The sequence below is a fragment of the Aythya fuligula genome, chromosome 1, assembly GCF_009819795.1.
Source record: "Aythya fuligula isolate bAytFul2 chromosome 1, bAytFul2.pri, whole genome shotgun sequence".
In the NCBI taxonomy this organism is placed as follows: Eukaryota; Metazoa; Chordata; class Aves; order Anseriformes; family Anatidae; genus Aythya; species Aythya fuligula.
Genome location: NC_045559.1, coordinates 195,735,672 through 195,868,470, shown reverse-complemented (window position 1 = coordinate 195,868,470; position 132,799 = coordinate 195,735,672). Strand labels below are relative to the sequence as shown.

The window sequence follows — 132,799 nt, the reverse complement described above, 5'->3', positions numbered from 1 at the left end:
TGAAGGGAGCCTACAAGAAAGTTGGGGAGGGACTGTTTATCAGGGAGTATAGTGACAGGACAAGGGGGAATGGTTTTAAACTACAAGAGGGGAGATTTAGATTAGATATAAGGAAGAAATTCTTCACTAAGAGGGTGGTGAGGCCCTGGCACAGGTTGCCCAGAGAAGCTGTGGATGCCCCATCCCTGGAGGTGCTCAAGGCCAGGCTGGATGGGGCTTTGGGCAACCTGGGCTGGTGGGAGGTGTCCCTGCCCATGGCAGGGGGTTGGAACTGGGTGGGCTTTAAGGTCTGTTCCAACCGAAACCATGCTGTGGTTCTGTGATCTTGCTCCTCTGCTCTGCCAGAAAGGTCCTGGTTGTGGGGATGTCCTCTCCTCAGCCACGTTACAGCAGACTGCCTACATGACCTGAGACCACAGCTGGGGAGAAGCGTATGCAAAAGATATCGTGATATCAGGGAAAGCTTCTAAAGAATGTAAAGAACAGTGTAGAACTGGTATTACTGATTGACTGCTGTGGTGATTGCATGGCATTCAGCAATCAGTGTTTTATATCTAATGCCCTCCCTGGGGAAGTTTACACTAAAACTCTAGCTGTTTCAATGGGAACAGGTTTACTCACCTTTTTTTTTTTTTCCCCTTTAAATCAAGAATGCCTAATCTATTAAACATCACCATGTCTCCTTTGTGGCGAGAAAAGTATGTGACTTGAGCATGCCATAAATGTTGGGGCCTTGCCTTCGGGTGGGGAATCAGGGACACCCTGGAGCAGCTTGGGCCTGTGGTACCCCGTGGTCACTGCCACACGATCATGCTCCACCACCGCGCGCCTTTAATCACGTCAGACTTTGAGCTCACTCACTCTCCTTGCATGAATGGATTGCATCTTTATTACTCCGCAAGGACTTTAAATAATTCATTGCTGGAGAAAGCAAAGGGAAGAGCAGCTCCAGACGCTAATTGCTGAGTGCAGTGGGTCCTTTCAAACGAGGCCCCACAATTAATCCCGATTCTCTTGCAGTGCGGCTGTTTGTGTACCTGTCCATTTGTCCACCCAGCGCAGGGGGACGAGGGTGTGGGTTTCCCCCAGCACATTGCAGACATCCCATCTGCGGGGGAGGAGGTTTCTCTGAAACAAAACCACAGCCAGGTACGAAACAGCAATGATTGTCCCCAGGGTGAGAAGCATGGTGAATGTTTTATAGGGGAAGAGCTGCGTGTAGGTCCCATTCATGAGGGTGCAGCCTGGGTAGTGGATGACAGGGGGGATTTTCAGGGCAGGCTCCCCCGCCAGCAGCCTCAGGAGGAGCCCAACCAAGAAGCCAGCAGCCGAGCCGTAGGTGTTGGTGCTGGGAATGAAGAGGGCGCAGCACAGCTGGGGGAAGAGCAGGGCATACACCAGCTCCCCGCTGAGGAACCAGAGGTCGTAGACAGAGCTGGAGTAAAAAGCCAGGCCAGCAGCCCCGGCCCCAAACACCAGCATGGAGATCCTCATGGCCCATAAGACCTCCCCTTCTGTAGCCTGAAAAACATGAGATTGTACCATTACAACAGCATTGCCCTGCCCCAGGCTGGTTCCCACCAAGCCCCTGCTGCTTCCACATGGCACCACCGATGGCCACCCTGGTTCTGCTCTGAACATGGCTGCAACAGCACTGGAGCTGCCCTCTGTAATTCTAAGGGTTATGGTTTTATGCTGTTTCCATGAATATCCTAGTCCATACTTTTTACCACTCATTTTATGAAGAGCAAAACTCACTGCAGTGGATATTTGTATCCCTATATGACACCAAGCTGTGTGGTGGGGTTGACACACAGGAGGGAAGGGATGCTATCCAGAGGGACCTGGGCAGGCCTGAGAGGTGGGCCTGTGCAAACCTTATGAGGTTCAATGAGGCCAAGTGCAAGGTCCTGTACCTGGGCTGGGGCAATCCCAAGCACAAACGCAGGCTGGGCAGAGAATGGATTGAGAGCAGCCCTGAGGAGAAGGACCTGGGGGTGTTGGTGGATGAGAAGCTCAAGACAGCAATGTGCACTTGCAGCCCAGAAAGCCAACCATGTCCTGGGCTGCATCAAGAGCAGCATGGCCAGCAGGGTGAGGGGGATTGTCCCCCTCTGCTCTGCTCTTGTGAGGCCCCACCAAGAGCCCTGCATTCAGCTCTGGGGCCCCCAGCACAAGGAGGGCATGGAAGTATTAGAACAAGTCCAGAGGAGGACCACAAGGATGAGGGCTGGAGCACCTCTCCTGTGAAGACAGGCTGAGGGAGTTGGGGTTGTTCAGCCTGGAGAAGAGAAGGCTCCAGGGAGACCTTACAGTGGCCTGCCAGTACCTAAAGGGGGCTACAGGAAAGTGGGGGAGGGACTCTTTGTTGGGGGTGCAGTGACAGGACAAGGGGGAATGGCTTTAAACTGAAAGAGGGGAAATTTAGATTAGATATACATAAGAAATTCTTCCTCAGAGGGTGGTGAGGCCCTGGCACAGGCAGCACAGAGAAGCTGTGGATGCCCCATCCCTGGAGGTGCTCAAGGCCAGGCTGGATGGGGCTTTGGGCAACCTGGTCTGGTGGGAGGTGTCCCTGCCCATGGCAGGGGGGTGGAGCTGGGTGGACTTTAAGGTCCCTTCCAACCCAAACCATTCTTTCTTCTGTGACCTATGTTTCAAGCTCTGTCTGTAGAACTTCAGCAGCTGACGGACAGACACCTCTAATTGTGGGCAACGCAAAATGGATTTGCACCTGTCCTGAAACTAAAGCATCTAACCTGACACCAAAGTTGCTGAATGCTGTAACCAAGTACCTGTTTCCTCAGGATTTTTCTGTAGATGTTGTGAGCAAACATGGAACTGGCAGAGAGAAGTGCTGAGTCTGCAGACGACATTGCAGCAGCAGCGATGGCTCCTAAGCCAGCAATGGAGACGTATGCTGGGCAGAGATAGTGTAAAACAAACGGCAGTACCATAGCAGATTCTCCTCTCTCATATGGACTTGGAAGACCATAGCTTGTCTTGTTCCAGTCTTTAAGACAGAAGAAGGAAAAGTCACAGAAAATCCTTCACTGATATTTCAACTCTCTGAAGCTGCCTTTCCACCAGGACCAGTCACAAGAGGGCTAAGAACTGAAACCCACTCAGAATTTTAGGACTTTTATTCGTTGGTCAGATTCTGTTATCATCTCTTATGTTATCCCTAAGCATGCTGCAACTCTCACCAGATCAGAAGTTTTCCTTCTCCCCAGTAGCATCTATAGAAATAGTTGAAAAGTTTATAGAAATGTCTATAGACATAGATAAATGTCTATAGAAGAAGCTTTGTGTGTTTCCATGAATGGGATCCTTAAAGATCAGACTTCTAGACCTGAGGTCTCTCAGAGGAGAAGGGAATTTTCCTCTGATGTCCCTAATGACAGACGAATTTGTAAATTCAAGCTGTTTCTATAAGTGTCTGGTGATCTGGCTGCTCTTTAACCCTTGTTCACAGCCAACACAGGACTGAACTCCTGGCTGTAGGGACTGAAATATCTTGATTCCTCCAGGCAGGTTTTCTCCTGAACATTAAAAGCAATCTGTAGTAATACTACTGGGTCTTACATGCAGAAGACATTAACAGAAGCAAGCATAACTTTTCTTGGAAAAGAGGATTATGCAGTGTTTTACATGTTCTGCCTTCCTCTTTCCTCACCACAGGATGTATGAAAAATCATTTCACCATAAAGATTTAAACAGGTTTTGGGGTTGTTGTAAGGTAGGTAGTCATGCATTGAACCTCAGAGGGCTCCACATTTCTGGTACAAGCTTCTAGCTTGGCAGTCATGTCTCCCATAGAGGGTCTTTAGGACAATTGGTTTGAGGTAATTGGAAATCTAAATTGGGACTTATTTGGATCCTGTTTTAATTACCTTTGACAAAAACATGTTCATTATTCAGAGACAAGCAGTTCAGTTTTACCTGTTGATGCTGCAACTGCACCAATGAGCACGGAGGGGATGGCCATTAAAAAACACCCCAGTCCAGAGAGGTAGGAGATGAACCTGGCCTGGCCTGGTGAGGCAGCTGAGAGTACTCTTTGGAAATAGGTTTGCCATGGGATGCTCCCAAGCACCTGAAACATCCAGATGTTAGCAACAGTCCCCACTGGTTCCTGACTGTCCTTGGGCATCATACATCCTTTCAGATGGATGATATTCTTTCCTGTAATTAAAACCTCACTTCAAATGCATAACCTTTGCCCAGCTTTAGCTATTGAGGCTAAATGTTTCTCATTGAGGGTGTCTTTTTCCTTTGTTTTAATTGCAATGGATGTGAAATTTTGATCAAAACAGATTAAAGCTTTAGCAGATTGAGAAAGCTGAGAAATGGGTTGTTTGGCATGCTGAGAGAGAAACAGAGGAAGGACAACAGAAGAGAAGCTTTTCAGGAATGTAGCTTCTATAAAAATCTGCCCAAAGTTAGCTAGACAATAATCTTAAGAAAAAATATATATTTTTTTAAATCACCATTTTCAGTTGCTTAGCAGACGAATTTCATCAGATAAAATCTGAAGTTTCTATCCTCACCAAACAAACTCAAGCTTCTGTGTGTCTCTATTACCACCCTAGTGAGATCTTAACAACCCACTGCAGTCTTGGCTATACTGAGAGCTCAAAAGCTGGGTTGTGCAGTGGAGCCAATGGCACCATGCTTGCTGATGACCTGCAGCAGTGCCATTTTAACAGATTTTTTTTTTTTTTCTCAAATAGAGGGAATTTTACAGAATTATGTTAAAAACGCATGACTGGGGCTGCAAGACCTACCTCTCTAAAGGTACAAAGTGCTTCATTTAGTGCCAGGAATTAGTTGCCTGGATGATCTTACTCAAGAGTAAGACATTGCATACCTTCACATGGGTGCAGGATGGACCCCTTTCCTACCCAGAGCTGAGCCCTGGGTCTCCCCAGTCCATTCAGTGTGCTGCAAAGTGGCTGAGAAAAGATTTTACACCTCATTCTGCTCCTGCCAACTGTGCATTGTAGCACTACCAGCTGGAAGGACCCATAAGCTTTCCATACAGAAACTTCTGCACATTTTCTTCTCCCAACCACCCTTCCAAGAAACATTCCATACCAGGTAGAAGAAGTCGTCCAGCCACCTTCCAAGATACTGTTTTTCTATTTTTCCAATCCAAGGGTCTTGGTAATATTCGTGAGTTGCGGTGTAATAAATACTTTCTGTTGCAGAGTTCACCATGGCAAAGGGGATACAGACCCACTAGGGAAGAAATTGAAATAGTTAACCATTTCCCCATGATTCTTGTTCTGGGGAAATTTATTCAGACATTGAAATAAAGTTAGATGTAGAATATAAAAATTATATAGAAAAAAATATAAAATACTAGATTAAACCCACACTCAGAGACTTCCTTTTCCTCCTTCCTTACCCTAAATCTACATATTTCTTGTTCATGGCATCATCAAGAACATGAGTCACTAATTCAGGTCAATTGGTGCCTTCAGTAGACAGGTCTCTCTCCTTTCCAGCCAAGATTTTTTCTGGATAGGCTCTGCTGACCTTACGTGTGAGCAACTTGTCACCCAGAAAGACCAATAGCTCGTGTGGACACTGTCCAAAATGCCTAAGGACTGTAAGACCTTTCAGGAGACCTGAAGAGGATCTGTAGGGCAAGGAACAGTACTGATGGAATTATTTTTGGCCTGAGACATACTGAAAAGAGCAGGATTTTGTCCCTAGGTTAGGAAACTGGTAACAAAGAAATGCACAGGACTTGCCAGGCTGAAGGTAATGAAAACCAGCTGGATGACATCTGTGTATGCAACAGAGTAGAGGCCTCCCAGTAGAGTGTAGAGTATGACAGTGGATGCTGAGAGGATGATAGCCAAAGAGCCTCCAATATCCAAGATGACCCTCATTGTTGCTCCTGCAGAAGAAGATAGTGGTCAAGTATTTTAACACAGATTTCATACACACAGAATACAGAATAAATAAGGTTACATTATTCCCTGGATGCCAGCACACCACTCTGGTTGAGGAGTGCATGGTCTAGAAAAGAGTGTGCAGAGTGAGGACCCAGGGGAGCCCATGTTCCCTTTCTGCTCCTGCCCCTACCTTGCTGCATGGCCTTAGCCAAGTCAGTCTGACCTAATGCTTCTTCTCTCCCACAGGCAAATGAAGGTACTAAATCTTATTGCCAGAACTAGCTATTATAATATCATGCATAGATATGGCACTACCATTGCTTGTTTTAAATCTAAAAATATATTTTCCAGAAATTAGAAATGCTTTTGTTCCTCTCAGAAAAGGAGACATGAAGCACAACTTCCCACAACTTTGTCCAACTCACTTACCATGTGTATTACACTCTATTTGTGCTGTATGACCTTCAACGAATGTAACAGTGAAGCAGTTATTTACCCAGGGATGCCAGGATAGCTGCAAACCAAAACATCTCTCCTAGCAGTGGAGGAATGAAGAGTAAGCTTCCCATCACATTCCCATATGTTTCCTGGAGGGGATCCATCACTGTCACATAGTTCTTGGATCGCATTGGATTTACAAAGAAGAAACCACCTGTCAGAAGTGATGACATTTTAATACCATTTTGCATGTGTTATATGGCAGGAAAATGTAAGAATACTATAGTGTATAGTATAGTATAGTATAGTATAGTATAGTATAGTATAGTATAGTATAGTATAGTATAGTATAGTATAGTATAGTATAGGGTGTATTTCAGACCATTATAGTGAGTTTGAAATTTGTACTACTGGGTTACAGGGAACAATGCAGCCAACCAAGTGCCAGGACCTCAATTCATTTGCTTAAATGGGGGATTTCTTCCATCTGATAGGTTCTAGGTTATCAGGGACATCTGCTTGCAGCTGGCAGATATGATCCTCCACTTTTGGCAGACCGATATGTTTCTGGAATGTCTACAGTAGGCCAGATAGGATCCCCTAGGGCATCCCATATAGCATAAAATATTGATTTAGGAATTGAAATTTGGTCTTAAATGTCTGCCTAAGACTGAGCTGAAATCTAGTTACACTGAGTGTATGGAGGACATCTTCATTGACCCTAACAGGAACTAATGCATTAGCTCAGAGGACACCTGCGTGTAGTCTCCTCTTCATCTCCAAAAACACACAGTCTTCTGAAATGCTTCCCCTGGAAAATGTCAGTTGGCAGAAAGAGGTATTGAAAATGCTTGTTTGGCTAAAAATAAACAAACTTCTGTCCTTGACCATGTGATTCAACATGTTGATATACCTTGCTTTTCTGGTTACATTTTCATTTTGGTGGCTTCACTGTCTCTTCCCAGAATTATGTTGTTTTAATCTGTGCACGGAGCTGAGTTTCACCGACCTTCATCTAAATATTAGTCTTCAGTCATGCAGCTGTCTCATTAAAAGCAAAGAATATGTATTGTGCCTAACCCTGAAGCCAACAGGACTGCTTGTCTGGGCACTACTGACCTGAGTAAAGATTGCAGGATCAGACCTGCACTCCTCAATTTCATTAGTAAGAATTACTCACATAAGAAATGCTGGCACTATATTTCCAAGCCTGATTCATATTCACGTCAGTTGCACTCTTTTCTCTGACTTGAGAAAAAGAAGGTTATTGCTTTTTCTGAAAGCCCTGTGCAAGGTCTACACAGGTCTCCTTACTTTCATCTTCCCGCGTGCCTGGAGAGTTACGGTATAACTTCCAGTGAGATTTAACTGGAAGAAACCTTGGTCTCAGCAAGACAGCTGAACCTCAGCAGGAGCCCAGTGATTCTCGGAGTTAGGAACAGATATAGGATATTGCAAAAGTAGCTCATCGAGGAGGCTGTGGGTCACAGTTTCAACAACAGCTGTTAGGTGAGACACAGCTGGATGCATCACACGTTCATACTGAGATGAGACTCTTCAGTGGGGAAATCAAAATGGTATCGATTCGTCACACCAAAGTTTCAAAGACAAAATGTAAATGATCCTGATACTTTCAGTAGTCTCTGACTAACAGGCTGTGGTGAAAAAGTGATATCCACATAGCCACATGCTCCCAAAGTTCTCAGATAAGATTTTTGTCCACTAAATTGCTTTAAACAGACAAAGCTCTATGCTAGCTCCAAGCTACCCTGATGTTCCAGTTAAGAAGACATCATTATAAGTGCTTATTTTGGATCTATCAGAGACTGAGTGAACAAAATCACCTTTCAAGTGTACTCTAGACTGTTACACAACTTAATACACTCATGATTTTTTAGAAAGATTTTGTGTCCTGATTGCTGTGTGAGTTATTTACCGATGACAAGGGACAAGGCAAATCCCAGGGGTGCCTGGACCCAGAGCAGTCCTTTTGAAGGCAGGTAGACAATTTCAGCTGTGCCGTTGATATATGCTCCTCCAACCCAGGTGGCTGTAAACACAAAAGATGCAGAGGTAAGTCTTATGGTGTGCATCCTCATCTAGTCCTGTAGAACAGTGAGAGCTTGTAATGGTTTTCTCATACAAGCATTTAATCCCACTTCCCTTTTTGTTCATAAATCTTATAGAAGGATGTACTGCTGAGTGTGGGTAACAGTGTTAGAATCTTACACTATGTAATTCCCCATGTTCAAAACGAATATCAGTGTGTGCATGGAAAAGCTCAGTGTCTAGACATTTAAAGACAATCTGAATATACTTAATTTGCATTTCATTTTTCTAAGTGAAATGCTTTTGCTGGAGAAAATAGAACTGCTTTTGTTATTCTGCTGAGGCTGATAGACTATCCTTCATGAGTATTGCTTACACAGGCTGACAAAGTAGACATTAGGAAAACAAATGTAAGAAGACATTGCAGTCAGACTAGCAAACCTACAGCATGGGCTCAAATGTCTTACCCAGACAAGTATCTCTTGGATAGCCTTTGACAAAAAAGAGTCAGGAAAGGAAACTTCAGATAATGCCAGGCAGCAAGGAGAGAAAAGGGAAAAGAGATCAGTAGTCAGTGGGGAAACTTCTCTTTATATTTCCCACTAGGTGAGACCCCAGTGCTCAACACCAGGAGCAATTTATTCCACACAAAACTGGATTGTTACAGGTGTAAAATGCCGGATAACAGAAACCGGTTCAAGATTAAGACCACACTCCTCCTTAATGAAAACTGTCACATTCTTCAGGCACTCCTAAATTAAACTCTTCAACTCTTAACTAAACTCTTAATTTAAGCTCTTTAATTTAAAAGAATCTACATAAACATTAGGTTCTGCTTAGTGTGAAGAGGTTTAGAAGAATCCATCCTAAAATGATTCATGAAACCATACTCCTTTAAAGCCACACTCAAGTAAAATCTGCCCTGACATTAAAGGAGGTAACCTGCTTTGAAAGGAAGAAGTCCCCCAAATCTGTGTAATGCATGTGTTTTAAGAAGAATTAAAGAAGTCCTTTAAGAAAACTTACCAGTTGCAGTAAACAATCCAATGCAAACATTTATATTCCTCCCTCCAACAAGGGCCATTTCAGTCGGGTTTCTGTTCTGCTGATCCTTTTTGCTTTTCCATGAAGCCCAGATTCCCGTAGCCAAAGTGAAGGTAAAAAACACACTCAAAGATACCAATCCTGGTATATTTAGAGCCATTTTCTGTTGTTGAATTTAGGTCATAGAGATGGATAATGGATTGATGACAATATTATTTGATAGAGTTCACAATCAGAAAAAAGAAAAATAGTGCTGCCTCATAAAGAAACTGCTAAGTATTAGTTTACTGTACTTTGCAAGAGATTATGCAGTGTGAAACAGTGCTATAAAGCCAAAAATCTTGAGAACAGGATGCAGAGTCTCTGTCTTGGAGGACTGCTGGCAATTCAGTCTTTCCCCTTCTTCAGGAAACACCCAACTCTTACAGGGAGAAAGGAACAAGAGAGTAGGAATTGGTGCTGCTGAGAGTCAGTGAGCACTGAAGTGAGGGGTAAAGATAGCTTGGCTTAAATGGGGGAAATGTTATATTTTGTACTGATATGCAGTGGTATGAAAATAATCTGTATTTCTCTAGGTTCTAGGTACAAGGCTAACACAACAGATAGAGCTAAGAATTTGTCTAAAGTTAACTGAACTAAATCCACTATAATAACCAAAATAAAGCTAGGGAGCAGGGAAAGAAGATTTAGCACTGATCCACCGAAGGAGCTGTGTTCTGATATCCGAAGGCAGCACATCACTGTTTCACTGCTGAAAACAGGCAGCAGAGCCCAGTGCTGATAGACCATAAAATAAAGCAGCAGGAAAGGTGCAGGGTTTCCCTCCCTCCTTCCTGAAGCTCCCTTTAAACAGACAAAATATTGAGAAAAACTCTCATATGCATTGCATTAAGGAATTAAGTTGGTTTCATTTATAGAGTTGTCATGTACACAGTTTGTGTTGCCCTTTATTCTGTCCAGATGTGGTTCTAAAAAAACTGACTGTATATAAAACCAGCACTATTTAGGGCACTTGCTTGGCTTTCATTCATCAATGGAGTGAGAAGCTCCTGTCAATGAGGAAATCAAGAATTTCTTCTCCACAGATGGGCTTTGAGCAGGAATTTGAAAGCCCAAATGTTTAGGAAGTTTCTGCATTGTGCCATCTGCTACTGACATCCAGGAGCAGCTCTTCTTGGAAGTGACAGCTAAATTGCCATGAAAGGAAATCTTCCTTTATATTCATAATCAATTTTGGCTGAGTGATGGGTTTTAACTTTGACCCAATTATTTACGTACAAAAAGGAACACTGAAGTTTAAAGGCACATCTTCTGGGTGATAGTTGGAAGCATTCTTTTTCACCTTAAATGTAGCTGCTAAAAAGTGGTAGCAACTGCAGCTGTGGGTGGCAATGGAGACATTGGTTTCTGTGAGCTGTCTTCTTTGCTCAAAGTGGATTTTAAACCTTTATTTTTCTTTTCTTAAAAAATTAATAAATCATATTTTAAAACACTATCTGCAGTCAGAGACACCTGGAGGGAAATAAGTGGCATGGCATCAATCATGTCCAGGTCTACCAATATCGAATTTCTTCTTTGACATCTGCAGAAAACATCTGGACTGATTCCACTTTTTCTTGGGGAAAAAGAGAAAAGGTAGCAGGCATGGAAATCTGAAAGGAAACTTCTTTTAAAGACCTAGAGGGGTGTAGGGCAAATGTGGTAGGACAAAACACAAGCAAAAAAGGAAAAACTACACAGTGGGATGGAGGAGACTAGAGAAAAATTGTGCATAAGGTAATTTTCATGAAGCTGGAGTGGTTTTGCTGATGTACAGTGTCCACAAGAAGGATTGTACGAGCATCAGGTCATATTAAGACCGATTCCTCATTGAGTCTGTCGTTGTGCCCTTTTGCCACTAGGTGACTCTCAGCTATTGCATCTATTTCAAAAAGAAAAGAAAAAGACAAAATCCCAATTACTGAAGGATATGGGATGTGGGGTTCATCTCCTGCTCGCGATGGAGGGCTGCAGCTCAGGGTGCCAGCTGCTGTGCCAGCCACTCCGAGCTCCCTCCCTAACCCAGGGAGAGAAATATGCAATTTTGGGATGTGATTCAGTGACCTATTTTAGGTCACCCTACGAGGCAGAACAGGGTGAAGGCAGATCTCTATACTCAGGTCCGCTTGTAAGAGCAGTGTTGAGGTAGCCAAGAGGTGTTTCAGGGCTGGATTTGGCTGGTAATATGGAGATGTCTGGTGCTACCTGAGATGCTCTCAAGCCTCTGAGATGTCCCCATGGGCAGGCAGACATTGCAGAGCTCCTGTGGGAGGCACAAGTCCTTCTAGACCTGCAGCAAGGATATCCAATGGCCCTAAGGACAAACCAGTGGGATGCTCATCTGGGCTCTTACTGTCCCCCTATCACTTGCCCTTGATGGCACAAACTCTGAAGTAAGAAATTTAAACAGATAAAAATGAACGAGTGTTTGGAAGATATTGAGGAGTTCTGGGTGCCAGGGAAATTTTCTGTCTATGCTGGAAATGATCTGCACTGTAGAGAGCACTTACAGCTACTCAGCTTTGCAGCTAACTGACTGGAAGAAAAGATGAACAAAATGCCTTTGTGCCTTCAAAAAAGCTCCTGTCCTGCCTTGCTGTGTTAAATGTACTAACTATTGATGATGAGCTTCAGACACCCCTCTGAGGCCCGTGGGAACAAGAGGAGAGGGTGGCTGAGAGGGTGAGAGGTGTCCCCTGGGGAAGGGGCATTTCAGAAGGGTGGCTGTCCCCTGTGGCTGCTCTGGAAAGGGACAAGCCCACTGAGCTTGTGCGCTGTGGGAAACATAATAAAGTATTCTGAAAATTTGGAAATGGCTTTTTTTTTTTTTTTTGGTTTATCGATTCTTTCATGTTTTTTTTTTTTTTTTTTTTAAAGCTTGTTTGCAAAGGAGTGTTTGCCCACGAGCAGCTCCACTGAGGGAGAGAAACAAGACTGGGCAAGGACAGCAGAGCAGAAGCCATGGAACAAGGACATCTGCAGGGGCCAACCTTTCTACTGGCTTGCTTCCCTCTGTGTGTCAAGAGAAACAGAGCACGGGGGCCTGAGGCATCTGAGCCATTTGCATTGAAATTTTCAGATGGTTTCTCCTGCAATGAGACCCTGTGAACCAGCCTGTGGTTTCCAGTCCAAGTACTGAATCATGTCCTTGACCCTGGCAGCTAAAACATCAGAGCATTGGTCTCTAAACACAGCTTTTCAAATAGTGTGCTTGGTCTAAAGTTTTATTCCTATTCCGAATCAATCCCAGAAACACATTTTTTCTCACTTGTTATAAGTATTTTCTCTTCCAACCTACACAGCTCCGCAGGGGGCTGATCTGCACAAGTTAAAATTGCAGAAGGAAGAGAAGTAATTCAATTAGAAAGTAACACATTTTTGCTCCTTGTGTGAATCTGTGTGGTGAGACTCAATGGTGAGTCACAAATAGAAAAATTAAATGGATATGTGGTCATTATGTCTGTGTGAGTTTTTGACCATTATATTTTGGGGTGAAGACACAGATATAGGTAGGTAAGTAGTTAGATAGACAGATAGATAGATAGATAGATAGATAGATAGATAAAAGGTAGATGTAGAATAATATTGAATTCTGTCTTTGTTCCTACTGGAGCTAGTTTGAAGTCAAGAGCCGCTTAGGTCACACAAATGAAACCAGAAAATAACTTCAGAATAACAATATTTAATATTTACACGTATCAGTGAAGCCAATGATTACAGAGCGGTCAGGACAGATGGCATCCTCATTAGTACACAGCCGTAGCACCAAACATCCCCAGTGCACAGACCATGGCACCAAACACCCCCAGGGCAGGGCAGCTTGGTACAAGCAGATGGTGGCAGCACATTTACCCCTCTGTGGTGGGGATGATACATACCAGTGGGTATCTCCTTATCCTGGTGCTAGCACAGCCCAAACTGGCTCTCTCATTGAGATAAAAGTCATGGAGACAAACGATGAGGGCAGGGCTGATGGTTAAGGACCACGAAGAGCTCATAATAGCCTTTCTGCTGCAGGTGGAGTATCTCTCAGTCTGACTGCATGCTGGACATTACTTATAGCTGCCTCCTTGGCTTTTTTTCCTGGCTGAATCAGTAGGCTTTAGTTTGATGTCTGCTTTGGGTGGTACATTGCCCAGGCTTTGCTGCTTGCAATGCACGTCAGCTTTTTAAGCCACCTGGCAAGTTTGGATGCACCTAGTCATGTTCACAACCCTCCACAGGTCTTATACTTGTTTCACAAAAGGTGCTTCTAAACTTTATAATGCAGGTTTCCTGCTTCTAGGACTGAAGCTGTGCTCCAAGGAAGCATCTGTGTGCTCCTCAACTTAGCACAACTGACATTTCCTTCACCAGTTTGTGTGAGGAGTTTTGTGTGCTGCACTGGAGGATGGCACAGACAGCAGTGTGTGTCTGGAAACTCTGGGTCTGTTCAGATGATTTGCAACAATGCAGAAATATGAACAACATTTGACAGAGAAAACATAAATACCTCTCTTTGAAAAATGGATTCCACGTACTTTAAATATATTCAAGTTTTCATAATTGTGTGCATGCATTCAGGATGGAAAACAATTATCTTACAGTTTGCCTGACTCAGGGAAATAAGGGCATACAATTGAGCTTGGAGGAAGTCACTGAGCTGATGGGGTTCCTGAAATTTGCCAGTCATGGACTTCAGCATCAAGGGCTTGATCTTGGTTGATGATGGAGAATTACGCAGATCCTTGTTGGGATCCTTGTTGCTGTAACACCACCACTGATGCAATTTGTTGCCTTGCAGATTGTATCTCTTATTTGTTACTGAGCTGCATGTAATTACTACCAGTATTGATTTAATGTTTATCTTCACCAGTTAATTGCTTGTGCACGTGATCTGTTCTAGAACAGCCCTGTGTGGAAATTCATGAGACTCCTACACAGTCTCATGAGGGCAAAATTGATGCTGAGGTTCTCCTTCTTTTTGTTAAACTGTATTTAGTTAAACTATTGTTCCAAAACCTACCATCTACATTGATCCAAATGCTCCTCTAGGGCCACTACATCTATCAGGTTCTCCTGAAGAACTGATTTAGGAACACACTGGATTTTGCCAGATGTGACAGCAAGATACCAAACAAGAAGGGGATTTGGCTCCAGGGTGTCTGAAGGAGGGTGAAAAGTGTGTGCTTCATTTGCCTTCATGCTGCTCAATATCATATCTGCAGGTCCTAATGTAAACTTGGGTCCTGGGTAGCAAGTTAACAGGAACAGACAGGTGAGCTTAAGGCAGGTTTGGGGGGGAAGGAAAGCTCTTTACGTCCAGCCAGAGATATTTACAATCTGCTTTGTGCAGCTGATAAAATGCGTACATTGTCAGAGGTTGTTTCCCATATACACAAGAGGGCAAGAGGTGAGCTTTTATCTGGGGACATCTACATTTTAAGAACAAGCACAGCAGTTGGGACCAGACAGATTTGTGTTATTGCAGTACTTGAGATTTAGAAGGAATATTTAGAGAGATGAAAATTTGGAGTCTCAGATTTAAATGATCTAGCCATTTTCCATCTTGACTTCTTTATTAAAAAAGAAAAAAGAAAAAAAAAAAAAAGCAATGTACCCTCCTGAAACTTCTGAATATTTGGGGGTTTCTTTCTTCCCCCCATAAATACAGCACAATACACTATCCTTATTAAACATGAATTTGCAGTTCAGCGCATGTCCTGGCATCCCCTGCAGGTTGTTCACATTCCCAAAATATTTGTCTGAAAGGCAACGAATGAAAAATGATTGATTAATATTCCACAGGGATATCAGATGTAGTGCAAACATCTTGTACAATGAAAATAAACAGCGGTAAGGAAGCAGTGGTGATAAATGAAGCTGTAAAGAGGTTTTCTACTGTTTTGTGAAACAACATTTTTACTACCAATTAAAACTGCCTCTAATCCTCATCTTTCTCACTTATACATACTGGACAGTCATTACATTTTATCATATAGGAAGTATGATAAATAAATAGGAAAAACAATCATGCTGGCTATGCCAATAGATCACACTTCTCAGCTGTTTTGCAGTATCTGAGAGCTGAGCTGTCCCAGACTATAACGTGATGGAGAGACTGACAATGTGCAAATGCATCTGAACAGCCTCCGCTCTCCAGAGGTTCTCATTCATGGGCTGTGCATATCTCTCTGATCATGTACCATTATCAGAGCCTAAAATACAGAAATGGTAAGAATGCAAAGCACTCTGATACCTTTTACTGCATACCAACCTTTTTCCTCATACACGTGCCACATATGCAGCCAATAAGTCCATTGGCGACTTGAATAAAACAAAGAACAGCCTCAATCGCACCGATGGCCAGGAGAATAGAGAAAAGGACAATATTCCAAAGGATGATGTTTTCAGGTTCTTTGCAAATGCTCCATGTTGTCTGGTTGAACAAATAATTGTATCTGTGATAAAGAAGAATAATTGGCAATGTATTAGAAAATTACGCTTTGAGAATGCTTTCAGTTGTACGCCATTACAAAAAGGCTTGGCATTTTCTGGTTTACATTTTCTGAACTTGTCTGCACAGTGGGAATTGAGTCTCAAATTCTCCTACAGTTGGTAAAAGGTGGTGATTCTCTTTACGATTCCCTTTGCAGGGTTGTAATTGATGACTGGGGAACAGAGCTACACCTGTACTTTGCTGCATGCTCAAGAATCTCCCTTTTGTTTCACAGCTAATAACTAAAGGGAAAGATCCCTAATGGTTTTAAAATGGGTGTCCATAATCTCCATTTCTGCTGTGTTACCTCAGCCCAGCACATCCATCATCTCTAGCTCTGGCTTGAACATCATGGTTGCCACTGTTAACTTGAAAGAATCAAGTCTTTGCTTTGCTTTTCAAAATTAAGCAATTAAGCAGAGTAGACACAATTCATGATGATTTAACAGATTAACGTGGCATGGTTGTCAAATACTTCCTTTTGACTGATGAGAGTCACAGCTCATTGCTCAGCAGCCTTTTGAAAGCGTGGTGCATCTTGCACAAAGGGCTGCTGACAAGCACGATGGAAGAAACTCAGGCACCTTGCCCACATGTAAGCCCTTGGTCAAGGAGATGACCAGCTGGAACATGCTGGCTCAAAGGAATGTGAATTCAGGTGTAGACAAGGTGGACCACCAGTCCATTTTAGAGAAATTCAGATTTCCTCTAAGAAGGTGTGGATCAGGGAAAGCAAGGCTGGAGGAGCCTGCAAGTCATACTCACTCCAGAGTGTTGTTCCTGAAAGGGTAGATGTACTCTCCATCACCTGTGTCACACAGAGGGCCCCCAGTCAGAGCCATTGAGGAGAGGACTACACAATACACTCCTCCTGCAAGTCCCAGCAGAGACAGAAACACCGACAGCAGCATCTGAAAGGGAAAAGACCTTCAGCATTAAATGACCAGAAAGCTTACAATTAGTGGGAATGAAACTTCTTGTTTCCTACTATATGCTAAAAGTCATATCATGATATATGTGGGATAAAAAATAGTTGACTCCTGACTAGTGCAGGTGTCCTAGATGTTAAAGGATTTCAGATTGTACTAGTTCTGCTTTTAAAAGTGGCTAAGACCAGAGTTGTAATAATTTCTTTTTATTATTATAAATATTATGTCTTCCTTCAAAAAGCCAGTATGAAGGCAATAGGAAGGCAATATTGGCTTGATGTTGTCCTCTGCGCCCAACGAAGCTGTGGATGCCCCATCCCTGGAGGTGCTCAAGGCCAGGCTGGATGGGACTTGGAGCAATCTGGTCTGGTGGGAGGTGTCGTTCCCATGGACATGGGCATGTCCCTGCCCATGGAAATGGGTAGTCCTTAATGTCCCTTCCAGCCCAAACCATTCCATGATGATATCACATTCCTTAGCATTTCCAGCTCTTCTCCAAGAACACCCTTCTCAGCCCTTGAACCAACAGAAGCCAAAGAGCAAGCAATTATTGAACCAGGTATGAAAGCAGCAGAAGATATAATAGCTATTTTTGCCAGTTGATGAGGAATGGAACAGAGCCTTTCTTATTGTTCCTTTCCTTCCCTTTGTAACAGCATGAAGTGTGGTTTCCACTGTTCATGTTGAAGAATCTAACTATGCTGTGTGTGGCAACAAACCAGTGGTGACTTCAAATGCCATGTCATGCACTACTCCCATGGAAGTGCTCCTTTTGTTCTGTGTTGGGGTAGTTTTCCTTAATGGATGGGATGTATTTGGTTGCAGTTTGCATTTAGGAGCAAGAAGCTCTGGCAGGTGCTACTAATGTTGTATCTATGGCAGACTTTCCACAAGTCTAGTCAAGAATCCTTAACAAGGACTTGTGATTGTTTGCAGTTCTGCCAAGAAGGAGAAGAGAGCAGAAACTCTGTGGAGCAGGCCGACAGAGCCAGGAGAAGACCTGGTCAAGAGGCAAGGCAGCAGGACTGCCTTCAAGTCTGAGGAAGCACGTGGGAAACACTCCCATACATGGCTTGGGTTTGAAGCCAGGCACCTCAGGCCTCCCATTTCCCTGTTGCCAGCAAATACTGGCGAGATCTAACAGTCCAAAAAGAAGGTCTAATGTCAGCTGCTCTGCAGAGCTCTGCACTGCAGACCCAGATAGAAATATCCACTGTCCACCTTGGAGATTTGTGACAAAGTCTCCAAAACTCCTCGCTATCCAGACATGTTTAAGCTGGTGAATGCAATTTCCAACTTGCCAGCCGATGACATTACTGCTTTCTGTGCCTTCTTGCCCATTGCCAGTGTGTGAATTGACTCATTTTGTGTGCTCTTTGCTTCTAAAGCAATCCTTGAGCTACAAGTTGCTGGGATTTCTCATGAGACTTATTTCATCATACTGATTAATAATTCTGTCTTATTTTTTTTTGCCAAGCTGGACACTCTTTCTGTCTTTATCTGCATGCTGTCTGAGTTGCATCTTAGCAGAGCGTCATGGTCAGCAAAATGTGGATAATGTGGAATACTGTCCTGGACCAAGGCAGAGCCTGTGTTGTAGCCGATGCCCTGCTTCTCATAATAAGATCACCAGCTATGCCTCGCTGTGAAGGTGAGTGACTGATACCATGTCTGAAGCTCCTGCCTAGCTGAACCATTTCTCCTGATCTGTTTTCTGTTTACTTCATCTGTGTATCTACATCTTGGCTAAATGATCTTAATTATAATAATAATTAGTTTCATTACAACACAGCAGTATGGGGAGTCCCAATGACAATCATGATAGAAAAAGTCAAATGGTCTCTTGCTGTTACTATGTTTGATAGTGGTTAGTACTAGTACCAGAAGTACTTGTCAGTGCTGTCTTTCATGACTGTTCTTTGACACACGATTTTCTCGTTTGGAATCTCTTGGCTGCATGGTTGGCTTCATTTCACGTATTTCCTTTACTGTACCTATGATCACGTAGTCAAAGATTTATTTTACTTGCTGCTGAAAGGGGACTCTGAAATAGATGCGGCTGTTAAATTGGCTCTTCTCAGCATTTTCTAGACACAGGGTGGCTTTTACCCATTATATTTACTGTTCTGGAGATTGTCTAGAGGTTTTGTCCCATATTCTATGGCAATCTAACAATTTTATTAACTGTTGCATCAGTTAATAAAACTATCTCATCATCTCAACCATTCAACATTTTCCCTATTTATACCATTTTCACTTATCACTTTTTTATTTTGCATTTTTATTTCCTCATTTGGATCTTCACTTGCAACGTGAAGTCTAAGCTGAGATGCTTGCGTTTATTGAAATATTTAGTTTTGAGTAGTGTTGGCCAGTTCTCTACCTCTTGCAGAGGTTTTGCTGATCATTTTTCCCAACTTTCTTTTACCATTATCATGCTTTATCCTTCACAAAATTGATTTGTTTTTGTGGAGCTAATGAAAGTTTCTAGCATTCATTCCTTGAGCATTTGCATCAGCTGCTTTGGTAAAGTTACCAAGTTCCTCCTGTCCCAAATGGTAGTGCTCTCTACTGCTCTTTTTTCCTCTGGCTTTTTTCTCATACAGATTTTCTTTCTTCTCTGTGTGTTATTTATTTGTTTATGTTTATTTATTTATTAATTATTATTGTTACTTTATTTTAAGAATTAATATCCTGCCTGGTTATCCATATATCTCACTTATCTAGCTTTGCTGGTCTGGAAAGATGCTATGGCTATTCTTGTTCTACTAGTAACTCCTCAGAAAGGTGTAGAGTGAAATACTGAGTATGCTTGAAGATGCAATGACATGTGCTGTATTTTAGGGGCCTTTTTTCCTCATTATGCCAGCACAGCAGGTGTTTTCAGTTGTGTACATGCTGAGCTGCAGGACACTGAAGCTTTCTAAATCTGTTACTTTCCAAAGTCATTACTTCATAAAGCAAGAACAACAAGCCATCTAGGTGTTTTTGCAGGCAACAACTTAAAATGGATTAATGAAAAAAAAATTACTCAATGCAGAACATAATCACTGTGAACTGGACAACTTAATATGATGAATAAAAGGATGAGAAATACGGTAATTATTCTTACTGTTGTTGTTGATATTCCAGCTGCATGTAAAGACTGTGATGAAGTCTCGGTCTATTAAACCAGGAATTGCACAAATTATCAAATTATCATAGGATGAGGTCCCAACCCCGAGGAAAATGGTTATATTCTGATTGAATAGTCATTCCAATTACTATTTTTTTAGCTTTTTTTTTTTTTTTTTTTCAAAAAATAGCTAAAGCTATTTTTTAGCTTTATTTTAGCTCTTTAGTTTTTTTAGCTTAAAAATTAAAAAGGTGGCTGAGTTATCCTTCAGACCACAGTGACTCCTGAGTAGCTCCAGCGAGGGCTATTTCCCTGCCAGTGGATGGATGTCGGTGGACAAGACACCAAACCTAGGGACCCAGCTCATCCCAGAGCCACCTTGCAGGGAGCTCTGGCACCTTGGGAAGCAGCTTCCATGGTGCATGTTGGAACCAGCCCCAGAGCTCCTCTACTCTCCAGCATCTGGTGACTCACACCATCCAGCCCTGGGTGCAGCCCGTATGGTCAGGGTGTCTGAGCCACCCTGCCGTGGGTCTCAGTGCATGTCTTCCCACTGTTCCCAAGGCAACATTTCTGTAAGGCTTCTTCTCCTGAAGAAGCACATCATTGGTCTTCAGATCTCCCTACGGAAGTTACTTCTTCTATAGAATTAGAGAATATCCTGAGTTGGAAGAGATCCACCAGGAACATTGAGTCCAAAACCCATGTTTCTCCATGCTTGGAAATCACTCTTCCCCAAGGGCTGTGCAGGGGAAATATTTTAATGCCATCCATAGCAACTCACTTTTTGCTCATGCCTTCATCTCATTTCTATGTTTAAGTCATAGGATGACTTGTACAGCTGAACCCTTTTCCACTTTTAAGAGGTGGACAGTTTCCACAGTCCCAGACAACCATTTCAAAGCTACACTGTCCTCTCCAAAACTTTTCTTTAAAAAGAAAAGTTCTTATCAGTAGCTTCATCATCTGGCCATTGGCTCTTTTCCTACAGATACTGTAGAACATAAACTATTTTCTCAAAAATGTTTTTGGTGTATACCTCTAACAGCAAACAAGGAAGAGGGGGAACAATTTGTACGAAATATCTCAGTGCTGGGAAGGTGCAGACAGCATACTTAGCCACTGTGGGCCATAGCTAGCACCATCTCGGGCAGTGAAATGGTGGTGGTGGGGAGCACATGGAGGTCTGCCACCTTAGTCTGCCACTGTGCTGCCACCTTAGTCAGTGGGCTGAAGGAGCAAACCCAGCCTCTCCTGGGACATTTGACTCGTCTGTGTAATATTTAGGGTTGGGATGAAGGGAGAGTGGAGACTGAACTGAGCCCAGACCAGATAAATTTCCCCACTTACTAGGTTCAGCAAGGCATGGGAACACCCACAGCACTGCCGTTTTTCACCACTGCTTTCTATATCACTCATAATCTGGATAAGCAGCTGGCTGTGGCACTGGGCTCACCGTGCCAAAGCTCACATCCCAGCCCTGTGACTGGCCTACTTGGCCATCGCTAGCAAATCCTGCTTGCTGTGCACAGGACACATAGTAAAATCAGTGTAATGACATGTCCCTTGTACTCACTGACATGATGTACTTGCTGACATCCCAACTAAGAATGTTATTTTGGTATTATGAATAATGAACCAAGTAAAGTAAAACAACTTGAAGAGGTAAAGGTCACCTCACAGATCAAACTAAATAATAATTGAAGAGTACAGAAGAGATGCTTTATTGTATGGAATCTCTTGTTACAGGCTGCTTCTGGGAGGGAAGAAGACTTAAAAAAAACCCAACATTTCTAAGTAAGTTTATTCTTGCTAATAACAATGGCTGCACAGAAGTCTGTGCCCTGGGCTTGAAGATTATTGAAGATGTCTGTATAAAATGCTGTTTCATTCTTAATTATCAAGGGAAAAAATCTCTCTGGCCTTTGTGTGGATGACATAGAGCCCAAATTACATTTACACCTCTCATGTACATAACCCTTGGGCAAACACATGCTGTGTGTCAAAGCCTTGCCTGGTGACCAGACACTGGGAAGCCGAGCTGGTTCCTCAGTGCCAGCTGCAGCGGCTCAGGCTTTAGCCTGGACCAGAAAAGCAGGTGAATTATCTGCCCATACAGGTAAGCAGGGATGAATCTATGGAAAAGCAAATTGCCATTGAGGGGTATGGAGGAAAGAGGACCAGAAAGAAGAAAGCAGAAGTAATGGGCAACTCTCTCAATTTTTAGGATCACTTCAAGCAGGAGGAAGCTGGAGCCATGCTTTACTTTATGTAGGGTGAGGTAGAGTGTCTTTGTCTCCCTCTACCCTCTGCACTGTGGCTAAGTGCTCCTGTACCTCCCTGGCTGAGTATGATTTCCCTCATATCAGTGGCTGTAACATCATAACATTCCTGTTGGCTAACTGAGATCTCAGCCCCAGCCCAGGGACGCTGCAGATCAAGCTCTTCTTCTGCATTTCCCTGACTTGGCTGTTGATGGTGGTGTGACGGTTTGTCATTGTACGTTTCCGTCTGCTGAGCAGCCATTTAAGAGCTATTGTGCAAACCCTGTAGTGCCATTTCAACACATCTACTTACCCCACAACTGTTAGCGCAACATCCTGCTCCGCCTGCTCCCAGCATCATGAACGCCGGCAGAATAGCCTGTGAGAAAAGCACAAGCTTAATTCATAGAAATCATAGAATCACAGAATTGGCGTGCAGTACTTCTGCTTGGATGGTTTTTAAAGTCTAGGAGCTGGGGTATCATGTTCCTCAAATGCAAACCACCTTCTAGCACTTCTCCATGAGTTGCACCAGCTGTGATGGTGCTTCTTGCTGAAGAGTTTGTTCTCCCTCCTCTGTCTCAGTTCAGTGTTTTAAGCACTAGGATATTTCCTGTTCTGGGATGGGAATTCTGAATGTTTATGAAAAAAAAAAAAAAAAGAAAAAAAAAGATAAAAACATTTTCTTGAGGGAGTATAAATTTCCATGAGGCAGAAGAAAACCTTTCCCTCTTGACTTTCACTTCATCAGAATCTAACTAAATTTATTCATCCCTGCAGCAAGAGTTATGACAGTCTAAATCTTCTGAGCACCCTGCTCTAAATTATAATTGGGGAGTCAGTCTTAAACTTCCTGAAACACATCTAACTTCTGTTCTTTGTACTAAGCTTCTGGCAAACCTACATGATGGACTTCACTCAGCAGGAAAATCCCAATTCACATCAGCTTTCTCCATGGTAATGAGCAGGTAGAGCTGGACAGATATAGCGGAGTCAGCAACCATCCATGTCTCAGGACATAATGCCACCTTACACAGGTGCTCTGGAGATAGGAAAGGCTGCATAAGGTTTGGTAGCTAGAGGGCAAGAAAGCTTTTGTGGGTCCAACTGTGCAGCCAAAGCACTCCTGCTGCCTGCCTTCTGCCCACCACTGTCTGTGTAGGCATCTCACAGAGCAATGTAAGGAGATAAGTATTAGACAAACTAGGAAATGGTCTCTGTAAAGTCAATGAAAGGAGAAAAAAAAAAATGGAAAAGGAAAACGCTGTAAAAAACAGCCTGACAAAATGCTGGAAAGATGTTGCCCCATGTAGGAGAGGAAGAGCAGAATGTCCAAGGTGAATGAGGCTCAGGGAATTTATGTTTATAGTGCGAATATCCATGTTATACTATGTAGGACAGTGCTATGAAACCTGCTTAGTCTTGCAGACCATAAATATTTTCCAGTGGATTTCCTTTTAGTTGTATTTTATGCACCCCTCAGAGGCAGCCTCCAGCATGAGCAGTGGTCATTGGACAACAGTTGGAGGCCCGCAGATGGAGAGAATTGTTTAAAAGACTTTCCTCTTCCTGAAAAAAGCCAGTTCTTAAATAATCACAGGCGATCCCCATGGCATCCCCAGCTCTGGCATGTTATCTGGCTCTGAGGAGAGCTAACACTGCCCTTTCCTCCAGGGCCATCTTTTTCTTCAGAGGTTTCCCATCTAAGCTGTGGGCACTGTTCTTTTATTAGCCTGGCTAAGGATGAAGGGTTTGCCTGGAAGCTTTCTTTTTCTTTTCTTTTCCTTTCTTTTCTTTGTTCTTTTATTTTCTTTTCTGTTCCTTTCTCTCTTTCTCTCTTTCTCCCTCTTTCTCTCTCTCCTTCTTTTTTTCCTTTTTTTTTTTTTTTTTCCAGTGCCTGATTATAAACTTCTGCCATTTGATTGGAAACAGGAATTTGCTAGATTTGGCTGCTGTCACTAAAACGAGGGCTGTGTGTGAGCTATGTCTCAGACAGGCATTTCCCTCCACTTAGGCTTTCCATCAGGAAGGATGTTACTGTGACACATGGAGATAGCCTTCCTCTTTACACCCTCAATGTTGGAAATAAGAAAATGGAGAGGTTCTCATGTCATATAAAATTTCCATTAGAGAAGCAGTGGATGAGGAGGGATGAGTGGGGCTGTCTGCTCAGCCAAGAGGTGTGCTGATGGTCTGGGTATCAGCTGATGGATTAAGACCCCAGGTGGAGGCAGGTTTCCTGGCATGGGGAAATGCCATGCAGCCTGGTCTGTTCTCACTGGGGAGCTAGGATAGAGCCCAGGCTCCGGTCATGGGAAACTCCTGCCGCTTGCGTTACTTTTCTGCATGGCCCAGAAGCCAGTCTCCATTTTCATGCTTCCATCACTTAGAATAAGGAGCTGATGATCATGCTTTCTTTCCTTATTCTTCACCTGCGGGCATTTGTCACGCTGCTTTTTGGAAAAAGCGCACACCCAATGCCGTTGTTAGTGGATCAATAATTAGTCCTAGTGCTGCCATCTGAGTTTTCGAGGTCAGCGCAATTTTTTCCTCCCCTCTCACTTTCTGTTCTCATTTTTGATGTATGCAGTGCTGGCCACAGGCAATCCTCTGTGGAGGCCTTAAAAGAAGGCACATTTTGAATGAGTCTGTGATGCTCTCACGCTTAACATCTGCCTTTCCTTTCATTGAACGCCAATGACTCCTGGGCTTGCAGTGATACAAATTTTCCACAGGTCTCTCATGTAGTTCCACTTCTTCCTTTAGGCTGCCTTCCACACACTCATGCTTATGTTCAAGCTCAGGTGAGTAATTTGCCCGAGTGGCAGCTGGAAGAAGAAGGAGGCAAGCTGCTGGTGGAGAACAATTTATTGAATGATCCTATACCACATTTCTGCTGGGGGAAATATGAGTTTGAACCACATCCATTGTAGTTTTTCCATAGACTTAAATGGAAGCTGCATCATGGGCTGACTGAATGAGATTTGCTTCTTTCTAAGTTAATTATTCTTAAATATTCAGTTGTGTTTTTTTTTTTTTTTTTTTTTTTTTTTTTTTTTTTTTTTTTTGATGTGCAGGTACCAGCTCTGTGCCAATTTACCATCTGCCTAGGCTGCATAACAGCCAGTGCTTGTCATATGTATGCCACTCGCTTGGCTTTTTATCTGCACTTGGGCGTATAACAAAGAAGGTACAAGGAGCAGCTTTCTGGTGAACCGGAAAGATCAGTGTTCCCAATCATGTTCCCTTCTGGTTATGGATATTCAGATGGAAACAATTTTTCCTGAGTGGTGGAATGGAGAACTGGTCACAGAGCATCACACACATGCCAGACTGAATCCAGAAGGAGGTGGCTGTGGAGGAACACAGGAGGCATTTGGGATTTAAGCCATTTGCAGCTTCACGTTCACACAGTGTTGGCAGGGTCTCTAATGAGCACCTTCTGAAACACATTTCAGTGTTGTCCTTAATATTTTTTTTTTGTGAGAATAAAATCAATTAGAGGAATAAGGAAAGTGTGAAAACTCACCATCTCCAGATGAACTTAGGAGCTCAGCATTGTTTTAACTTACTGAGACATGAACACCCACATCACCCTTCTCCCAGTGGAAGGACAGTCCTATTGCTTCTTCCTGACCCAGAGTTCCCAATTTCAGGAATATGTTTTATTCTCATGACAGGGGGCTTTGCCAGTCTTGAATGCACTTTCTCAGTCTTGTACGCCACCTTCCCAGTTAAGCTGCTCAGATATTTGTGCACAAGATATTGCTATGACCTTTTTTTTTTTTTTTTAATTAAGAGGTCCAACAAAACATAAGAAGCAGAAGCAACACTTCTCTCTTACCAGTATCCCAGCTCCCAGAATGCCATGGAAGAACCAGACCAGATCGGTTATCTCACTGAGCTGCAGGACTTGCCCGTTGGGGAAGTAGAGGAGGATGTTGGAGACTATAGCACACAGAGCCAGTGGGAACAGGATGATGCCAATGCACCTTGAACACTTCCCTGTGCACATGGTAGCTTGCTGCTGAGGAAAGACGCAGATAGGTCTGGGTTACTGTGGTGTCACAGGCATGGGATTTCAGCAGTTTTCTTCTCTAATGAAAGAAGAATCAGATGTGTGGCAAGAAATGTTCCAGCTCAGACATACACAGGTAATATTGTTATACAATATTATAGGTAATATTGTTATACAGTGTCTGTTCCCTTCAGAGTCTTCATTTAAACTGGAATTATTCCAGACTGGATTGCTTTAATTGGATTTATTTAAAATTGTCAGGAGTAAACGAGCTGGCATTAAATGAATGGAGATGTACACTTTAGTTGTTAATGGATGACTGTCTGTCCACTGGGAACACCACTGTGACCACACAAATTGATACCCTATTGGCAGACTCATGGTGGGGCTAAGGCCATGTGTAGGAGCTTCAGGTTGCCTGGGATGGCAGTCCTAGGAAGCTGATTTAAAAAAGCATACGTACATCAAGTTTGGGGGCTATTTGCCAAAGGCAGGTCACAGAGCCATCTCACCATAACGTGTAAAACTGCAGCTTAACACTTCACATTGGTCAGGTTTTTCTTCTAAGATCAACGAATCATCTGTTAAAATCAAATAATTGACACAAATGAGGCTCTGGTTGGAAGAGGTCTCTGCAGGTCTGCAGTCCAACCTCTTGCTGAAAGCTGAATGCCACCAGCACTACAGCTCTGCATCGGCCATGGTTTTGTGTGGCAGAGCCTTGAAACCCCCATAGCTAAAATGATGCCCTTTGAGGACCTGTTGCAGGGCTGCCACAGCATCTGGGTGAAAACATCTTTCCTCCTGTCCTGTCTGAACCTCACAAGCTGCAAATGTTGCATTTGCTTCGCATTTTATCCTCTTATCTCTCCATCACCTTCATTATTCCTTTCCAAGCCTGCTGTAGGCTGCTATTAAATCTCCCTTCACTGAAGTAAACAACCCCAGCTCATACTACACCTGTGCTGCAATCTATAGCCAACAAGAGAAGGCTGATCAATACAAAGCTGGATCCACAGATATTTCTCCATGGAAGGTTGGAAATTTCAGACTATTGCAACTGAGGTTATTGAACTTTCACACTGCCATTAACTTTATGGGACAAACTGATCATGACTTCTTCACAATCAGGGGTTGTTCAGCCTGGAGAAGAGGAGACCTTATAGAAGCCTTCCAGTGCCTAAAAGGAGCTTATAAGAAAGACAGAGAAAGGCTTTTTACCAGGAATTGCAGTGAAAAGAAAAGGGGAAATGGTTTTAAACTAAAAAAAAAAAAAAAAAAAAAAAAAAAAAGAGTAGATTCAAATTAGATATTAGGAAGAAATTCTTCACTGTGAGAGTGGTGAGGCCCTGGCACAGATTGCCCAGAGAAGCTGTGGATGTCCCATCCCTGGAGGTGCTCAAGGCCAGGCTGGATGGGGCTTTGGGCAACCTGGGCTGGTGGGAGGTGTCCCTGCCCATGGCAGGGGGCTGGAACTGGGTGGGCTTTAAGGTCCCTTCCAACCCAAACCATGCTGTGATTCTTATAACTTCACTCCAGCTCCAGGTTTCCAAATGCATAAGATAAAATGTTGCAGATTTCTGTCCTCAGAGAAAGCTGGTAATTTATGACAAAAGAGGTTTTGCTTTACGATCAGCAAGTAAAATATAAAAGGGGGATCTGGATACCCACCATTTTGTTACACACACCTGTGTTATACACATGCACCCATGCACACACACAAGCCTACGCTTGCTACGTGCAAATAGTTTTTGTAATAGCCAAGGCAGTAAACAGTGAAACCTGCCTCAATTTAGTCATGTGCATTGGCTAATCCTGAAAGTTTTGTGTCAAAAGTTGGTGTTGGGGAGATGTTAAGCAGAGTAGGAGTACAGAAATCAATCCAGGTTGGGTTCCCAAACAAAAAAGCCCAGGCAGAAGGCAGTATGAAGATATTTGAGACAACCAGAGACAGACTGAGCCCGGCTTTGATGACAGAAGGAAGACAGCAAAAAGGTGAGGTAAGGCATGAAGACAGACCAGTGTCCTCAGACCTCTAGTTTAAAGGGATTCAGCATATTGCTGTGAGGGCTCTGCAATTGCCAGAGACTTCTGAGTTTGCATTTCTACAGCAAAAAATTGCATTGTTCTCTGTTGCTATGAATTTAATAAGAGCACTCTGCTTATATGCATTATCTGCTGAGTACTTTATAATCACATTATGCATTCTAATCCAGCTTTAAAACGAGTTATCTGGCACTAAACTATTTCAGAAAGGAACGTTTAACTTGGTTTATGGTCATTACCTATTGTTTATATAATGCTCAAAATTGGGCAGGGCATTTTGCAAGCATCTGGAAAAAAGCCCTGACTTAAAAAGATAAAAATCTGACCAGACTGGCAATGTGCAAAGGAAGGATGAAGCAGGGAGGGGATGGAAGTGGAAAAAAAAAAAAAAAGAAGGATAAAGGGTATTTTAACTGTCTTTCTCCAAATGCCAAATGCATCTGGTATTTTTTATTATGCTGACCTTTGCCTGCTCTCCCCTTTCATTCCCCATTTTGCTTTTCCACTTGTTTGCCCAGCTTCACCTGCTCCCCCCGCGGAGAGGAGCGAACAAGCATGGGCACAGCCTTTTCTCCTCCCGTACAGCTCGGTCTTGTCGGGGAGCTGCACTCTCTCCTCCGCATCTCTCGCATGTAGCCGCAGGGCCAAATTCTCACCTGGAGCTCAGGAGCAGGACTCTGCTTTGGCTGGGAGAACTCAGGTTTGCGCCGGGAAGGATCCGGCCCTTGACCTATCTCAACACCAATTCACACTGCAAGGAGAACTCAGGCAACCATCAATCGCCAGCTCTAACGAGAGCCTCCACCGCCCAAATCAATGCAGCTCGTTGACCTGTGCACATGACAGAGAGGATCTGGCCGTGTTACTACAGCTTAGGAAAACAATCTGGATTGCCAGAAGCACTCAAAATGCTTTATTAATTCAGCAAACAAAAGCACTCTCTGCAGCTTCGTTAGGCCAGGCGGTGAGAGTGAGCTTCTAATTTCAAGCTAGGGTTTTAGAACGTTTTGTTTTGTAATGCTGAGAGAAGAAATACCACTGCTTACCTTTTATATGGGCTTAGGATGGCCTCCAGGCCCCAGAGCTTCCGCGGCCTGTGTCCAGCTTCCCAGCTCCCCTGTCCTGGAGTGTGGCAGCCCGAGAGAGGCACAGCGATGTTTTCGGGCGATGGCCTCTGCTAAGCAAATAGTGGTTCCTTTCCAGAGAATGAGGAAATACCCCAACTTGTTGCTGGTTGGCCAGCGTGAGGTTTGCGTGCCACCCTGCCCGATCGATTACTTGAGGGCAGCGTTCCAGCGGTCAATGTCTCAGCCCCCCAGGACATGAATTTGGGATCGGTGGAGCCCTCTTCACTGCCAAAACCATTTCAGCTGTGTGCAGTTGCAGAGGGGAGGAGAGGCACATGATAAGGAGCACCCTGTGCTGTGCAGAAAGCGTGGCCAAAGCACGAGGCAGTGGTACAGCAAACTCCATCAGCCGGTGCAGAGTCGTCTTCTGCACAGCAGGCTTTTGTTGGTTCAAGTTTGGCTTTGGCTTTGCTCCAAAGCATGCTGCTTTCAGCCCGAAAGGGAGAGTAGGAGTGATAGCTCAAGGGGTGAGAGACACGGGCAGATAACAATCTTGCAGGGGAGTAAGGTGTGGTTTGGGGTTTATTCCCACTCTTCACCTCACTGGCTTTCTTCTTTCAGTAACCTCCTCTTGTCTTTGGAGAAAAATTCTCACTGGGAAAGCTTGGTCATGTAGGGTAGAATCCATCTCACATGACAGTAGATGTCTGTGAGGCACATGTCACACCAGGATGCGTTTATTCCTGGTGAAACATGCACTTTCAAGGGAAAATTCACCCAATGTATTTTAGGAGCTGCTGTAGGGTTACAACAAATGCAGGTGTTACAAAGGTGCAGGAATCTCAATGCTTATTTAAGCACAGATGCTGGTATCTGTGGTCAGATGAATCCCACCCATGAGGACTTGCAAGTGTGGCAGTGTGGCTGCAAAAGTACATGGGCAAAGCCTGAGACTCCAGACCCCAGGCTGCACATTTAATACCAGCAGAATCAGAAGATGCAGGGTAAGTTGTCTTCAGACTGACTCATGGTGGTGAAAACCTTTAAAAAGCCCGTAGAGTGATCTCAGGCAAATAAATTTCATTACGGTAAAAATGGCAAAAGTGAGGGAAGCAGCTGAACTACTGAACACATGCCCCAAATTTCAACCGGTGTCAAGAGCACCGTGGCAACAGCATTTCACCCTGTTTCATGTGGTGGTGCTTACTCCGTGGAAAAGAAACAAAGAATTAATCAAAAAGGTGAGGTTTGCAAGTCTCACATAATCCTTGAAAGGGCAAAGGCACAGAACCTAATGGCATTTAAAGTCCTAAATTTAAAACAATTTAAAGACCATCATCAGTTTGCACTGACAGCTGGGGCACCTGGGGTGAGACTGCCAGATTTCGTAAAGAGTTAAGAAGCAAATATAGAAATTTCAAAATGATACTTAAGATGAACCTCCCCTTGAGTCTCATATGCTGATTGGCAGTTTTGAGAGACTCCTATTTTACACATAATATCTCTAAGATGCCATGTTTTCCATCTTCATGTAGCCAAAAATCTCCTTTGGGGTCATCATCCATGACCTTGATTCAGTTTTTCTCTTATTTTCCCTGGCTCAAAGACCTCTGGGGTAGTGTGCAAAGTTCATGTTTGCACTTTCTCATCCAAGCTGTGTCCCTATCTCTGTATATTTCTTTACAGACCGTTTTTTAATCTCTTCCCTTCACCTTCCAAAGCCTATCCCATCCGACCATACTTCATCATTTAGTGTGTAGACTTGATTCCTAGACTTAACTGTGTCTCAGTCTCCAATACCTCTCAATGCCATTTGCCACTGAATACTTAATAGTTTTTCAAGCAAGTGCATAATGAGCAGAACCAATATTGTGCCAGTTTTGTGCTTTTTAATTAATCTACAGCAACCTGTTGTCTTTTGTACTACTACAAAGATTTTAAACTGTTAGGATGAGTTCAGTGCTTTCATCTATGTTTGTGCAACAATTTTCACTCCAGGGCTTAACCGATGACTAGAGCTTCTAGCCATTAAAGAAAAATAAAAATGCTGGTAAGCTGTACTAAACACAATTCTATCTTCAGGAATATTTTTAGATTTGCAGATTACTGAGTGGGATCTGTATTCAGTCTTTGATGAGAACTGAACCAAATTCTTTCTCAGTTCAGCTTGAAATACAGAAATAAAGTTCCTGTTCTGCCCTTCTCTGTGATCTCGAAGAGAAAGGAGTTAAAACATGGGATCTGGCCCATTTTATGCCTGCTGAAGATCCTTCCACTGGAATGAGAATAGCAATGCAGAATGAAGCAGAGCACAGGAACATTGTTTTAATCCCCAAACTGAAAGTTTGTGTTAGCTGCAGAGAGCTTGTTGGCTATTACCTGGGTTTCTGAAGTGAGAGACTGACCTTGGAGAAATGGAAACAAACAAACAAACAGAAACCATAAAATACTTAGAAGAACAGGATTTTGTCTGTGAAGTGTTTTGCAGCTAAGCTGAGTGTATACAATTGTGTACATCTATTTTTCCCCCTGCAGTATTGACTTTGAAGGCAATGAAAGCATTTTGTGTTCCACTGATCAATGCCTCCTGATTATATTCACTTGCTGTGCACGAGCTCTGGTCCTCCTTTTATTTCTATCTTTTTAGCCACAAACTCTTTATTAATTTTCCAGTTATGTGTAGTAGCCTGGGTACTGAGAGAGGAGATATAAATATGCAAAACCTCCTGTTCATAACGCTGGGAATGAAAACAGTTCCAGCCCTGCAATTTCCCTGGGTGGTGCACGGCGTGAGTTAGAAGCCGAAGAATTACAGCCCCGTGCAGGTTTCTGAAGGGCATATCTGACTGCCCACTTAGTCTATTAATAGATGTGTCCCATTTGCAGTGCACTAAACAGAAAATGCCCTATTTGCTGTTGATACTCTGCGTCAAAAAGGATCCAGGAAGTTCTGTTGTCGTTTATTTGAGTATAAATCTGGAGTATAAATCTCAGAGGTGCACAGTGATGCTCTGCTCTGTTCATTTTATCCCATTTTGGCACCAGGGCAAAAGCTATCTCTTGTTGCTGTTTCCTATGACATTTTGTTGGTAATGTTTTCTTCCACTGCAGGAAAGGGAGGTTGATTTACTCAAGGAAGAATCACTATTTATGCTGAATCAAACTGCTAAGAGGCTTTTTCGGAGCCAGGTTTATCAGCTGGGTTTTACAGGTAGCCTGTCCCGAGCCCCAGCTGGCCCTCCTGCTCTGGCAGCAGGTACCCTGTCAGCAGGCCTGCCTGTATCCAGGAGCGTCAGGGTGCCCTGTAAAGGTACAAACAGCAAAGTGAAATTGGCAGGACAGGCATTATTCATGTTTTCCCTTACACTGTGTATCCCAGAACTGCACAGCCCCAGCTAACAAAGAATCCAACCTAACATGAGCACAGAGGCAGACAAGCAGGAGCTCCATGACTAAAGTCTCACGTCTTCAATCAGATCAGAGACAGCCGTAATAAATAACATCAGATAATTGCCTGGTGAAGGTTATGGTGCTTATGATAAGAACATATGAGAGCCTGAAGAGGTGGGATGGTAGTTGATCCAGACCAAGGCTGCACTCGTGGAGTATATTCACGGCAGGGTACCATCACACACACGTGGTCCTAATATACAGCATGTTCTGGTCATATATTTTATGGGGACTACAGCTTATGTCACATGGGTGAATCTTTCATTTTCTTCTATTTTACCCATTTTCCCATTTTTTTCCTTCTTTCTCTCTTCTCTATATACATAGCTTCCTTTCATACATCCTTATACTCTCTCCCCTCCCAGAAACAACACCCAGAGTCTGCTGAGTACAGCTTTCCCCTGTTGACACATCATTTCCTCTGGGGACAATTGTGCCACCACCAAGAGGCAATCCTTTGGGAAGGAACCCCATGATTCAGTAACTCTCACCCAGGTTTGCACAGCCAACGCTCTGCACAAGCTCTGCTGTGTGCCAGGGTGGGGGGCACAGTGCCAAAATGACACCTGGAAAATACCAACCATCACAGCATTTATCCACTGCTTGCTTGCGTGGGTCAGTGTTCATTAGATTTAACCCAAAACTCTTTTTATTTCATTACTCAGCTGCTTTGACCAGGGATGGCATGGTGCCAGTGCCCCTGTTTTCTGAAATGGCAATGAACCGTGACCTGTGGCCAAGGGTTGTTTGTGCGCCTCACACCGAGCAGCACTGTTGCTCTCCAATATTAAAATAATTAGAGGTTTCTGCCTTCATTTTGCTGGTTTCGTGCAACACTTCTTTCTGGTTTTGGCTGAGAGGCATTTCTCAGCCTCACGCTTTGTCACTGGGGTTTGTCCCAGTCTGTGCTCAGTGTGCAGGTGAATTTGGGGCTAAAAGCAGGACCCACTGGAAATGCCTCTAGTTACCTGGAAGAAGGGGAGACACAATACTTCTGCTGCTGATTTGTCTCCTTTCTTCCTAACTTGACCTGTTTCCCAGGAAACCTTCAATAATGATGAGCAAACATTGGGAATGTACCACAGAAATGTGTGTTTTGTTAAAAACTGCTGATTGGGCTTGAACGAGCTGTTTGACACTGTCGGGACGGAAGATGCCTGAAGCCCAGGGTGGTGTTTCTGGTCAAATGGAGAAACCCTTTCCTGGCCAGGGAGATTTTAAAAGAAAACCCTGGTGTGAGGCACCTGGAGAGCAGAGACTAGAGCAGAGAGAAGAGGGCAGCAGCCCAAAGGCTGACAGCCATCGTTGGGTGTTTTGTTACTCTGAGGGGGACTGTCCTGCCTTTCAGCGTCCCCGTTTGGTTTGGTGCCAAAAAAATAAAGAATAGTAATAATAAAAAAAAAAAAATCAATATGAGTTGTGCTGGCATAGCTGTGATGTTTCAAACAGAAGTGAGGTCAGGTTTCTAGCCAGAATTACTGCTTGCCAGCATATCTGCTTACTGCTTCAGCTGTATCGGGAACATATGTGGAAAAATTGGGTAAGCCTTTGGAAATGCAGCTCCTTCAGCTCCTGAAATTTGTCAGATTTCTCCAGCTGGTGCTGGCTGGTTGGAGAGGGGACAGTGCATCCCCTCTGACCCAAAGTTGTTCATGTGGGCTCATGGTGGGGCAGGAGGATATTTTACACCTCCACATTGTCACCTGTAGCAGAAGGGCCCAGGCCAATTACAGCAATATTTCCCAAAGTGGGAAGTGTGTTTGGGCACTTCTTAGCACTGCCTGGGTTTCTGAAAGCAATTCACTGCTTGCACAGACAGGAACATTACAGACTTTTCCCCCAAAAAGAAGAAATCTCCACCTTCAAATCAGTTATACTTTGCTGCTCCTGTGCCTACTGGAAGGCAGCTTCAGGGATTTTTAGGGGGAAGGGTGTTGAGGAAGGTGAACTATAAGCACTTTTTTGTTGTTTAAAATTAGGTACCAAAAGTAGACACAATTATAATTGTGCCTTCTGAAAATGTGTGGCCTGTCTGTCTCCACTTACCCGTATCTCTTTGCATCCTCAGGGACATGTCATCTCCATCCCCAAAAGCCACCTGGGCATCAGGGCAGCCTTTTCTAGGTGGCCCCACTGGAGCAGGGGGTTGAACCAGATGACTCCAGAGGCTCTGTGATTGTGTGGTTCAGGGAGGGGCTGTGATATACCCGAGAGGGATGACAGCAGAGCGTTGTGTGGCTCAGGAGCTGCCCTTTGTGCCAAGCACTGTGGTCACGTTAGCAGAGGTGGCACTGTGCTGCCATGGGTTTTAGAACACAGTCCCCGTAGCAAAGCTGGCTCTACCACAGCCACTATGAAGAAGACTTCAAAAAGCTGGACTTAAAGGAGAACAAAGTGTCTGGCATACACTGCTTTTGTTCCTGAGTGGTGTCACCCGTTGCTTACATTGGGTGTGGGCCCGAGTTGAGATGAGGGCAGGATGTGCGATGACAGCAGGTCTGCGGAGGCTGGGGAAGGATCCTGGGAAGCGCTGAGAGGGAAGACATTGGGTGGAGACGGGATCATAAAAGAGCTCGGTGAGAGATGAACACACACACATTTAGAAAATAAAAACCTGGAGGGCCTTCTCCGGCAGGCACAGCTCGCCTCATGCTCCCCCCGGCTTTTGTGCCCGCAGCTCGCCCAGCCAAGAGGCGCACATACTGCGTCCATGAGGGAGCTTGGTGTGACCCCAGGATGAAATGCAGACCTGGAAATCTGAGGCAGAGCATGGCAGACAGCTGGCACAGCTTTTAAAATCTATTTTCAACCTCCTTATGATGCTTGCATTATTGCATATGGCTGTTACAAGACAGGGATGCACTTCCCTGTGACCTGCCTCTTCCTTGCAAGAATTGCTTTTTGAAAGAGGCTGGGATCCTTTTAAGAATCGTTTAATACTTTTATAGCAGCTCATATCTGGTGATAGCTTCAGGCATCTTCCTCCCATGATAAGTTCACCAAAAAATATATCTGATGTTGTCCCAGGCCTGTTCACCAACTGGCATTAAATGCACTGGATGCCTTTCCTTGGGAAAAAGCAAATGGGAATACCACCTGGATTCACACAGCAGTCAGAGGAAGCCATTTTAGTGACATTTAGCTAAGGATTCGGTGGTTGCTGGACTCATCTGGTGTGTAGTGAATCATGTCCTGAACACCTTCATGCTCTGAAGGAAGGGTAGTATATATCACATCAGCACATCTCACTCCAGAGCTCCCCGTGCCTTTGTAGCCAAATGTGAAAGGTTCCAGGTTCAGGCTGGAGACATTGTGATTTTTTGTTTTTCTTTGTTTTGTTTTTCTGTTCTCCTCTATCCATCCATCTGTCTGGTCAGGTGTTAGATAAAGAACTGCAGAGCATCTTATCACAGCAGGGATCTAATTGGGACAGCCTCCCCGTCCACTCAAGAGAGGTGAGGGATTCACCGGACACATGGGAGGAGGAGAAGCGGCCACCCAGTGCCCACGCATCTCCTTCCTGCTCAGCAGCCGACTGACAGCGACCTGGTACCACTGGTAATGACGTTTCCAAACACGTAAAGTTGCACATTGAGAAGGTCAGCTTTTATTCATCGGTTAAGTATTTTCAGTCCTCCTGGCTGCAGAGAAGATCGTGAAAACCTGATCTGCTCAAAAATCAGAGACCAAATAAGGAGAAAGCATTTACTATATTCTCTGAAAAAAAAAAAAAAAAAAAAAGACAAACAAAACAACAAACACCTTTTATTTTTGAGAGCCTGACTTGTGATTTCCAAATAGCCCAGAATGGCAATATTGTCCTTTTTGGCTAACAGCACATTTTATAAGCAGCAGCTGCCAAAAACACGTGTGCGGTAAGTCACCACATGCACTGCCTTTCCCTGGGTTTGTGCTTCTTTCCTTGCCCTTTGTCTGGTTTATCTGGCTGGTAAGATTAGGAGCACTGCAGGGCAGGGAGGGTCCCTGTCTGTGTATTTGCACTGTGTCTTGCCACTTGTAAAGGAAGCAAGTAATCACCACCCTTGCTGCTTTCATGTCTACTTGCACAATAGAAATAATTAATAGTAATAGTAATGCTTTGCCTATCTGCGGCTCCTTTCATCTGAAGACCTTAAAGTGCTTGACAAGCATTAGCTAAATTAGCTTCCAAATACCTGGAGAGGGAGTCAGATATAATGATCCCCACTTTGTAGATGAGCACACATGGAGAAGCGAGGGCTAACTGAGTGCTTACAGTTAGTCAGCTGAACCCATGCTTCCTCCATGGGGGGAGGTTGCTCAGCACTTCTGAGGCTCAGGCTGTTTTCTCAGGCACCCAAATGTGGGGTTTGCTGTCTGCTCTTTATTTCCAAAGCACACAGCCTGCGGACCTGCACCATCTGCCCCAAGTCCTGCGGGAGCTGGAGGAGGCGTTTTGGGCACTGTGATTCACGAGGATGCCCAGTCGAACTCCTGACCTGGCTGGGGAGAGGAGGAAGCTCTGCTCACACCATGTCACATCAGTGGGAACAGGCACAGAACTGTTTCTGTCTGAGTTGTTCCTGGTTTCAGAAGCAGAAGTGAGCTCCAGTGCAGAATTGCTCCAAGCAGCCTGGGGCAGCCAGCTTGGTCTCAGAGGTGGTATGGCCACAACTGAAAAGGCACACCCCACCATTAAATCAGCCTTTCACTTCGTAACACTTTCGGAGAGAGATCTGCAACAAAGCTGCCAAATTTGCTCCATCCTGTGTGCATGGTGAGGGCTTACCAGGCTGTCTCCCTGCCATGGGGTGCACAAGCCCTTGCTTGCAAAGGAAGATGCCAAGAGCCCCTACCCAACACCAAGGTCTTAATCCATGGTCTTCTTGTCTCCCGCATGTCTCACTCATACCAAGTGTGCCTCGCACTTCCTGGGATCACACCCAGCAGCAGAAAGGAAAAACTGAGTAAGAGCTGGGCAGAGGCCAGGAGAAATCCTCAGAAGGGTCTATGTAAGATTTAGTAGTAGCTTTGGGTGCCAAAACATTGGTAAATGGGAGACCACAGAAAGCTCTTCAGGGGGATCTCTCAAGTGCTGTTGGGTTACCAAGGGGAAAAATTGGGTTGGTAGAAGGGAGAGGTTTTTGCTTTGTTTTGTTTTTCTATAGTCTGTGCCTTGTCTTTTTTAGTACCAGGACTGAAAAGTTTTCACTCCATCTAATGGCACTCTGTTGTAACAGAGGCTTCTTTTAATAGAGAGCAACAGAGACACTGAAGAGCAGCAGGTCTGGTCTTTATTGCAAAGCCTCGTAGACACAAATGAAAGACTTTACAAGTGTTGGCAGTCGCCTGCAGATCCCATAAATCACACCATGGGTCATGACATTTTTCCCTGCTTGCTTCTTTTCAGGTGGAGGAACTGGGCAGAAGAAGTCATCAGGACAACAGGTGATTTCTGTTGGCTCGTCTACCACAAGTCACACCCCACCATTAAATCAGCAGACCCCAAATGAACTGTCACAAGCCTGCTGGGATTTTGGATGTTTATTCCACTCTAGGGGATGGCTTGCCTGACTGAGGTGAGTCTGCAGCAGGGAAGCTACTTGTGAAGATGCACTGGCATCACTTCTCCTTTTATTTGTTTATTTTTTTTCCCCACTGCAATGCTCGATACTTTCCTCAGCTATCTGCTTGAAAAAATCCTGGTTAGTTTTCCAGCCCTGGTGTTTCTCACCGCAACTCCCCTATTTAACCAGGAAGAAAATGGGGCAATGACCTCATAGGAGAGGAAAACAAAAGGGACACATTCCCTCCAGAGCAAGTAAGTAGGTCAGCGCCGTGGGGCGGGCTGGAAGAGGAGCCCTCGATGCCTGGGGGGTGGCTGGAGGAGGCTGGGCAAGCAGCAGAGCTGCTCGGGGCAGAGACCAGGCTCTTGGCGCTGGGGATCCTGCAAACAGGCAGCAAAGGTGGGTGTGAAAGGGTTTCACAAACCAAACGGGTCACAGCATCACTCCCGTGAAGAGGGAAAATCCAATGAGAACCTCGTCTCCATCACATTCAAGCAAACAGGGACGGCAATGGGGCAGGAGGGCAGCTGCTCCCAGTGCTGGACTGGGAGCCAGGAGACCGGGCTGCCTTCCTGCGTGAGCACCTGGAAGTTACCTAACCTTCCTCTTTCCTCATTTGTATAATAGGGTTAATAAACACGCTCTGCCCCACGGTGGTGACGTAAAGTTAAGCTCTTTCATGTTTGTTGGGTGCTACAATGGGCATCACCATAAAAAACCATAAATAATGTGCCTTGAAGTTCTGTTGAGGTATTAGCCTTGTTTTAGCAGTGCGGATGTTACATGAGCTACCCGCACACAAAAGCTTCTCCTAATTAGGATCAAAACTTCCTTTTTTTTTTTTTTAGCCTTTCGTTAATGGCTTTTGAAGCTGAACACATTTCACTTGCCCAGCCTATTTGGCAATTTATTATAATCTCTTCAAACTAGCAGCGCCTTTCAGTACACTCTTAATTCTCATTATTGCATCCCTTTCCAATCTTCACCTTTAAGTGTCCTTTTGTCCTACGTACAATCAGTTTCTCCAAAGTCTAAGCTCAGCTTTGGTATTTCCCTGCATCCTCCGTGTGGCAGATACAGGCTTTGGCTCCAACACACAGTGGCAAAGAAAACAGCTGTGGTTTGTTCTGACCTAACTGGAGCCCTCTTTTCAATTTCATGCAGTTGAGGTTTAACCTGGCAGGCAGCTGCATACCACACAGCCATTCCCTCACCCCCCAGTGCTGGGGCAGTGGGGAGGAGAGTTGTAAAGAAAGCTGCAAGAACTTTTGGGCTGGGATAAGGGCAGTTTAATAAGTGTTATCAACATTATTTTCATCCTCAATCCAAAACACAGCACCGTAACAGCTACTAGGAAGGAATTTAACTCTATCCCAGCCAAAACCAGGACACATGCCTTGGCCCAAGATTTGTCTGCAATTGTAATTGTAGTCCAATGTAATGATCTCTGGACAAATGTTGTGGTAAATGCCCAGGTGTGACCCTGAGCTGAGCCCAAATTAGTGGATGGCAACAGTGGGGACCCATCTGGGCTCTGACGTAGAACCTGGACAGCTAGCTGGCTTCAGTCTCCATCCTGCCAAGGGATTTTGTCACCTTGGGAGAGTCACCACAGGCACAGCTCCAGGTTTGGTGGCAATACCAGCTGGGGGTAGTCTTACCAGGTCCACCTGCACCTGTCCACGTGAGTAATTCCCCAACCAGGCGTGCAGAGCAGACACAAAAGTGCCATAGCAGGCAGGCCAGGAATGGGTGTCTAGGAATGGGAACTGTACTGTTATCAAGAAGGAGCAGAGGGAACCAGGGAATTAATCTGCTGGAACATCAACTCATCATCTGCTCAATGGAGAATACAAGTTGGTTTTCAGTAGCAGGTGGTCTGAATAAAAGTGCTTACCTCTGAACTCATGTCAGCTAACTTAAATGAACTAAGGTCTACTCAATGCAGAAGATCAGCACATCCAAAATTTCTTGACCTTGGTGGACATTGACCTAAATGTTCATCATGAAGTTCACTTAGTTATTCCAGCTAATTTATTAATGTTGGGTGGCACAAATCTGGGCTTTAGTGGATTACAATCATTCCTGATGTACTTAAAAGAAAGCTCCATTGGTGATGTCTCAGAGCTCATTCATAAACTGATACTCCAGATATTCACTCTTCAGACCTATGAATATTGCTTGAATATTATAATGAGTTACAAAACTTTGAAACTCAGCCACGCACTAATTTTAGCCTTCAGAGGGACAGAAAGTCTTGGGGAAACCAGTGTCAAACCTTGTTGCGGAAAGGATTCTGAACAAAGGGACAAACTTCATCACATTACCTCACTGCCGGAGGGGAACTTCCCAGAAATTTTCCTGATGCAAGGGCAAAACAGCTATTCTTTCATCTTTTTCTGAGTCACGTCCACAGCACCTCTCCGGAATGTAAATGTGCCTGGTTTTAATGATGTGACAAGGTAATTAAGTGTTAATATGTGGATGCAAAGGGTATACAAGGTGCCAGATCTAGTAAATGCTGAAGCCAAGCTAAGGCGTTTACCAGACTTACAACACGTTTCTGATACAGGGTGCTAATGTCTGGAAATTGTTCCTGTTACAGAAATGAAATTTCCAGTAAAAGTCAAATAAATTGATTTTGTATTTGGCTTTTGAATATTTTTTTCTTCTAGAAAGCAAGCAGCCAGGAGTCAATCCCAGGTGCATGAAGAGCAATAGAAAAACTAGGACATAGCACTACGAGTATTTATGACTATAGTGCTGGCAGGTGCCAGCTCAGAATTAGACATTTCCCCTATTCCCCATTAGCTCGATGAAGTTTGGATTATATGAGTCCACATATACAGACTTACGTTAAACATATAACAGAATTCTTCAGTTACAAAAAACGCAAAAAGACAGAAGGTTATACCAAAATTGTCTGGATGAATTTTGCCCCATACCTGGTCTTTAAGTATACGTAATGCGATGCAAATCTTTGATTTAAGCAATTGAACTGTATACAAACTCATTCAAAGTGCATGCTATTCTCTAAACAAACACGTCCTATTCAAATGCAAAAGCCTAACTATATTATGGCAATAAAATTTCACATAACAGGCTCCCAGTTCTGTAAACTCAGGTGCTTGAGAAGCAGCTCACAGTTTGCTGGGCTCAGGACAACTTCTGGGGATGAAGGAGGTATTCGCTGTAGGAGGCTGCAGGGTCACAGGCCCTGTGCAAAAAACGCATAGGGACCATGTTAACTTGTTAACCAAGTGTCACCTTGGCCTTCTCCCAGCTTCACAGCCCACTAGCTGGCCTGTTGGTCCCACCACATTTACATGTTTGACAGCTGTGCCACCAGCTGGAAAGCCTCTGCCTGTCCTGCAGTCATTGTCTTTTCTTTTGCTTTCTAATTATGCTTTTTAGAATCACAGTGCTATTACTTGGCACCATTTGAGTAACTGAGTGACACAACAACACAGTGGAAAATGATTTTTTAAGTACTGGTATTTTGAAAGATCGGACATACATGTAGATTGATGTGAGATGCCAAGAGCTTGGGCAGCATGGATTTGCAGCAGAAGAATGAAGAGAAGAGCAAAGTCTTCAAGGTTAACATGAAGATGGTGGGTGACATACTTCAGGATCTTTGTTTGTACAGCATCTGTATCGTTATGTCCCTCCTCACCCTTCTCATTGTTCATCAGTCCATTGACCTGGGGCAATGAACGTCAGCATGTATTGGACAGCGGCTTACAGCTGAGGGTCTCTTGCTTTACAGCTAAGTTAAGATGACCGATTGTGATTGTCTGTATGCTTACCCATGTACACTGGGCTGCCAGTACTCACAGCTAAATAATCTGAAAGCTTCTTTAGTCAGATACTCCTTGTTTCTGCGTGTCCTGTGTCTGCCTTGAAGGAAGACTCACCACGGTCCATACCTCACATAACCGCCCCATAAAAAAAACATTCGCTTTGCAGAGATAGGTTATGAGTGATGCAGATAAACCTGTGGCCACCAAGTTCCTCCGAGAAGCTTCTGACACCCCTAGCAAGGAGTGACCATTAACTTCAAAGGGAAGAGGTCGGATGGCTCCGGAGCGGAAAGGGGAATTTCACAACCGTCACAGCTGGAAATGAGTCTCAGGTGTAATGCTGCATTACAGAACTGTAGTGTTTAATGTCTTTCATCAGTTAAAAACTAATAAGAGGGTAGTATGGTTCTAAGTGTCTTGTCACCTAGGTGATTTTTTTGGGGATGTTGCCTAAGTGGTTTCAAAAACCCTATCAATTCATACTTTTATAGGTTTACACCTGGCTTCACCAAGATGGTAATATGGATGTCCTCTTAGAGGAAGTCAGGCTACAAAAGAAGGGACTGATTTTCTACAGAGCTAAGTGGCCATGTTAATTAGGAAGTTTAATAAAAAGGTAATATTTGTGCCTTCATTCTTAATGTCCAAATGGATAGACCTTCCAGGGGATACAATTTTCAGAAATCTTTGTTAAAAAATGATTTGTTTTGGGCACTCTGATCTTGAGGTCTCTTCCAACCTAGAAATTCTGTGATTCTGTGATTCTGTGTGAATACATCCAGACCACATTCCATCATAATAAATTGGTCAGAAAATCCTAGAAATGTGAGGGATACTGGCAAATTCTCTTTCTCTCTCTGATAGTGCGCTATTATAAATTAATGTTATGTCACTGAATAAACCCAATGAAGGAAGCAAGGTGCTAGCTTTAGAAATCTCAGATGTGATAAAGAAATTAAAAATAATAATAATAAAAAAAAAAAAGAAAAGAAAAGAAAAAAGAAGGGGGAGTTGACAGGGGTCACAAAAAGACCAAAAAAAACAACAACACCCTCTCCCAATGTGCCATACTAACCAGTCTGGAAAAGAGGGGACAAAAAAGCAATCAGACTTCCAAGAAACACCAACTGGCTCTAGCCTGGACAGGTAAATGAGCAATTTATGCATTCACCGAAGGATTGGCAAGAGTCCTACCATGGCAGCAACCTCCTCCCTAGCCCTGCTCTGCATAGCGAGGCTCTCTACCTATCCCAGCCCTAACCTGCAGAAAAGGAGGAGCTTTGCCCCGTCCATTCCTTATTTATAACTTGTCAAGAGCCAGGAGGGAGGGGTGAGCTCTCCGTGGTGCATCCTGCTGCTGCCTGCCTGCTGCCAGCCTCGCAATCACAACTACAAATGCCTCCTGTGCGAGGTGGTGGCTGCCTTCGCACTCTTGGGTTCCTCTGCCTGTTCACAGTGGTGGAAACAAAAATCAGAACCTACTACCTTGGGATTGTGGAAGAGAACTGGGACTATGCACCATCTGGGAAAAATCTGATCACGGGACAGAGCCTCTTGGAGGACAAGTAAGTCATCAGGGGCTTTCATAAACTGGAGAAAGAGTGAGGGCTCTAAACAAAATTGACTAATGTGGTTAATGTTGTTGTAAATGTCTTAAGATGGCTCTTCTCTTCTCTTCTCTTCTCTTCTCTTCTCTTCTCTTCTCTTCTCTTCTCTTCTCTTCTCTTCTCTTCTCTTCTCTTCTCTTCTCTTCTCTTCTCTTCTCTTCTCTTCTCTTCTCTTCTCTTCTTTTCTCTCTCTGTTGTTGATATTGTCACAGACAGCATTTCAGCTTCTAGGCAAGAGGAGAATTTGCTTGACTTATTTCCATCTTACTTAATTAGGCTATGTAACAGCTATTGTGTACTTGAAGGTGATGTTAAGGAGCTGATATTTGCCAAAGAATTGTCAAAGAATTGTAGTGGATTACAGGATCGCAGCATGGCTAAGGTAGGAAGGGACCTCCCGGTCCATCTGGTCCAACCCCTGCTCAAGCGGGGACACCCAGAGCAGAGTGCCCAGCACCATGTCCAGGCAGCTTTTGAAGATCTCTGAAGAAGGAAACTCCACAATTTCTATGGGCAACATAAAAGAAATATTTTAGAACACGTTCAAAAGGGGGTTAAACCCCTTTTGTGTGTGTGTGTAAACCCTTTGTGTGTGTGTTTCATGGAGAGGCAGGAATTTCTGGGACATGTTGTCCAAAGTGAAACTGCAATTTCACCACAATCAAACACAAATCTCTGCAATGAGACGCAGAGGAGCATTTGACAGACAAGCACTCGTGACTTTGCTCTTGGTGAGATGATAGAAATTGGGGGTTTGGTGTGACTTTGTAAAGTTCAGATGTGTATAGTGCCTATGAATGAAATTCAAGACGATTATCCATATGCTCCTGCAACGTATGCAGCTATGGAGACTTCAGTTTAGGACATCTGTTTAGGCAGGTGCTTAAACATACAGCTGTGAATGATGACATTGAAGTCCTGTGCTGAAAATGGAGTGTGTAGGTAAGCTCCATGATGAATCATGCCTCGGCCAGAGGAAAACAGGCAGACAGGCACCTGTCCTTGTGCTGGTGTTGGCTCCGTATTGCTGCCGTGCCAGGACAGCTTCCCTGGACATCAGGTGGAGATGGCACAAACCCTCAGTGCCTCTCTACAGTGTGGCCTTCCAACACACCTGGGAGTATTTTTAAGATTTGACCAACATCTTTGACATCCCAGGGATAGTTTAGGGGTCCTTCCTCTGAGTCTAGGCTTGGGGTTGGGATGGGAGCTTTGGGGGAGGGAGGAGGTTCTGGTGTCTGAAGGCACACTGGGAGCTCTGTGCTGTGTCCTGGAGTTATAAATGGAAATGTCCTTTCTGTTGCTTTAGGCAGAAGCAGGACTTTTCTCTAGTGGTTGGTAATTTCAGAATCACTATCAGTTGGATTTAATAAACGAAGAGTTTTTGCAACAAAAAGGAGACAAGAAGGAGTTTTATTTTTCAATTAAGTCTTATGTTTATGCTCTTAACATCTGGAGGACCCAGATAGCATCCTAGTCATCTGGTGTTGCCCTTTTAGGTAGAATACAGGGTAATATTTTGTTCCTAACCCATGAATAACATTGCTGGAAAGGTTATTCCTCTGTGTTGAACACTGGTGTTTCTCACTTACCTACTCTTTTTGCCAGAGGATAACTTTCTCTCCTCCCTAAACTGGAAGATCTCTCACTGGAAAGAGATGAGCTTTATGTGAAGAGCTATTTTCTGTAAATCTTCCCTGATACTAGAGAAAAACATGGAACCTGTTCTTTAAAACATACTTTTAAGTACCTGCACTTTGAGCTCCCTGAACACCAAGTGGCACATTTACCTTCAAGTAAGAGAGGTGCTGGCTTTAGGTATTAACATCAAGGTACAGAGACCTTAATGTAATGCCTTGTTCTTGGCATGATACGGAGAGATGATAGCTTATGTCTTCAGTTAGTGTTGTAATGTAATCATGGGAGAATGTTAATTCCAGAGGGATTACCCACAGAGGAAATGTAATCTGTATTTCAAGGCAGACTATACATTCAAAGTTTGGGAGCTGTTTGTGATGAACTAACTCCCCACGCGAAGCCTTCCACTGCAGAACAATAAAACCATTCCTGTAAACAGTTTACTCCATTTTCAAAGTGTATTAAGACAGAATAAACCTGCTCTATTCTGGAATAATAGTCTCTCTTCATAGGTATGTGGACTAAATTGTGAACCAATTATAGTTATGCTGAATATTTAGCTCTTTAATGTGAACTCTAATGTAAATTTAAAGCAACTCTAATGTAAAGAACTCTAATGTAAATTTAAACCAATGGTTGACCTATCAGCTAACTAATTGGTTCCTATTGATAGTAAGAAAAATGCAGTTCCACTAATGAAGTTTAAGGATCGGTTCCTAGGGATGCATTTTGAGGCAGCTGCGTTCAGCAAGCAGCAACGCTCGGGCTCGCTGAGCCGAGCACTTCTCACCTTGTGATGCATCCTCGCAACATGCGTCTGATGGGACACAATCCCAGTTTAATTGATAGGGAAGTGCAGATAAAGAGCTTGCATATAAACTGATTATCTTTAAGAGGGCAGGTGCATATACAAAAAGGAATGTTCCCTTTGATTCCAGCTAGCCCACAGAGATACAATCAAAACCACTTATTCTTTGCTCCTTAATAAAAACGCTGATTTAGCAATTGTGTAATGGAAAGTGTTACATTACCTGGATCAGATAGTGAGATTCAAAAGACGATTTTGATGTTGCTGTGCCAAAGCTGATAAAATATTCCTCAGCCTTTGGTTCTTAGCAGCGATGAGGCTGCTTTACAGAAAGCAGACCTTGGCAGCTGAGGCATGGGGCTGAGATCAGGGAGCGGGCTCTGGCACAAGGCTGCTCGGTTCCTGCTGTGCTGGTGCTGAGTGAGCTGCCTGCCCAGCCAGAAGCCGTGGAGCTGCCTCAGCACCTCCCTGGGCGTGAGGTGAAAAGTCTGCCTCTCGTCAGAGCTGATTAACCCGAACGCAGCCCCGTGTTAGCGTAACTATCCTGCTCGGATGTTAATTTTGATAATTATTTGTATTGCTGCTGTTGTCAAGGGCCAGCCTGCTGCTTGCATGGAGCAAGTATCTCACTGTGCATCAGTGCTTCTCATGTAAAGACAATAATGAGGCTGCTCACCTCTGCCCTTTCTCTAGTCTGCTTGAAGCCTCGAGCTGTTCCACTGATTTTCATAATTTGGATTGTTGCAAACGGGACTAAAATATTTCACTCTCAATTCTTCCTTCAAACATCATGCAGGCATTTTTTGAAACCCACAGGACTTTGGAAAATAAAGATACATCCAAATTACAGCCACTAAATGCAGGTGGGAAGGTTTTCAGCATCCCCTCCCACCTGATATAACTGGTGGAAGGTTTGACATCGGTTTACCACATCCACATGGCGGACTGGCCGTGCAGGGTGCAGGGACCTGCCAGTGCTGCTGGACGTGCTGCAGATCCCTGTGAGATGTCGTGGGACATGGATGTTGCTGCAGCAGGAGGGTGAGCTCAGACACTGCCTGCTTGCTTTAATGGCCACAGAGGCAATGGCCTTTCAAAATAAAAATGCACTTGGGTGTTGTGGCTTGACATACATTAGTCTTTCCCTCCCTATTGTGGCTCAGCCCTCAGGATTAAAGTTTGGTTGATAATCCTTTTAAATTAATTTTAGTGCTAGTTTATATGATGGGCACTTACATCTTGTTCTGCTGGTGGTAGATGTTATTAAGTTTGCCTGATGTAACCACTCATCCCCTCTCCTTAGGCCACCAAAGTTACATTTATCTGGGCTAAATCTTGCACCCACCAACACTAACGGGTATTTTTTGTTACCGCAGCATCAAACACAGTTTGTGCAACTTGCCTACAAGGAGATCCCACCCAGATAAATGACGGTAAAACTGTCATCACAGATGCTAAACTAATGGCTGAGTAATTATGCGGCCAAATGACCCAATTGCGTCAGCAGAGAACATCACTGTGGGAAGGGTCAGCACCAGAAGGGCACGTAAGGTGAAATCCTTGTCATTGACTTCAGTGGAAGAAGTTCATCCTAGGAGAGAAACCATTATATCCACACTTAACCAGTGACACTTCAGACCATCGTTTAGAGTTTTTTGGGTTTTACTGACCTCTTCAGTTGCCATTGTGGGTCAGAAAAGGTCTCAAGTGTCTTCTGAGGACATTGTGCTTCTGTCGTTTGAGGACACACAACTCATCTTGTTTGATGGTGTGTGGTCAGGGCACCACCTACACAAGTGAGCTGGTACTGCTGGTCCCCCTCCACCGGCCATCCCTCTAGCACAGACATTGCTTTGGCCATTCTGTGGGAGCCATGGTCTGGCAGAGGGTTACTCTGAGTATGTCGCATGACCCAGGGGTTAAAATGACAGGAGAACCATGGGCACTGTCGTAGTTTACTCCAGCCATGAGAAAACTGGAGAATTTTTAGGGAAAAAAAGTATAGTAAATTCAGACATAGAGTATGCAAAGAGGGTAGAGAATAAGGTTTCACCAACAGATTTTGGGGAACAAACAAATAAGAGTATTTGCATAAATGACTGCTGTTGCAAAACCTATGGGACTTTGGTGGAGCAATAATAGGAAAAGAAAATTTGGGTTTACCTACAGTTGCACCCAGGAACATGCAGCAGCTGTTGGGCACTTTAACTGCAGGAGAAAATTCAAGACTCCTCATCTGGTAGTTGTTGGACGTGTTGATTTTTCAGTAGCGATTATGATGACAAACCAACTCAGCAGGCTTCAGAGTGTATCAGTGAGGGATCTGGCTCTGTGTCCTGTAGTGTTTGCTTTGCTCTGCACGGTGTGTAGCTCTCTTCATGTACACTGTAACGGGGTACTCACATAAGCACCTTAGGAAAAATGTAACCTCTATTAGACTGTATCTCTGCTCATAAAGATCACAGGTAACATAAAAAGGGTAAAAATCTATTCAAAGTACATTTTCTGTGTGATAGAAGGAACAGGTATAAAAACTACACTTAACTCATAGCCCTTTCCTGAGATGGCAGAATATCTTCATGTCTGTTCTTGAATCCATTGAAGAAGAGTCTACACAATGCTCTTATCTCACCCTTTCCCTCATCTGGAGGAATTTTAATGTTCATCACTGCAGGGGGATGGGTTGCTGTAATTACATTAATACAATTTTTTAGGAATTAGAGTTTATCACTTGTTAATAATTCCCTGTCCCACTCATGTACATTGCCATCTTTTCTTGGAGCTTAAGAACTGCTGGGAATGGTCGCTAGGAAAAAAAAATGAAATCAGGCAGAGAAATAACAGAAGGATCTGTATTGTTTTCCTGGTCTGAACAAGATCTTTTTATGCCTTGATTTACAAGCCTGCTTACCTCTATACGTACCATTAAGACTGCCTGGTTACAGGAGGAAAAGGAAGGACCACTGAAGAGTTTCTGAGGGAACTTAGGAAATTTGCATGGGTACAACTCCAGGGGATGGAGGGCTCCCGTTCCCTACAAGGAGTAGGACTGGCTGATCATTGAAGGACTGGATGAAAACTAAGTTGGAGGGAGACAGTCAAGGTTCAGAAGAGCAGCTCTTACATCTGCACAAGACCTGAAGGATAGAAGAGGTTCAGGCAGTGATATCACAAAAGCACGATGAGGGTAAAGTAATTTGAAGTGAGCAGGAGAGCATGAAGAAACAGGGAATTTAACCTGCTTGCAGCAAAAAGAATGTGAGAAATAGGAGACATTTTGGTACAGGGTGCCCAGTGGAATAGGCACATCATGATCACTAGAAGAAAGAGGCAAAGGCAGATTTAGAGAACTGGCCATGTTTAACTATTACAGCATTTGAAGAAGTTGCTGCTACAATAATGTATTGGAACGTCAGTGAGTGGGAAAGAACAAAGCAGGAGATGCAGGGGAAGGGGATGTTTAATGAGATGGCTAAAAATGTGAAGTGCTTCTCAAAGAAGCAGACACCATCAGAAGAAGACAGGCAATGGTCTTTGAGAATGCTTTTGTCAAAGATGCAAGTTGAAATCCTGCAGCACAGAAAATCTCGGAGGGGTTCTAGAGATGGGAAGGAACCCAGGACTGGGAGATGCACTGATGCATCTGGGTGCACTGGTGCAACACCAGCATTGGAGACCGCACTGAGAAGATGTTCTCACTGAAAGAGAGGGACAGGGGAAAAACCTCTGTGTCCCAGAGGAGCAGCAGAGGACATGGGACCAAGCCTGTGCCAGCTCCCTCTGACACATCCTCTGGCTGCACTGAGGCACTGGGTAAAAGTACCAGCCCCGCAGTGTGCCCACATGAAGTGACCAATTGTTTCAGCATCTGGGGGTGCAAAGGAGAAGTCACTAATGCCTCTACATCCTTTCTATGAGATTTCTGTGGCTGATACTGTTAGTTCCAGTGTGCGTAGTCTTTATGCAAACGACTATAATGTACAGCACAGCAACCCCTGTAAAGAGTTTCAGAGAGCTACCACTTACTAGAAAGACTGAGGTGGGCACCCCAGAAGTCCTCCTGGATGAAATGGGGAAGCCTGGACACCTAGAGTGGGACTCACAACAACCAGCATGCTCTGGTCTCAGGTGGTGGAGGGCAACCAAAAGGGCATGCTGAAAATACATGTCTTTGTATAGGCAGAAGTGGGATCCCATCATTCCCAGACAGAAGGAAGAGTGAAGCTAAAAGATCCAGGGCATCATCGGTGTCTTTTGGGCAGGAAGCTTTTCTGCCCTTTGGAAAGTGTGGATGTGGTAGGAAAGGGAGCTATGGATGAGCTTGAGTCCAGAACACAATGTTAAGAGCATCCATGAGGTGTGGGAATTTGTCTCCCAGAGTTGATTAGTTGTTTTCTCTTTGTGGTTAACTAAAACCCATAGCTAAACAGACCCAAGAGAGTAAGTTTCTGCTTCTGTGCTGGCTCCATGACTTTTGCATGCCCTGATGCTCAGCATAGAGGAGCATCACCTGCTTTGTGACTAGCTGTAGGATACAGACAGTGGGCTCTGCAGCTCTGAATGGATGGGTTACTTGAATGGACCTCATTTCAGAAAGCTGCCATTAAAAATACTTTTTTTCCTACCTCCTAGATGTCTTTGAATAGGAGATGGGCACAGATCTGCCCAGCAGAGATGCTAGCTAAGTTTACCTGTTAGCACAGCTTTAGGCACCAAGGAAACCTTCAGTGACTAAACCTGCAGGGTGATTTCCTGAACCTCAATACTTTAATGGGCTTTGGGTTCCCCGTTCTGTGCATTTGTAGGAGCTAGACTCATGTCAAGCATCTGAACATGCCTAGCCTAGAAGTGTTTGGTTTTTCTGGAATACAGTTCTGCAGAGCAGAATATGGGAGAGCATGCAATGTTGTCTGGCCAGATAGCCAGGGCCATAAAAGCACTGTCATCATGGGTGAAGCAAGGTGCCAATGCATTGATTCATGTAAAATATTTGGCTGTTTATAAAACTGGGGAAAAAAAAATGCTGAAAATAAGTACTTTATGGAAAAAAAGGATCTATTTGACTTTTTTTCCCTAGAGAAAATTTCTTTTAAGCTATTCTAAACACCAATTTATAATTCGAATTAGGGCACAGCCACAGGAATACATTGCCATGAGGTAAAGCAGCATGGGCGTTCACACTGCACTGCTACTACCACCACCTACTACTCTGTGGTAGCAGCTCTTCCCCCAGGCAGTGGAAGGTATCTTCTCCTGGGAGAGCACAGGGTGACTTGCCAGGTCTCACTGTGCACACAGAGTTACCACAGAGCTGCTAATTTGCTGAAGATCCAGACTTCTTGGCAGCTCATTCCTTAACAACATTTTTTTGGCGGTGTATTTATCTAACATATTTTGTTTGGTGATGAACCAGGCTGAGAAGCTTCTGTCCTTTCTTCTCTGTTCTAGGCAACTGTTTCTGCCACAGCGGTGCCACTGGCAATGCTTTCATTTGTACCAAAATAGCTCTTGAGGAGTCTGTATTATAAACCACATTTTTCAAATTAAAAACCATTCTTTTGGGAGGCTTTCAGATTTCTATCACTTCAGTGATCTGGTTTAGGCAGTGGCCACAGGGCTGGAGAGGCCATGCTTGGGGGATGTTGTGAGTTACCGTGTCAGGTAGAGATGGCTTGATAAAGGGGAGCACTGGATCTTATAGTGAAGAAATTATAGGAAATTATACCTTTTAGCTCCCATGACATCCAACACTGATGCTGTTGGTAGTGTACAGAAATGGCAAAAGAGAATGTGTTCAAGAAGGTGAACCGATCAGTCACAAAAATTCAATATAAATATGGAATTACCATGTTTCTGCCAGTGATACATCAGGAAAACTTAGCTCAACTTTTTAATGAGTTTGTTTTAGGAAGTGTAAAAGTTCAAGCAATCTTCAAGGGATGCAAAAACTCATGGAGCAGTCAACTATGCTGAAGTTGGTTGTATAGACCGCTCCTGGTTCTGTGGCAAGGGAGGTTATTTGGACACCGTGTGGGATACTTAGGGATGAAGAGTGTGCATCGTACTTGTCAGATGTATTCTAGAGAGAAGTAAAAAAGATTTAGCATCATGACAGATGGGCTAAACATTGGTTGCCAGTATGAAATTATAGTTAAAAGGGCAAAATTAATTTCTAGTTTTATAAGAAGTATTGACAGGGAGCACCTCCACCTTTAACTGCAATATTACTTGCATATTATGTGAAATTCTTGCGTTCAGACTTCAAAAGAGATAGAGCAATATTGGAAGGCTTTCAGAAGAGAACATCAGGGAAGGTTTGTGGCATAAAGAATGTCAGTGCATTTGGTTTGTCCAGAAGAAAGGTAGGAGGCAGTTTAATCAATTAATTAAAACTTGTGCAAGTATCTGCCTAGAAAATAAATTCCTGATGGTGTGTGGCCTCTTTGATCTGAGACAGGTCATGATGGGAACCAGTTGTTGGTATATGGAGCTAGATGATTTTAGACTGCAAATGCAGTTCGGGATTTGAAGGGAACAGGAATTTAATAGCCACAACATGTCAGCCACTGACCATGTGGTGGATTCCCTGTCACTTGAAGTTGCTATAAAATGTGGGTTCTGGAAAGTAGAAATTATGCCTTTCATGCAAAAAACACCTTATGCTACTCTTATGGGTTGCCAAACTAGTTGATTATAATTGCTCTTATTGGCTTTAGAAAAAAACTTTGAATTAATTTGTTTTTCTTCTCCTGCACAGTCATGCATTTAGATGTGAGGTTTTGCTCTTGTGAAAGAGTGAGAAGGTGCTAAAACTGTACAGAAAGTCCTGGGTGGCTGGTCCTCAAGTGAAGACTTGTTTGTAGTACCTGTGTAGTACCCACGTAGTACCTGCAAGCAGGATAAGTACTGCACAGGAAGGGGCTTGGATTCTGATAGCATTGTCCAGGTTGACTCCTCACTCTTAGATCCACTAGCTACGTGATTTGTCCCTGGGAACTATTATCTGCACTGTAAGCACCTGTTATTTGATCAACTCTTCAAGGAATTTTTAGTCTCTAAATTATTTTCCCTTCTCAATGCTAGGTTTGCAAGCGTGTATGCAACAAGAGGAGCCAACCGCATAGGGCGTGTGTACAAAAAGGCTATTTTTAGGCAATTCACTGATGACACATACTCCCAGGAAATCCCCAAAGCAGCCTGGCTGGGATTCCTCGGGCCAGTCCTGAAGGCAGAAGAAGAGGATGTCTTTATTGTCCATTTGAAAAACTTTGCTTCTCGTCCATACTCAGTGCATCCACATGGGGTCTTCTATGACAAGGACTCTGAAGGTAAAAGCTGATTTGCTCTTTCTCCTTTCTCTTTTTTTTCTCCATTTCCCCTGGAGTAGCAAATGTCAGGGCTAAAAGCTGGTCCAAGTATTTATTGTTCTGGCCATTGACATCAGAGGACTTTAGATCACCCTCTCATAAACCCATCAGTAATTGCAACTGATGACTAAAACCAGGAACATCCTCATTTCTTAAAACTTTTGCCACAAACCTCTGACGCCTGGGATAAATCCAACACTGAAACAGGTTAGGTGGGTCTTTTTTTCCTGAATTATTTTCCTGAATTATTAGTCACAGGAGTATTTTCCTTCCTTCTCTCTACTTCTAGCCTGTTGAATAGATAGAGTTCTTGTAAGTCAATGTTTTTTTCTCTTTATAGGTGTGTAACATACATGATATAATTTTCAAAATCCCAAACTTATGCATGTGTATTTTGGTTAGAGGTGTATGGATTTGCCTACATTTATCACTCTCATCAGTTTTCTGTGAGAAGATGTATAATTTAAGCTGACAAGATGTGTATGTGTTTGTTTGATGAGAGTAAAGAGACATGGAAAAACTAAAGTCTGTTTTTTAAAAGCTTTGTCTACTGATGAGTAATTGATTTTAACTATCAACAGTTTTTGACTGTTTTTACCAAAACTTCTGAAAATTTTCACAATTTCTCAGTGATTCTTTGTTTGTGAGTGTTGTTATTATTTTTTAAAGCTCTGATAAAATAGAAGGAAATATGCATTGATTTAAGGAAAACGGTTAAGGGGGAGCTAAAAGCTTCCTTTTTTTTTATTTTTATTTTTAATGTATTAGGAGCGCTTTACCCAGATGGAACCGGCGGTAAAAGCAAAGAGGACGACTTTGTTGTTCCTGGTGGAAATTACACGTACACATGGCCAGTAAGGAAAGATTATTCCCCAACTTTGGCAGACTCAAACTGCTTGACTTGGATTTACCATTCTCACATTGACACACCAAGAGATATTGCATCTGGTTTAATTGGGCCACTGCTGGTTTGTAAAAAAGGTACTGAGCTAGAAACACTGACAAAGCAAGCCCCTCTGCCAAGCTTGGCATCTTAACAGTCATTTTTGCTTACAGGTATAAACATGATGGTCTAGAGTCTATCCCTACATAGCCCATAAAAAGGGGCAAGGAATAGCTGGGTCATTCCAGGAGCACCCCAGGGTAGGTATTGTAGCTCTGGGACAACCCCCTTCCTGCTCCCCTTTAGCTTCACAAGAGATTTGCCTCGGCTGGTGGAGGGACTGCAGCATGCTCTGTGGCCAGCTGGGCATGAACGAGGCCAAAAATAAACGTTCCAAAACCGGGATCATTTCAGGACAAGCGAAGGACTCATTGCCCAGGAAGTGAAATTAGGGCTGGGTTGGTGACTTCGGCATTGGTATTTACATACTTTAAACCACAATGTTCCTTGTCATTTTTTTTTTTTCCCTTATGGATTTTTGCGTATAAGTTTTATATCACAGCCATATGGGAATGTGCACTGAGCAGCTGAGGTCACAGCTTGTCCCGTGTACTTACAGCCTGAAAATTTTGGAACCACGTATCAACTCTCTCCCCTCTGTCAGCTGAGCCATTGTGCCCTCTCCACCTGGGACATGTGTAAATCTGCCACCTCTTTCCCATATCTGCTGCAGTACAAAACCAGCCCTAACTTTATATAAAGAAGCAGTTTTTATATATTCAGAAAAAAAAAAAAAAAAAAAAAGAAAGACTTCAGTGTGGAGAGGACAGGTATGCTGTCCAGCTTTACTCACAATTAAGATGTCTCAGACTTTTTTCCCTTGGGGAACTTCCTGAATATGTGAAACCAAGCCAATAACTTTAGAATAATGCATGAAGCTAGGAGATAGCATGTTCAAAACAATCCCAGCCTGGAAAGCCAGCTTATCTGCATCTTGTGTCTTGACTTTGTCAAGGTGGATATCTGCACAATGCCACTGCATTAGGCCTCCTCCCTCTGTTGGTGGTGGGTGGCTCCTTACAGGGCTGACAGCAAGGCTCTGGGGCTCCATCCCAGAGGACACTGGGGAAGCAAAAGGTTTTTAAGTGTTAAGAGGTAGGCTGGACAATTAGATGAAATATAAATCTCTCAATGGTTAATAATAGACTACCAGTGTCACCACTCCTATAATCTCAGGTTGTCCCCCAAATGGTCCCTCAGATACCAATACTCAAATTAGATTGAATAGATTGTACTCATCCTGTCTTAAGGTTTCTAAAATTTAAATAACTTGTCCTAGTTAATTGTCTAGGCTTCCTCACTAGTCCATGAGGAGTGAGCCACATTTAGCCAGCTGTTCTGAGGGTATGCTCCACAAGCTGCTTCCATGCAACAGAAATGTGGGCTACCACTTGCCTCTCCTTAATTCCTGGACAAAACTAAAGTCACTGGTTTCCAGCTGGATCAGGCTTCTGATCTGCCTCACTGCATAGCTACACAAATGCCAATACTGATCAACGGGCAGGGTTGGGGACAGTGGGAAAAAGATGGAAAAAATGGGACCACAGCTTTTGGCAGCTGCTTGTGCTTATGTCATATCAGCAGATCGTTAAATATCAGCTTGACTTAGGTGAGATGAGCTGCCTACTGGAGGCACCCATCTGCTGAAAGGCTGGGGAGGGGGGGGGGGTAAGGTGTCTTGGAGGAGCAAAACTAGGTGAGGGTCAACGTGCCCTATATTTCATGGGCAGACCACTGTATGTCCTTCAATGCTCCAAAGTTACTGTCATTTTTTTTGCATTCAATCCCCTCCAAGGCTCTTTTTAGCACTTTCCTTTTCGTTTGCAATTTAGGAACTGCAGATGAGACCTCAATAGAAAGGACTGGTGCTGCTAATGCTTTTGCCCTGATGTTTAGCATTGTAGATGAAAATTTCAGCTGGTACCTCGATGAGAATATAAAGACTTTCTGCTTAGAACCAGCAACAGTTGACAAAGATGATGACGGTTTCCAGACCAGCAACCGAATGCATGGTGAGCAGGACTCTTGAGCAAATAGTGACCTACAGCAGTGATCAGGATCTTCTTTTCACTAGGACTTTCTGTCTCTTGTGGTATCTCTTCTTTATCTGTGACAGCCTGGAATGGTTTGGGATGTTGAAGTACTGTGCTGATAAAAGCCTCTCCCTAAACACAGTACAACACACTGGTTTGCAGTGAGGAGATTCAACTTTCACATCTCGCTCTGTCACTTGTTTAGCATTTTATCTTAGTCAACAGACATAAGCCTTTTGGTGACTGCTTGACCATCTGTGAAAAGAGAAAAGGAGGCTGCAGAGCACTTTGAGATGTGTTTATTCCAAGAGTCCAGCATTTCTGGCTCTTGAAATGGCCTCAGGACTGGTGGGCTGGCTGGTACTGCTACTCCTGCCCTTCAGAGATTAGTGGGACAGTAGTACTTTGAGCTATTTAGAGACCTGGTGTAAGAAGTTAAATCCAGAAATTTCTCAGTATTTTGGTTGTTCCATGGAGCCCAGGAGCTAAATTATTTTTCAAAATATGAATCTTTTTCTCCTGAAGTTCTCCTAACATTGTCTGATACGGAAGTGGAGGAAGAGAGAGCTGACTAAGACTGATTTGTCTGATACCATAATTTTCAAATCTTAATTGCTTGAGCCAGCTATATAATAGCTATTTATGACTCAGAATTAGAGGGAATAGATTCCAGACATCCTAAGTACCTGCAGAACAAATTAACTTCGTTATCAGGACTTTTTGTGATGACTGGGCCTTTGCAATACCTTGTTATGACTCAGGAAGTTTCTCATAGACTCAGACAGAGAATTTGGGCCATTTGATCATCCTAAGCTGTTAGCTGGCTGTTTAAAAATGTTATCCTCCATCAGGCATCCCATCAGCACCTTATTCAGCTAGGGACTCAGCGTGGACAATCATAGATTCTTTTCCAGGAAAGGATCATGCTTAGAAAGGAGGTCAGAGGAACATGGCACTTGTCTTTTCCCTCTCATAAAGTCTTCCACTTTTGTTTTCAGCTCTTAATGGTTATATTTACGGAAATCTCCCTGGCTTGGAGATGTGTGCTGACACTCCCATGTCCTGGCACTTGATTGGCATGGGAAGCGAGATCGATATACACGCTGCGTATTTCTACGGCCACACATTCACCAACAGAGACCAGAGGGCAGATGTCGTCGGTCTGTTCCCAGCAACATTCATCACAGCAGAAATGACCCCTGGGAACCCCGGGAGGTGGTTGATAACTTGCCAGGTTAACGAACATTTGCGAGGTATGATGCTATAGATCTTCCTGATCCTATGAGATACAGAATTTCCAGCCTCCAACATGACAGGAAAAGAAAACTGAGAGATGTTTCCAGTGGAAGCATGATTTGACACTTATTTTCTGACTAACTGAACGCTTGAGAACTATTTCATCAGAAAAACATTGTGAGTTTAGTCTCCAGTGAAAATTATGTATGTTGGGCCAAATATTCAGATAGAATGAATAACTTAACTTTGTAAATACAGGCAACTAATGTGAGAACAGCATGATAGACCCAGTGCTGACACAGCACTTTCTATATAAATTACAGATTTTGATGGTCATTGAGAAGATCTTTCATCATCATTTTTTGTTGTAGATTAATATGTACACTTTAAGAAATATGCCAGATGAAACCTTCATAGATTTTTTTTTATAGAAATCAGACAAAAATTAGCGATGTGTTCAGAAGCTTGGTAAGACACCTTTACTTGAAGGAGTTTGATGATGATGATGTTGTATTTGTGTGGTGCAAGAACCTGAAAACCACATATCATAAACTACATGTAGGCTTGTGATAGCAGGAACTGCATAATTATAATATCAGAAACAGCTACAAGTTGTGAAAATTTTTACTTTTAAGAACTTCTGTGTTCACTTCAGTGGGATTATTATTAGGCAGAGAGACTTGATTCTGTCTAGCAACTCCTTCAGTGTGCCAATAATAATAAACCATAATAAACCAAGCTCTCTATTTCAATGGAAGTCAGGGGGAGGTGATGCCACGTTGCACATTTCAGGAGGCACTCTGATCCCTCAAATCATTCTGTCATCCTTACCCAGATTAAGGAACTGAGTAAATAAGCCCACTAAAGAATGTCATAGATTTCAGTGGATTTCACCTGTGGGGTGATGTACCATTTGTGAGAGGAGGGTGCTAGCGTCTAGCTCAGAGTAGACAGAAGTCTCTAAAAATAGAAACTTACCCAAATGATCCTAGCCACTTTTTCCAATCCACATAGCTTCTGCCTAGAGAGTTCTGAATGTTCACTTATACCCACAAATTTGCTGACTCTGCAACTGGCCAAGGACTGTCTCCAGACTCTTTCTCCTCCCAGGTGGCATGGAGGCACTGTATGACGTACAGATCTGCCAAGAAAAACTGTCTCAGCCTTCACCAGTCAGTCACAAGAGAAGATATTATATTGCTGCTGAAGAAGTGCTCTGGAATTATGGACCTGACGGTTATGATAAATTCACTGGGCAGGGCTTAAATGCCACTGGCAGGTAAGCTTTCTCATCCTCTCCTGTTGTGCTTAATTTCGAGAGTCTGGGTGAGACTTCCACAGTGATTCACCAGGGCTAGGTCCTGCACTGTTATTAATTTTAATTGAATGAGGCAGGGAGGATTTAAACAACCGTGTTGAGAAATTAGATTTGTAACTGTGATGCTTAGGAGTTGCCTTCTGGAAGCACTTATCTCTCTCCATCGTTAAGTCCGTGGAGAAAGTGAGCCCTGATGAGGCATGAAAAGTTCAACAGAATGGAAACCCTTACATCAAGATTCCTTTGGCAGCTTTCACACTTGAAATTGGTGTATCTCAGAGGTGCTATGATGGTAGATTTCCCCCCCTTGTTATAACTGATGGAGATGAATTGTGTTAGACTATCTCCCAGGAAAAGTAAAGAAGATTAAAGATGAATTGTGCACAGGTAATAGCACTGGTCTTGCCCTAAGGTAGTTAGAGGTAAGTTGACAGAGCACTTGTCCTAAGTAAGTTGAAATTAAACACATGGAAGTCTAATACACAATGAATACCCATTTGTTAACTAATTTGTAACTGTAATTCAGCTCAGTAATGTTTAATCTAGCCTGCTGGAAAAGTGTATGCAAACTAGTAACTTGGAAGGTCATTTCTCCCATGTCTGGGGTAATAACTTTATCCTAAAGAAAGGTTTCTGCCCGAACCTCTAGTAATTTAACCAGTCTGATTTGTTAAATCCACAGTGAATCTGCAATTTATTTCACACAAGGGACTGACAGAATAGGAGGGCAATACTGGAAGGTTCGCTATGTGGAGTATACTGATGCAACATTCAGTAAAAGGAAGATTCAGCCAAAGAACATGAAGCACCTAGGAATACTTGGTATGGTGAATGTTCTCCCATCCTTTGGAAGCAAAAGTCCCCTTGAATCCAGTGGGAAATTTGGGGCATTCAGCTGCTAGTCAGTGCTGTCTAGTTTAGATAAAATTACTTTTGTTGGTGGTTCGAACGCCTTCCCTAACTCTCTTTCTTTAAGGTCCTGTAATAAAAGCTGAAGTGGGAGATACAGTGCTAGTTACATTTGCCAATAAAGCCAAAAGGAGCTACAGCATTATGGCCCATGGTGTAAGCTTCAGCAAACTGTCGGAAGGAGCTCCCTACTTAGATGGTAAGTTTTGACTGAACTGCTGTATTGTCACATCCAGAATACTTGAGTCTGCAGATCTTCTCCTGTTGCTCTGTAGCGTTGCCATTTTTGTGGGTATTAAGGAATGGAAGCGGTGATTTGGTTTAGTTTGTGTCTACCCTACATGTCACAACCTGAGGGACCCCCCAGTCTGCCTCTGTACAGGTTCTTCCCCTTGGACATGTGCCAGACAGGGTCACTGAAACCAGCTGAGGTCCATCTGTTAATTTTGAGTACAAGTCAACAGCCCAATCCAATTTACAATAGTTCTAATCTAATATCCCATCAGTGGACCTACTCTGAACAAGCTCCAAAAAATGTTGCTTAGGATCTGGCATGATGACTCTGCTGAGTTTTTGCATAGAGCTATCTACGTGGTCTGGGCTGCTTCACACCAGATCCTCTAACGGAGGCCTGGTATTCCCCTTCCTTCATGGCCAGTATAGTCAGCATCCAGGCATCTTTTATCAGATTGACCCAGAATGTGAAGCAGCAACAATTCTTATTAACCCTCATAACTGTGTAAATGCTAGAACAGAGCATTTACCAAAGGCTTCCTCCCATTTTGTGCAAAGATGGGATCTTTATCATCTAAGTTTAACCATTAAATGTAAGGTGTTATGTCTAATTGGTAGGCAACTTCTTCAGTCAGAGGCAAAAATCAACCTCTTCAGAGGGCAAGAAGTCTCGTTTACTTTGAACACCTGTTTTAGGAGACAGTAGGTCACCCCTGGAGGTGTCTCTGTTTCCCTTGACTACCAAAGGAACCTAGATTAGGGTTAGAGCATGTGTCCTAGCTTTAGAGTGCTTATGTTAGATGAGCTGCAGCACCAAAGAGAAAGTTATCCTTCTTGTTGTCGTAATTGTTTTGTTTCCATTGCAACGTATCAGAAAGGAACACCCAGGACATAATCCCTCTTTTGAGAACTGTGCTAAGAGAATTAGGTCAGCATGCAAAACTCATAAAACCATACAATAACATCGACACAAAAGGCTTGAATCAAATTCTGTTGTCTCTAGTTGCTGACCTTGCAATGCAACAAATTTTTTAGCAGGCCAAGCTGTATCTTGAAACATCAGGGTTCACTTTGGCCTTGAATTCACCTGTACACATCCTAACATCAGATATAATTTTTCTGATGGAAAAGCAGATCCTTCTCTCTGCTCACATTCAGTCCTGTTGTGCTTTCTTTTAAACCTCCATGGTAATAGCATCCATCCTCATTGCACCCTTCAATGTGGAGCAAAATCAACCTAAACCCTACAGTTCAGCAGCAGCATGAGCTGCACACTTCTGGGTCTCTGGAGAGGAAACTGACTCCAGATTTATCTCTTCCTGACAATCTTTTTGCTCTTCTCTCTCCATAAGCCTGGTGTCTTGGATTTCCATCATACCCATCTACAAGAGTATGTAGGTATGGCCCCTACAGGGGCTGCAAGTTTATAGTGAGGGACAATGATTTTTCTAAGCCCGTGCTTTGTCTGAGTGTAGATTATTCACATGAAAATACTGTACATAAACATGCATAAGGCTTATCATTTTTTTTTTCAGTTGTGCTCTCAGTAATATTCTTCCATATTGCATATAACACTTGTCCAATCTCATAATTATTTTTTCTCTCCAAATCAATATTCTTCTCCATATCGAGCACCATTGCAGGATTAATTTAATAGCATCAGATACCATTGCAGAAGTACCCTGCTTTGTATCGCAGTTTGTGGCAGATTGTATGTGTTTAAATATTGATATTTTCATTCATGTCTAAGTTCGTAACAGGATTCTTCATGAGGCACTCCAGGCTTTTGGCAGCACACAGAGAATCAAATCAGTGCAGGCTGCTGCTGACAGAAACATCTGATTGTGCTGAGAAAACCCAGCCAATAGGTGCCTTAGCTTTAAATAAAATTTCTAGTTTGATCTTCCTCACAGCAAAGAGTAAAAGGGTTATTTAGTAATTTTTTTCTTCTGAGGGTGCAGGGCTGACCCCTTTTCCAAACGTTCATTTCCAGTCCCTTTTATGAGTCCTCTCTCTGTGAATACCGACACCCTTTTACAGTGGCTAAATTTCATGAGTGATACTACAGGCACCCCATGCCAGGCAGCAGACAATCACCCCAAATTAGCTTCTAAAGAAAGTGGTAGCAGCCACCCTTTGGAGACTCTGACAGAGGTTCCTTGCTGCAAAATCAAAAAGAAGCAATTACCAGGATCAGATTTGTGCTGAATTTCTAAACAGTCACAACTGTAGCCCCACTCGCTGAGGTAATTGCTTCATGGTGCTTAATGAAAAGCCAGAGTCTGCGTTCGTACCTCAGATGAATCTCACGATAAGGCAGGAAAGCTACAGACATTAGAGGAAGCCATTTAAGAGCAAGGATGAGCTCTGCACGTCTGGTCTGACAGATTCCAGATCCTCCAGATAGCATCGGGCCGGTGTCTGTGTGGTGTAGCTGAACTTGTTCTGTGAGGAACGGCTCAGTGTGTCCCCAGGGCACTGGGCTCTGGCGAGATGTCCCCATGGCAGAAGTCACCAGCCCACAGAATGGTGCTTGAGCTGTGGTTGCAAGGGAGAGCCCACCTGCAGAAAGCAGTGGCTACGTCTGACCCCCCAGCCAACGCTTGTATTCTGGAGGGCATAACCTTTCTCGTGACCTGGGTGCTTCTCAATTTTCTCTCTGCAGGATATATGAAGCCAGGAGCCCATGTTAAGGCAGGTGAAACCTTCACGTACAAATGGAGAGTGCCTGAAAATGGAGGTCCAAGTGAGAACGACCCACCATGCCTCACATATCTCTACTACTCAGCCACTGATGCCGTCAAGGACACCAATTCTGGCCTGGTGGGGCCTTTGCTGGTCTGTCGGAAGAACGTGCTGAATGAGGACGGGACGCAGGTGCTCAGCTGGTCAGATGGACCCCAAAGAGCAGGGTAGTGGGCTGGGGGGAGGTGGCCTTATGGGCCAATTTTCCCAGCTCAGATTGAAGAGGTTAAACAAATGTCATTCCTCAGATTAAAAGCTGACCTGTGAGGGGTGTTTAGGAAGGTGAAATTGGCATTTGCCAGTATTCAGGCTTGTTCTGAGTGAATCCTGAAAGGTTTTCCATCTTTTCCATGTACTCGTTAGCAATGAATGCATCTTTCCATGCTAAGTAAGTGCTATTTTCTTTATTCTTCTGGCTGATGCAAAAGGGTCAGCCCAAATCCTATATAAGGACATAGTAAGAAAGCAGCTGTAGTTTCCTGGGGAAATAATTTTTTGTTACAAAAATATATATTTTTTTTCACTTGGGTACTTCTACACAGACTGATTTTAATGTCTTGGCTTCTTCCTTGGCTACAGAAAGGAATAGATAGGGAATTCTACCTTCTGTTTTCAATCTTTGATGAGAATGACAGCTGGTATCTGAACAAGAATATTGAAGCATTTACTGGAGACCCTTCAAAGGTAGATGAAAATGACGAGGATTTCAAGGAATCCAACAAAATGCACGGTACGAAATATCTGATATCTGTTAATGATATCTTTCCTTCACTCATCATTGGCAGATTTTATCATCATTCACAGCTGACTGCAATGCCCTAGAGGGTGAGGTGGAAGCTGTCAGTCAGTGTATGGCCAGCTCCTCATGTCCTCTGAATGTGTGTTGAATCCTTTGTCACATTAACAATGACTGCATCCACCTACCAACTACACCTGGAGAAAAGGAACAGAGTCTAGGTTTTAGATACAACACCTAGATATATAAAAAGGCATAGTGCCAGAGTCAAACAGCAACTGCAGAAAAAAATGATGTTCACTGGTGATTTAAAATTAGCTGCCAGCTTTGGCACTGACTCTGATAATGAAGGTTCATCCTCTGCTCTGCTTGGGCAGTGACCTCTGGCAGAGGGATAAAGACTAGGGGAGAGGCCAGTAATAGTTTAAAACTTCACTTCTATACGTAAATATATGACTTTGGCACAGACATCCTCAAATATATTCCTGATGTGTCAGACTTGATCAAATCACATAATCTCATCATGCTTTGATTTTCCTGAGAGCACTGAGAATATATGCTAATAGTGAACAGATAACTACCAAGCAAAAAGTGTGTGAAGACATTGTAGGCACAATGTCTCCAAACATCAGGCACCTTGCAGTGATTATTCCTCTTTTAATACATTTCTTATAAACTCGCCTCCAGATTTTCTGAGTCCTATTTTATTTTTCTGTTATGAGGTGATATTTAATACTGAAGTTTTATTCTGTCTTAATATCTTTGATGCAGTGATCACAGAAAAATCCCCAAAGTTAGGGAGTTTAGCCCCAGAAAACCCTTCTAGAATGAAGAGAGATATTTTTGAAGTAAAAGTAGAAATTAAAGTAAAAATCGTGTCAGAAGGCTACATCAGAATTGAAATTACTACTTGGACTCTTTATGGCCCACTCCATGGTCTTAATGATCTTTCTCCAAGTTGAAAAGAGTCTCTTAATTTATATATTTAACTGGCATCTGTGAAGCACCCTGGAAAGCTTGGAGAAGCAGTTCTACATCTATGTTGAGGGCTGTTATGGTATTTTATAGGCTAAAAAGAAATGTAGAAGCTAAGAGTTTGTAAGAACAGCATTTAAGCATTAATGTGGTGTTATCCAGTGCTAACTTTGCTTCACAAAATGCCTCTTTAATTAATGTTATGACTTCCTTGGTTGTGAGCCCCTTGCTGCAGAGGTGGCAGGAGGCTCTGTGCTGAGGTACAACCCACAGGCCACCGACCAGGCTCTTTTCTTCTCCTCCAGCTGTCAATGGCTACTTGTTTGGTAACCTGCCAGGCCTGGCCATGTGCAAGGACGACAAGGTCTCCTGGCACCTCATCGGGCTGGGCAGTCACTACGACATGCACGGGGTTCAGTTTCAAGGAAACACCATTGACCTGAGAGGGACGACGAGGGACGGCCTGGCCTTGTTTCCTCACTTATCGGGAACAGCACTGATGCAGCCAGACCGCGTGGGTACGTTCCTGAGCTTATCTTGGTGTTGTGGCACTTGCAGAAATCAGGCAGCCTAAATAACAGCCAGTGAGATGCTCTGCCCTACTTGGGGAGCGTGAGGGAGCTTGAAAGTGTAGGGACATGCACAGGGGATGGAGCCAGGCTCTTGTCAGTGCCAGGACAAGAGGCTATGGGCACGAACAAGAATACAAAAGGTTCCCTCTGACCATCAGGAAGCACTTCTGTGCTGTCTAAGTGATGGAGAGCTGGCACAGGTTGCCCAGAGGGGCTGTGGGGTCTCCTCTCCTTGAAGATCTTTAAAATCTCCTGGACATGGTGCTGGGTGGCTTGCTCTGGGTGTCCCTTCTTGAGCAGGAGTTGGACCAGATGAAGCCAGAGGTCCCTTCCAGCCTCAGCCATTCTCTGATTCTGTCTGGACTGTGGGAACCTGACATAGCTGAGGATTCAGGCCGCGCTACTTCTCTGGCAAGGTGCTGTAAACCAAATACATGTGCACCAAAGAGCAGAGGCTTGGATGACCTTGGGATAGGCAGCGCAGCAGGCAGGCAGACAGCTAATGGGATGCTCACAGAATTTCCATAACTCTCAAAAATGCTTTTTTATCAAAGACAAAATTCACTGCTTTGCAGATAGTCAGCAGCATGTAAGGTGTTTTAGAACTTCAGTAATACCTGGTCTTTAAGAGGTTCTTCAGAAGTATACACATAAAGGATACTTTTTATTTTCATGTCTAATCCAGTGATTCGTTCTTCAAAGCTGTAGGGGAGATTTATTCATTGGAGATACTTCAGAGAAGCTCTAAGCCAGAGTGCAATGTTACTTTTCTTCCCACTGATGCAAGTTTTTAAATCAAAGGAATCATTAGAGTTGTGCAAGGCTCTGCCAAAAGCCATCCTTGGCTGGAGCACTCAATAGAAATATCTGTTGGCCTTGTGTGCACACACCAAGCCATGGTTAGACCTCCAGCACTGCTGTGTCTACGAGGCAGCAGATTCTTTTCTTGTGTCTGTCCCATACATTTCCCCTGTCTGTCATGAAACTGCAAGGCAGGAATTACACTGAACAATATAGTCTAGGAGTTCATTGTTTTTTGCCAGCTAACTCTCTACTGACCACAAGGGAAAATGAATTAATTATCAGATCTTTACAATCACCAACAGCTGTATTTTATTTTTATTTTATTTTTTAACTGCAAGTTATTTTACCTTTCATCATCTTTGCCCTAGAAACACAAGGAATGGACTGAGATCTATCCAGGACAAAGTTATGCTTCCAGTTTTGTTCCATCATTGACTCATTAAGTTGGACACAAATAACTCAGTGGACTTCTCAACTTTTGCATGCACTAAACAGCTGTGTAAATGCTTTCCTCCTTCACAAGAGTGCTAGCAGGTGGAGCTACACAGGACCATGCTGTGGTCAACTTTGGCTGCAGCAAATGGGAGGGGGAGAACAAATGTTAAAATCTGCACAGGGGCCTGCCAAAAGATGTCTCTCCTGTTACTGCAGCCTTAGACCATCAGAGCCACAGAAAACTCACCCTGTGGTGGTTTGGCCTCCAATCTTACCGCTTCATTTGAAGCTTTCCACTGGCAAAAGCACAGAGCTGCTCTGAAGAGGCACTGGGTCAGTGCCCTGAGCACAGAGCACACACCAATACCATCAGAAACCATACACCAATCAAAGCCATCTCAAGCCTTTTGGGAAAGTGTCCCTTAGCACTAAGTGGCTTTCAGCAGCCTCTGACTAGGTTTGTCCCTTGCTCTCAGCCCATGTTGTGGCCATGCTACCCCTGCTTCTCCTCGTATTCTCCACGGGCATGGCTGTGCCTGGACATCCATCCTCTGATGTCTTGCTGCCATGGAGCACATGGCACCTAAAGGAGATGACTGGTGTGTATCCATCTTGCCAACTGGTTTCCCTTTCAGTCCTCTTAGTTTTTTCAAAGCCAATGGGCTCTGGATGATATGAACACCCCCTTGACTGGATTTCCATACAGCACCACAGACTAGGGTGTTTTTTTTGGAAGACAAAGCAATGATGTACAAGGCGCAGGACCTAATTTTCCAGCCTGCTTGTTTATTTTCCAGAATTACTTACATCTCAAGAGCTTTCATTTCTAGGCACATTCAAGGTGGTTTGCAGGACTTTTGATCATTTTGTCGGGGGGATGAAACACCTCTACGAGGTCAGCAGCTGCCGCAATGCCACCCGAGCCCAGCAGCAGCACAACACCATGAGGATCTTCTACATCGCAGCAGAGGAGGTGGAGTGGGACTATGCCTCAAATAAGAGCTCAGAACCAAATATTTACAACATCAGCAGCAATGAGGAAAGGTACGCGAAGCAAAAAAAGGCTGCTGGGTGTGGGGCCCAGTTGTGGTGGAGGAGGGGCATAGATGTCTCCTTTCATGAAGCCAGCCTAGTACTTCTTAGGAGGCACTCTTAGAGAGGTAAACATATTTATAAAATGATAACCTCTCAGAGCAGACTAGACAGCATATGCAAATGTTTTTGTCTCTGTCTCATCATGCTGTTGAACCACGGAAGGCTTCCAAGTCCCTAAATCCATCTGTGGTAACAGCCTTGAGTGAGCCACATCTATACTGCTCTGTGCTAAGGAACAGAAAGTGTGCAGAAGACATGTGATCCAGTGGTCTGTGAGACCACTATTTGGTGAAATAAATAAATAAGTAGATAAATACATAAATAAAGGAGAAAGGAACATATTTTAAATACAAACAAACAAACAAAAAACAACAACCTGGAAATTGTGGCTGGGAAGCTGTACCCTGTAAAAAAAGCACGAGTATGGTGGAATCAACAGAAAATACACCTGAAGAGAGAGAGGAGTGCCTAAAGAAAATATTAACTGTCAGAAAACATCACTGTCAAAAGGCTGCTGCTGTACACACAGTATTTCACTAGAGTGAGCTGTACTCCTGGGTGCTTGTTGCTTGTGTTTTGTATGTTGTGAGCCAGCCTTGCAACTCTGCTGCCAGGGGGAGCTTGGAGAAGGGCAGCAAGGAGGTAGCGAGCTCAGAGGAGAAGTTGCGAGTGTCCTCTGCTGGCACATCATATCCACGATAAGACTAATATCCAAGCCAGTGAAAGCAGGCATCGTGGTAACAGGATTCAGGTCTGCAGGGAAAGATAGAGTCTTTTACTGGGGTGGAGGAAGCACTGGCCAAAGTCACACGTAGCTTGAACCTCATTTCTGGTCTGTCAGCTCTGCTGAAGGATTTGTTTCCCCAGATGTTTGTGATGAGTACAATATATCCCCAGCTGTACTTGTTTGAAGACAGTGTGCATTTATTGAGGATTATCACTGCTATTACTTGCTGTATAAAACCTCTTGCAGCACGTAGGGCTTCCCCTCAATCACCACGTTGGACCAAGCTGTATATTCTTGTCACACCTACTATGAATAACACAACATTTACTAGCTTTTAGATACATAAGGTTTGGCACTTTTAATTTTTGCCTTTTTATTTTGCAGTTACGGGCACATTTTTCTGAGCCAAGGTGAAGACCTAATTGGTACAAAATACAAGAAGGTGGTTTACAGGGAGTACACGAATGGCAACTTTACGCAGCGCAAAGTGCGGACAGAGGAGGAGGAACACCTGGAAATCCTGGGCAAGTAGTTCTCATGGCTCACAGGCTGAGCATAATAAATGAGAGGATTGATTTCCAAAATAAAGATTTTACAGCTTTGTTAATAAAGAAAAGAGGTGACGCTGATACCTATTCCAGGCGATCAGTGGTTTTACAACCAGTCCGTATAACTGCTGCGTGTAAAGATGGTTTTCAGATGAGATAATTTATTCCCTAACATGGAATAAGGAGTTTCTGAAGGAGCACTAACAGGGAGGATTCAAAAATCAAACTTCCAGGATTCACTTTAACATCAAACCATGTGGTACGGGGGAAGATTTTGTAGGTAGATTAACTCAGTATTAAGGGGCTAGATTGGTACCTGAAATTGCACAAGACAAAATTTTATATATGTCATAAAATAAGCATCAGCTCCTGGTTTTTATAGGATGAGAAGTAGGCAAGAACTGATCATAAAATAGTCGGCACTCCCTGGTACAATACTGAAAAAAATAGTTTAATATTTCGGGGGGGGGGGGGGAGGGGAATGCTATTACCACTTTAGGAAACACAATTCGTAAAGATATATAAAATATTCACAAAAGTTTTCCTGAAAAACAAGCTGAAACAAGCTGTCCAGAGACCTATTTCCAGAATGAACAGTTATTCTGATTAGCAAAAAAGAAAAAAGGTGTATGTATATATATGTAATTTTTCATCAGCTGAGATAGCAGATTGGTTTTGATTGCTTTGCTGAAAGTCAGAGCAGCCTGAAGGTTTTGAGGGAGCCCATGGCTCCTTTCCGAGGCCAAAGCCATTGGAAGATTGTTGAAATTCAGAAGAGCAGCATTAATCACCAGCGTCTTCTGCTTTAATTTAGGGCCATTACTCCATGCCGAGGTTGGTGACTCTGTGCTGATCGTGTTTAAGAACAAAGCCAGCAGGCCTTATTCAGTGAGTGCACACGGTGTAGAAGAAGTGGGTTGTGAAGAACAACCTGAGACACCAATTACCCTCCCAGGTAAGGCTGCTCATATTTTTTTTCTTTGAGCTACAAAGGCCGTATATAAAAGTATTTTAACACAGGAATGATGTTCCCTCTTTCAAGCTTATTCATACCTATATGTTCTCCCAGGCATAATACTCTCAACGTTTATTCAGATATGATTCTCTGTGTTGCTGTGCATGTTGGTTCTTGATCAAGTGAGCATGTTGGGGCAAAGAACGAGCCTTTGTTCCTATCAGGGGTAGAAGCAGGAATGTAGCATCACTGGACAACCTCCAAAGATGCAGAAGCAGGCCCAAAATCACGGCCAGGTGAAGCCTAAACCAGCGTTTAAATCAAGAGCGATGCTCTAACAAAGTTTTAAAAATGGGAACTTGGGGATAGTTGCAGTCAGCAATGTTAACTCTTCCTCTTCCTTACTGTACACCCAACTAGTCGATGGTGGAGGTGCAATGCTGGGTTCGCTGCTGTAATGTCTGCTGTGCCCACACGGGAGCAGGCTTGGCATAAACTAGAGAAGGCTCATTAGGCGCTTGAAAGTAACAGTCAACAAGGAGAACAAATCCCTCAAAACCAGAAAAATGCTTGGGTACTTTGCTTCCCCCAGCACCTAGAGGGCCTCGCTGGCTGCCTCCACCAGGCCATGCTGACTGCTCACCGGGGCCCAGCTCACCAGATCCCATCCAGTCCTACTAAATCGCGAAGCTGTCATTGCTCAGATTGATGTCCTACTACCCTTGTGTTCCCCAAAGTGCTGCCAGCTCCTAATGAGACTGTGTAGGGCAGTAAAGAGGTGCAGGGAGTAGGCCCCTGGGCGCCTAAGCCACAAACAGTTCTCAGCTGCCAGAGCTTTGTCCCCTCCCCTCTTTTTGTTCCCTCTACTCCTCTATTTAACCAGGAGAAAAAAGGGAGAAAACATCCGTTTTCATCTTTTTTTATCAGTCCTTTCATGGGACACACTTCACTTGCATTTCAAAGATTGAACATTGATGCCATCTGAAGTACCTTGGGTTTTAAGTAGAGTGGAGATCTCTCTCCCTACAGCCTCCAAATATCCCAAAGGGAGGAGTAAGGAACCAGGAAGTTGCACTGGACCATGGCCTGGCTCTTTTCACATCAGCCCCTCAAAAAAAGGCAAGATGGCACGTAGGTTAGATAAAAGTGGATGACAAATTATTTCCTGGTGTATGTCTCCAGGGCAAGAATGCCTCTGAGACTGATGGGTTTCTTGTTGGTGTTTGCTGTCCTACTACTGTAGTCTTGTGCCTTAAAAGCCTTTTTGATCTCTGTGAGGTCAATAAACCCATGCTGTAATGTGCAGAAGGTGCTTGTAAGATTAAGTGGTATTGCATCATTTACATGAGACTCATGCTATATAATATGATATTTGAGCGTCATCTTTTTTTTTTTTTTTTTTTTTTTTTTTTTTTTTTTTTTTAGTTATTGCCATACTGTAACACCCACTATTGCATGAACCGCCAAAACTGTGCAGTGGCTCAGTGATACAAAGCTAGCTCAGACAATTCACAGCCATTTAAGCTTGAAAACTGCTTTGCTCCAATGCTCACAGCCATTGGCAGCTTTTGGGTTATGGCAGTACCAAGACCACAGTCAACAGTTCCAGGATTTCCTTTTTTTTTCCCCTGACTTGTATCACATTACCAGGTGTTATCAGGTTTTGTCACCCTGGAATAAATCTGGGGAAGAGACAGACTGTCTGGTTCAGCATTTGTCCAGCACTTGGAAGGACAAGGTGTTGACCAATTCTTGGCCTCTTGCCTTTTTTGCTGGAGCACCAGCAAATAAATAATTATTCATTTAAAAATGGGGAAACACAGCACAGACAGTTCATCTGAGTGTAGGTGTGTTTGTGTTCAATATAGAGAGCTGTTTCTCACCCAAGCACATAATTTCCCCATCAAATTGTTTCTTTTTTAGAATTAGAGGTCAGGGAATCTCTGCTCCCCCTTGCCACCGGTTACAGCACCATCTGCAGATCTCCTTTCACAGGTGATATCTGCCTTCCTTTACACCACTGGAACCTTTCCGACCTCCTGGAATGCAGAAACACATCCGCATGCCATTCCTGCGTGCTTCCACAGATAGCTTTGATGCAGATCATTTTTTGACGAGGAGGGTAGTGGGTCTCAGTTACATACTGCTCAAAGCCTCTAATACTCAGCTGTTCTTGGTAAAACTTTTTTTCTTTCTTTCTTTCTTTTTTTTTTTTTTTTTTTTTTTTTTTTTCCCCAGGGGAAATAAACACCTACAGGTGGAACGTTCCAGAGCGATCCGGTCCTGGCAAAACAGATCCAAACTGTATCACTTGGGTTTACTATTCAACAGTAAATTTTGTAAAGGTAATCAAGAAATGGTCAATAAAGATTAGATAGTTTCAGATAAAGTATGCTATCTTGCATAATATAAAGCATCCTGCTTCTCATTTCTGCAAGGACCATGGGCTTGAGGAAGGTTTTACCGAGCTAGATGTTTTGTTGCCTTTGGTAACAGTTGCATATACTTGGGTAATTTGATCTACTAAAATCCTAGGGATGCACTATGGTAATGTGATTCTTCTTAAAGAATAGTTGAAGGGATTTTTGGGTGAAGACAAAACATTACTTTGGTACATTAACACGGGGACATTAAATTCTGGGAGTATTATGTCCAAAGAAAGATATATCTAATCAGATGTAGTAACAATAGTATGATAATATGATAATATAGTAATGAAATATTTCATCTTTATTTAATATGTAGATTATCTGTACTTTTTTCATAACTGGATGAACTAGAACATCTGTAATATAAATATTTATTTCATTTCAGGACACATACAGTGGTCTCATTGGGCCTCTTGTAGTTTGCAGAAAAGGAATTTTGGATGAAAATGGTTTGAGGAAAGACATTAATCGCGAATTTACTCTCCTGTTTATGGTGTTTGATGAAAACAAATCCTGGTATTTGAAAGAAAACATTGAAACATACCTTCATAAGAACCCTGATGATTTTAATTCCACTAAGGACTTTGTAGAAGGCAACAGCAAGCATGGTATGTAGGACTAGGTGGCAGCAGCCAAGAGGACAGAGGTTTATTTTTCACAGCCCTTTTAGGAAGACATTGACTTGGCCTGCAATTACCCACCCACATGACATCTTTATAAACTGCAGCAACTGGAAACAAAAAGATTTCGTGAGGTCCAGCCAAGATATTTTTGTGACAAGCTAATTCAACCTTAACCTCATGGGGAAAGGCTGCCTTGCCAGACTTCCCTTGATGTTTGGGAGCTGCCTTCCTTGTTGGCTCACTTTGTAGGAGCACAAGGATGACATTTGAAAAACGTGGATGTAGTAGCAACCAGCCCAGGAGCCAAACAGGCCAGAACAAATGGGGACAGGAATGGCCCTGGCAAAGCAAACTTCTGCTTCTCCAGATTTCTACTCGTTTGAGGCAACAACTCTTCCCTCTTTTCCCATGTAGCTCCTCAGCCAAAATCCTGTTTGTTTAGGAGTCTGATCCCACCAAGTGAAAACCTTACCCAGTGCTTCACAAGACAGCTAAGTGGTTGCTGCTGTACCCTTAGATGACAAACTGTTTGGAGACTGAAACAAAAATGTGGCTGTCTCTCTGCAGTCACTACAGAGAGCCCTTGCCTTGCCACATGTCCCAGTCACCTGTTCTTCTTGCCTGAAGGTTATCGTCACCCATGCCATGGCCAGATATTAATCAGACCAATTTTGTCATTCTTCCAGCAATCAACGGGAAGATTTATAACAGTCTGCTGGGCCTAACAATGAACGAAGGCGATACAACGAACTGGTACTTGATAGGAATGGGCAATGAAGTGGATATACATACAGTGCACTTCCACGCACAGACCTTCATCTTCAAGGTAAAATGAATCAAAGTAAAACTTTTACAGTGTGATGGGAAATTTCTTCAAAAAAAGAAGTCCAAGTTCTAGCCTATTTTTGCAGCTTGGACATACAGTCCTGGGCTGATGCTGAGATCAGGGGGAGGTTTGCATGTGAAGGAGACATGAAATGAAGGGGATCCTTGCAAAGCTTCTACCACTCATGTTCTGTTATAGAACCTGAACAAATGTCACTTTTAGAGGTCAGGTAGGTTAAAATACTTATTTTCCCATGGCTATAAGGGAAGATAGAGGGAGGAAACCAGAGTTATGCCCGCTTACAGACTGGTTTGATGTTGTGACAGCTTGACACTGGTAAGACTACCTGAAAAATCTGTCTTTCAAAGTGACACCTGTGCTCAACCAGCACCCTAAGTCCCTAGGAGGAGTCTCCTGTGGTTAATTAATTGATTAAATGGAGGCTGTGCACAGGCCTTAGTTTCTCTCTGTGGGACACACTAGAAGCATATAACAAGGAGCATTTAATCTGCCTCAAGGAGCAAAAAGTCAGACTGGAATATTTCAGTGCCGGGGGTGGGGTATTTGAGTGCAGTAAGGCAAGACCCTTACGAAGCTGATTTTGCCTTGCCACAGACAGATAAGGACCACAGAGGAGACGTGTATGACCTGTTTCCTGGGACATTCCAAACAGTTGAGCTGGTGGCAGAAAACCCTGGGACGTGGCTCCTGCATTGCCACGTAGCCGACCACATCCATGCTGGCATGGAAACGACCTACACCATCAATAAATCAGGTGAAGTAGCAGAAATCCGTCCTGGGACTCTGAGGGCGTATTGCAGCAGTTTGGATGAAAGGAAGGGAAGTAAGACAGCTAATGCCAGCTGGTGGGAAGCACCTAGGAATCACTGCCTGCTGCCCTGGGCAGCCAGCATCATCTAGGGATGCCCTGAGGGCACGGCAGGGACAGGAGCATTGGCTCTGCTCTGCAACTTGGAAACAGGTGGTGCTTCACAAGAGCATCACCTAAGACAGTGGTGGCCTGTGGACATTCACAAGTGGTGCAGAAAGCTCTTTTTTGGCCTGTAGCTGCTATGGCTGATTCCTTCCTCCAGTCACTGCCTGCTCTCAGGGATATTCATGCTCCTTCCTGCACAGGCAGGGACCAGCTGGGATACGAGGTGCTCCAGAAAATGGGGTTCATCCTGCCCAAGAAAGAGCTGTTCCCTTGACTAAGTAATATTGGCAAATATTTTGAGAGATGCTGGTCCCTTCTACCACCTGTGAGTGAAGTCAGAAGTGTTTTGTGAGCCTCTGCACATCACAAAATGTCACCAAACACCTGGGTCTGGCATCTCCTGCCTGGGCCAGCACAATCTGTGCATGCCACACATTTCTGCAGGGGCTGCACAGTCCTGGCGTGGTAGGAGGGTAAATGTAATACCAAATGTAGTCAAAATCCTCCTTCCTTGGGCAAGGTGTATTTATTTTCTACCACATTATTCCTTCTGGCTTCTTCAAATGAACAAGCAAATGCAAAAGTGAAGTAATAGATCCCTGTAGAGGAGGGGGACTTTGCCCATGGAGCTGCCTGGAGCAATCTATTTATAACCGTGCTGATGCAATCAGGATTTCTGTTCAGGTTACTGAGGTAGGAGGAACTAAGAAAAAAAAAAAAGTGCTAATTTTCCAGTGTTTTTTTTTTTTTTTTTTTTTTTTTTTTTTTTTTTTTTTTTTTTTCTTTTAAGGATTTTGGCTTAACTAATTTTTTTCCCTGTCTGCACAGAACGGGAAGCCCCTTCAGAAGGAGCAGTCACAACTGTAGCTTATGGTACCACCACTGCAGAAAACAGGACCACAGCAAAGGGTATGCTTTTTTTTAACATATAGTTTTAAACTTTTCAGGCTCACGTGCAGATTCCTCATGAGCTACTTCTCTTTTGGCAGATTATAACAGCCAAGAGGGCACTCTCTGGGGCAAAATCCTGAATCCTGGAGCAGCCAGCCTGATGTTCGCAGCTTTTGTTTTTGTTGGACTTGTTCTGCTGCTCACCACACTGACCTTCTTCTGCCTCACCACCCGCCAAGGAAGCAGGATCCAGTACCAGCCTCTGCATGACAAAAGCGCGTTTCTAGCAGACTCCCTGTAAGCCCCAACTTTAGCATCGTTCACGGAGTTGTGCCGGATTTCACGACGTGCTGCTGCTGCACCTGGAGCAAGACCCACGCCGACAGCCCCATCCCGTAGCCAGCACTCACAACAGCGAACGCGAGCTGCCGGGCAGGGATCCAAGAGCCACCCACCACCATTGCCATCCTGCTGTCTCTCAGCTGAGCTTTGCCCGAGCCCAAACCTCTTGGCCAACGCTCTGGCTACAAGGGGATTTCATCTCTGGAGGAAGGAGTGGGCAGGATTGCACCCGTGCACCCTTTGCAGAAGCACAGGGGTTGCACCAAATACTCCAAAAAACATCGGGAACTGTCTTAGCGTGCTGGCTCCTGAAGGCACATGTGTAAGTCTGGAAGTCCCCGCAGTGTCCTGAAGGGAATCCAGGCTTACACCAGAGTCTGGCTCAGTGATTCACTGACATTTAACCAATTCTCCCCCCCCCCCTTTTTTTTTTTTTTTCTCTTTTTTTCTCCCCACCCTGTTAAATGAGGAAACTACCCTGGGGACAGGTTTTTAAAGGCACCTAGGTACTGACCAATATACTTTAGCACCTGACAGAGCTCAGCAGCTGTTACAGTTTTTGTTAATCCCTTTAAAAACCTAGCCCTGAGCAACCTCCCAGAAAGTTATTAGACTTTGTAATTGCTGCTCCGTGTGGTCGTCCTGATTCTTTAACTCTTCTTTGCACCAAGCAGCACCTCACCCCCTAATTTTAATGAAACCAGCAGGAGGCTGATGTCTGTGATCTGCAGGGAAGAAGGACAGAATCAGGCCATGTCTAGTGATACTTGAATGTTTATAGTTCATGTTTAATTAATTAGACAGCGCTCACTCTTGCCATCCAGCTGCTCCTGTCAGCTACAGCTCTTGCAGAGGAGCTCCAGAACTAACACATCTGTGAAACTGTTTATCCAAGTTGGATTTTGAATGTAAATCCAGGTTGCTGTACTTTTTTATTATATTTTTCCCAGCTCTATATTTTGAAGTATGTTTAAATCTAGGGAACTTGGCTGCCCGTCCCTCTTACTGCAGCCTAGCAGTGTCCCGGATCCATGTCCAGGTAGCTGATACGTAGAAGTTTCTTGGGTGCTTCTTGGTTATTTCCTGATTGCTTGTTTTCCCCAGTTATTTAAGAGCACACACATGAGGTAGAACTGCAGGACTGAGCCCAAATAGGAGCTATACTATAGCAATAAACACTTCCACATTCATTTACTAAATCTCCTCTTTGAGCTGACAAATAGATCCCCTAAATCCTGTGATCTTTCTGTTTTGTAAACATTGATATTGAGGTTTTTCTGTTCTGTCCAAAACCACTGCACAGAACGTTTCCTCTCTGTATACATACAAATTAAAGCCTTTCCCTTAAACATACATGATTAATAAAGGAAGTTATTCGGTACTTTCTCTTTTAGAGTAGCTGGCGTGTCTGACTTTTTAGAAACAGAACCGTAAATATATTCTGTCCATAGTAACCAGCCAAAGTGATGACAAAGATAATAAAGATCTGGTTATTTGTACAAACCTTCTGGCACAGTTTCTTTCACCCAGCACACTTCTCAGCTGGAGGGCAGCTGAGAAACAAGAATGAGGCCTCCAGAGGTCCCCAAGGCCTTGGGACGTCACCGTGGCTTGCCCAGGTGAGGCAGGCAGACGCAGAAAGCAGAAGGCATCATAGGGAGCGTGAAGCGTGGTGTTTTGCATTACCTGCCTGCCTGGAGCAGGCAGCTCAGGTCCAGCCATGCCCCACATCATGGAGCTGTGGAAAACACCTGCAACAAAGGACGTAATCCGTGCTGGACTGAAGCACCAGTGGGAGCACAGAGCAAAGCAACCAAATGATGAGATGACAACAGGAACAAGTCACCAGAACTATGCATCCAGGGCCACAGGCCCTTGAGGATTGAATGTCTGGATTACGTAGTCCAAAATCTTTGGAACTGCCCCAGCACCAAGAGCTTGGTAGGTGACAAACACAGTCCCAGCCTTGAAAAACTCCCCAGAATCTAGGAGGTGAGGAATGTGCAGCCCTGGCACCGACATAGCACAAGCTGGCAGAAACTGCTCTTGAAGACAGAAGAGTGGCCAAAGGAACAGAACAGACCATGGCAGAATGAATCATTTTATTTTTATTTATTTTTTATTATTTTTTTTTAAAGCAATTGTACTTTAATTAGGTTTTTGAAAGCCTCCAAGAGCACATAGGACACCTGCATGAATGTAGCCTGCTTACACCTCCATAAGACATTTGAGAAATCCATGGTAAAAATTCCTTAAAGAAATGAAATCACTGGGATAAGAGGAAGGAGGCTAAATAACTGGTTAGAAGATGGGAATAAGGAACCACATTTCATGGTGGAAGTCACTCATGGGGTGCTGGAAGGACCCCTGCTATTCACTGCTTTCTGTAAGGGATGTGACAAAAGGCTTACTGAGTTTAGTGACAAATGTAAGTGTACCTAGCAAGAAAAAATGTTATTGAGTGTAAAAAACTACAAAAGAACCTTGTGCTGCTGAGTGATAACAACTGCACCGGTCGATAGCACTTGTGGAAAACACAGTCCTAGCCCTATATACATCATTATATGCACAGGCATCTGTGTATCAGCAATCATTAGGAATTAAGAGCAGAGGAAACACGAAAACACCCTGGTGCCACGATATAAATGTCTGGGGCACCTGCATCTTGAATATGGTGTGAGTCCGAGGAAAGGATGCCATAGCTGAAGGACAGCCCAGAAATCAGAAGAAAGGAAATCAGAGTTGCAGAACAGTTTCCATAAGAGGAATGATTTCCTTGGATCGGGGCTTGGAAAAATAGAAAGGACAATTGAAAGCAGATAGCACAGCGGTTTTATAAGGAGAGAGTGGAGAAGGGAACAGTTTGTGCCTTTGGGCTGGAGCAGCACGGGCTGGGGCAGAGCCAGGTGCAGAGCAGAGGAGGTGGCTCGTTAGGGGGCTGATGGCCCCCTCTGTAACTCCTGGGCTGAGGGGCTCAGAGCTTACTGAGGCTAAAATAAAATAAAAAATAAAAAAGGAAAAATATAAAGGAGGGGGCAAAGCTTGGGATTAGGAAGGTTAGGGGTTGTTAAAGATGACTTCTGCAAAAAACAATTTGAGATGTGGTGGTAGAGATGAAACACTTGGGCTGGGGGAAATGCTCACGGTGCTGGGTTGGCTGGGGGCTTGGGGCACCTCCAGGGGCAGGAGAGGCTGAGAGGTGTGTGTAGGGGGGGTATTAGCGAGCATAAATACCCGAGGGGGGCGAGGAAGGGGGAGGCTCCTCTCAGGGGTGAGGACGAGAAGATGAGAGGTGACAGGCACAGACTGGAAGAGCAAAAATCCCAAAATGGCCGGGGTCGGAAGGGACCTCTGGGGACCCCCCAGTCCAACCCCTGCCGAGCAGGACCCCCTGGAGCACGTTGTGCGGGATGGCAGCCAGGCGGGTTTGGGATATCTCCAGAGGAGGACACCCCACGACCTCTCCGGGCCAGTCTTGGAGGTGGCGATGCCCGGCTCGGCACGGCTCGGCCCGGGGCATGCAGCAGCCCGGCGGGGGCGGTGTCGTGCCCAGCCGAGCCGGGCCGGGCCGGGCCGGGCTGCGGGGGCGCTGCCGAGCCGAGCCGGGCGGAGCCGTGCCGGGAGGAGCTGAGCGGGGTAAAACCGCGTTGTAGCGAGCCGTGCCGTGTTGTAGCGAGCCGTGCCGAGCCGTGCCCACCATGGCCATCGCGCACATCGCCACCGAGTACGTCTTCTCGGACTTTTTGCTGAAGGAGCCGCCCGAGACGCGCTACAAGGGGCTGCGGCTGGAGCTGGCGCTGGACAAGATCGTCACCTGCATCGCCGTGGGGCTGCCGCTGCTCCTCATCTCCCTCGCCTTCGCCCAGGAGATCTCCATCGGTAACCGGCCCCTCCTAAGCCCCCCCCTCAGCTCCCTGTCTCGGCAGACAAAGGCTTCGGCGGGGCGGGGCTGGGGCTGGGCAGGGAAGGGTTAAAAAGGGGGATTTTAGGGGTTTGGCGCTTTGTGGGGTTCAGCTGCCACCCCTCGGGGGGTTTCCGCTCGGGGCTTGGGGCAGAAGGAGGGTTTGGGCTGTGTGGGGGGTGAGGAAGGGGAGAGAAGCATCCCTGGGAGCGCCGCCATGGAGCAAGCATCAGGCTGGCCTTCCTCTGCCCTCCTCCTCCTCCTCCTCCGTGGGGGCACCCTAGCCCCCTGGCACCTTCATCCCATGGGGGTGAATTCAGCAGGACCTCAAAGGCAGCCCATGTGCTGCACTGCCATGCCCCAGGGTTGGAAGGAGACCTCGCCACCTGCCCGGCACCTGGCAGGGAGAGGAGGCAGGGATCAGGCCCCTCAGACCGTTTGGCAGGACTGAAAACCCATTGTTTGGGTTTGAACCCTGAAAAAATTGGGGTGCGCAGTGGCAGGGTGATCTGCAAGAGCTCCCCAGAGGTTCCCCCCACTCTGCTGTGCTTCTGCAACTGCCCCGATCCTGCTCCTGTTGTGGGTCAGTGGATGAAGCTGTGCTGTTGGTGAGAAAGGCCATATTTCCCCAGGATTTTGCACCTCCCCATCCCCAAGGACTTGTGTTGCAGCCTGATAGCCAGCCCTCTTCCCAGTCTCAGAAATGACCGAGGAGATTTCCAAGCCCAAATGATGAAGGTTTGTAACTTGGGTGCTTGCTTATAAAACCCACTGCACGTGACAATTCCTTATCATTGAAGTGGCACTCTGTGAAAGCAGATTTCAAAGGTGAATAAGCAGTGCTGTCCATTTAGGGACAGAGGTGAACACACCTCTTCCACGCTTTCAGGAATACTTTGATTTACTGCATGCACCTACCTGCTGGTGTTCAGCACGGTACACCCGAGCTACTTGGTCTTTAGCTTTGAGTGAAGCCAGTGACAAGAGACTGGAAGCTGGCATGGGATTGTGAGGTAGTGGTGAATCTGGGGAAAAACATTATGCATAGTATTAATCAGATATCAGAGGGGTTACCAGATAACATGCCCCAGTCCATTCTGTTCACATCTAATTGCACACAGGTTTCAGTAGACGTGGTTTTGACCCAGAACCCTGCAACCTGCAATAACCAAGCAGAAGAGTCGAGGACAACCAGGCTGGGATTGCCAGGACCAGATCCATGTCCCATGGATGCTCTGGTCAATCAGAGACTGAAAGGATGCAGAAGTATTTCTGTAATTTAACCTTTTAATTTTAGATCAGCTGCTACGTGTGCTTTTCTTTGCCTTGAAACAATGAAAAAGAGGGCTGTCACATTAGGGGGCTGTGCAGGTGCACAAACTAGCTTGGATGTGGACCTGGCAGTTTTTCCTTCTGCTTCCCCTCTAAAAGCTCTGGATTCATCTGTCTGAAACAGTGGCTATGTAGCAAGGTCTCTCTAATGATCCCTGCAGAAGAATTTCTTTCGTTTTCATTTTTTAAGTAAAGCCCCAACATGTGATGGTTGAGTTGAGGTAAATCTTTCCTTTCTTCTGAATGAGTGACATTCTCCTCTTTGCTAACCAAACATTTGCTCCCCGGCACATGGTGTATATAACACCTTTCATTATTAAAATGATTCAGATCGAATCTGCAACTGCAGCAGATTCACAAAGCAAGAGTAAAGTGAGTGCTCCATCCTGCATACCAGGGATACGCCACGTGCTTTTTTTTCCCTTGTAATCTTGAGAACCAGTCAGGAGAAAACCTGTGGTTTAAAACCCAGCTCTTCTGTTTGAAGAAGAAATAAATCAATGGTGTGATGGCAGGCCTCTGGTGTCACTGAAGCTCCACCACGTGGTTTCCATATAGAAAGTGATAGTACGGCAGCCGTGCTGCCCCTAAACAGCAAGTGCCTGTGGCCTGCACAGCGCTTACAGCTCAGCAGGCAGGCTGCAGCTCACTGAGATGTTACCATTAAGGGTTTTTGGAGGGATGCAGAGTGTTTCGGGTCTTCTGTAGGCACTGCTGTTCAGCCAGCGATGAAATGGAAAGCAGGTGCCTGTCTCAAACACTTCCTGAAATAACCGTGCTTTGAAAAAGCTCAAGGCTGCTAAACCCAGCGAAAATGGTAGGGTGCGTTTTAGGTCTCAGGAAGAGCGACCCAAAATCAGAAGTGGTTGTGAAAGGAGCATGTGAGTCACTGTGTGGAAATATCCCTGCCTCTGGGTTCAAAAATCACACGCACTTTCCAGAAACAAGTGCTCAGATCCTATTTCTGTTGGGATAGTTGTGTTCTTCCCACCTAAAGCAGCACGGCAGCTCTAGCCGTCAACTTCCCCTTCCCTTCTGGTGCCTCGTTGCAGCACAGTGTCTGGTAACTGCAATTTTCATCCCACCTGTGGTTGCTGTTGATTGTGCAAAGCGATTAAGACATTTACAAAGGCCACAGGTGTCTCCCGAAGCTGTCAAGTACCTTTGGGTTTTGATAGAAGTTTCAGATAACGAATGATTCACAGATCCGAATTGCATATCGCGGAGGATTTCTGTGCTGGAGGCATGAAAAACACGGCCGCGGTGCTCAGGCGGGGAGCAGCGAGCCCTGCAGGATCTCCTCGGGGTTAGGAGGTACATGGTGTCAGATCTGCATGCCGGCATCTTTCTGGGGAGAAGGAGAACTGACGTGAGTTTATTCGTAGTTATATTTCAGAGAACCCTGATCAGCTGCTGGTCTGTGATGACTTTAAGCCGGTTCTGGTGTTGCTTCCTTGTGGCTGAGCTGGGCTCTGTCTGCTCTGCAAAGCTTTGGGCTCAGCACGTGGCAAAGGAGGCTGGAGATCTGCACCCACCATCTCTGTGTCTGTCTGATACCATTTTATACTGGGAACTTGGAGATAGCACTAGGATTGTGAGCATTTGAACAGTGCCATGCATGCTTATGTTACTTGCATTGCTGCCTTACGTTGTTTCCTTAGATTATTTGGCAGCTCTTCGGGCAGATACACAACAGGTTGGCAGGTACTGCAGTAACAGAAACCACAGAAATACAGATACATCATCCATCCCTCTGGGGAAAAAAAAAAAAAAAAAATTAAAAAGAAAAAAAAAAGATGGGGGCACCCTCAGCAATGTATGAGCCAGAGAATCAGTAAGTTTATTCATGCCATTTTTCTTTGATTATGTCTTTAATAACAGTAGCTTTGAGACATGGTTGAGACTCCAGTTTTTAAACTGGGTGTTGAGATCTGCTTCCTTACTGTAAACAAGTTAGCTGAAGACACAAATACTTCTTACGGAAGCACCACTTGTTATGGTCACAGTATATTCAGTTTTTGTTACACGGCGCTGAGATCCTGTGTCCCGGTGTGTAACTTTGCCTCTCTCTGCAAGGAGCAGGGGATTGCAGAGTGGAAGCAGAAATTTCCCCGGCCAGACATGGGTGGCTGAAATCTTTCAGTGCCTCATCTTACGGCTGGAGCAGCTTGGTCATTGTATGGAGAAGGGGAGAGAGAAGTCTTCAAACCCCTCTTTGCCACGGCCAGCACACCTACTGTGACTGTCGCTGTGTCTCAGGGTGCAGAGGGCTCTGAAGAGCCACAGGGAGGGAGGCAGCACATCAAGAGTATTTTCCCAGACAAGAAGTGAAACCCTAAGCAGGTTGGACAGAGAGGAAATCAAACAAGCTGCTAGTTTTGGCAGAGGCTTGTTTCTCCACCAAAGTCGTTCTGGGAAAAATGTTGATGGCTGGCGTGGGTCGCAGCTGAAGAAAAGCAGATGTGAGAGATGACCACTCAGCATCAAATATTCGCATCCTTGTCCATAGGAAGGGAATTGGGAATTGTGCATGGGTGCTTAAGCACAGCGGCTGCTGTCTCCAGACTGCCCCGTTTAACCCTGTGTGACAGCAGCGAGCAGGGTGTGTGGTTCAGCTGTGGCTCCACGCAGGAGCTACTGGCGGGGAAGGGAGATGAGGAAGGAAGGAGATGGCTGGGGGCAGGAGAAGATGGGCTCAGGGTGGACACCCGGTGTCCCTGCTGTATATTTGGTCTGGACATCGGTTGTGTGTGGCTGGTACATTGCTAGCATGACTTACTCCTCTCCTTTTAGCATCTGTGTTTATTCTATGATCTAACAAAAGCCCTTGGAAAGCTTCCCAGGATCCAGAAACCATCACGTGCTAAGTAGAGAGACCCAAGAAACTTGGATATAATCAGTGTGAAGGTCTGGGAAGCACTACTAGTTGTGGCAGGATGGTGGGTTGAGAAGTGCCTGGCCGTGGACTGACCCACAGGAGCAGCACAGATCTGTCAAGATGAAGATTTGCTGCACTGAACAAATCTTGCTGCCCCCCGCTGCTCTCAGGTGGGGAGCCCTGTGCTATGCTGTGTATGCCATGGGGTTAATCTCCCCACTGACCATTTGGGGCTTTCCAACTGGTGACATACCTCCTTTGCCCTGCTGAAATTCCACTTCATTTCTGGGAGAGGTTTTTGGTTTTGTTTTTTCCCAAATTTTTTATTTTAGCCCTCAGCTCCCCCAGATGGCTGTCTGTAGACTTCGGGGTGCCTCAGACAGCAGAAAATAGGGGGGATGAACAGCATTAGCAGGGAGTCTGTGTGCTGCATCTCAGCAGCTTCTGTGGGTTCTGCTGGGGCAGCATTGCACACCCTCAGCAATTAGCTCAGCATCCCTCTTCTTGCTTCCAGCTGGGCCCACATCTCTATAAAAATTGCGTTTCTCAAGCAGCTGTGAGAATCAAATGAATAGGAAGGGGGAGAAAAAGAGAGTAAATCATAACAAATATAGCAATAAGTAGCCTTAACTTTTGGATTAGGCTCCTTGCCTCTGCTGCTACCCCCTTGTTGACCCTTTCCTGCTGATGTGCATCTGCCTTCATGGTCACAAGTCGCCAGGACAGCTTTTGGGAAATAATCCTATCTTGTGACTTCCATGAGAGTTGGGTGTAATTAGGCCAAAGACTGTCACTATGGCAGCTGCTGCTGGCTGGGAGCTCAGAGAGTACTTCCAAGCGCTGTCGGAGCAGGCTGAGCTCTGCTCATCTTGCACTTTGTTGCTGAAACTGGGAGCGGTAATGAGGGGACTGAGTCAACCAGCATCTGTCCAGAGCAGCACTTCTCAGCCCCCTCCAAACTGTGAGCTCCAAAGCACCTTGTGTTAGTGGTGCCAGCCCAGAAGAGCAACCTTCAGCTCCCTGCTGCGGGCTCTGCTCTTGGTTTTGCCCCCTGGTTTCCCTTGAAGACCTCTTTGGGAACAGGCTGTGAGCCAGGGACTGGAAAGCACAGGTGCAGAGAAATAATTTAGGACATGCTGATGTTACCACAGATGTGGCAGATATTTACTGATTATGGTTTTTCCATGGCAGCTTATGCTGTGCTGCAATTTGGCATGTAAAGAGCCTTCAGTGAAAAGAAGATGAAGCCATCAGGGACAGGCCTGCCCAGAGAGCTGGAGCAAACCTCCAACATTGTCTTTGGGTGAATGTCTTCATCTGTTGGTGAAGAGAATTTTTTCTGCTTTACTTCTACAGAGCCAGCTTTTCATTTCCTACAGAAATGACAGAAAGCTGTTCTGGGGGACAGAATGTGCCCTCTGGCATTGCCAAAGGTTTTGGGTAACAGCAATGTAGGCAGGGGAGCCAAAGGTCCTTAGCCATTGTTCTGAGCTGTTGCTCCTTCTTCAGGTGAAGGGATTTTTTATATTTCTTTATATCTCACTGGTGGGAATTTCATGCACATTTTTTTCCCCATGATTAAAAAAAATTTGTCACAGTGAAGGCATTCCTGAGAAATACCTTGCTCTTTTCCCACTGCATGATTTTGAGACTTCTCTGAGGAATAGCTGGCAGCCCCAAGGAGAGGGACAGATCCCTGCTGGCTCCTCTGACCCACTCTACTTAAATATTGCATCACCTGGGCTTTATGTTCTGCTGTCAGAGTAAACCTTGGTGAACAAAACAGGGTTGTTGGCTTTTTTTTTTTTTTTTTTTTTTTTCCCTGTGCACCCATGTATCTCTATAATTCCTTCATAAACACAGACTACTCTCCTTCACCCAACCTGCCACTTTGGACCATAAGAAGCGTCTATAAACCTAATAAAACCATTCCTTCCTGTCTGCTCTTGATGCATGTGTGCACACCCACGCATACAGTTTCTTCTTTGGCATGCCCTGGAACATTTTATTTTAATTATTATTAATTACTTTTTTAAAACGTCAATGTAAAGAATGTGCACTGGGTGGTGCCTGGCATTCTGTACGCTGTGTACATGTTGCTTGATTTTGTTTGTGGGATTTTCTTTAGTGGCTGCTAAAGTAGCTAATTCTTCCAAGATACAAACAGATTTTTACATATCATAGCTGGTTCATTTTGCCTAGTGCAACACTATAGTAATTAATAGCCAGGTTTTCATCCAAGCCTATGCAAATCTTTTCACAGTGATTGCAGTGTAGTAGAAAGCGAGTAATTACTTACTGAAGGTTTAATCCTGTTAGCTACAAACCACCTGATCTCAGTTCAGGAAAATGGCTCAGCCTGTGATTAACATTGATTCCTGGAAGCACTTTCTGTCAGTTCAGTTTCTTAATTAGATGCCAAAGTAGGAAGGGAGGTGCTGAGCCACTGGGGAGGGAACCAGTCCTGCTGGCTGGGCATCCTCTCCTGGCGAGGGATGGGTGTGCGGCCTGGGGTGCTGCCCCTCTGTGGGTGTCACTTTGCCCACCAGTAAGACAGTCATATATGGACCTGGGACTCTCCTTCCAACCTGCAATTTTCCTTGGGAGGCTGGAAGTGTCTTTTTGTATGTAGGCTGCTGTTTTGGAAAGCACTTACGATGGCAGCAGAGTGGGAGCGGCAGATTTGACTTGAATCCTGCTCGTTTGGCATCAGTAGCAATATTTCCACCTCCAGTTGGGCCAAAGGAGACCAGGTGGGCTTGCTGAACCCTGAGGAATCCCAGCTGGGATGGAGACATCCTCTCTCAGCCACCTGATGACCGATGAGTCCCAAATGAGCCTGCAGGATATAGGCAAAGCTTGGAAAGATGTCACCAGCACAGGGCCTCCACCTGTGGCCTGTCCCACGCTGGATACGACCTGCAGAGCAACCAGCAGCAGGAGATACGGCTTCTCCTGCCTCAGGCATGCAGGAGACACCTGGGGATTGCTGCCAAAGCAGGCGTGAAGCCGCGGGGAGGCCGAGCAGGGTGGCAGCTCTCCCGGCTGCTCTGTGGCGGTGGTGACGCAGGCCTGCCCTCTGCAATTCCTGCTGCCAGCGCCAGCTCTAGCTGCAAAAGTGACGTTTTATCACACTCAGGTGCTCATCTGCTGCTGTCAGTGCCTTAATTTTCTGCAGCACTCGTGCCTGGTCACTCCTTGGAGCAGCCACTTTTTTTTTAATGCTCCTTTCTTGGCAAAAGTCTAAGTCAAATCCCCATAACTCCCTCCCCAGGGTTGAATCGGTACCAGGAAATGATTAAAAAAACCCTGTAATGATAACTTGGCCAAGGACTGTGTTGTGGCATCTGCTTAATGAACGCAGCCATGTATAATTCCTCGTCCTTCTTGCTGTGCATGGCATCTCCCTGTCAGTGTTACAGGCTTGGCTGCTGCTTTCCTATTACTTGTGGGAGCAAAGGGGCAGGAGCGGCTTCGTGTGACCAAGTCGGGAGGCTGTCCCTTTGATAGCCAGGGACTGTTTGCCTTCTATAAAGTGTGTTTGTGTGCACATGTGTGTGCACAGTGGTTCTGGTGAAAGGCATTTAACCCTTTGCCTAATTTCTCCTCCAGTTCAAACTACAGACTTTCACTTCCTCCAGAATGTCCAAACATAAGTTGTGTAGATTCATTGCTGTTACTCCTTTGGAGGGGAAAAGGAAAGGAAAAAACAAAAAAAGGTGGGAATTGTAACCATTTTCAGCTGCATTCAGTGGAAATTATGCAGAAAAATTCCCTCTCTGTTTAAGTCTTGGCATACCGCGGTTAGCGCAAGGTTGTAATTTATATTAACGATTATTTACAGCCAGGACTGCAGTAAGTTAATTAAAAACCAGGGCAATAACCAGAGTCCCCAGCTTCTGCTGATGTTTGTCTCTTCTCTGCCGGGCTCCCGACTGAAAGTTACAAAGGTTTCCAAAGTCCCTGATGAAATGCCAGAGATTTAAAGAGCCGGGCTCGCTGCTCTGCTGCAGCCCTGGGATTGCTGCAGCTGCCCTGGTGGGACCTTGTGCTTACACTTCTCTGGAGATGGAGGCTGGCTGCCTTGCTCATCACTGATTTAAAGACTCCATCACTTTCAGTGGTTTCCCACCCGTTCATGAGAACAAACACATTGTTGTTCTTTTTGCAGACAGGCAAACATGGCTAGGACAGAGCTTCTTGCTGAACCCTTTGTTCACCCTTTGCTTGCTGCTTCACCCAGGGCACAGCCAGCAGCACGAGGTTTGTGAAGGAGAGCAGAGCAAAAAGAATCCCCGTGCAACAGAGAACAGAGACACTCCAATTGCATCCTTTATTATTATTATTTTTGTCCTCTGCAGGGTATTTCTTGAGCTTCCATGGATAATAGGAATTTTCTGGAAAGCAGAAACTCCCAGAGCTGTGGGAGAGTGCAAGTGGTTGTGCCGCGCCAAGTTTGTTAAATCACGTGAGCTCTGGTCTGATAAACAGCAACTTGTTTTCCATAAGGGAGGCTTGTGACAGGTCAAACCATGTCATTATGATACTACAGCCTCAGAAATAATTGTAACAGTGATTCATAAAGCAAAGCTTTTATTTATAATGCTTGTTCACTACGCTGCATTGTAAAAAGGCTGTACAAGTTACAAGGCTAGTGCAGTCATCTCCTGTTACAAAAGCAGTTTTATTCTCTAAAAGCTAAAGCAGTAAAAAGACACAATGAATGACACAATCTTACACACAAAAAAATATTCCTATCAAACACACAGGATTGCCCTCTAGCACTAACTTTGATGAATATGCTAAGGAGCGAAGAAGGTTGTTCTTGGAAGAGGGCTGCTCGTGGAAGAGCTGCCTCCACTTTTTGTGTAATCAGTTGGTGAAACAGCTATCCTGTTTCAGCTTCTAGGAATGCTGGCTGGAAACTACTTTTTGCTTTCGCTGTCAAAGCTTCGGAAAGAAAAACAAACCCCCTCAGCCTGTTTTACCAGCTCTCATCTAAGCAGCCACTGATGCTCCACTTCAAGTAACCACTCTTCCACCTTGAGATATGTTGCAGGAAGACTTAACTGGTGCCTGTAGCTGGTTAGAGCACAATTTAACCCTAAGGCTGAGGCTGGCTAAACAGCTGCTCTTGCTGACAATTATTGCCTTGATCTTCAGTTTGAAGCTCTGGAGAAGCTGGAGAAGTGCTGGGAGTAAGTGGAGATGACTGTGGTGTGTCTAGTCATGGTCTTGGTCCTGCCAGGAATTACGGCCGGGAGTCCCTGTTTTCACAGGGGTAACCAGAACCCCTCAAAACTTGTTCATGGTCTCAGAGGCAGAACCAGTGGCCTGGGACACACCTACCCTTGTGTTATTTCAAGGGCTCCAGGGCTGGGGGAATGGTGTTTGAGGTCTTGTTTCAATAGATGTGTAAGCTGTGGGCTGAGCAGCTGAGAAATACAGCGGCAAGATGGTATATCGTGGTGGCCATTTCCTCGGGAAACCAGCCTTATCTGGTCACACTTTATGTCTGTTGGCTCCCCTTTGGCCAACCTGAGGCAAGTGGAGGGAAGAGGAGTCTTGGAGGTTACCATGCTCCTCCAAAAAATATGAAAACAGGCCTAAAAGATGTGTTCTTGGGTTCTGTGGGAACTGAGGGAGTCACAGAGCTGCTGTGTTTCCTTCCATCACTTAATGTCGTAGCGTTGCATACAACAAAACTACAAGTGTGAGCTGTTCTTTATAAGCTTGATGTCTTTTTTTTTTTTTAATCTTCTGAGTGTGTGATCACTTCTGCTTTGTTTTCCAGGTGCCCAGATAAGCTGCTTCGCACCCAGCTCCTTCTCCTGGCGCCAGGCTGCCTACGTGGACTCCTACTGCTGGGCAGCTGTGCAGCAAAAGCAGCCATCCCAGAGCAACCTGGAGAACATTCCCCTCTGGCTTCATAAAGTACGTACGGGGCTCCTCGTGGAAAAATTGGCTTCACGTAGAAGCCTGCCTTTGCCTTACGTTTCTCATTTCTGTTCTCTGGTATAATCCCTGGCTTTGACTCAACTGTTTTTAGAGACAATGTTTTCTTTCCCTTGCTTCCAAGGAGGATAGTGCTGGAGGAGGTGTTTTCTGCTTTTGAATAAAGAATCTGTTGTGCTAGAATAACAAATGTTACCGCTTATCTGGTTCCAGAGTAATGTTGATGTGCTGCCCTGGAGCTGGGTCCCAATTTGCCTTTAACAGGGCACTTTAACTTTAAAACCAGGACACAAGACACAGCAGCTGACTTAATGCTTGTATCAAAACCTTAATTTAGAAAAGCAGGATAGTAAAAACATTTCATATTTTTGTTGTGTTATACTTGGCCAGTTGGAGAGAGTTGGAGTCAGGGCAGATATGGATTTGGGGAGAGATGAAGTACATCAAGGGTACCAATACATTTAATCCCTGCCTTCAGTGTGCTCTTCTGAGCTTCCTTGGGTGGTTCCCATTGAGTTGCCTTTCAATACAGGTAAAGCAGCATCATACTGAAGGCACAGTAAGGGGCCTATTTTATGCCTAAAAAGTGCAGTAGGTACTGAGATACTTGAGCTGGCTCGAAGGGGCTAGCTGAGCTTTGGCAGGAGTTACAGACTGACTTAATGCCATGCCTGGAGCTCACTCCCTTGCTTGGGCAGTGCTGATGCTGAAGTCATAAATGCTGCTGGAGATGGGCAGGTGTGGGGCTTTGCTAAGTGCTGCCCTTTTATTACCTCAGGAGCAGCACTGCTGGAAGCTGTGCTGCTCCCTGATCCAAGCTACAGCTTTGTGCTCCAGCAAATAACCCCACTGGAGACAGGGAGCAGGGGAGGGCCTGGTGGTAGAAGGAGCTCAGGTCCAGGACCTGGAGCACCTGTATTTCTGCTGGCATATCTTGTACATCAGCTTTTATGATCTGGTCAGCTGGTTGGATTTCCTCGGACAGATTATTCAGGGCTGTCTCTGATTCGTTTGCTGACCCAGATCATTGACTGTAAGGGTTTACTACTGCCTTCTCCCATGAGCTCCACTCATAACCTTAACCCAGAGGTCTTTCATTTCATGCATATTAAAGCCAGCATTGTTGGTTTCTGGCCTGAACTCATCATGGCTCAGTTAGTACGTCACATCACTTAAGCAGAGGCCAGCTGAAGCTGCTGAGACATCTCACACCATGGTCAGCTTGAGCAGGTGGAACCTCCACCTGCAAGCTGGATGCGTTGCTCCCTCCTGCTGAGGAAACACGTTCTTGTGTTACCTGATTTCTATCCATTCATGTGTCATATCATGACACAGCTGATAGCTGGCAAGTGCAACTGTAATTCTCTTCGTTTACCAGCCATGGGTAATAAGCTTTAGTGTCATACTTTTATGACACAGCCCACGTTAATTTGCTGACTAGTGCTGTCTCAGGAATTGATGCAAGGCCCATCCTCTGTGGTAGCTTGATGGTATGTGATGTTTCCTTGCAAAACCCTGCAGACTGGCTGCGAGCAGTGTGTCTGAACAGCTGAGTCAGAGGTTGTAACTGAGCCAGGGTACCTAGTCCTAACCTCCTAAATCCATGCTTGGCCACCAGCCCTTCCACTGAGCCAGGCACTGGAAGCTGCACATGCTGTTTGGAGGCCAGTGGAATGGAATGGAATAGAATGGAATGGAATAGTTCAGGTGGAAGGGACCTGTAAATGTCATCTAGTCCAACCGCCTGACCACTTCAGGGCTAACCAAACATTAAAGCATGTTATTGAGGTCATTATCCGAATGCCTCTAGAGCACTGACGGGCACAGGGGACCAACCACCTCACTGGGAAGCCTGTCCCAGCATCTGACCACCCTCATGGTACAGAAAATTTCCCTCATGCCCAGGCTGACATTCCCTTTTGTTCCTGAGGAGCTTCCCTCCTCAGGTAGTCTCAGGTCACAGTGAGGCCTCCTCTCCAGATGGAGCACCCCAAGGCTCCTCAGGACACAGTATTAGTTAATATCCATCCACTTGTTGCTCATCAATAAGTTTCTGGGCAAGGAGCAGTGTTCAGGCATTAACACAGACCTTTGATTCCTGCCATGGCATCTGGAGGCATTTGGTTGTTGATTTTGGTGAATCCAGGGCCTGCAGCCACTGGCTGTACCCACTGGTTGGTGTACAGTGTGGGTTTCTGCAGGAGCATGGGGCCATCTCCCTGTGTATGCTCTGTACTGAAAGGCAGGTAAAAACTCATTGGTCTGCAGATTTGAGCTAGATTTTGGCCAAGTTGTTTTTAAAATGTGCAGAGCAGAGCCTCTGTGGGAGCAAGGTGATGTTACCGAGGAAAGGGAGCCTGTCTGAGCTCAGAGGAGAGCAACGTCACTCCACAGTGCAAGGGCAGGGATGCTCATGCAGGGACAGCAGGGATCATTGGCCCAATTTTTCTTAAAACAACACTTGAGGCTTTTTTCCTGCATTCTGGGCAGCAGTACATTTATTTGCAAGGCACCTCAGGTTCTTTAAAATACCAACTCACTTAGCATCTTGCTCTTTTGGCTTGCTGGAAGACTCTGTAAGAGATACTTAAGGAGGTGCTACATTATGATTTTGGGGGCTTGAGCTTGTATGCCCCAGCTCCTGATTGAAATGAATGGATTTTGTTATGGCATGCTCTCTGTGCTCGGTCAGAAGTGCTGTCAAGGGTTTGGTGGTGTAGGATGGAAGTAGGACCGTGGTGCTTTTTGTCTCTTGGTGAAGAAGCCAACTTGCAGCAACTTGTCCTGCTTTTGTTCTAGGTGTCTGGTTGCACTGAAGGATTATCAAAAGCAGGTTGTATTGGATCAAAAATGAAACCCTCTCACTTCCCTCCTATTTTGTAGAGATATTTGTTCTGGGATTCTTTTTTTTTTTCCATCAGTAAATGCACGTTTCCATTTCGGGCAGTCCCCAAAGATCAGGCACATTTACTTGGTGCCAGTTCTGCCCCAGGAGATCTCTCCTAGGGCTGGAATTTATTGGTTGGAAAGCTTGTTTTGGAGTGGAGAGGAGGAGCGTGCTGCAGCTTCCTGGACTCCCAGACTCGCTGCTGGTTTGCACATCCCCTACAGGTGCTCAGGGCCTTCCTGGACCCTGCTGCTCCTTGGAGAACAAGACTTCTGAACTTCCCAGTGATCTGAATAACTCTTTGCACTGAATAGATAATGTGCTGAAATGCACAGCTCAAGAAACAATCTGATATGTGGATATGTGGAAGTGAGACAGTGGGGTGTGCCCTGCCTGTAATCTAGGCTTAACACTAAGATTTCCTCTGCATCAGCAAGAAAGCTGACAAAATGCCTATGTTTGAGTCCTCTGGCAAGACACATCTTCAGGGCTGTCACTGATGGAACTGGGCTTGGTCAGGCTTTGCTCTTCTGCTGTCTCTAGTTTCTTTTTGAGTTTTCCCTTCAGGCTTAACTCCCTTAAGAGGTTTTCTGTATCTATCTAAGTATCAGAACAGACATAGTGTTTTCTAAAAATGATGTTAAAGAGAGACTGGTGGAGGAGCCATGTATTGCTTCCTCTGCAGATAGTTTGTTTCTTGTCTCTGAAGATGAGCACTCCACCTGATGGTCTATTCTGAAAAAACTTAGCTTGATTTTGAGCTGGAATAGAAATTTTGAAATAGAATTTCATAATTCTATTTCATAATTCTATTTCATAATTGAAATTTGGAATAGAATTTTGGCCATAGTAAGTAGCTGATCTAGTGGAGGAGAAGACTGTACTGTGAAGCCTTTTTAATCCAAAGTGCCCAAAGAAATGCATAGAAACACACACAGGAGAACAGTGAACATCTAATTAGCTCTTGATAGCCAAACATGATGGCAACCAAGCAAGCTGGGGGGCAGCTGGACATTGAGTGATGACCTCTGCCTAGCCCCTAAACCTAGATGTGGTTGCCTATGATCTTGTAATTTATTTATTTATTTTTTTTTTTGAATTGCTCTATTTTCTAGTCTGCTGTCAATTGGAGAGAATCAAGGAGGAAGATGGAAATTAGTAAAGCTGAGGTAAAGGGAGTAGGTTCTTCAGAAGAAAAGGATTAGTACTAGTGTGAAATGAAGGCAAAATGTTCATCTGCCTGCTGCTATGTGCATGACTGAGAGCAGAAAGGAGAGGTCTTCGCATGTGGCACAGGGGGGAAATGGCAGTCGTCTGGTTCAGATCTCTGCAAAAGGGCAGACAATTGCAGTGGGAGGCATTTTGTTCAAATTTTTGTCCAAAAAATCTTAAAGCATTTTGTACAAAAATTGTGTCTGAAGTCATTGTATGTGTGAACTGAAACTTACCTTTTTCAAAATACCTTTTTTGTAATGGAACTGAGATTTACTGTGGATCTGTGGATTGCTTTCTGAGTTATTTTCTGTAATTATACAAAAAAAAAAAAAAAAGGTGTTTTTCAGTCTGTTGGTATGATTATAGTCACAGTTGTTACCAGGTTCTCGTTACTCAGTGTTTATGCAACTTCTCAATCAGCCAAGGACTCCTCATGTTTCACCTATAAAGCCCCACCCAGAGGGATTAAAGGCTGCCGGTGCAAGGAAACCTGAATGCAGATGTATTTCTAAACCATTATTCGTGTGTGTGGTATTATCAGTACTTTAGTTACATTAGTCTTACTAATTGAAGCTGGAAAAGTACAGTTCTTAATCTGTATCATAGCAGAAAGCAGGTAACAGGAGGAATAAAAAAAGTGTATTCAAGGTTTGAGATTCGCTTTCAGACCTGAGGTAGGATAACCTCTCAACCACGTGGCAACCTTTAGAATTATGACTCATTCACAGCTCTTGTTCTGCCCTGAAAGCCAGTGAAACATCTCCCATTGACTCAAAAAGGAACAGGATTGTTCGGAGGGAGCTTAATAATTTTGCTTCTGGAAATGCTTGTTGCCGTCAGCCAGTTTGGGTCATGTTCCTTTGCTCTGGCTCTGCCTGTTGGCACAGAGGAATTAGGAACTGAAGAAGCTGGCACCTCATCATGATTTTATTATTTTATGAGAATTATTCTCGTCTGAAGTTCGTAAAAGCACGTCAGTGCTTCTTTTAGTATTACTGTATGCCAAGGAATTTTCTCAGGACTGTGCTCTACACTAGTGCAATTTAACAGCTGTACATTATTGTATTTAAATGTAGTGTTTTACCACTATTAAGTATGGTAGAAATCTGAATACTTTCAGTCATTTTAATAGTGTTAGAATAAATAAGGACTGAAGATGCAGTGGAATTACAAAGCGGTTGTTTTCTTAATGCCACTAAAGTGGTCCTCACCTGCTGCCAGCTGTCTTTATCCAGATCTCAGCAGGCTTTCTGTAGGTCAGGTCCTATCGAATACCTTCTGGGCCACTCCACCATTAACAGCTATATGTTCTTTTAATGACAAAACCATATTTGATCATAAGAAATAGTTATTAAAAAGCCCTTTCAACTTATTTTGTGTGTTTCCTGGATCTTAGTGGAGTTGAAGCTAGGGATGTTATATAATAGACTATTTCAGGTTTTAGTCTGATTTTCCTTAATTTTCAGGAGTGTGGTGCTAATGTATCTTTAAAAGGCAATTCCTTGGTAGCAAAGTCTTCTCTGCATGTGCAAATAGATTACTCAAACACTTCCTCTTCAGCCATAAATGTATTTTGATTGCAGAACTACCTGATTTCTAAACAATTAAAATGACTGTAATGGATGTCTTCAAGAAGGCAGATCAACCTCTAGAAACTCAGAAGAATGTTTTTTAGGGCAAGAGAACAGAGGCCTTAGAGATAGCCTGGGGTCTCCTGCTTTCCAGCTTCTTTGCAGCCTGGAGATGATTCTGTTTTCTCTCCTGTAAATAGCTGTGATTGTGTGTGTTAGATGTCAGGCTCTCCCCACAGCCCTTGGCAGTTTATCTATACTGCACTTGGCTAATTACTGCTATTTAGAGCTGTGACCAGTAGCATGTTGCTGTGTGTTAGCCTCCAGTGATTCAGATGGATACCTTTTGTGGAGGCATAAATTTGGCAGCTTATTTCCCTGGCCTTCCAATAAAAGGTGATGGAAGTCATGCCGTGAGAATATTTGGGATTCATTTTAATATTTGTAAAGCTAACACATATATTTGTAAATATGTGCATTTATCACTCTATGGTTCGTGTCATTCTGAATACTTATCTGAACACAGTTGTTCACAGATCCTAGTAAGACAGCTGTTTTGGAAAATATGCTTTCAGTTTGTGCAGATAATTTTCATGAGAGGAGTCAATGCAGGCACTTGAATAAATGGTCACGGCTTCAAGAGAGTTCAGTGGGTTAAGTAGGAGATTTCTAGAGTTTCTGCTCCATGCTTAAGGGTTATTTTTCCTTTGCATTCATAGTAGATGGTACTGATTTAAAACTGCTCTACCTGCTTATGGTCAGTGATGTAAGAAAACAGTGCATGTCTATGAAATGTAAGCATTTTGATGTGCATAGGTAATTTGCTTTAAAGATAACCTTCATGGCTGCTTTTGTGAGTGCACAACACACGACTGAAAACCCTGTGCTCTGCTGAGATGGGTCCACATTCTAACACTCCTGTACATCCTGCTCAGACATGGGGTGCTCATGGCTTTCAGGAGGATCTGAGTGCCAAACTTGTTGGGCCTTTGCCTGTCCTTTTATTTTTTCCTTGCAGTTGGCTGGAAATGAAAGTTCAGGGCATCCAGGTTGAAGCGCAGTGTTACAGCCCTTAATGTAGTCTCACTGATGAAGTCCAGAAAAGAGCATCTTGTACCACAGGATATTTTATCTATTCTAATGTATCTTTTCTAATCTACTTTTAGAGGACCTGTCGTCAGTTATGCAATGTCAAATGCTGCATTAAACCAAACGTTGTGAACTTGCCATTGGAAAGGCACTTCATAGATAGCAAAAGAAAAACTGAGTTCTACTCTTAGGGCAGTAACTTTCCCTGCCATATATTTGACTGTATAGCTCTTGAAGTGAGTGATACTTCCTGTTTCATCTAAATACTACAAACTCTCCAAGACTGGAGAGTTCCTCCTTGTGTATCCAGTGCCTTAGAAGTAATTACATAAAACATGAAAAAATGAGAAGCATATTGCACATGCTTATCCATGTGCGAGTGCCACAGAATCCATTTTGTAAAATGAGAAGTCGTTGTGCATGACTGTAAAATGTGGTCAGATGAGCTGCATAATTCAAGTCTGTTGTTCTAAAACCTAGGACTCATGCCAGATGACTTTGCATTTTCACTTCTGCCTGCTAGTTCAGGACCCAAAATTTTAATGATTCAGAACAATTGGCTGCTTATCTAAGCCTGCTGTTAACAAATAGAGCACACGTCATTCCTTTTTTAAAAAAGACAGATTCTGAGAAGGATGGAGTCTAGCATCAAGTGCTGTGGAAGGGCTGACAAACACAGGCTTTGTTTCTGAACCAAAAGAGCCGGACTAATAATGGTCGTGCTGCAGCTCTGGCTTGGAGACCATGCAGAGAAGAGCTGCATAGTGTCTTCTCATGCTTCCATAAGCTGTGGCTTTGGGGGGCTATAAGAATCTCAGGAGGGGAAGTTCATGGCAAACGTGCCTTTGCCCCAGTTATCTGATGTTTCTGGGTGAAGAGGCAGTGGTAAAGGAGCCAGGGAGACGAGGAGGTGCAGGGGAAGAAGGCTGGAGCGAGGCAGAGGTGATGGGTGGGACTGGAGGGAGCAGAGCAGCTGATGCCACTGCCACACAAGTGCAGAACCTGCCACCAGAGTCTCTTTCTAGATATGAAGGAAGACATGAGGACTGAGACAGTGGAGCTTTCGGGATGTGACTTCAGCATATCAACCATCTTGCCTCTTGCCGTGCCTCTTGTAGGCCTCTGGGTAAAGAGATCTGAAGGAGTAATCAGATACGGCTCATGTTTTTCCAGTTCTGGGGATCAGAAAGGGAATTCATAAGTCCTCTGATACCTGTAATGAATGTGAATGAATGGTGCAGCCAAATGGTATCAACCAATGTAAGATGCATATGTGGCTCCTTACTAAATTAGGTATGCTGTTTCTTTCCCCGTCTGGCACCAGTGGAAGGGTGTTAAGAGGTGTATGACAGAGAAGTAAGTGAAGTCAAGCAGTCTTTGCAGCAATCTTCTACAAGCTGACATTTGTTGAGGCCTATGGAAAAGGTGCTGCAGCAGTCCGGGCTGAGGAGTGTAGATAGGTTTATGTGTGTTCATAGATAGGGGATGTTACTTCTAGATTATACAGAATTCAGAGGATTGAAAGAACCTGGCTATGAGACCCTAAAGGTATGGGCAGCCTCAGGCATTGGGACTGTGACCTGAGGGACCTGATGCCATTGTCTACGGTGATGAATAGGGTGGGTTCCTGAGCTGTTGGTTTTGAGTTGGTTGCACGTCTACAAAAACACACTGGGAGTGTCAGAGTATTACACCTGAATTGTAAATGATAGACCAGGAGAAAAGCAGGTGATCTGAAATTACCTGTTGTGTACAAAGAGGGAAAATGGAAGGCAGTGAGGGCAGAGCTCTGTGCAGTGTAGGTGGGGGAAGGCTCACGTCAAGGGTGCAGCAAGTAGAACTGAGGGCTGCCACTAAGGACATGACTTCAAGAGAAGGAGCTTGCTTGGTTTGCTCAGAATCATTTAGCAGCTCAAAAAAAATTAGCAGCACCCAACATCAGGGCTGTCCTGGCTGCTGGTGCATGTAGTGGCTCTGGAGGGAGGAAATTCCTGATGGTGACTATAGACAGCTCTTTCTGTGAGCGTGGTTTAGTGGTGCAGAAGATGGTAGTATGGACTTGGAGGGGGTACTGGGTAAATTACCAGTTTCCAGCTGTGTCAGGAGATCAGGAGGAATCCACTAGATCCACCAGACCTGGGAGATCAGTCCCCTGCAGTGGACCAGGGACAGACCACAGCCAGAATACAGCAGCATGGGGTTGGCGTTCGTTCCTTGCTGGTAAAGAAGAGCTACCTCTAGTGGGATGGAGAGTATAATTACAGTCAGCTCTGCTTCATTAACCTAACTAGGTTCTTGGAACGAGCCTGCTACAGGGTTAGCCCATTATTATATCATTCTCTCTCAGGTTAAATGTGAACCACTTTTTTTAAGCTTTCTTGAGGGCTTACCTAGAGACAGAAGTAGCAATTCTGGCCAAGGGTCAAGTACATTGCTACCAAGCAGAAAGAGTTAAATTATGAATTTTTAAGGGTTGCAAGGGAAACCTAACCTTTAAATGCAGCATTCTCTGTTTCCTGTGGTTATTTAATCCTTTTCATGGCTTTGTCTTACTGCGTGTAACAAATTTCCGATGTGACTGCTATGCAGAGAACATGCACATCCTGAAAGGCAGTTCATATTACAGCCTCCAGTTGCGAAATGCAGTTCCTTTAAGAAGTTAGTTTTATATGGGTGCTAATACATCATGTAGGTTCCTAGTATTAATAATTATGTAGGATTTTGTTTTAATAGTGAATGATATCAGAAGCAGCTTTCCTGGATAATGTGCTCAGTAACATCAGATTATTTATTTTGTGCATACAAAACTTCAGTCTCTCCTGCAAACACAAGATAATGTTAGGTCCAGGTTCTCATCCTGTTAAATATCTGCAGATCCACTGATGTAAGTGGAGCAGTCCCACTTGGTGATTAATGATCTCAACCCAGGTTTCTTCTAAAATTCTCCATTTACTTTTTCAATGAATATGCATGTGTGCAGCTATAACATTTAAGATAACTTAAATCTGATTCAAATTTGTTCATCACAAATAAATTAAAAGTCCTTAGGAACTGATGCTGGATTTGAGTTAAGTGCAACTATCAAAACTTGGATGTAACGAATTAAAGGCTAGTCAAATTGCACAGTACATTATATTAACTAATGATTTGTCTAACTAGATCTTACATCATGTAAGTGTAATGTTATGTATGAATATACACCTTGAATATAATGTCACAGTAGATGGAAAATACCTTCTTTCCAGCAACTGCAGAGAGTTGGAGATTTAATCTCATGGAAGAACTCCTACCTCATGATGAATAGGAGAAAGAAAGACTTCAAGCTGTTGTGTTTTAAAGCTGCATCAGCCCCTTCCCTAACCAACAGGGACCATGTGAGGGCTGACTTCTCTGCTCTGTGTCAGCATCAGACCATTCTGATGCCATGTCTTGGTTTCCATTTAGGAGCTGACTACAAATATTTAAATACCCTTAGAACCATAGTTATATCCTTTATAGTCTACATGCCATGCACTCTGAACAGCCATCTGTGCTTGTGGGCAGGTACAGCACTATTAAAAGTCTGTTCATTAACCTCCTGGTTACTAATGGGCAACAGGAGAGATTTCCACCAGCTTTTGGAGTATTTTACTTGCTGTGAACAGTGGTGACACATCTACATGACACTGCCCTCTCCTTCCAGGAAGCCTTTCTGATAGCTCCTTTGGTTGGTTTTGCTATTTGTGGTTCCCTAGATTAATGCCTCAGATTCATTTGAGACAGTGCAGCTCTCAATACTCAGTGAAAACGCAATCAGGACTGTGGTAACTTAATTCAGTTTGTTGGCTTTTGGTTCTTTTTTCAAAGCTAAGTGGTAGCAAGGTTACTGGAGCTGTCTGAAAAGAGATTTGGCTTCCCTGCATGTCCCTGATAACTGCAAAAATATGTTTTAGTAAAAGAATTTACATAAAGTTATAGGGAATTTAGCAGGCTTATAGAAAAAGGTGGTGGCAGACTGACTTATTTTATATACAAGTGGAGCCTAATGTGAACTTTTTCTTCCTTCAGTTCTTCCCATACATCCTTCTGCTAGTTGCTATCCTGCTGTATCTACCATGTTTGTTCTGGCGCTTCACTGCAGCACCTCACCTTTCTTCAGACCTGAAATTTATTATGGAAGAACTTGACAAAGCCTATAATAGGGCAATCAAAGCTGCTAACAGCGTCCGTAGCGGAGACGCCAGAGACCCCACTGACTTAATTCCAACTGCTAATGAAAACCTGACACAGAGGTAAGATACTGGGGCTTGGCTTTCTTTGCTCTTTTCCTTAAGCTCTGAACTGATGTGACACGTGAATTAACAAAGACATTTATAACAAAGGTTTGAATGGTGACCTCACACATTTTTAAATTTGTTTAAAAAAAAAAAAAAAAAGACATCAGAAATCATTATTATGGGCACTTGGAGCTGGAACTTACAGGTTTCTTTTGTGAAAGAAAATATTTGATTAGATCTTCAGGTTACTAATTACCTGAGGCGTCCCGGTTTCTTTGTTTGCTGTACTTGTTACTTAGTTTTACCCACTGAGCATAAGAAAACAAGAGGGACTGCAGCCCTCACTTTCAGTGTTCTTGGCAGTTGCTCGCACCCTGCAAGGCAGAGCCTGTTTCTTGTCTTCTCCTGCCCTTTTATGTCTGGGTCTGCAGAGCTTCTGGTTAAAACAAACAAAAAAACTCCACAAACAAATAAACCACCATCAACATCAAACCGAACACCTTACCCCTGAAAAAAACACCAACAACCAAACAACAAAGGCATAAAAGCTTTTTTTTTTTTTTTTTTCTGTTAAGTATAATAGAACTACCATTGATTTACCCCAGTAAGAGAGAACTTAGTCTTGTGTCTGTTTTAGAGTATTAGGCTTATCTGAAACTTAAGATGGTAGCATCTGATCTATGTGATTTTTTTTTTCTCTCTTCCAGTTTGTGGGAAATTTCTGAAAGCCACTTTAAATACCCAATTGTGGAGCAGTACCTGAGGACAAAGAAGAATTCCAAATGCTTAATAATCAAATACATTTTCTGCCGTTTACTCACTCTAGTCATTATTTTCCTCGCGTGCCTCTATCTGGGCTACTACATTAGCCTCTCCTCTCTGAGCGATGAGTTCCTCTGCACCATCAAAACAGGGATCTTAAAGAACGACACAACTGTTCCAGAAGTGGTTCAGTGCAAGCTTATTGCTGTCGGTGTCTTCAAGGTCCTCAGCTATATTAACCTGATAGTCTATCTCCTGGTGATGCCACTGGTGGTGTACGCAATGTTTGTTCCCTTCCGCTGGAATTCGGGCGTTCTCAAAGTGTATGAAATCCTGCCAACTTTTGATGTGCTGAAACTGAAGTCAAAGTGTTTAGATGACTTAAGCCTTTACCTCCTCTTCCTTGAGGAAAACGTGAGTGAACTTAAATCGTATAAATGCCTCAAAGTGCTAGAGAACATTGCAGTTTCTGAGAAGTTTGATGTCATGCAACTTTTGATAAACCTTGGTACAATTAAGACAGATACTGTAGATGGGAAGCCAGGGACAGCTGTGCCAGAGAAACCTGAAGAAACACCTGTAGAAGAGCTGGAAAAAGATGCAACAGAGCTACAAGGTAAGGTGGCCTGCACTTTAAAACAAAACAAAAAACACAAACAAACAAAAAACAAGAAAACAAAACCAAAATAAAAATCAATATCCAAATCTGGTGGTATAAGGAATCCATTAATAATTAAAAAGGTAATAATTAATCGGGTTGCATCTAGATGTGTATTCCTACCAAAAATGTTTTGATGTATTCTACAAGGAAATTGACCTGCTTAGACCTTGCTATCTTGTCTGCATGTAACTGCTGTAATTTTATTTACATGCCTGCGTCATGAACTTGGGATAGCAAAAATTTAGATTAATATAAAAATCAGTCCGATATTCTGAAACGCCGCTGGTGGAGGAAGAGAAAATGATGAAAAAGGGGAAGTGGAACTGGGGCCAGCAAATGTGCTCTTGTTCCTTCTTAAGCAGAGAGAAAGGAGGATAGTCTGCAAAGTGATTTTTGCCAAAATGGTCTGAGTCAGGATCTGGATTAGTGTACCTGTTCTCTGAATGGTCCCATCAGTTTCCAGACATGACTGGCTCTGAGCAATGCCTGTTATAGGAGACTTGGGGTTAGATTCTGTCTGAAAAATATGGCATATCTTAAATGTGACTCCAACTCTTTTGTCAAGTGCCAAACTACAGAAGAGAAGCTAAATATCCAGACAGAGGCAAAAAGGGATGGGAAATCTTTCTTCCCATTTGAACGTGGCCCCTGTCACAGATGTCCCTGCAGAAGCCACAGGACACCAGCACCCACATCCTCTCAATGATGGAGCTCAGACCCCAGGGGCTGCCTCTTCACAAAGTCCTTCACTTGTAGAAGTGGAGATGCTTTAAAACATTTAGTAGGTGCCCTCAATGCTGAGGGCAAGTTAAAGAGCAGGAAGATGTGAAATCTTCCTCTTCAATTAACCATGCCCAGTGCTTAATAGGGAAAAAAAAAAAAAAAGCATCAAAGCATCATTCAGAAGGTAACTGTTGTTCTGTGCTTTGGTCAAGCACTTCTGGTAGGCTGAGGCTTGGAGGAGAAGTGAATTTATAAAGCAGGGGAAGTAAGAATGAACATTGAGAATGGTTTTATACTGTAGAAGAGACACTTCTGGCTGCCAGCTCTAGAAGAGCAGTTTGGAGTACTCCTGACAGACAATAAGCTTCCTTTTAAATGTGTCCTTTTTGAAAATACAGGTGGGTCAGTTCTGCTACGAGGATTAGGAGCCCTAGGTGGAGGTGTCTGCTCAACAAGCTGCAAAAGCTAATGGAGAATCTGACTCATTTTTTACCTGAAAGCAGAACTTCTGAGACTGTTTTCATTTCACAAAAACACTTCAAAGGTTTTGGGCTCGCTTATCTTTAGAGCAGAACAAACTCATGCTTGAATCTCTGTTAAAATGTTTTTTGGCTTTTCGCTTTTAAAGGTTTACTTTCTGCTTAGTTTTGACAGACCATGAAGCAAGTGGTCACATGAGCCCGAGAGAAGATAAAAAACTTCGCCAAAGACTTATTGATTCTTCATGCTGATGCCTTCCAGCAGGAGTTTCGTGCTGCAAAAGGGCTTCTCCTCTGCCTTCGCCACGCTGAACACAAGGTGCTGCTCTTCGAGTGCAATTGTCCCAGGAGCCTGGCAACTTCCTGAGGACAAAATGGTTTACAGACTATTTGTTGAACAGCAGGCATCAATCATATACCTGAAAAAACATGCTGTAGACTTTCATTATTTAAAAAAAAAAAAAGAGAAAAAAAATAAGAAACAAGAAGAACAAAAGAAATGCTGTTATGAGTAACAAGTGAAATGCATTGAATGCTGGTGAAGCTGGCATCAAGAAAGAGCACTATTCTGTACAGGGGTGGGAAACATACCCCCGTAAATATCAAAAAGGGTTGGACACATTACAATCTGATGTGTTGCTCTGCTGGGCATGGACATCATGGTTTTGGGGTGAAAGGGAGGCATTTGCGCGGCTTTCTGTCCTATGAAAGGTTGTTGGTTTTTTTTATGTGTGTGGTTTGTTTTTCTGGGTCTGGCTAATCCGTGTACCAGGTGTGGCTGGGCACTGGTAATGGCTGTGTCTTCAAAGGAAGCATAGGGGTTGCTCCCTTCAGTCCAAGATGTCTCGACGAGTCATCTCAAGAGTGAAGTGTGGGATTATTCACTTGGCACTGAGGGAAAAAGAAACTACAAACAGTATTATTATAAGGGGGTACAGTAGATTTTAGGGATTTTGATTTTTCTAAGTATTCATAAAATAAAAATGTCAACATTTTTTATACAAAATGATATGTAAGCTAAATGTTAGGCTAATTTCTATTTGGCAGTTGTTTTGGTCTTAACGACTAATGTATCCTTCTTGTAGCTTGGACTGAAGATCAGAGAAGTTGGTTCCATTTTTGTAATTGTCTTTAGAAGTTCTTTTTTATGTTTGTACATTTGGAATGTGTTTCATTGTGTTTGTAGCATCAGATGCGATATTAGTCATGCTGTTTTCCGAAACCAACTCGAGAGGACAGTCTTATTTGTGCTAGTGTAGCATCCGAGTGCCTCAGCAGAGCTAAGCACCCAGTAGCCAACGTGACATGGATATGGACATGAAAAAATGTTCTCCCCACACACCATGTGACTGAATTTTAATTGAAGATATGATGCTGAAGTCGGTTGGGACAGACATAGGAAGGGGGAGTGTTTGTAAAGTGGAAAATTGTCCCCATTTCTTATTGTAGCATTTGTCCCATCCCGTCCAGGACCTCTACCTTCTGTTAACATTAAAGTGACCTCTGTCTTGAATTTTAGATACCAGGTTAGGTGGGTGGGAGTTTAATTGCCACAGTGACTGTGTCTATCTTCCATAAATGTTATATGTTCCCTTGCTTTTCTGTATCATCTGTGATATTGTAACTGAAATGTCTTGTCTGTCACCTCTTCCAGGTTATATTTGTAGACTAAGTGGTACCTCTGTTGTAGCTAGGTGAGCCTTCTGGTTTCCAGTTCATCTGTGTCATCCGCTGGCTTGTTCCTGCCTGTTCCTCTGTGTTGCTGAGAATGGGGGGAAAAAGAAGTTGGCATTACAGCCTTTGCACTGAGCTACTTATGTGCTGCGGCAGATTTCAAAGAGATAATGCACCTACTTGAATTGGGCCGCTGCTGTTAGACAAGTGGATCCCTAAGTGCTGCCATGATACACGTTGTGCTGCTTTTACAAGAACACTTTGGTTATTGTACGATTTTCAGCCAAGACAAGCCTTACTTAAAAGAAAGTCTTAAAGCCATACTATTATGCTCTAACTCTTCACATCGGGCAGTAGCATGGCTGTGATCCTGTCCATTGCATTACCAGCGAGAAGCAGCGTTTATGTTGGTCTGAGCTGCTGTGTTGTACTGCATACTTCTCCCACAAACCTATAGCCACTCTGACCTTTTCTAGGTCTCTGAGCTGTGCTGGTACCCTTTATCTGTAGGTAAAGCAGATGCACTACTCTGGTTTGGTATGGTTGGTTGGACATGTCATCTGACATGGATTTGCACAACCAGACCCAGCCACGTAATTCTTACTCTTAAGGACTGTTTCATGGGGGCAGCTTCCCTAAAGTTCCCTGATGTGACTGAATTCTGATAAATCTTTGTGTTTCACAGAGACAAGTGTGCAAATACTCCTGAAAGACTAAGACAAGCCCCTTCCCTTGGGTGGTGTGGCTGTGAGCTGTTGGCCACCCTCTGCTGATTCCAGTGCAAACACTCCCGGGCTGTTGTTCAGTGAAAATTGTTTGGTTGTCTTCACGTGCTGTGCGTGTTCAACAAGGAGCAGTAGTGCAATACTAAGATTTTGTGATGTGGCTGTGTTTGAACTGTTTGATGTAAGTAATGAGTTCGTAGTCTTTAAAACTCAAAGCTCCTTCAAGTAATATGTTCGTGTTTCCTGTTGGATCTGACCCTTACCTTTTACTAATTCCTATTTTGTATTTAAAAATATGACTTGCTGCAGTGAGTCTTTTGATGTCTTCTAAAGTATTCAATAAAACATGTATCAATTCTTGGTTATTTAAATAAAACTAACTTGTAAACTACAACAGTGTAAGTGACTGGGGGTTCCAGGAACAGCCACGTGTTGACATCTGAAAAACCTCGGTGCAGGACATGCAGCCTGATGCTAAAACCTGGGCGAACTCTTTGCACAGTGGTTAAAATTGTGTTCATTTATTTTTTGTTCTCAAAACTAATTCATCTTGCTCTGACAGTTCTGGTTCAAAATGTATTTAACCTTTAAAAACTGTTGAGAAAACATCAACACATGAAAGATAGCCCATCTAGCAATTTACTGTCAAAAATATGGCCAGAGTCTCAGCACATTTGAGCTCTTCAGCTGTATCTTGCTGTTTTAAGATATATTACAGCAACTGCCCGGCTCAGATCTACTTTTCTAGTAGTATACCTGCTCCTACCTTATTTTGCCCTTTTAGAAAGATGAGCTAAATTCTGATTTAAGAAATAAGGAAAGGGTCCGTCTTTAGCCTGTTTATCGCTACACACTTTCTACAAACAATTATATCCCTCTTTTTTTTTTTAAATACTTTTTAAAGTAAGTAAAATGGCAATGTGGAGATGCAGGTTTGCTTTGTGCCATCCTTTGAGCCTTCTTCCTCTCCATCACTTCGATAGTAATAGTTCTCCAAATGTGGGAGAGTAGCAACTAGCTCCTCTGCATGCTCTTGCCTTGTAACACCACTCAGTAGCTCTTAGCTTCCTGGTGAGTTTTAAAACTTGTAAAATAAGATGCATTGCACAGGGAAAGAGTAAAAATGCTTATTCTAGTAGCAGACGGTTAGGTCTGTGTGTTGTTTCTCTCACTGAGTGGTGGGTAGTTTTTCAGTAGGACTGTTTTTAGTAGGAATTTTGATACCAAGTTTAGGTCTAGACCTATAGCGTGATTTAATGAGCTTGTGAGCAAAGGCTGACCTGGCTGTGCTGTGTGACCGTGAAGATAGAAATCAAGCAGGTCACGAGTGATTTTCTGAAGACTGAGGTGGTAAAGAGGGCTTTAACTCTACCACCACCACCGTCTGCTGCGTACAGTGGCTTCTATGTGAGTTACAACTTTCTAAGAAGGAAGCCACTCAATCTAAATATTTATTTTTAAATAATGAATGTCATATAACTGATAAGAATAATTTCTACTGTCATGCACTGTGGACTAATTAGTTATCTAACCTTATCATGCCTGCATCAACTAGACTTCCTCATCAGTATGTGCAAGCCACAGGAAGCCTCATTGCTATTCTAGGCTCAGTCCTCATTAAGAAATCTATTATGATTTCATCATCTAGGGTACTGATTGGGTTTTGAGGTCTCCTGAAGGGAAAATGGCATTAGAGCCACGCACTCTAGAAGGGTCAGATAGGGATAGGACAAGGGGAAATGGTTTAAAACTGAAAGAGGGGAGACATAAACTGGATGTTAGGAGGAAATTCTTCACTCAGAGGGTGGTGAGGCCCTGGCACAGGCTGCCCAGAGAAGCTGTGGATGCCCCATCCCTGGAGGTGCTCAAGGCCAGGCTGGATGGGGCTTCGGGCAACCTGGGCTGGTGGGAGGTGTCCCTGCCCATGGCAGGGGGGTGGAACTGGGTGAGCTTTAAGGTCCCTTCCAACCCAAACCATGCTGTGGTCCTGTGATTCAATGGCAGCTGGTAAGCACCTGTTGGCACGGCTCAGCACCACCACCCTGGCCATGAGCTGGGTGTGGATGGAGGACTCGCAAGGGCACCAAGATGTGCGCAGTGGTACAGGAAGGCTGTGCCACAGGGACACACAGGAGTGTACCAAGTTAGCTCACTGGTTTCTAAATGCTGTGTTGAGCTTTGTGCATGTGTCCCAAGGAAGTGAATGCACTGTGTTAACACCTGCTTGGAAATCTAGAGCTAGCCTTGCTGGTGACTGTGTAAGCCGGTTGTGTGGCCCCAAAGGGTGGGAGAGGACTAAGGAAAGCACTGGAGAAGTCTTATGCAGATGGTTTATCCCATCCTAAGTCATCTCAACTCACATTGTGTACAACACTTGTGTACTTCCATGGTGGTATGATTCCCTCTCTGTCGAACTTCACAGGCATCTACAGTTGGATTGCCCTTCCCTGAATTGGTGTAAGGGATTTTAATTATATTTTGTGATTTACCTTGATCTATGGGAACTGTATATTATATACTCTTCTAATAATGCTGCTTAAGAAATCTCTGTGAACTCTACATAAAAAGCATTTCCACTGAAGGGCTTCTGCTCTCATAGAAATGCAGTTTATTCTAATGTGCTGAAGGAAATTAGTGATAGCTTGAACCTTTCATACACCAACAAGGATTTTGTCAGCCTGCCTTTCAGGTTTTTTTTGCAGCTAGGCTTGTTCTGTAGGCTTGTGTATTAAGGCTCAGCCTTGTCCAACTAGCTTCTAACCCGTGGATCAAAGCATACACCAATTACTGTGTTTTAAAAGATAGGGGAAGCATTATATCTATCTTAAGGAAGCTTGTAATTCATCTTTTAATGAAGTTCAGAGTGTATTCCCCTCAGTGAATGGTTGTCATCACTACATAAGTGTTTTTATGTGGATATGACATTGCTCTGGGAACCAGATTATTGCAAACAGAACAAGAGCAGATGAAAGAAATCAACAGAAGTGCTTCCAGTGGCTTTGGTGTGCTCAGGAGTATCTTGCTGTGCTGTGGTTTGTGTTGAAATGTCTGGAATACTCCTGGAATAAGAATTAAACAAAATGATATGAGGAGCACAGGTTAACCCTCATGCTGTCTATGAAGTCAGCCAAAGAATTGGACTTTTTCAGGAAATCCCTTTGTATTCAGAGGTTTGAAAAGGTCCAGGGCATGGGTTTTTATTTTAAGGGCATACGAAATTTTAAAATAAATAATAATTTAAAAACAAAACACAATAGCTAAATTTGTTACTTAGTGAAGAATAGAGTTTCTTATTTAAATGTACAGGATCACTGTAATTCAAAACTAAAATCATCTCCCCTTTCAGATATGTTATTTTTCATTCCATATTGATCTTTAAAATTCCACACAAAAATATTATCATCTGTTCGTCTACTTGCAGCAAGAAATCCTAATGACAAACTGCATTTTCCTCAGGTGAAGAGTCCTGGGTGTTGGCGTGGGAGAGCTACCCAGTTCCTCAGTTCATGGGATGGGATCATTTCAGCAATCTGTATCTTCTCCTGCACATGTCCACATTATGTCAGGTTGTTCATTTATTAATAAGTATTTTGTGAACAAAAGTGCCATTAGTCACGCTGGCATGCACTCCTAGTACTTCAACAAGCTGTGTTTGAGCCTTATTTTTTTTCGTAAGTGGACAACCTGACATTGTCTATTTTTTAAGGCACCTATCCATTAAAAGCTTGTCAGTGGAAATTAGGAAGATTTATCTTTAGATAAAAATATTTCTTACAGAAGATGTAAGGACAGTCAGGATTAGATCCCATCCATCCTGGTATCAACACAATCATCATCCTGGGACAACACTAGGCATAGGCCAAGCAGTTGTAGGTGATGGCCAAGCATAACGTCATACTTTCCCAGAATAGTGACACCACATTGTTCAGGGAATTTCTGAAGACAGCATCTTTTATTAAACCTTTGTACTTGACAATTTCTTGTGGATTTTACTTCCAGTAATTTCTCCAGCTGCTTTTGGAACCTATGAAAACCTCCAACACTTGTGATTCCTACCAGCAAGGCACTCCACGGCTTAATTAAATGTGCAAAGAACTGTCTATCTCCTCCGGTGATTTTAGACTAACAGTTAGCATCTTAAAAGTTTGATGTGATGGGTTTTGAAGGTTTCTTTCCAGTCTGCACTGTTGTATTTTCTATTATTTTATGATCTTGGTGTCCTGAACTAAAATTGCTCAACTCCAAGTTCTATAATTCCAAGTCCGCAGCACCAAGGAAATCAGCTGCTGAGGTGAACTTTCTTCATCCTTTAGTGTCCCAGAAGACACTACTCTGATACTTGCAGGTACGTTCTGCCACCAAGAGTCTCTTGCACCTTTACATTGTCTAAACCCAGCTCAGAACAGATGTTCTAGCTCAGACAGTCTCAGATGAAAAATGTACTGGGTTATCTCTTTGTGGTTGTTTGATTGTAACCCACTGCTGAAACTCCCTCAGGTGAAATTTCTGAGAGTCAAAGATCAGTATTCCTGCAGTAGGTTTACTAAATATTTGAACTGGATTTTATGGAAAATGCACCTATTCCCAAAGATTATTAAATTAAAGCTGGAATTCAAGAAAAGGTTTGTACTTCTAACAGGGAAACATAGGCAGACATCGGAGTTGTTTGGTGCTATTTTAGCTTGAAATCCTGTGAATGCTCACATTTGTGATTCCAGCCTTCTCTGAAAACAGACAATGTGGATTTTGTTACTAATTGGAGAAGGAGTCTGACTGTTTTGTTTAATTTTATGAACTCTCCAGGGATTCTCAATGTACACACTGTGCATACACACACCAGCTACCAAAAAACACAGCTGAATATGTCTAGAGCTGAATGTGAACCAGTGGAAATTTAGGATTTAGATGTAGGAAAGCATTGGAATGATTAGTATTTCTAGGTATTTTTTTGAACCTTTACACTATTCAGGTCCCCTCAAAGAAAACATATTGAAGAAGCTGTTCATTACAGAGCATACAAGTTAAGTGGTGACACAGGGATAGGATTTGGGAACTTTGGAGGTAGCAATTTTGTCCAAGAGTGGTGGGGTTTGAGGGCAGTAGATAATATTTGCCAGGCTGAAGCATGAGCTTTTAATAACCACTAATTATCCAAATGACAGGCTGGCTAACCCTTTTTTTTTTTTTTTTTTTTTTTTTTTTGGTGTGGCGGGGGGTTGTGTTTTATTCTTTACTAGCATTTGATGGGTATGATTCTGTAGTCTACCTACTGTTTTCTACAACAGACCAGGTTTGCTGCCATGTATCTGAAAGGGACAGAAATTATTGTAGGTAGCAGTAACTTCTGCATGCTTGAGAGAGGAGGAAGATTAAGGAATTATGATTTCTCAGACTTAACAGACACTGTTTATTCAGTAAGCAGCAGACCTAGGCAGAGGACTAAATGAAGAACTTGCCTTGTCAGAAAACAGCCTAATAAAATCATTAAGTGGAGGGGCACATATGTGATGCATAACGACAAATGGCCACAGAAAATGCTTCCCAGAAGTGTTACATCTTTTCAGACCAGCAGCTCTTCTTTTTTCCTTCTTACATATGTCCGTAAAGCCCTTATCCTCCTCTTTAGCAGCTATGCAATAGTTGTCCACTGGATTTTGAGGTACTTTCCAAAGGCTAACCAAGCAATATGATCCTGGTTTCTTGACAGACAAAGAGTTTAAGTGATGGGTCTACAGGAGTAGGGTTAACTAAGAAGAGTGGGGCCCCTGCATGCCTGTCCTGTGATCTGCAATGTTTTTAGTATGGTGCTCCAGTTAACTAAGAGAGTACAGTCAAGATGAATGAAAACTCCCGTGCTTTACCTCGGGAGGAGGCAAAATGCCATTTCTCCTGCCTGTTTGGTCCTCCTATATGCTAAAATGAACGTCTGCATTTTTAAGATAATTTTCTGTGATTATGTGCTGCTTGACTTGATCTGTTTTGCTCCTTATGAATTTGGACATTCTAGGGGAGTAGACCATTTCTGTGATGTACTCCTGCTACGGTTATGTAAACCCAGACAGCTTCCACCTTTTTGAGGCCACTAGATGAGGAAATTACAAGTTCCACAGGAAAATTGTGATGGGATTTGATTAACATGCTGATGTGCTCTGCCCTTTATCAACATTTTGCAGCATGTTGTAACCAGCAGCTGCGCTGCATGCAGCCTGGCACATTGCCTTCCTGCACACCTATGCTTTGCAAAACCACCCCTGATCCACAGAAGCAAGTGGAGCTCTAGGTGAGTAAAGTAATGCTCAGAGAGAAGTGACAGCTCCTGTCCTGCTGCTCAAGCCTGCACCACGGCTCAGTGAAGGCAGAGGTGAGTCAGCGTCGTGGCAGGGGGGGAGAATTAATGGTGTCTCTTTGGCGTAAACTTTTCCAGAAATCTTTTCTTTGAGCCCTACTTTATACAGTACACCTTAGAGTGACACGAAAGAAAATCTAGCTGTCTGATAGGCGTAATTTGCATTTCCTGCCTTTCCCTCCTGCAGGGTGCAAGGCTGAAAGCTCTGGAAGAAATTTGCAAAAGAACAGAGACTGTCCTTCTTGTATGACAAAGTGTTCCCAAAAGCTTCACTCCATTTCTTTGGTAACAAAAGCTAGGAGAATCTTTTACAGCCCATTCTTACTCTGCCCTGTGCATGGATTGGCATACAGAAGGACTTCCAGTTAAAATTAATTAATTAATTAATTAAATGTTATGTTCCCTGTTCGTGCTCAGTCCCAGGCCCCTGCCTGTCTGAGCCCTTCTCAGGCCCTACAGCTGCCTCATCAGACCCCGTAGACTTCACTCTCCGTATAGGTCAGGAGAACTTGGGATACAATGGTCATTCACGTGCATCTTTCCTTCCTAGCTGTTTCCCTGCAGAGAACAGCTCTTTGTCCCCACCCTCTGGGCTGGACAGGGCTGAATTGTCTGAGGCTGATGATCAGGAGAGATCACCGCAAGGTTCACCATATACTCTTTGGTCTTGTCCATAAAAAAGTACCTTCTCTGAACCCAAGGTATCCTCACCTGTAGCTGCATATAGCACAGCTCTCAAATGAACCTTACAAAGACCACTGGAACCAGCATTAGGTAATACTGTTCACTTCCAGCATCAAAGGAAATCTTGCTATACAAGCTGATGTCTTTGAGAGAGGGGCCAGAGAATGCCTTCAACTCCTCCACCATTTTTGCCAGTGTTGCCAGTTACCCACAATCTGTTGTTGGATGAGAGCTTGATCACCACAAAACCAGAGGGAATGAGCAGAAATCTTGCTTTCTTAGATAATCGGGCTTTATTGAATCTCAGCATCATCTCAGGTCTCTATGCTTTTCTGCAATGTTGCATGAAAGGAAAAACAAAAACAAAAACAAAACAAAAATAAACAAAGCAAACAAACAAACAAACAACAAAGAACAACAACAAAACACAGAAAGTTCACATCGACCTGTATGCACACATCTAGGTCTCTTCAGGTGACCACCTTCTCCCTGAGCTGCCAGAGAGAGAAACTTTTCATCAAGAGATAAACTTTTAAAGACATTTTGCCAAAGAAAAGCCTCATGTCTTATTGAATTCAAAGAAGACAAGGTTACCTGGGTCATGCTTACGTCCCTTGAAGTTAATGTTACTGAGCTGCTGATGTACAAAAGAGGAGATGATAGCCAGATGGAGAACGATAAAGGAAGCAGGGGAGGTATTCTGGCACAGTTCTACTTGAAAAGCTTAAATTATTCTCCCTATTACTTCAAAGGTGAAATTTGGTATAGATTCAGGAATGGGCTTAGAGTAACAGCTGTGTTTTTAAGTCCTTTAAAAACATCATACTTTTCTTGTGCTCAGGAGACTATGGGAAACAAACCATGAAAATCTACGGGGGGAAAAAAATCCTTTGCTGGATTTGGGCAAAGTGGCTGTAATAGAGACAGAGGAATGAAGAATTGGCTTGGAATGAAAACTCTGAACTGTTGCTGATCACACTCTCGGTTCCAGGTATCCTAAATGCAAGATGCACTTGCCCTTTTCTTCCTGTCCCAGATTCAGTGAATGAATTCCTTGGTTTGCTGTGCTTGCGTGCATGGCTTTTGCTGTACCTAGTAAGCTGTCTATATCTCAACCCATAAGTGCTTTTTACCTTCCCGATTCTCTCCCCCATCCCACCTGGGGAGTGTGAGAGACTGCTGTGTGGTAAATTAATTGCTTTTGAACACTGACCTTCTGCGAATCAGATAGAGCAGAACAGAAAAAAATTACCCTGTAATCCCACACATGAATGTTGTGTCATACTGGGAAAGCAAAAGTAAGAGCAAAACGGTAGTTTTACTTTGTTATATTACTGTTCTTTTAAAAGATCTGTGTTTGTTATAATGCTGCATAGAGTTAATTTTCTGTCAGTGTCAGAGACATATTTACTCCAGGGAAACATATTAGGAAAAATGTTCATTTTCCAGCCTTGTGTTGAAGTAATGGAGAATTGAAGTTCAGTCAAGCTACACTTGCCCAAAATGTATTTGAATTTTAAGATGAGGTGTAAATGCCTATATGAAAATTTTCCAAAGACTTTAATCCATGAGTTTTTACTTAAAACACATCAGGATTTTTATAGATTCAGCCAGCTTAGGTATGTTTCAATAATGAAACAAAACACCTTGGTTTTAAAATTCCACATATTTAAGACATTTTCAAAATTATGTAAAAACAGGAAACAGAAAGTGAAAGATGATTTTTATTTTTGATGAGACAAATTAGCTGGTGGTTAACTGATGATCTGCTGAAACAAGTCCAGAGAGCTCCAAGGCTGACTGGTCTGGAGAAGCGTGACTTCAGGTTATGAGGTTCTACAAGGTGGAGAAGCTTACTGGGAGGAAAGGCAAGGTCTGTATACAGAGCATTCAAACAATACTTCATGCCTTTGGATTTGCTTTCCTTCCAGCAGCCAGATGCTTCTGGTGACTGTTGGCCCTCTCCAAAAGAAAATGCTGCTTAAAGTAACATAGTACAAAACAAAACTCATCTGCTGGTGGTTTGGGAAGGATGGCAGCTGAGCCTGAAGAGTCTTTACAGGCAGTGCATGCAAACACTGTGCCTTTGACTGAAAAACCCCACAGCACTACTTCAGTGGTGCAGAAGAACCGGAAGGTGATATTTTCTGTTAAAGGATATCAACAGTATCGTTGACTTCATAGCTTTATACAAAAGCTAAAAACTCTTCTTTGAACATCTGCACCATCATGGCTTTTATACAATGTACAATTTTTATGCAATTGTACAATTTTTATACGATCTTGACATTAATGTAGCTGTTGTTTCCTAACGGGTTTCTTTGAGTGTCTCAAGGGTTGCTATCCTCCCACTCAAATGTTTTTTTCTATTATTCTAACATTGCCCTGGGAAGTGACTAATTGTTACTCACCTCTGAGGAAATTATCTGGTTTGGCAAGCGTGCTGCTGGTGGAGTTACTTGATCTAGCTCATGCAGTGATGAGACACCAAGACTAATATCTGCAAGCTCAATTGCAGGTGTTAAGGCTGTCCAAAATCCTGCCCTCCCTTTAGTCATTTCTCTCTGATTTCCTCTAGAGGGAGATGCTCTTTGGGGAAGAACTGAGCAGGTTTCAATGTAAGTCAGAATTTGGGAAGAGAAGTCCGCTTTTTAGAGGAACATAATGGCGAAGATGATGTTATATAGTTTGAGGAGGCAGGGATTTTCTGGACATCATTGCATGTGTAAGGCAGTCACATCACAGCCAACTGGATGGCAGACAGAAAACTTATCAAAGCATTAGAATGGATTTTGGCTGTTTTTTCCTCATAATGAGATATTTGATTGAATGTACTAAAATACAAGTACAGTAGGATGTAAACTCTAGCAGTAGTAACTGCTCCAATGGGCTTTCTCCAAGGCAAGTTCTGGGCAAGTTTCCTCACTTGAGGAATGACTCCCGAAAGATGGTGGGGATGAGACCACACCAACTTGGTTCCCACCACCTGTGCACCCCTCCAACATACCTCATCAGTTTTACATCTTTAGAGGCTCTGCTAGCAGGCTTCAAGGACATCCAGTTCCTGTCCTTAGCTTCATGTTATGGAGAACTACTCTGGCAACCTCCTCACATTATAATGTTTTGAACTGAAAAGCATACAACAATATAAATTATGTTTAAGGGTCATGGAGATATCCTCAGAGGTCCTGAGTCAAGTGTTATGTACCATCACATGTCTAGATGGAGCTAGCCCTACACACTGTGGAAAGGAGGGAGTTCACTCCTCAGAGCCAGGAACTGTTTGTAGACCTTCAGCTACTGAGCTGGATGGATAATCTACATCATCCTGAATGGCCTTGCATGCAAAATACAGCCTGCAGAAAAGAGACACCTAAGAGGTGGCTGACAGACTGATATGAAGGAAGTAAAAATGTCAGTGTCTTTGTTTGATAGATAAAACAGAATTGGTGCAGCCAGCAGGACTGGGAGGTGATCGTCCCTCTGTACGCAGCACTGGTGAGGCCGCACCTTGACTCCTGTGTTCGGTTTTGGGCCGAACCCTATCCCTGGAGGTATTTAACAGACTTGTGGAGGTGGCACTAAGGGACATGGTTTAGCAGTGGGCTTGATATTAGAGGTCTTTTCCAACCTTAAAGATTCTATTGCTCTATTCTGTGATACTATAAAGACGATTTTTCTTCTGGTCAGGACATTGTGGTGATGACCAGATTCATTCTGGCCTCTCTAAAGATCACCAAAATGCTTTGAGCCTCAGGCAGAAGCTGGGAGGTTTACTCTAGCTGTGACTCACAGAAAGACCTTCAAGCCTGCAAACCAAAAGGAAGGCTGTGGAGGAAGCATTTCCCAGGAGAAGAAATGGTGGACCAAGGAATCTTCCTGGTTCGGTTTCTCTAGTGACAGCCCAAACCTGCTCTCTCTAAAACCAAAGACTTCAGAGCAGCTGGCTCAGGCTCAAGGATCTGACAGTGAAGTGACTGACATACGTGAGTGAGCTAAACATGGGGCTGCTGCAATGCAGACTGAAATCCAAACACTACAGCCCTGTTGATTTAGCTTAGAGACCTTTTTGCAGTCTTAGCATAAAAAATAGCCTAGAGGTCAACAGGGTCTAAGTGTGGGCATCTGGAGGAGCAGAGCCAAAGCCTCACCTACCCCTGCCATCCCACGTCCTCCATCTCAGGGGCACTCTGCCTGTGCCCCTGCAAGGAGGAGGAGCTGCCCTTCTGCTGGGCTTCAACATCAGGGCAAAGGGGGACAGAAAATGTGGGGCAGAACCTTGTCTTCACCCTGAATCAGTGGTAAAAGGAAGATGGGGAAATAAGAGAGCACGCTTTGAGTTGTCTAGGACCATGTCCAGACAGCTTTTGAAGGTCTCACTTTTTGGAGGTCTTCCAAAGCCGTCTGGACATGGACCTGGACAATCTGTTCTGGGTGGCCCTGTGTGAGCAGGCATTGGACCAGATGGGCCCAGAGGTCCCTTCTGACCTCAACCATCCTGTGATGCTGTGAGTCATGACGTACCAGGCACAGGGGCTTTGGGAAGGTACCAGCTGTCCCAGGCTGTGACAAGTTCTCCCAGCCAGGCCTCTGAGAGCTGTTACGGCGTGGCTGTGCCTTGGCTAGCACAAACCACCGCAGCTTGGTGGCTTTGCTACAAGGCTGGCAGACTGCGTCAGCAGCGGAGCTGGCTGCGCTCACCGGCACTCAAGAGGTTTATGAATAAGTCAGCCCGTAATAACAGGCAGTCTCCTGGGGAACTGCTCTTCTAAGGCTTTATCTGCATGTCCAGAGACAGTTTCTAGGTTGGTCTAATTAGAGTTATCAGACATTTCTGAGGCTCTGGGAACAAATTTCTTCTAGCCAACAGCTTGCAGTAGGAGCTCGTTGCTTCTTCTAAGCCCACTGCAGCCCAATGGCAGTGGGAATACCTGTCCACAGCCATGTCGTTGCTGTGCTTGAAGCACACAAATGAGTACGGAAAGCAGAGCTGAAACTCTTCTGGAAAGTCCACGCGTGGGTTGTGGCTCAGTGCCATGCAGATGTATCTACTCACGTCTAGGAGCTGTACAGCTTCGTTCAGCTGATGCTGAGCTCAGTGTGAGCCCGTCTCATTAACTTTACTGCACAAAGGCAGCCTGCAACTCGGAGTGAGCTGGGGAGTCTCTGCTTTCACAAAATGCCAGTTCTTAGCTGGCAAAGATGTCAGGCTATCACACTGTGGTCTGCTGATGACATTTATACAGGACATAGTCAGACTGTTCTAGTTGTGGTCTATCCAAACTACATCAAAAACATCTTGGAGTTTCAATATGCAAATGTTGAAGACCCTTGACAATTATAGAATCATAGAATCATAGAAACATTAAGGTTGGAAAAGACCTCCAAGATATTTGGTCCAACCATCACCCTACTACCAATGTCACCCACTAAACCATGTTCCTACACACCAGGTTCAACCTTTCCTTGGCTACAAAGATGTTGAAGGGCCTAGAGGGGAAGACATATGAGGAGCGGCTGAGGTCACTGGGCCTATTCAGCCTGGAGAAGAGGAGGCTGAGGGGAGGCCTCATCGCAGTGTGTCTAGATTCATCAGGTGTCTTGAACCTGCTCTTCACTTACGGCAGGTGGGACATTGATGCCCCAGCCTCCATCTACAGGTTCACAGAAATTAAAGACTTGGGAAGCCCGTCTACCACTGCAGATGGAGGCAAAGAAGTTGATGAGTACCTCAGCATGCTCCATGTCTGTCATTGCCAATTGTTCAGATACAGAAACTCACTCCTAGGATAAGAAATTAGCCACCTATAATCACTACTATTTTCACCCCTCAGTCTATTTTCACAGATGTTAAAGGTGCATGGTGGCCCGTGGGTACTCCTCCTGTCACCCCAGTGCACCTGCCCGAAGGGAGCTGGGTCCTCTCTTGTGATGTTCCTCGAGGCTCTGTGTGGAAGGGCTGCCACCTCTCACACAAGGGCTGGGGGATGGGAAAGAAGCACTCACACAACCCCTGAGAATCAGCAACAGAGTTCTTTATTGCTGGGACATCTTGCAGGTAAGCCTGCAGGATGTCCGTGGTGTTTGGCAGCTCCAAGCTAATGCTTGGGATGGAGCCTGAGCGACGAGTAGGGAGCTGGCCGGGCCCTGCCACACAAGTTTGCTGTCAGAGTGCCCAGAAACTCAGCGAGTGGTGGGCCAGCTGCAGGGGTCCTCTTTTATAGAGTCCAGAGCAGACGTAGGGCAGTGGTGGCCACTGTGACCTCAGGCAGCATCTGTGATGGAGCGGCCCACACGTGGCCAAAGGTGGCTGTGTTGGGAGCAGCCTGGAAGATTCCCTCACGTGGAAAGAGGAGGAGGGTTGGGGGGCTGAGGGCCCCTTTTCTGGGGCTGGCTCCCCCAGGCCATTTGGCTTGCCAGAGAGAAAGGCTGCCCCTTGGCCATGGGGACTGCTCTCCACCTCCCATCCTGTGCCCTGGGTTTATTTTTAATATTATTTTTTTAGTTAATTTCATTCTATTCCTTATGGAAAAGAACAGAAGCAAGGTGCATCTCCAGCCCTAATTCCCATTTGCGCTTTGTGCTCTGAGTGAAGAATTTCTTCCTCACATCTCATCTAATCTAAATCTCCCCTCCATTTGTTCAAAGCCATTATTCCTGGTTCCATGGCTACACTCCCTGATAGGGTCCCTCTCCAGCTTTCTTTTAGACCACTTTTATGGGTTAGGTTAGGTGGCAAAACTGCAGGACCTTGCAAATTGCAGCCTTATCTACCCTGTTCCCCATGCTCCATGTGACCTTTTCCAGCTCTAGCTTCTGATCAGTGTAACATGAATCATAGAAATATTAAGGTTGGAAGAGACCTTCAAGATCATCTGGTCTAGCCACCCAACTCCCACCAATGTCACCCACTAAACCATGTCCCCAAGCACCACATCCAACCTCTCCTTGAACACCCCCAGGGATCTCCCTGGGCAACTGGATGATGGCGGTGAGTAGCTGCTCTCCCTGTGGTACAGAAATGTGAACAGGAGGATCAACCTTTGTGAAGTGCTTGGAGATCCAGACATAGAAGTCTTGTTTTTATTAGCTAGCAGTAGCTGGCTAAATACACTCACTAAGGAAATCAGGGGGCTTCTAGTCATCAGAAACGGTGATTTTCAGGTCTCAGGAAGCTCCTGCTATTTTTCCCTGTAAGAGCAGTGGAACTGGGGGTGGCACTTGATACCCTTATAAAATGCCCATGAGATAATAGCATCAATGTTCCTGAAGTTCCAGGAAATTACTATATTTTTAGCTGTCCTCTTCTCATTCCCATCAATGGAGAGGGGAACATATTCATCCCATGATGGCAGGAGAACAGGTGGGCTGCCCTGCAATCAGAGAGGATGCCAACAGAAGCTGAGATTCACGTAATGCAGGAGAAATGTGCAATCTTTTCCTTAGCTGATGTTCTCAGGGTGCTTCAAGAAGTCTTGGTGTCCTTGTGTGTATTACAGAGTGAGGTCTTTGTATGCTCTGCACTGTCAGTTTTGCCTGTACTCCCAAAATATCCCTGCCTCTGTTAACTACAATGCTTCAGCCATCTGTTGTTTTGCTTCAGAGAAGACGTGACTTTTGGCTACGAAGTATTAATATTACCACTTCAGCATCATGAGATGTAATACACTAGTGTTGGAAAACAGCACACGGTAGTTTTATGTTTAGTTTCTCCTCTGTTACTGAGCCCATTGCTGATTTTTGAAATAAAAAAAAGATCTGAATCTGTGTTGCAATTTCTCCAAGCCTCCAACACTCCAGCACGGTTGTACCATAGTTTCTCATCCTGTTTCATTGCTAATTATGGCCAGAATAGCAAAGCATATGTGAAGCAAACCCCTTCCATTTATATCCAGTGAGGAGCTGGTCCTTGTCATTAATTTGTCTGCAAAGAACTTTCTCTGTCACAAAGAAACCCACAGAGTGGGATAAAACAAGCTGTGAATTCTCCCTGCTGAGCACGGCAATGCCAGATTGCAGCTTGTGCTCTGCTGCTGAAGACTTTGAAGATGAACTGGCCTGCTTCCCATGGGACTATTGTAAGTGCATGCCAAATACTGTGATGGAGTGTTTGGAGAAGGTCTGAATTCATGTATTTGATAGAAAGACACTGCAAGTGGAGCCCTGCAGGCTTCTTCTGTTCAGTACTGAAGCGGGTGGCGTCCTACTGAGCGCTACCCATTTGAGAAGTGACCTGAACCCAACTAGGTGAAACTAAATAAAGCTTAATGCAAAACAACGACTCTTATGAGGGAGAAATCAAACAGGGAATAATCAGCTAGGCATTAGTAGTTTAAGAAAAAAAATACTGAGATTTAAACTCACCAAATTGTCACTGTGATGCTTTTGCAGGAACAAAAAGCCAACTCCCCCATCCCTCTGGAATGTCATAATAGGAACACCAAATGTAAGGCATGGGAGATGGCCTTTTATAACACCTTCCATTATAGCCATTTATAACACCCTCCTGTCCCACTTGGAAGGGGCTGTGGAGTACCTGGAATGGTCTGTTTCAGGAATCAGTTTTCAGGAAAAATGTGCGCACAAAGTGAGAGGCTTGGAAAATGGCACCTGTGAGGGAAAGATGGAAGAAGTCTGATTTTTGTAGGAGAGGGGAAGAATTAAGAAAAACCTTCTCTAAACCTTCTCTAAATAAAACTAACGAGACTACTCTTCTAAAAGGACACGAAAAAGAAGACATCAAATTCATGTGCAAAAGCATCAAGTTGGCTTAAATGCCTAGAAAAAGCTTAACCACAAATCTGGAAAGCCCTGGCATAAGGGACGTGCTACCTTCACAGCACTGATCCTGGCTTTAGGTGGAGGCAGGGATGGAGCAGGGGAGCACTAATGGACCACAGGAACTTCTCAGATGCCATGGTTTCAGCAGTGGCATAGCCCTTCAGTTATTTTTCTGTCTTCCAGAGTCGTGACACCCTGGTGCTGATGCACCTCTCATCTGTACCAGGATGGATGTGGAACTCCTCTCAGCAGACTTTTTTAAAACGAGGCTGGACAAGCAGCAATCCAAGACATGCTCTGTCTTTTCTCAATGCAAAGGAGTCGGGTGGATTTTGCCCTGAAGTCCCTTCCCATCCCACAGACATTCCTCTTCATTGCCTTGAGGAAGGAAGGACAAAGAGAGAGGGACAGGGGGAGGAAGAGAATGAAAGCTGAAAGGGAAAAACCTCATCTGACATCAACAAGTGCAAGAAAGGCTTCAAGGATTTGTTCTCCCCTGAGTGCCGCTCAGAATAGCACCAGCTGCCAGACACAGCCTGGCATCATCTTTGTTCCCTTTCAAGGTCTCTGTCTAATTCTTTGTGGAGGAAATTAATAGAATGTTGTTAGAAACAGAGAATTAAAATTCATGAATTCACAGAACTTGGAAGTTAATTTTCATAGGCCAGCTGTCCTACAACATTTTTCAAGGAAAGGGAAAAAAGATTAAAAGAATATTGTTAATAAAAATAATTTCATTTTTGAATACAAATATCACAGCACTCTGCTAAAACCGTGAAAACCACAAAGCCAACCACTCCAAGTTTTGGAGATGCCAGCGTTAATGTGACCTTAATCAAGCTCCCTTATTCATATGCCAGACAGTGCATTCTCTAATTACAAGATCGTGTTTTGTTTTTTCACAAAGAACTCCTGCAGTTGGGCTGGGTGGTCTTTCTGCAACCAGCTCCATGCACCTGGGTGCACCTTACCCGGTAGATGCCACTCTGCCGTGGGCAGTGTGTGCCAGGGGCAGAGGGGCTTCCTCGGGGACTTTTGCAAGGCTTGGTTGATGTGGTCAGCCATGCACATGGCCTGGGTGCTGGCGATGAGAGGCTGTAGAGATTTGTAATGCAAATATTGGGATGGAGATGGATGGTGTGGGAATGAAAACATACGTGTGGAAGGTCCAGAGGAAAGGACAGAGCCAGGGTTAAAAGAAAGACCTCTATCGATAACCAAGGACAGGACTGACAGTGGTTTACCTCGGGGCCAGAGGGCCGTGCTGTGATGTGGCCCCAGCTCAGATGAGCTGGCAGCAGATGATCTGATGTCTGATGGCCACAGGAGGACAGCCACAGGGTGACAGCTCATCCCACCTACCTTTCCTGTGCCTTCACCCCGGCAGCAGTGCAGCCTGCAGCTATAAAGAAATGAAAATGAGGGAACAACGCCAGCAGGCAGTGACCTTGCCTAAGATTTACGGAAGCAGGAGTAGGCAGGGTACCTAGGGAAAAGGTAGCAATAATAAATGTTGATTCCTAAAGATGAAAAAACACCTGTCTGAAGTCTACTTCATTGCCAACCAAAAGGAACCAAAGATGTGTAATGAGGAGTGGGTGCCCAGCATCCCTGGAGCTCTGTGTCACACAGGGGTGAGCCTGGCTCTTGGTGCTGCTGAGCACGTGGATATGTCTGTGGGGCTGGGAAAAAGTAATCTGCAAGTCAGATAAAGTGAAATGACCTCACTCTAAGCTCTGATGTTTTACATTCCCCTGAGGAAAAGAAGAGCTTTCTGAGAGTGTGATTCTCACCGTGCTCCAGAGCAACCAGCCCTTTCTTGCACCAAAATCTCCTCCCAGGCTTGTCCTTGCCCATCTGCCTTGCAAAAGGCAGCAAGTAAACCACCTCTGTGATGGCTTCAAAGCACTGCATGCTAACAAAACTCAAAATGTAGCAGAAGTATAGCAGCAGCAGGCAAACATAAACAAAGGAGAAAATGAAAGACTCTTCACCCTGTGCATGCACATACATCTTCTCATCCCTCACACTGTCCCTTCACACTCACCCAGAGGGCACCTGAATGCTGTGTAAGCATCAGTGACTTTTGTCACCTTAGAATAACCCTCTGATCTGCAACATAGCTGAGGCAGGGTGAAAAAATACCCACGAAGCCTGGATGCCCAATTTAAATTGCCTGGGACATGACATTTTTCGAATACTTTACATCCTGCTGCACTTTGCCTGCTCAGAACACAACCCCTGCTGTTTTCAGTAGCACCAGTGAATGCAAAACGTTCATCCAGGATCCCAAATCAGATATGAAGGAAATGAAGAAGAGCTGATTAGGAAATGCTTGTCAGAAATTACCCCATGGCATGCAGAGTACATTGTAGCATTGGGTATTACGTACAGTTTTGAAGGGCACCATTTCCAGTGCTTTAGCCGTGAGCTTGTTGTCCTCCTGCCTGCTTCTGTCCTGTTCTCCCAAAAACTCATTCCTCTGCTGGATGCTGAGCACCAGTTCAGGCCTAGATCAGGCTGTTCAGGTTCACTGGTGGTTGATGCTCATTGCTCCTTTCTTTTACCAGGTCCATCCCTCCAAGCCTTTGTAACTACACCAGCACTTCTTACAGCCCCTCTGAGCCCAGATCCGGCAAGGCACAGGCAGAGCCTGGAGGAAGAAGGTTTTCCTCTCAGGATCTGAGCTGTAACTGCAGGAGCCCTGCTCAGAGCCTCCTGGAGCTACGTGTTGGGCACTGCAGGACGTGGCTGCTGGAGTTACGGCAAGCTTCTACACGTGCAGTTGTTCCAAGGTGTTAACTGCACCTACAGAAGGTGAATCTTAAAATGTTGAAAGGTTACCTTCAGCTTCAGAAAGCACAGGTTACTGAGTTCAGACCATGAGCCCTTCGTCCCACACAAGGCTAAGCTGCAAGGATGTACCTGCAGAATCCGACATGTGGATGTCCTTGAAAACAACACCACCATGTTTACTGACAGGGAAGAAAAGAACTCTGCTATAAATCATAGCTCAGTCCAAACATTTCAGGCAAAGTTGTATTGAAGCACTGGGTTGGCAGAGCACCACTTGAGGCTCACCTCTGCTGCTGGCCTGTTCATCAGCTCTGATCATGGAATCATCGATCATTAAGGTTGGAAGAGACCTCCAAGATCATCTGGTCCAACCGTCCCCCTATTACCGATATCACCCCTCTAGACCATGAAGACTATTAACCTGCAACCCCTCTCACAGCAAAAGCTCCCTCAGGAGGAGCTGCCAGCACACCCAGCAAGCCCAGCAGGAGCCAGGCCCACACACGGGGTGCTTGTCTCTCCAGGTGTAGGCTCTGCAGCGTCCCGTTGTGGTCTTACACTGAAGAAAAGAAGGAAACCCTGAAGAAAACAGGGAGACTGGTAGCCTCTAGCTAGCAGAAGCAAGGGAGATAAGGGATGCAAGTTAGAAAACAAGGAGGAGAACAGCTGGAGGGAGATTCCAGACTGACCAAGGTAACCTTTTACTCATTAATGGTCATTAACATATTAAAAACACACTCATCAAAATGTAAATGTATGGAAATGTGAGATTTGGTATCCACACTCCCACTGGTCCTCTGTAATGCACAGGGTCAATAGAGATAAACCGGGCAGCTAAAACAATCAGAAGCAGCCAGAGTTTCACAAGTTAGCTGTGTATAAAACATGGTACTCCAAGTCAGAGGTGTGCGTGCTTTGCAAAAGGTCGTCCTTGATTCTGTAGAGTTTCATAATTCATTATTTAATGAAAAGACCTTTGTGTGGACGCCGTCTCTCGCAGCTGAGGCACTGTGATCAGGGAAGGGGGCAGACTTGCAGAACATGGCTGAGGTCACACCAGTTTTGAAAATATCTCATCGCTTCTGTCTTTCAAGTGCATAATATCAGGTTTTCAGGCAGCCGGCAATCCAAAAGGTTTGTGTGCTGGGAAACAGAGGGGAGCTGCTGTGTCTGGACCGGAGCATGTGGCCGATGGGCCCTGCACAGCTGGGACCTCACCTTGCAGGCACTGGGGGACTGGATGGGACTTGGCTTCAGGGCTCAAAGCAGGCAGGAGAAAACTTCAATTCTTCCCATCAGTGACACAAAGTACTCTGACTCACGGGGCTTTGATAAAGGGTAGGAAAATAACGCTGGATTAAAAAGGAGAGACTGATCCTGCCTTGTGAAAGGAAAAGCAGGAGGAAAAGGTGTGTGAGGCGTGCGGGGCAGGCTGGCTGCAAGGAGGGGCAGCCACTGCAGTCTCCTTACGTGCTCAGGTGCAAAAAACCTGCACAAGACTTAAAATGATTTCAGAATAAGTTTATTACAGGACATTAGGAAAAACAGGTTTTTTTCTCTCTCTTTTTATTTTTCTTCCCATTTATAAAAAGAAGATTTTCCTCACTTCTCTGCTGGCTGCCGCAAGTTGAATGTGGAATGTGGCACCCTGGTGTGACATTCAAGCTAATTTCCACAGCACAGGAAAAGTTATTGCTTCCCTGTGTAATGCAAGGTACATTTTGGAATGCCCCTATATGTTTTTTTCTCATTCAGAACCAGATATTTTTCTGTTAAGAACACTGAGTTCTGCAAAATACTCCAGACAGCTGCAGTCACATCAATTTCTTAACAGCCATCCCACGAAGAACACGTCTCACTCATCTTTAAATGCACTAAAATTGTGCGTTGACCAGGGGATATCTCACCAAGAAATGTTCTTCTTTTATTACCTGCTATCACAGATATCATCAAAGCAGTTTATTTATGAACTGATTCCAAAGAGCTAACATCTGAGCTAAGATAAAATGTCCCAAATGTCTGATCTGAGAAGTCCCCAGGTGCTTTACAGGACAAGAGAGCAACATTCAAAGACAAATTAAAAAGTCAAACTGTGGGATCCTTTAGCTACCACTTGAGAACAACACAGAGATGCTCTGATCAAGAGGTCCTAATCCCAACTCAGATTAAGCGATTAATCATCGATGCTCTGTGGATGGTAAATCCATGGCTTTCAATAGTTTTTGTTAAGGTTTTAGTTCTCTAGTTGAAGAAAAGCTTTATGCATATTCATGACTATTTTATGAAGGTAAAATTCTGTGTGATTTAGCACTGACAACAGAAGCTGAGCTACTAGGTTGGTGTTTGCCATCCACTCACACAAAGAATAAGCAGCGATTTTTCTCCAGCGCTACCTTAGAAAAAGCGCCTGTGATGCGAAAGACCACTTTAATTTTCAGTAGCTGTCTAGCCCTCCACCTCTTGGAAGGTATTAACACAAAAAAAATGGATTTTTAAGGTGTATATTTTTTTACTCATACTGAGCAGACCTCAACCCTTAACCCTGTAGGAAGAGATGTCTCCCACCCAAGTGCGCTGGATTTAAGCCAGAGGCCTGTGGGTCTACGTCTGCCATTTCTGCAGTGCTACCAAGAGACTAAGGGGGAGGGAGGCTCGATGTGACCAGGCTGTTGCTTTAGCATTTAAATACAAAATACACGCACCACCCCAGCAGTAAAAAGACTCAGTCATGCAGATAACAGTAGCATACATGCAGAGAATCCCTCTGCTGCCAGGTCCAAAGTCAACGTGACCAACACAAAAAGAGAGCTCCTTCCTGGCAAGAGTTTCCTTCCTCCCCTTCCAGGGCTCTGTATTATTACCATCAGCCTGCATCGAAGATGCAGCTCCTTCATGCTGCCTCTCACACAGCCAGGCTTGGAGCTGCCACAGCCACCATGCAGGGCCCCACATCTTCCCCCCTTCCCAGCTCCAGCCAAAATTGAGGTCCTTCTCGACGCCCCAGGGCCACCGTTTAGCTCACGGCTACTATCGGCTCCACTGCAGAGATATCTGTCTTTCCTGACGGGATGTTGGAGGCCGAGGGCAGGACGTGAGAGGCCTGCAACCTCCTGAAGGTGCCGTTTTCTGGCCAAGCCAGCCGGTAGGCAGGGAGCGCGGAGGGAAGCCTCTGCTCTGCGGGGCCAGGAGGTTTTCTGCAGATGTGGAGCAAAGCCTTCAGCTCCGATCGGAAACTGTCGTTGAGCCAGCAGTAGATGAAGGGGTTGTAGCAGGTGCTGCTCATCGCAAGCCAGTGAAAGGCGAAGTAGAGGGCGTTGTTGGTGCGGATGGTCTGGCTGGAGAGGAGGACAACGTAGCAGTTTAAGGGAAACCAGCAGACGGCAAAGAGGACGACCACGAGCATCAGCATCTTGATGGTCTTCTTGTTCTTCCTGCGAAGGGCGAAGTACTGCTCGGTGGTGACATCCCCGATGGCGTTGCGCAGCCAGAGCTTCTTGGCCACCGTCACGTAGGCGGCCGAGATGATCACCAGGGGCAGGACGTAGAGCAAAATGAAGGTGGTCAGGTCGAGGTACTTCCAAAAGAGGTCGGCTGGCTCAGGGAAATCTGGGAGACACAGGCACCGGGTAACGTCCTCACTGCAAGGAGGCAAATACAGGGCAAGGGATGAGCGTGTAGAGCCAGGAACAGCAGGAGAGGTACCCCAAAAACAAAGAGCTAGGAGGGAGAGGGCTCATGCAGCAGAACCTGTGGGCAGACCCTTCGTTTATGCACATTTGTCAGTGCTAAGCAGGGCTCTGTTGTCCGAGGATTTGAGCCATGGTGCAGCCGGTGAGCAGCGCGGTGGTAATTACTCATGGGCATCTATGACATTATGGTAATTTAATGAACTTCATTAATTACAAGATTTCCAGCTGCACTGAAGCTCTGTCCTGTGGTGAACAGAAACACAGACTCTGCTCATATAAAGGACTTCTTAAAGCACTTTACAAATACCTCTGCTCACAACAGTATTTTAGGAACAAGCAGCTGAGGCTGTCCCTTTCCCAAGGATCAGGAGTTGATTAAAACCTGTCAAGTTTTCCCCCATTCCTGGTCTGCCCAAACAGATTGGTACATCGTGTAAAATGCCAATGTGGAGAAATAGAATGGCCAGGTCATATTCTCTACCTTTGTACCCTGTTTTGTAGGATTAGAGGGACAGAATAAAGATTAAATATATATATATAGAAATTAGAAGAGGATGTTAGCCACTGCAAAAGGAAACTGATGTAAAGTACAGACTAGATCTGCACCTTGGTGACTTCAACGTGAGCTCAGGGCTTTTAGTCAAAGATGCCAGTGGGAACTTTGCATTTAATGAGACTTCAGAGGAAAAGCAAAGAACATCCTTACCTGTATTCAAAAGTAAAGAGTTTTTGGTAGATGGCATGTGGGAGGGAAAAACAAGCCGCCATGACCCAAATCACAGAGATGTAGATAACACCTTTTGCAGTAGATATGCGAGGCTTCAGAGGGTGCATGATAACCTGTTTGAAATACACCAATATTCAGGCTTATGCCATTCCAGGGAATAACTGTATCATTTTTCCATATTAACTTCCAGCCTTATGCCTATTACTAGACACGGAAATCTAGCATGCAAACCGTGCTGTCCTCACCCAGCTCCCACTGACTGCAAGCTGTGCGTGAAAGCCTGAAATAATTTTCACTGAAATGGGTAAAAGCAGAGCCTGGTCCCATCCTTTCTGTCCGCCTGCCTCAGCGGGCTCTCACCTGGTGCCTGTCCACGGCGATGGCCGTGAGGGTCAAGGCAGAGACGTGGAGGGAGCAGTACTGGGCAAACCGGCTGACGTGGCACATCCCCTTCCCGAATACCCACGAGCTGTTCACGAAGCGAGCCTGGAACCAGAATGCTGTTAGGAGTCATGCACACCCCCACACGCTTATATTTCTGTGATATATATCAGATATATGCACATGTATTTATCCACCGAGCCACTTCTGGCACAGAATGACTTCTGCCGTGCAAAAGATGCTTTAAAGCCAGCAGGTTCTTTCCGTCTTGGGTAATTTTCAGATTACTGAGGCCACCGAAGCGATGACAATCACTCCAGCCACCTCCTGTCCCCACTGCTGCCGCATCCCTCCCCCAGAGAAGAACAGGAGGGAAGCCTCTGCCCCTGCCTTACCAGCGTGAAAGGCGTGTTGAGAAGTGTGATCATGATGTCGGCCACGGCCAAGTTGACGATGAACAAGCTGGTGGCGGACCGCAGGCGCCTGCTCTTGACGCCGACGTGGCAGACGAGGACGTTGCCGAAGAGGGAGATGACGATGATGACGGAGTACGCCGCGACCAGCAGGGCTTTGGCCGCCAAGTGCTGTGTGTCCACCCTGTGCCGGCTCCTGCCCACGAGGGTCTGCCAGCCCACCAGGGTCTCGTTATCCCAGGGAAATGAACCCGAGGTGGTCGGGATACCCAAAGACTCCTCCAGGCTTCTGTTGAAGGGCAACTTCCCCGAGGTCGTGAAGGCGTTAATGAAGTAGGGGAGGGAGAGAGAGATGAAAAGGGACAACATCCCCGAGGAGATGCTGCTTGCTGCCTGGGATCTGCCCTGTTTGCAGCTCGTGCCGTGGCGGGGAGGCTCGCCATGCACCAGGGCTCCTCTCCTGCCCGGCTCCTCGCCACTTTTGCTGCTCCGGCAGGCTCCGTGCTCTCACAGAAGCTCACCGCCCGCCTGCCTGCCCACCGGGCTCTGACGCGCTGCTGTGCTGTGCGATTACACCCCCTGCACTCTGCGTGAAAGGCAACGCCAGCCTCTCCGGTCCTCAGCAGCCTTTTTCGCTCCCGGCAGCCCTGCTTGTGCTGCTCCGGTGCTGTTCGTGAACAGCGGTGTGCGCAGCAGCCCTGCTGCCTTCCAGGACTGGTTTCAAAGTGAAGTTCAGCTTGAAAGGAGCGACAGGCGAGTTTCAGGCTGTGGCACAGCTCAGCAGTCACAAACCAGCACGGAACAGAGGAAATCTGTGTATGCACACTGCTTTCACTGTATTCACAGCATTTTTCCGAAGGGTTTTTTCCCCTCAGAGGGAAATATTTAAATCCCTTGGCAGGGATTTCCTCTTGGCCAAAGGAATAAGCCCTGAGCACCACAGAGAAGCATGCGCATCCGTGCTGGTGAAAATACACACGTGTGCAAGGTGCTGCCCCGCTGCTCTAAATTTTCCCTGGCTTAAGGCTTCGGGGATTACAAACCTGCCCTGCCCGAGCTGGCACGCTGAAACAGGAGGGCTGGGGACAGAGCTGCTGGGATGGTGCCAACTAACCCCAGCCAGAGCAGGTTTTATATGCACGATGCTTTATTTAGCCATTCATTCACAGCCCAGGATCCCACAGCAACCTAATCCAGGTGGTTTTTCTCCTCACCACCTCTCAGGAGGCCAACACAGCTGGGCAGGTGCCACGTCCCATCCACAGAGCTCCCCTGCAAGCTGCTGCCAGCATCAGTCACTGCCAAAAAGCTGCCCAGGAGGAGCTCTTTCTGTAATTGTCCCGCTCAGAAATCCCCACCCGTAGCAGAGCGCTGAAGGTGGCAGCCAGCTAAATGCCCCTTGATGCTGCCAGGGAAACACAAATCCCCTCACAATGTGACACGAAGGTCTTGGTCCTTCTGCCTTTCTTTCTGCAGCCACCTTTCCGATCCCAAAGCGTGCTGTACATGGAAAAAGCAACGCACCGCTGGCTTCCACCTTTGCTCAAACAGCCTACTCTGCTTTAGATGCTTTTTTTTTCTAGTTCTCAAGCTGATTTTTATTTATTATGTTTTGAAGGCAGGAAATACAGGTACAGCTGTTCTCTCAGAGATAAGACTCATTTAAGTAATTTGCATATTTGCCAGATGATTACAGGTTGATAGCATCGCCTGCAATGATTTCCTTTATTAAGCAGAAGGCAGGCTGCAGGTACAGAGCAGCACTGCTCCTGCAGGCTGACAGCCAGGCGCGTTCCTGACAACCTACCTGTCAAGACCTCCTCAGGAGCTCATCTGCTTTGTCTCTGAACTTCACCAGGACAACTGGCTGTCAGTATGTCAAGGGATGCGTTAGGGGAGAACAAAACCTTCATCCCTCCAGAACCTGTGCCTCTGTCTAAACGGAAAATCTCAACAGAAATTTGTGTTTATGTGTTTGCTTCTTTTTAACAATTTCAGGAGTTAAAAAGCCATATAAAACTTTCAAAGCAAAACATGCTACAGCATGAACATCCCCAGAACTCTTCTAGCTCAATCCACAAGTAACAAACATTTACTGATGTAGCTACTGCTTTGTTGTTTTCTGTCTTTCTGGGAAGGTAAGGAAGGATCACAGCAGGGTGTGGTATTTCCCTTTCCAAGCATTCAGAAGTTTTGAAAGTTCTTACCTGGTCTCTGAGAAACAAACAAAAACAAACGCTAAAAACCAATGAAAACCCCAAAACAACCTACCAGACTCATGATCAGACAGATCTAGGACAGAGTGATGGTTGAAGCTATTAACTGTTTTGAAGCAAAGACATGCTACAGAAATTGCAATAGCTTCAATTTCACACAAGATACACATACAATTGGCTAAAAAAAAAAAAAAAAAAGGCATCCCTGTATTATACCACTATGAAGTTTCCTGATGTGGTTGACATACTTCACCTAGCAAACCAGTCTTTTGTAGAAAAGCTTTTATAAGCCTACAACAAAAACAGAACATTGGTTATATTTCTTTTTGTAAAAAAAGCAGGACAAAGAGGGCTCAGCCTTCACAAGCTACCCGTGTATGAAGATGTGATTAGAGAAATCGGCTCAGCAACAGGCCCACCACAAGCAGCACCTGCTTATGCGGGAACAGATGCTCCATTAGTTTTGGACATTTGCACACAAGCTGCTCATGGCCTGTGAGAGAAAAGGCTGTAGTAGCTGTGAGGGAAGCAGCAGAACACAGCTCAGCACCTGCTTCTGCCGATTTCACCATGCACTGCCATCCCCAGCTGTCATCCACTGAAGGCAAAAGGAAGTAGCTGTACAGGAACGTCATGATTTAATGATATATAAAAAGATGTATTTATTTTTTGTAGAAGACATCTGTGAAGTGAACTGAAGTACTTTGTAAAATAAAAAGTATTTGGAAAGCAC

At 44.4% G+C, this 132,799-nt stretch overlaps 5 protein-coding genes across 6 annotated transcripts; 2 read left to right on the top strand and 3 right to left on the bottom strand.

Annotated features, from left to right (window-relative positions):
- Positions 1–999: 999 nt before the first annotated feature.
- LOC116501902 (high affinity choline transporter 1-like) lies at positions 1,000–9,597 on the bottom strand. The gene is made up of 8 exons (XM_032207539.1): positions 9,420–9,597; positions 8,281–8,394; positions 6,403–6,558; positions 5,760–5,908; positions 5,098–5,241; positions 3,943–4,096; positions 2,796–3,013; positions 1,000–1,521 (listed from the first exon to the last, which is right to left on the bottom strand). Exons 1-8 carry the CDS (start codon positions 9,595–9,597, stop codon positions 1,000–1,002), a joined length of 1,635 nt encoding a protein of 544 aa, XP_032063430.1.
- Positions 9,598–15,080: 5,483 nt separating this feature from the next.
- On the bottom strand, positions 15,081–26,277 carry LOC116501995 (transmembrane 4 L6 family member 1-like). Its single transcript, XM_032207666.1, has 5 exons — positions 26,107–26,277; positions 22,576–22,641; positions 16,720–16,865; positions 15,733–15,916; positions 15,081–15,220 (listed from the first exon to the last, which is right to left on the bottom strand). Exons 1-5 carry the CDS (start codon positions 26,275–26,277, stop codon positions 15,200–15,202), a joined length of 588 nt encoding a protein of 195 aa, XP_032063557.1. The 3' UTR covers positions 15,081–15,199.
- Positions 26,278–43,587: 17,310 nt separating this feature from the next.
- Positions 43,588–75,884, top strand: HEPHL1 (hephaestin like 1). The gene is made up of 20 exons (XM_032203457.1): positions 43,588–43,757; positions 53,329–53,573; positions 54,381–54,593; positions 56,388–56,567; positions 57,587–57,841; positions 58,935–59,103; positions 59,825–59,964; positions 60,119–60,250; positions 62,951–63,162; positions 63,610–63,760; positions 65,047–65,259; positions 67,383–67,596; positions 68,759–68,898; positions 69,737–69,877; positions 72,116–72,222; positions 72,692–72,914; positions 73,616–73,755; positions 74,371–74,530; positions 75,521–75,601; positions 75,682–75,884. Exons 1-20 carry the CDS (start codon positions 43,588–43,590, stop codon positions 75,882–75,884), a joined length of 3,489 nt encoding a protein of 1,162 aa, XP_032059348.1.
- Positions 75,885–79,555: 3,671 nt separating this feature from the next.
- On the top strand, positions 79,556–104,098 carry PANX1 (pannexin 1). The gene is made up of 5 exons (XM_032205696.1): positions 79,556–79,804; positions 89,831–89,970; positions 100,801–101,024; positions 101,717–102,387; positions 103,801–104,098. The coding sequence occupies exons 1-5, from the start codon at positions 79,624–79,626 to the stop codon at positions 103,884–103,886; spliced, it is 1,302 nt and encodes a 433-aa protein (XP_032061587.1). The 5' UTR covers positions 79,556–79,623; the 3' UTR covers positions 103,887–104,098.
- Positions 104,099–127,653: 23,555 nt separating this feature from the next.
- Positions 127,654–130,219, bottom strand: GPR83 (G protein-coupled receptor 83). 2 transcript variants are annotated; one of them, XM_032207834.1, is made up of 4 exons: positions 129,833–130,219; positions 129,417–129,542; positions 129,036–129,169; positions 127,654–128,278 (listed from the first exon to the last, which is right to left on the bottom strand). In XM_032207834.1, the coding sequence occupies exons 1-4, from the start codon at positions 130,217–130,219 to the stop codon at positions 127,654–127,656; spliced, it is 1,272 nt and encodes a 423-aa protein (XP_032063725.1). The 2 variants fall into 2 exon arrangements, with proteins under 2 accessions (XP_032063725.1, XP_032063726.1); XM_032207835.1 differs by lacking the exon at positions 129,417–129,542.
- Between the last annotated feature and the right edge of the window lie 2,580 nt (positions 130,220–132,799).

What these genes read in the sequence shown, in the direction of transcription:
- LOC116501995 (XM_032207666.1), bottom strand. Translation starts at nt 26,277, where the DNA reads ATGTGCACAGGGAAGTGTTCAAGGTGCATTGGCATCATCCTGTTCCCA. An exon ending in TTCTGGGAGCTGGGATACTG is followed by an intron (nt 22,642 to 26,106) that starts GTAAGAGAGAAG and finishes CTTTTCTCACAG; the next exon opens with GCTATTCTGCCGGCGTTCAT. An exon ending in GTTGCGCTAACAGTTGTGGG is followed by an intron (nt 16,866 to 22,575) that starts GTAAGTAGATGT and finishes TTTCCCTTTCAG; the next exon opens with ATGCTGCTGTCGGTGTTTCT.
- GPR83 (XM_032207834.1), bottom strand. Translation starts at nt 130,219, where the DNA reads ATGTTGTCCCTTTTCATCTCTCTCTCCCTCCCCTACTTCATTAACGCC. An exon ending in TCAACACGCCTTTCACGCTG is followed by an intron (nt 129,543 to 129,832) that starts GTAAGGCAGGGG and finishes TTCTGGTTCCAG; the next exon opens with GCTCGCTTCGTGAACAGCTC. An exon ending in CTCTTTACTTTTGAATACAG is followed by an intron (nt 128,279 to 129,035) that starts GTAAGGATGTTC and finishes GCCTCCTTGCAG; the next exon opens with TGAGGACGTTACCCGGTGCC.
- HEPHL1 (XM_032203457.1), top strand. Translation starts at nt 43,588, where the DNA reads ATGCCTCCTGTGCGAGGTGGTGGCTGCCTTCGCACTCTTGGGTTCCTC. An exon ending in GGAATCCAACAAAATGCACG is followed by an intron (nt 63,761 to 65,046) that starts GTACGAAATATC and finishes CTTCTCCTCCAG; the next exon opens with CTGTCAATGGCTACTTGTTT. An exon ending in GACACCAATTACCCTCCCAG is followed by an intron (nt 69,878 to 72,115) that starts GTAAGGCTGCTC and finishes TTTTTTCCCCAG; the next exon opens with GGGAAATAAACACCTACAGG.
- LOC116501902 (XM_032207539.1), bottom strand. Translation starts at nt 9,597, where the DNA reads ATGGCTCTAAATATACCAGGATTGGTATCTTTGAGTGTGTTTTTTACC. An exon ending in TGCCTTGTCCCTTGTCATCG is followed by an intron (nt 6,559 to 8,280) that starts GTAAATAACTCA and finishes CACTTCTGACAG; the next exon opens with GTGGTTTCTTCTTTGTAAAT. An exon ending in TTTTCATTACCTTCAGCCTG is followed by an intron (nt 5,242 to 5,759) that starts GCAAGTCCTGTG and finishes TTTCTTCCCTAG; the next exon opens with TGGGTCTGTATCCCCTTTGC.
- PANX1 (XM_032205696.1), top strand. Translation starts at nt 79,624, where the DNA reads ATGGCCATCGCGCACATCGCCACCGAGTACGTCTTCTCGGACTTTTTG. An exon ending in CGCCCAGGAGATCTCCATCG is followed by an intron (nt 79,805 to 89,830) that starts GTAACCGGCCCC and finishes TTTGTTTTCCAG; the next exon opens with GTGCCCAGATAAGCTGCTTC. An exon ending in AATGAAAACCTGACACAGAG is followed by an intron (nt 101,025 to 101,716) that starts GTAAGATACTGG and finishes TCTCTCTTCCAG; the next exon opens with TTTGTGGGAAATTTCTGAAA.